Raw genomic sequence first — 122,539 nt, 5'->3', positions numbered from 1 at the left:
TCGACTGAACTAACTGAATGATTTTATCGACTGGACGAGGCCACATGAAAATGTTAAATACCTCACACACACCCCGGCCCCATCGCATCCCCTTTCTACGTTCATATCATATATAGGGACTCTATTCTTTTCGAGGCGGACAAGGACAGCTGTCTAGTCTTTCGGATGGGACGAAAAACCGAGGTCCCGTGTATACATTGGCGTGGACGTAAAAGATCCCTTGACAGATGGAATTCGATATAAGAGTAGGCCGTAGTGCCGCTGTCCGGGCAAAATTTCCCTCATAGCACAGTGTATGGCGTAGGCCCGTCTTCATTAGCAAATCATGCTCGTAGCCATAACTGAAGGATCCGGGGGCATTGGGTAGGGGCCGGGGGGCTTCCCAACTAGTTTCAAGTCTTAAGTGATACATGTACTTTAGATACTAGTATTTTCGCTCCCACGCACAGGGCCCCTCCCAATCCACCAACACCCCGTTTCTATGGTCATATACAGGGACTATTCTTTTCGAGGTGGGGGCCGACAATATTAGTATCTACTTAAGTACAATTATCTCCTGCGACGGGTGAGGACCAAACCCCGCCCAAGCCCTCGGCTCCTACAGCTATGGCAACGAACATTGAGCTACTCAATGGGCTGTTTTTCCGACTGGTTTCATCGACTGAAGTATTTGACTGATTTTATCGACTGAGATATGTGTGGGATTTTATCGTCTGGACGAGGCCACGTTAAAATGTCAGATTTATGTAAGATGAATCATTACTTGGAGAGACCTAGGAAACCTATATACTACATGTAATTGGGGATCCGATTTATAGGAAGTTATAAGTTGTTTAATTGTTGCTGTTATGTAGGCACTATTTGCTCCTGAAATAAAGTGTTGAAGATCCAGTCCAAGAATCTGTATTCATTTCTGATCCTAACAGAACACACGTCGAAGAGCTACATTCCCTGCTAGTCAAATTGTACATAATATATTGAAGAAGAAGGCATGGATATCAACTTTATTCTTCCTTCAGCAGCAGTAGCAGCAATAAGAAATCTTGATCAACTATCAGTGTCTTGGAGTCTCAAACAGGGGTTTAAATGGGCTTTAAAAGGGACTTCTCAGAAAATTAATTACCCAGTCCGGAAAAGAAATATCGTTCTTTTGTCCAAATACAAAGGGATAGACAGCGACAGCTGGAATTTTTTGCAAAGGGTGCCCAAAAAGTACAGGTTTCTGTGACCTCCAGTAAAAAGGATGCGGGTGTTCAAAATGTTCTGGATACTAACGATGTATCTTTTTTTAATAACCTTGTGTTAATGGTGTCATCCTGCCAATTGCCATGATAAAGGTTGCAGCCATGCGAGATGTTTCAAGTTTTAGTGCCAAATGCACCAGCCGTCAAGACTCAAGATCACAGATTTAGACATGTTAGGCCTTACAGCAGGAATCCTTTGTACAGGAATAGAAATTATTATCGTGAAAATAGTTATAGATTATGTTATTTTGAATAATGGAAAAATAAGGATTTTGATTGTATTAATGATTAAAACATGGGGTCATGTTTTTGTTTGAAATAAGTTTAAGGTGGATACACATGACTAATGTATAGGTCATATGTTATTTTATTATTGTTTTATTCTATTTTTAATTTCAAATCTATATTTTAACATTCATTAATGCTTGGTTAGTCATTAGAAGCAGACAACAACTAATTTGTCACTCCATATAAATTATGACAGGCTGGCAACTAGAGTGTTTGATCTCTTCAGTTTCTTTAACTATTGTTTTAAATGGCTTAAGACTTAATCCTTCAATAATTATATGCTTATTTCAACACTTTCATAGTAACTAATTTATATAAAAAGACAAGTGTATGTAGGATGAATTATACAGTAGTTGGAGAGACCAACTTAGTTGCAGGACTGATTTATAGGAAGTTATAAGTTATAAGTTGTTTACTTGTTGCTGTTATTTATTTGCTCCTGAAATAAAGTGTTGAAGATCTATTCAAAGAATCTGTAGTCATTTCCAATACTTAGAGAACACACTCCACGCGATACATTCCCTGAAAGTCGAACTATGTTATGAGCATGAAAGGGCTACTTAATAATATGAAATGAAATGGAGTTTAACGTCCTACTGTTGGGCTAATGAAGACGGGCATACGCCATACAGTGTGCCATGAGGGAAATTTTGTCTGGACAGTGCACTACAGCCTACTCTTATATCGAATTCCACCTGTCAAGGAATCTTTTAGGTTTATTCCAATGTGTACACAGGACCTCGTTTTGTCATCCCATCCGAATGACTACACAGCTAACCTTGTCAGGCCCTCTGTCCTGCATCACTGACAAAGGGGAATCACACCGGACAATCTGGATGAACTCTTTCGGGCAATGCAGGGATCAAACACCTACATGTAACCTCCAGACTAGTGAGCCGGCGTCTTACCCACTTAATCACTCCCGCTACATAATGAAGTGAAATGGGGTTTAACATCCTTCTGTTGTGCACCGACTAGGCTAATGAAGATGGGCATATGCCATACAGTGTGCTACAAGGGAAATTTTGCCCCGACAGTAGCGCTACAGCCTACTCTTATATATTGAATTCCAACTGCCAAGGGATCTTTTACATGCACGCCAATGTGTACATGGGACCTTGGTTTTTCATGCCACCCGAAAGACTAGACAGCTGTAGTTTTTGTCACACCCTCCGTCCTGCCCTACGGACAAGGGGAAACCACCTGGATAAAATCCTGAGGAACTGTCTCCGCCAATACCGAGAACGAACCCGCGACCTCCAGGCTAGCGAACCAGCGCCTTACTCACTTAGCCACTGTTGTTTCAGGCTACTTATTGATCTTGGTTCACTTGGTTAGTCATTAGAAGCAGACAGCAATTAATTTGTCAGTCGATTTAAATAACTAAAGTGGGTGGTCTGTTAAGTTTCTTTTACTATTGTTTAAATGACTTAATCCTTCAATAATTATATGTTTATGTCAATACTTTCATAGTAACTAATTTATATAAAAAGAAAAATGTATGTAAGATGAATTATAGTTGGAGAGACCAGCTGAGGGAACCTATGTACCAGTTGGAGGACCAATTTATAGGAAGATATAAGTTGTTTACTTGTTGCTGTTATTTATTTGCTCTTGAAATAAAGTGTTGAAGATCTATTCGAAAAATCTGTATTCATTTCCGATACTTAGAGAACACACTCGACCAGATACATTCCCTGAAAGTGGAACCGTGTTATGAGCATGAAAGGGCTACTCAATGAAATAAAATGGGCTTTAACGTCCTACTGTTGTGCACCGACTGAGCTAATAAAGTCAGGCATATGCCATACAGGGGATCTTTTACATGCATGCCAATGTGTACATGGGACCTTGGTTTTTCATCCCATCCAAACGACTGCCCCACTGACAGGGGGAAACCACCCGGAAAATCCTGAGGAACTTTTTCGGCCAATACCAGGAACAAACCTCCAGGCTAGCGAGCCAGTGTCTTACTCACTTAGCCACCGTGGCTCCAGGCTACTTATTGTTATCTTAGTTCACTCCAATTAGTGATTCATAAAGTATGGTCCTCCACCATCAAGTCAAGCGACTGCTTTTTTTCGACTGAAATATACACTGAAATATTCGACTTGACGAGGTCACAAAAAAACCCTGACTCGTCCAATACCCCCAGCCCCTGACTACAGGCCTATGTAGGATTCTATTCACTTAGATGACGGGCCAAAAACATTACTCTCCGTTTAGTACATGTATCAACTAAATACCTAGATCATAAGACTTTTGCCCGAAAAATCTGACTTTAAAGTAGTTGGGAGGGGCGGGGGGTGAAGCCCCTGGCTACGACCATGATTGGGCTATTCTATATTACCTTAGCTCACTGCCACCGGTACTTAATATTGAGCGACTGGTTTTATCGACTGGGATATTTGACTGTTTTTTCGCCAGGATTATTCAACTGGTTTTGTTGACTAGATTATTTGACTGTTTTTTTTCAACTGGATTATTTGACTGGTTTTGTTGACTGAATTATTCGACTGGTTCTGTCAACTGAATTATTTGACTGATTTTATTGTCGAAAAAAGTCAAATATCCCAGTCAATAAAACTATTTTATTGTGGCCTCATCCAGACGATAAAGCCAGTCAAATATCTCAGTCAATAAAACGAGTCAAATAATTCAGTCGATAAAACCAGTCCGATAAAATAAGTCGAATATCTCAGTCGATAAAATAAGTCCAATACCTCAGTCGATAAAACCATGGACCTTATAATACCATGATAAAACCAGTCGAATATCACAGTCAATAAAACAAGTCGAATATCTCAGTCAATAAAACTAGACGAATATCACTGTCGATAAATCCACATCCCAGATCAAGTTGGGTCTTCATACCAGATCAAGTTGACAAAATGTGCTTTTGACAGTTATATGATGAGAAGTTAAAAACAGCCGTTCAATAATAAGCAGGAATTGCAGTGAACTAAGATAATACCGAGTAGTTCAGTCATACCCATAGCCATAGCTGTAAAAGAGCCGGGGGCTTGCACCTCCCTCCCCTGCCAAATAGTTTCAAGTTCAATTTATGGGGCAAAAGTAGTCTGATAAATAGGTATTTAGGGCCGGGGATAGCCGAAAAAACAGTCAAATAATCCGGTCGAAAAAAAAATCAAGCAGATAATTCAGTCGAATAATCCAGTCGAATAATCCAGTCGCTCAATATGACGAGGAAAAACGTAAAGCTTGACTTTATTAAGCAGTGGTGGCAGTAACTAAGATAACAACATGTAGCCTACTCCTCTATAAATCCCTCCACACGGTTGTTTTTATTCCGAAGCGACTAGATACTATGCTGTCATCAGTTTTATGCATCGGACACAGACTGTGTGTGAGTTAGTTTTATTTAACGTCCGCTTCCACCGAGGTGATATCGCAGACAATTACGTGTTATATGTGCATGGTGATAGTATTTACAACGTGATTAGTGGATTAGTGTGGATTAATTAGGTTTTTTTTTTTTTTTTTTAATTTTAATAGATATATATGTGCAACGAATATACAGAGACGAGACGTGATTTAACAGGTGTAACAAGTGCAAACTGGGACGGTTACAGGCATATGGTAGGACAGACATGGACATGGACGAACATTTACACAGACAGAGACATTTGTATACACACATTTTACAGACATGAAGGTGGACGAACATATATATATATCTATTTTGTTATCTTGGTTGGTCAGGTCGTTCTGTCCGGTCGAATGGCAGGGCGGTGCAACTCTTCCTTGGGGCTTGTTGGTGAGTTTTAGGGCCTGGTCCATTCTTCCTTCCATTTGGATATGTTGTCCGGTTTGGTGGTATTGTTTGTATTTTGTTTCTATGGTTCATTCCTTTGTTGTTGGTTCTCAGAAGGAAGAATCCAGCTCCTGAAAAGAGAGAAGGAAAAAGATAGTATCTGGTCTTACAGTGATATGTGTGACGGTTTCGTCTGGTTAGGCTTCTGGGTGGTGGGGGGGAGGGGGCTAAAAATAATAATAATAGTAAAGAAGATAATAAGAGTAAAACAAAATGAAAGTAAGAGTACTTAGATAAGAATAATAATAGTAGTAATTTACTGTAGAGTAAGATGAATCTGGAAGGTAATAATATTGAATGATGTTAGGGGTATTTAGGTTTTTAATACAATAGTAGTAAAAGAGTTTTAAAAGATACTTATTGAGTCATGGAAGAGACTGAGGCAGTTGTCGATCTTCCATGACTTTCCTATGTACTGTGGTGGTTTTTCTATCCCATAGTAATATTGGGCTGTTTCATATATTAATATTCGTATCATGTCCATTAGATTTTGGTGTTCCGTGTCGTTTAGGTGGATTCCGTCTGTCTGGAGCATCTTTTCCGTAGCCTTTTTCCATTTGTTCGTCTTGTAGGAGTAGGTGCCCCCGTAGTGCAGCATGGGGTGTTCGGCCAGTTTCCTGAGCATGTGCTGATTTAACCTCTCTTGTATACGAATATACTTGAGGGGATCAGCGAAGTATCTGGGTAATAGCCTTGGGTATGAATTTATCCAGATGACAGGTATCATCCCCACTCTACCCTGGATGGCAAGCATGACCTCGATGATGTGGTCAGCGAGTGTTTCAGGGTCAGTGCGGGGTCGAATGTCGTTGCCCCCGATATAGACAAGTGCTATATCTGTGGCTCTGGTTATTTGGCTTACCCTACTTCTGCATTTGGCAACTGTGGCCCCACCTACTCCGTAGTTCTGAATGTTGTGGTGATGGTGGATTGGTTGGTTGGTTTTCCTGGCGTACCTCTGGAGATGCGTCATATACGAAGATCCTGTTAGTGCGACGTTCAATTTACTGGCCATGACGATGAATGATTTGCATTTTTTCGTGAGTTAATTTATACCATCTGTTTGACACCCTGGGCGTGATTGATTTGTGTAAGCTGGGTCTCGGCTGTTTGTTTGTTTGCCAAGACGCTCGGCTTGCCGTAGAGTTTCTGATTGAGAGATGATAAATCGATAATCAGTTGCAGTATTCGTTAATTACTAGTGGTAGTACTAGGGGTAATGAGTTCCGTTTATATAGTCAATCTTTATTAATAGACAATCAGTTACAATATTTGTTAATTACAAGTGGTAAAAATCCGTTATGGCATATATGTTAATCAATATACAATCAATATTTATTTAATCGACATGAAGTAATAAAAAATATGATCTATAAACTAATTTTATTCAAATTTCATAAGGTACAATAATGCATATATGGTTGATTATTTAGATCTACAATCAATGTTTTGTTTAGTCGAATTAAAATAAAGATGATATAATCCATTGAGTTTTCAGGGTATGTAGCGTTTCCCTCGGTGGGGACAGTTTTGCGCCAATACCCTGCTGCCAAGTATTTTTAGAGGTGTAGAATGAATGAGCTTCCTTCGAGAGGACGTTTTTACTCATCATCCTGCTGTGTGATTTTGTGTGAATGTGCTTGGTTAATTAGTTTTAATGTAATATTATCTGTGTCGTAGAACGATTTGCGCTTCCCTCGAGGGGACATTTTTGCGATTTCGTTCTACTGTGTTGATATTGGTTGGTTTTGTTTGTTATATGTATTTTGTCATTCCTATTTTTTCAACAAAGTCCCAGATAAGCTGAGATGTCCAGTATCTCTCATTAGGTGATGGAGAGAGTAGGGATTTAAGACAGAGAGTTTTTCCCCTCTCCGTTAGTTTTTTGATCATTGGTTGACGTTCATCGTATAGTTGATTACAGTTGATTAGCAGGTGTGGTGTGGTTGCAATTTGTCCACACGGGCATTTTATTGGTGTATAGGTGAAATCTCTGATTACATTTACTGTTTTAAGCCTAGTGATTAGTTTGCATATTTTGATGGAAGGATGGTTGATGTAAACCTTGTCGACAAGATTGCTATCTATTTGATAGCGATGGGTGTTTTCTTGTTGTAGACGGGTTTTCCATGCTTCTTTGATCTTTGTTTTAGCTATGCTTGTAAATTCCTGGCTGCTGTATTCTAAATAGTCTAATTCCTTGAGTGACGTCCCCTCCTTGGCTAATGTGTCGGCTTTTTCGTTGCCGAGAATATTGATGTGGGAGGGGATCCACGCAAGGATTAATTCAAGTTGTTTATATTAGTACGGCCATTGTTTTCAGTTGATGACGTCAGTCGTTGACCCTTAACCCTAGATGACGACCTAACTCGCAAAGAGAGGTCAACACGTTGTTTAGGGGATTGCTATTGGAAGGAAAATCTCAATAAAGTTGTAACTTCAACTGTCAGATTTGAACTTGGGGGAAAATAATCAAAATAGACAAAAAACGATGTAATCATATTTGAGTTAGTGCGTTTTTTATTTCAGTCAAACAAACTATTCCCAAATTTTAGCCCAACCATCGACCGAGTTTGTTGACTGGAAATTCTAGTGGTACTTAGGGGTAATTGATCTGCACTTCATGGCATCATGATCAAGTCTAGAGATAACTCTAGACCATTTGCCAAAAGAGTGGCTCCCCCTTTCATTAGGTTTGTTATTTATTTATTATATTCTAGACAAGTTTAATAAAATGTAATATTTTTGTCTCGGAACATAGTTAAATATTCACAGTTTGTAAATGAGAATTTAACATATAAATCCACAATATAATTGTATTGTCAAGAAATATTTTTAGCCTATTTTACTGGAGAATGATATTCTGACATATAGAGATACTCGATTTTCCAGCTATCTAATCTATTTGTGTAGCCTACTATAGCTAATAGGAACTATATAGATAATGTAACTTTTATTAATAAAAATAATGACTAATTCTCATGCTTTGGATTTGTTGTAGATGTTTATATGTTTTATCAAAAAGAGTGATGGCTAGTGGACAGTGTTATGGTTGTGGTGTGGGGTTTAGTTTGTTTAAAAAAGAGGTTGTTATTTGAATTTAAATTATTTTTATAAATAGATTATATTAAAGCTATAATTATAATATAATATAATAATAAAAATAATGCTTTATTACACAACTGCATGGTATATCCTATAATCAATGGTGAGACTTTTTCCATGGTTAGGTGTAATGCTTGCTTTCTGAAATATTGGATGTTGCTAAGACGGGCATACACTATGGACTATGAAGGAAATTTTGCCCGGGCAGCGGCATTATGGCATACTCTTATACCAAATTCCAACTGCCAAAGAATCTTTTACATGCATGCCAATGTATACACGGTACCTCGGTTTTTCATCCATCCGAACGACTAGAGATCTGTTCTTGTCAGGCCCTCCTTCCTGCACTACTTGCTTTCCAAAATATTGGAATGTTGCTGATTATTATGACGGGCATACGACATACAGTTTTCTATGAGGGAAATTTTGCCAGGGCAGCATTATAGCCTAGTCTTATATCAAATTCCAACTGCCAAGGATCTGTTACGTGCCTGGCAATGTATACGCGGGACCTTGGTTTTTCGTACCATTCAAAAAACTAGACATCTGTCCTTGTCAGGCCCTCCTTCCTGCACCACTGACAAGGGGGAAACCATGTCGGGCGTAAATTATGATGAACTTACAGCTCCATTCACAATGAAGGATGTTCGATATTCAACATAATACTTTTCATTATAGCAGATGGCAGAGATAATGGCAACATATTCAAAGTCAATGTTATAAAAATGTAGCAGATTCCACTTGCATGGTTCTGCAGATACTGAATGTACTCATTCATAGTTAAACATATATATTACCCAGTGTAAGCTTAAATAATTTTTATTTTTTTCTACAGCATGGTTGTAAGAATTGTGGTTTTGCCTTCTGTTCAAAATGTCTGACAAAAACCATAGCAGTGCCAAAATTAAATAATGCTAAACATCATGTTTGTAATAAATGTTATGATATTATTACTGGGTAAGAAAAATAAATATGTAAAAAATTCATCTCATATTTTTAATACAAGTCACTATTCATGTACAACAGTACAATTCTTGTATTTTTATCGCAAAGCATTATTATGCGCAATGAGAATCCACCGTAACAACTATCACTAAATGTCTGACCTAAAATTGGACGAGGTAAACTTTTATCTGAGTACTTAACTGCTTGCCTCTGTTTTCTGTGTGACCAACCAAGATTTTTAAGAGAAAATTTTAAGCAAAAATAATCTTTTTGAGGAGTAGATTTAAGAAGAATGTATTTAAAAGTGTATCTTAATGTTTTAACTTTAGATTTCTATCTGTTACAAACACTCTCTGCATTGGAAATATAATATTTTATGAATTGAAAATTTAATGATGTTTAACAGGGTCCATTCCAAAACCATTGTACACAGGGTCCATTCCAAAACCATTGTACATGTAATATAATGTACAGAAAAATACAAATAACTTACTGTTACTTTTTCTATGTTTTAATTTTTTTTACATTCGTGAATTTTACAGTAAAGTTGAAGGAAAAGATGACAGATCAAAATATTCTCCCCCAGAAGCTTACAAAAAGTAGGTTTTTACCATCAATTATTTCTTTTTCCTCTTTATTGATCTGTTATGTTTTAATTTTATTATTTAATTTCTGTTAAATGAAAAACAAAATGTGTTTAATTCTGATGAATTTTAGAGTGCCACAACCAGATAGATTATAAATATTATTATAGCCCAATTTTTCTATTCTTACTCCTAAAATGGAATGTGCAAATTATACTGTGGTTGAAATAACACTATGATTTTGGATAAAACTAAGAACAATTCTCCATCATTTCATAAAGGACTCGGTGTTTCTAATTAGAATATATACCTTCGCTGTAATGGTAATGCCTTCCCAATTTGTTATCACATGTAGAAAATGTACATTTTTCAATTACTATAAATTAAATAAAACGAAATGAACTGTTTAACGTCCTACTGTTCTGCTCCGACTGAGCTAATGAAGACGGGCATACGCCTACTCTTATTTCAAATTCCAACTTTCATGGGTTCTTTTTTGTGCATGCATATGTGTACATAGGACCTTGTTTTCTCTCCCATCAGAACAACTATACATTGTCCTCTTCCAGGCAGTCTGTCCTACACCAAGCCAGAAAATCCTGCTGAACTTTCTCTGCCAATGCAGGGATCAAACACGGAACTCTATAAATTAAAAGGAGTAGGAGACATACTCTTATCTGCCTGTGGTATTTGTAATATTCAATTTAGATGAAACAGTTTGAAAATAATTCACATGCAAGCCAGAGTAAGAAATAGAGTCGTAAAGTATTATTTGAAATAAATAGCCAGATGCAAATATGTTTGAATATATTTTACATGTATTAACCTTGGAATATCTCATCTATTTCTGCATATATTAACCTTTATTGGTATTCCTATTCTATATTTCAGAAGAATGGCAGCACTTGAGGAAAAGGAAAAGAATCCAAAAAGTGCAACAAAAAAGGCAACACACACTACTTCGAATAAAAATAAAGCTAAATATATTGGATTATCTAAAGCTGATAGAGAAATTGCTGAAAGACTTGATAAATTAAAAGAAAAACCAGCAACAGGTATTTTATTTCGATTATTACTGTCTTTAAGGTACATAACATTAACTTTATTTATTCATTATAATTTCATCTGGTTATGCTGATTCTCAATTTCTAATAAATTTTAGCATTTATTTGAACTAAATCAGCAATAACTAAGAAAAGGCATTTAAAACAAAGGTGCCAAATCAGTATGGTCACATGGTACATTTGACCTCATTGTCAACTCCAGTCCACTTGCTCAAGATGTGCATGAAGGCATCTTCATTTGAAAGAGGGGTGCATTAATTTGACCTCATTGAATCCACTGGACCTGGTTGGCATTGCTGACTCCATTGCTGCAAGATGTTCATGAATTTTGCAATATTTGCATACTCAAAGTTTGTGAACACAAACGTTAAGGGTGGGAATCCTCAAATCTAAACCATATTTCTCAAAAAACGTTTAACAGAATTCCATGATTTTGTTATGATAAACAAGGTGTGTGGAGCATCTTACTTTTCATCCTCGGTTACCCAGTGTACTCATTCCGTTCTACTCCACTATACCATGGGTTAATCCATAGGGTTTCCACGATTTCAAATTATCTGCCCTGGCCTAGAATGTAGCTACAGTCTACAAACCAATCAGAAAACAGTTTACAAACCAATCGTTTCCCTTCGTTTTTATAAGGGTAGATAACCATATTCATGTCCATTTACTGAATGATTTATGTAAATAATGTATATATTTATAATTTATTTATATTTAATTGTATTATCAAAATCTGTAGTATGGGTTGTTGATTTCAAATATGTATAGGGCCTAACATCTACATGTTTGACTTTTGTTATTATTATTACTATTCGTTCTTTGTCTGAAATATGTCATTCTGTTATGTTTATAATATTGAACTTATACTTTGCAATTTGATTCACAATAACTTGTCTATGATATCACGTGGACATAAAATTCCGGGAACGAACGATTCTAAATAAAACTAATGACCCTACATTATTATATGAACGTCCGGTTTTCATTAACATAATATATAATTGGTTGTTAATAATTACGCACTTAGAATAGGCCAACTCCTAACATTGTCCCATGAGAGTTATTTCCCTTTGCCAACTTCCTTTTCAAATAACAATTTATGGGATTGGTCGATAAAAATAGCACAATCATCAAGGGCGGATAACTTGAAAACGGGTCTCCCCCATAGATTAACCCAGGGTATAGTGGAGTAGAAAGGAATGAGTACACTGGGTAACCGAGGATGCTTACTTTCCTGATCTAGTCAGATATTTAAAAGTTTCAGAAGTTCAATTTGATAATGAGAAATAATCTTCCCATTTTTTTTGTAGAAGCTAAAGTTACAGATACAGATATAGCAAGTCGACTGTCTAAATTAAAAGGTGTAGATCAAACCACAGTACAGCCAAGTCACCAACATGTAAGTCTTTTTTAGCCCAGTCGGTAGAGAACAGAAGAATGTTAAACTCTATTTAATTTCATGTAAATCTATAGAAGATGTAGGAGAGTTTATATGCAATGTAAAGCAAAAAGAGAGAGAGAGAGAGAGATAAGAGAGAGAGAGAAAGAGGGGGGTCTTCAGCAGTGGGAGCCACTGGTAGGAAACTGAAGGACCTGGAGAAAACCAACGAGGTTGCACAGGTGACCCCATGCCACTTTACTCAATGACAGACCTTATGAGCTAAAGTGCATGTGTTAAACCATTCTGCCACCATGTAAAGCAAAAGAGGGAGAGAGTGAGGCAGTCTTCAGCAGTGGGAGGAAACTGGAGGACCTGGAGAAAACCAATGAGGTTGAACAGGTGACCTCAGGCCACTTGATTCAATGACAGACCTTATGATCTAAAGCGCATGTGTTAAACCATTCAGCCACCAAACCTCGTATGTGCAAAAAACATGACTTTCTTTTACGGTTAAAAAGAAAGTTTTTATATTTTCTCACATAGCTGTATCTCCCATTAAGCAGTATCTCTAAGGTAAAGATATGTTATCCTTTCAAGAAATAAAGACTCTTTGACTCTCACATTTAGCCATTGTTTCAGAATATACAATCATTTCTGGATATAATGCAAATCTTTTTTTAAAACCTTTATTGAGGTCCGCTTAGAATACTGTGCATGAATTAATAAACAAACAAAAAAGAAAAGTGTCTGTTTCATGAAAGAATTTAGAGCACTGTCATTGTATGACAGACATTGGTGTGATGGATTTTAATTAACAGTCCATTGTTACTGTCCCATAGATGATAAATTTCGTGCAGTGCGACAATCTAGAAAAATATTTATCAATCTCATTTCTGACATTTTATACAATTTTTCAGAAATTTTACCACCCTCCTGATAGAAGATCTGAACAGAAACAAGTTGATGATTTATTAGATGAAATTTGTGATGAAGTAGAAATAGATTCACATTTTCCTAGTCCTGCCACAGATGTACAGCAACGTCTTGATAAATTAAAAGGTCAAGCAAAGCCAGGTGATCAAGGTCTGTTTTCCATATTTTACATTTCAAGTCAACTTTTATAATTAAGATAGCAGTAGCAATTTTGAAGACCTTGCCAGACCTTGACTATACTATCACATTGGTGACATTCAGATTAGATTCCTTGCTAGGGCTGTCAAAAAAAATCAACATATTGCAATATGGATTCTTCGGCCATTATTTATCGGGGGGGGGGGGGGGGTGTGTGGATGGCTGAATGGTTGGCGTGCGCGCGCTGTATCATAAAGTCTGTCATTGAGTCGACTGGTGTGGTTTCGAATCCCCGGTTGGACATGACAAGGAGTAGGGGCGCCTGTCCAACCTTGTGGGTTTTCTCCGGGTCCTCCGGTTTCCTCCCAGTGCTAAAGACCCCTATGCGCAAGCAAATTATTGAAATAAAATTAAACCATATGTTAGTCCCGAAATGACCTAGTTTGTGTCGAGTGGACGTTAAACCCCATTTCTCTCTCTCTCTCTCTCATTATTTATCGCAATATGAAGTCATTCTGATGGAAGATAAACAAAAAGAGGTCGATCAAGGTGTACAATGGCGTAAACGTAAAATAAAACAAACCCTGGGCAGTTGGAATTTGAAAAGGAATAGGTAGAAACCCCATTATCCTAGCAAAAGTCTCAGTAGTAAATAGAATTAACTTGAGCATGTTAGTCTCATGTAGTGTGTTGACTAAATGTTTAACTCCTTTCCAAAAGTCTTTTCTTGTTTTATCTAAATTTATGAATTCTTATATCTTTCAGATGTAGAAAATAATTTGAACAAAGATTCTCAAGACAGAAATAAAAAATTTGATAAAAATATCAATCAAGCGGGTGCTTCAAGCAGTGAGGATAATTTAGACATGGAAGAAATAACACGATTAGTAGAACAAGCATCAAAAGAACTTGAAGTTGATGCACATAGAGCTATTGAAGGTCTAAAGAAAGATAAAGAAATAATGGAACGACTAAATGAAATAAAGAAAAGGAAGAAAAATGGCGAGAATGGTGAATAAACTATGTTATTGTATTCTTTAACATTTTAGGGCAATTGTTTATACTGGTGTCAAGTGATTAGATGGTTGATTAGTAAAAGATGCCATGACAATTTTAAATTGAAATGAGAGTAGGCCCCACCTCCACTGTCAAGACAAATTTTAATTCATAGCGTGGTTGGTGCAGAACAGTAAGATGTTAAACCTGCTTTATTTTATTTTTCATCCCTTTAAATATAAAAATTTCACTCGTAGCATGTTTGGTGTAGAAAGTGAGAGAGAAATGGGGTTTAACATCCACTCAACACAGACTAGGTCATTTCAAGACTGACTAACATATTCAGTTTTCTTTCACTAATTCACTTGTGCGTAGGGGTCTTCAGCAGTGGGAGGAAATCTCAGGACCTGGAGAAAACCCACGTTTCACAGACGACCCTACTCCTTGTCATATACAAGCTGGGAATCGAAAACACGCCACTTGACTCAATGACAGATCTTATAATCTAAAGCCGCAATGGTTCAGAAAATTAATACATTAAACTCATTCTTTTTCTTGTCCCTTCCCTTTAAATGTATATATTATTATATTTTTAGGAGATGAAGTAAAAGAAGATAATAAAATGAATATAGATGTAAAAGAAGATGATTCTGATAGTGAAAACGAAGAGGAGGCAATAAAAAGATTAGTAACAAGGGTACATATATTATTATCAATATTATTCACCAAATTAATCCTCTTTGATTATGTAATTTCATCTGTATCAACTTACTTTATGTGCTTTAAAGATGCATTATGTAAGAACTAAATCTGACTAATGCAGGTCTTTACAGTCGTGGCCAAAAGAATAGGACCACGCTTGAAAATGGTTGGATTTCTTACATGTAAATTCATTTGATCATATATCTGCCACCCGATCAAATGAATTTACATGTAAGAAATCCAACCATTTTCAAGCGCGGTCCTATTCTTTTGGCCACGACTGTATTTTGACTTCAAATGTTATATAAACTATAATTTAGACATTTATTCATATGACCAGGCCTATAATCAACTCTCTAGAACATCACATTGTGGAGATTTAAACGGATTAAAACACGATTGCCATTTAATGATTTAATTTGAAAATTGTGAAGCAAGGCTCAGCCTCGATTAACAAGTACCGTTGCTGCGATAATAAACAATCTATGCCACATCTTGTCCAAACAGAATATAGTAATGTGAATGAAATTTTCAATATATTTATTTTGCATTATCTACTTTTTGTCCCCCGCCTTTCGAAGAAAGCAGGGGACTATTAAAATGGGTTCGTCCGTCTGTCTGTCTGTCTGTCCGTCTGTCTGTCCGTCACACTTTTTGGGACACAATAACTCTCTTCCTAAATGAACTAGAATGTTCAAACTTGGTGTATGTGTTTATTAGGTCAATGCCTTGATGGAGTTCGAAGATGAGCATTTTCCGCTTAGGGTAAGCAGAGATAAGCAATTTGATTGGTTGATGCTTTGGGACACGATAACTCTCTTCCTAATTGGGCTAGAATGTTCAAACTTGGTGTATGTGTTGATTAGGTCAATGCCTTGATGGAGTTCGAAGATGAGCATTTTCGGCTTAGGGTAAGCAGAGATAAGCAATTTGATTGGTTGATGCTTTGGGACACGATAACTTTTAATTGAGCTAGAATGTTCAAACTTGGTGTATGTGTTTATTAGGTCAATGCCTTGATGGAGTTAGAAGATGAGCATTTTCCGCTTAGGGTAAGCAGAGATACGCAGTTTGATTGGTTGATACTTTGGGGCACGATAACTCTCTTCCTAATTGAGCTAGAATGTTCAAACTTGGTGTATGTGTTGATTAGGTCAATGCCTTGATGGAGTTCGAAGATGAGCATTTTCCGCTTAGGGTAAGCAGAGATAAGCAATTTGATTAGATGAGCATTTTCCGCTTAGGGTAAGCAGAGATAAGCAATTTGATTGGTTGATACTTTGGGGCACGATAACTCTCTTCCTAATTGAGCTAGAATGTTCAAACTTGGTGTATGTGTTGATTAGGTCAATGCCTTGTTGGTTGATGCTTTAGGACAAGATAACTTTGATAGAGAGTGATGAAACTTAAGTGTATAGTTGATAATCAGTTTGATTGCTTGATACTTTAAAAAAAATAAATGTGCGATAAATTAATGTGTCATCTATTTATTTTGGTATTTTGGCGGGGGACATCAGCCTCACTGTTGGCTTGTTAATGATTATAGCAGGAACTGCCAGCTCTTTATCTAAATCTTACATAATGCATCTTTAAGCTAGGCACATTATTGTTGGACATTTTCTTTAAGTTCACAATCTTTAAATCATAAACGTCTAACTTGAAAATAATTTGTCTTGTTCTATATCAGATTCATAGTAAGAATTTATTGGTATGTCCATCAAATTTAATTATATCTGTGCTTAAATTTTTAGTATGTAGAAGAGTCTAAACTAGATGAGGGGATGGGTGAAGATATGAGCAACAGTAACAATAGAACTTCTAAATCTTCGAAAAAGGTAGATTAACTTCATTTTATTTACATGTACTTTCTTAATGCTAAGTGATTTATGTAAAGGCCAAGTAAAATTATGCAGTACTTTTGAGAGATATGGATAGTTCAAGACACAAAAATAATATCTGTATCTGCTGTTAGTTAGCCTATGTTATGTTGCCTCACAACCATTTTTGTAATGTACCTAACAATATGAACTTGTAGGTGAATCTTATATTATGGAAATAACTACATGATGTATAATACCAAAATTTTATGGGGATATGGAGAGTTGGGGCATCGAGTGGTCTAATGTGTGTGTTTAAGATCATAAGTGGCTTAGTTTCAATCCCAAGGGAGTAGGGTCACCTGCAATAGCTCGTGGATTTTTTCCAAGTCCTCTGGTTTCCTTCCAATGCACAAGCGAATTATTAAAATAAAATTGTAACCCAAAAAGAGCTAGTTTGTATTGAGCCCCATTTCTGTCTCTCTCCAAAATCCTATACAATAATTATTGTGTTCCATACTGATTATTTACAGGAAGTTAATAGAGAAACTGATGTACCAGATGACTATGATGATAGTGATGAATTACCATATTGTTGTATGTGTACAGAAGATGCTATTATAAGATGTATAGACTGTGATATGGATTTATTTTGTACAAAATGTTTCAAGTTAGTTTAAATGTTTCTAATATTTGTATACCACATAAAATAACTACACTATTAGGTCTGGGTTGTAAAGATGACCTTCACCTTGGTGTATTCCTCTTCAATGTTTTATTTTAAGTAATGCAATGAATTTCTTCTTATGAATACTCTGTAATCCGATACATGCATGACATACGGTAAACATTGCCAGGTTGCCTTTTGGGTTTGTTTTGCAAAATTTTATTTTGTATGCCCACATTGGAAATGAAATGAAATGGGGTTTAACGTCCTACTGTTCTGCTCCTAACTGGGCTAATGAAGACGGGTGCTATGTGGGAAATTTGCCTGGACTGCGGCCTACTCTTATATCGAATTCCAACTGTCAAGGGATCTTTTACATGCACGCCAATGTGTACACGGGACCTCAATTTTCGTCCCATCCGTACGACTAGACAGCTGTCCATGTCAGGCCCTCTGTCCTGCATCACTGACAAGGGGGAATCATGCCTGCCCACATTGGGAATGTTCATCTAGTCCTAAAGAAGAACTCTATCAGCGATTTTTCACACAGTTAAATGCGCTTTACTGTCACTGAAACCTTGTTAGCTAAGAGTTTTTGAGATTTTGTTTTCAAATTTGCTGTGATTGTTCCATAAGTCTCAGGGAGAAACCTTATTTAATATAGAGTCATGCAACAATATTTCATAAGAGTTACAGAAACCTTAAAAATCCTCTGCTTTTGCTAAAGTGGAACCCTATTGAAATTCACACAAAAATGTGTTTGATAAAACTACTGAGCCTGTCTTTGCAACAGTTACAAGTCAGATTTTTTGAAAACTTAAAAGCTACTTGTGGGTGGGTGTATATTTATTTCCTGACAACGTTTATTTTATCTTACAGGGCTAGCCATGATGAAATTGATATAAAAGATCATAAAACCAAGAAATATACAGCTCCAAAAGGTTATAAAGACTAATATAGAAAGAAATAGTGAAGCAAACATCAAATCATGCAAATAATCCCTACAGTTATGTTTTCTGGAAATAATTTTCTTATGTCAGGCTCATTTTAATGAAATTATTGGAAAAAAATATCTCATTGTTGTCTTTTTAGAATATTTACCCCCTTTTGTTGTTCACCCACGTTTGATATGGGAGGACATTGTCACTTCAGTCCATCGGTTGACCTGTCTATCCACAGAATTTTTTTTTTTAAAACTTGCTGGGATTGTTCAGTTAGTTAGACCTAAGGAGAACTCATTTTGAAATTCAGGAGCCGACGAGGAAAGTTGCCCAGTTATTCGGATGGGATAGAAATTCTGAAGTCCACATATTGGAGTTCTGAAAATTTAACTTGCATAGTTGGCAGTGACTGAGCAAAGCATTCTGATGGCAAGATGTCAAAACTTCCAGAGGTATATATACCAAATGTGAAATACAGGAGAAAAGAAATAATTAACTTCTGACCACACAATTTATCAATTGATTAACCCCATTCTCTTATATATCATTCTCATAATTGGAGACACCATTTATTCCTGTGTATTGTACATACAGGATTTAGAGGACATTAAACCATATTTCATTTCATTTATACAAGATTTAGAATAGTCACACAGAGGAGTCCCAGGCCAATATATCAAAATAAAAAAATATTTTATGAATTGGGGCCCCTTTCCTGTATGCAAAATCAACCTGTCAGCAAAATGCAATGGCTTTATATATGCATGGGCAATGACTGAACATTGTATCTACATGTAAATTAGATGCATGTACAAGATGTATATCTTGAGTAAATGATTTGATAAGATGCATTGATGATTAGTACTGAATCAAAAAATCAGAAAATATAAATCAAATACTAAATGAAGTATTTGGACTTACTTATTACATATACATGTCAACACTATTACAAACATTATATAAACAATTCGACATACTTAACAAATGTCTATAGGATTATTATTCTATTAAAGTTGATATTTCTGATTTACAGAATGTATGGAGTCAGTTAAATTCTTATGTATAAAGTATAATGTATTTATATTGGGAATAAAATCAAATTGTTATTGACAGTAAGTTGTTGAGTGTTGGTCAATTGTATCTTATTTTATAATCGACCGAGGAACTTTCTTTTAAAACAAAATTTATAGTTTTTAGAATTAGCATTTTGATCTAAACACAATGAAGGGAAACATATTTGATCTGTTTTGAAATGAAATTATTCCCATGTGTACGTGAAAATATAAATCTATTATAATCATTTCTTGTGCAGTGACCGCCCTAGACATTCGCCAATGGCGACAATTATTTTTATTGGCGAATAAAGTGATGATACTGGCGAAATATTTGGCGAATGAATTTTAGAGAGTGTTATTTCGTAAATCTGCTAATATTAAACTTGAAATCGTCTCGTTAAACGCTTCTTTCGATCGACTCGATGGAGTGTCTATTTTTAGTACATTAATTACTCTAGTCTCAATCTTACAAGTCGCAAATCAGTCAATTTACAATATTACAACTATTACGCATTAAAACGACCGAAAGATCGAGTCTGGAGACTATAAAACACAGTTACGCCCCTTTTGTGTGGCACTGCGTTGTTTACATTCGCTTCACTACAAGTTTTCTTTACTTACGCAGCAAATAAATAAAACGCACATTAATGACAACTAATACTAGTAAACCCAAAATAAGGATAGATTCCTTTTTCCTTCCTACGACTACTGTTAGTCCAGAATCTACTTCCGTGAGTGAGCGTGTCATCTCGGACGCAAGTCCTTCGTTGGCTTCATCAACATGTGGACAAAAATTAGACCTTTAACCGAGACCGTCGAGCTAACCCTCAATGACCTCATGCTTATAAAAATGGATGGACCGGACATAAATTTCAAATCAGCGGTGTCTTAAAAAGAATCGTCGTGTCTTTTCTGTTATGACGATGAAGTAAATTAAATCATGTGACTGTGAAGTACGTCCTATAAACATTTTTTGGTTATCTGCATTCATTCTCTCAATAACGTGAACTTTTGCATGAACAAGGAGATAAAATAATATTCTTGTGTACTATATATAGAGGATATTTGTCGTTTTAGAGTGAGTAACATATTTTATTTCATCGAGAAGCAAGAAAACTTATATTTTCACGAATGCGTAGCATGAGTGAAAATATAAACGTTTTCTTGCTTAGAGATGAAATAAAATATGTTATTCACGACAAAACGACAAATGTTCTATTTATTTTATGATTTTACAATCATTTTAGGTAAAAACAACTAGCCAGTGGAATAACACTGATCATAAAATAAAAGTACATATTAAACATTTATTTTGTCTGCGATATCACCTCGGTGGAAGCGGACGTAAAATACAACTAACACACACACACATTTATTTTCATTTTTAATTAACAAACATATGAATAAAAATGATATAAAATATTTGGCTAAAACTTTCTGAATTGGCTAATAAAATTTTGATTTGGCTAAAAATTTGGCTAAAGGTTTTAAGAGTCTAGGGCGGTCACTGCTTGTGATGTTTATGGTATATCATTTGTATCTTATTTTATAATCGACCGAGGAACTTTCTTTTAAAACAAAATTTATAGTTTTTAGAATTAGCATTTTGATCTAAACACAATGAAGGGAAACATATTTGATCTGTTTTGAAATGAAATTATTCCCATGTGTACGTGAAAATATAAATCTATTATAATCATTTCTTGTGATATTAATGGTATATCATTTTCTATCCAACATATAATCTCAGTCATACCGTGTTATGAATAGTTAGGTCATACAAAAAAAGAATTATTCTGTTTCTTAAACAATCCTTCCAGATGATCAACAGGAGATGTTTTACAGAGCGTCCCTTCACCATTAGAAATATAAACATGTGATAATAAATCAGAATGTTCTTTTTTGAAATGATAACAGACTATACACAACCTTTTTAAGTCAAGCTGCAGTATCTAAGAACCAGATCTAGAATATACATGTACATATTTTCATATGACCTGAAGATGTACAATAATGAGTTTTAAATGAGATGTGAAGGAACTAATAACAATGGTCATACAGTTTACATAAAGATGATCTTATATTTTTGAATAATTTGGTGGACATTATGAACGATTTACATTTCATTACAATTTTTGAAATCTTTTGAGACTTAAAATAATAACGATATGCATGTTTCAGATATTTAAGATCATATATCTAACAGGATCATGTGAGAAAGCCCACTGTATGCTTGTCAGATCATGGTGCTACAATAAGATGATAACAAGTTGTTTGGTGACGAGCTGGTGGGTTATCAAACACTACCAAATGGGCAGAAGAACAAATGCATTTTACGATAAATGATAACAATATCTGAAAATAATCGAATCAATATCTGTATTTTGTAGAGTAATCTTTTGGTGAAACAACTAAACCTCGACCCTTTCTAGCACCTCTATACACAGTTTCTACTATATCAATAAATTCCTGAACATCTTCCATAGGCCAGTTGATCTTATTGTTATTACCAGTACCCAAATCTATCATTATATGTTTGTTTCTGTAGAAAAACATGCAAGTACATGGATCATACAATTCATACATTTTGTTAAAGTCTGGCACTTTTGAAATGTCCACTAAATAGATCACAGCAAAGTTTTTCATTTTTTCAGCACATCTATATAATGTTTCGTCCATCACCATACATGCTGGGTCCCAATCATGACCAAATCTAATAATAACTGCTCGATCTTCTTCTGATAAAATGGCTTGATCAACTTGCCAACCATTGTGGAGATGTTGTAGCATGTAAGACATGATGAGATGTGTTAGATGACACTGAAATAAATTTTAAAAACAGATTGTTAGATCTATGTCTATAAAATCAAATTAAGAAATATAAAAAACAATGTAGAAAAGACCACATCTTCAAGTCATGATCACTGTTTTATCATGCATGGTGCTATTGAACTTTCCTGTGGGGATGTTAAGGGTGACTAGAGCTCCATCACGTCACTCATAACATTCATCTGAGTAATTCTTTAAATTAGATACATGTTTGTAAGTATGGCCAATACTTCAGAGTGACCCACTAGTTTGAGTTGAGACTCTCAGAAAAGCTATTTGTTCTACATTATGTACATATTTCTTCAGATTTTGGACTATAAATTGTATCTTTGATCCCACATTTATCAACAGATAACCTCTATGAATTATGAGACTGGGCCAACCCAGTCATACTACAATATGCTGTCTTACACTTAACACTGTCAACAGATCCCAATCTGATGTCATGATCTGGTAACACGGTATCCATTATTGATGACAATTTTTAGCTACCCTAAACTTAGACAATTTCTATTCAGCTAAATGGTCATGTTTAAAGGTCACCGGAAAGCTTCATTTTTTTTTTTAAATAATGCAAGTAATTGTGTCAACATATCCTTTCCATAAGTATAAGTATTTCAACGTTAGTAATTTCTGACGTTCTGCGTGAGTAGTCGTAACTTTCCATCAATAAACCATCTGAGATGTCATTTTAGTCCTAAGTCAGCTCCTATTCTAGTCTGTATTTCTAGGAGAAGAAGGCCTAAAATGACGTAGCTGATTGTTTATTGACGGAAAGTTACGGAGAACGGCGGAAATTACTAATGTTGAAATTTACCTGTTGCAGGTAATATTCTTATATTGACATTCAGGTTTGTGTTAGCCTACTGACTTATACTGTTATTATACTTACGGAACGGATTCCGATATGATATGTTGACACAATTACTTGCATTAGGCCTATTTAAAAAAATCTATGAAACTTTTCTGCTGACTTTTAATTTAAATTCGAAAATTTTTCAATACAGCATAGAAAATACTTGAAACCTGTGCTGATCTGTGATGACTGAGTGATGGCAATCATTGAATCAAATATCAATGGCCACAAATCAGTATCACATGAAATGAAAATGAGTTTCCAGAAAACTCCATCCCAAGTAACGTAATTGCTGATTGTGAAGTTGGGTAGAAGCCTTTGTTGTACTTTATTCTGATTAATATACAAAATAAAACACGGTTAATTACCTTCTGGGTGAAAAGACTCGATAATTAAAATGTTCTCAACAACACAGGAACGATTATTTTTAATCTGTTTCGTACACCCCACCCTTAGTGACTTAGGCTAAAAAGAGAACACAAAGGGACGTAACTAACAGCGGTTATGTCCCATGAAATGAATGAATGGAATGGGGTAAAACGGCCTACTTTTCTACTCCAACTGGGATAATGCAGACGGACATACGCCATGGAGTGTGCTATGCGTAGTATGAAGGAAATTTTGCTTGGCAAATGGAATTCTAACTGTCAGAGGTTGTATAAACAGGACCTCTTTTTTTGACCGATTCGAACGACTAGAGCCACTAGACACCGTTCCTTGCCAGGTTGACAACGGGAAACCACGACGGAGCATTATCCGAATGATCATAAACCATTACCAACATGCTAGAATAAGGATTAAATAAAGCACACGCAATCAAATAAGATTTTTTAAAAAGTCTTCTCATTAATATGATAGGCTAGTCGACTTATATTTCACTTTTTTTAATAAGTGAATATTCTGTCTTATAATTGGCACTGGCTTGGTATTTTTGCAGACTAATCGAAATAATCAGTACCATTTTAATAAGTAGGCTAGTTCTGTTAAACTAAATAATTATATAACATACTAAATGGCATCAAGTGTTTTGAAATGTATGAGCTACGATTTTTTTTTTTTACAATGGATAAATTTTAATCACAAGGTCTAGAAAAATATGTTATTTATTATTAGATCATACTGCTTTCAATTGCTAAGGATGAGTTCCCGGACAGTATTAAGGAGTTTGCTTGGTTTATAATAAGCTGTAGTGGTGATGCGAAAGCGAAATTTCGATAGGATTCTTCCATTGAACTACCTTGCGGTTGTGTGTAAGGGTGCGCCAAACGGGCGGACGCAGGATATTGGTGAGGGGAAATGTTTAAATATCGGGGTGTCAATGGTGATTTGTGGGGCATGTCTGGGCCCGAATATAACATCCAGTTTCATCAACTACATCCCCGCATCAAACAGAAAGCTCAAATTTACAGGTGTCATAGAAGCACAGATCCGCCACAGAGCATAAGCCATTCAGGGCAAATTTTGTACGGACAGTTGCGTTTCGGACCCCTCTTCATTGAATTCCAAATCAAGTGGAGCTCGGTTTTTCGTCCCATACAACTACTATAAGTTACATTATTTTCAATGCCATCTGACTCGGCCCTTGCGGGGAAGCCAGGCTGAAAAATCTCAAGAAACTTTCTCGGTTAACATCGGGATCGAAATCGCCGAACATGGGGATTGCTCGGGTCCCCGTGAATTCTCTTTACGATTAGTTCCTAACTTAACGATCTCTCTGTATTTCAAACTCTATAAAGGTTTTCGGGAAAGCAGCTGTTAGGACAAAGTTCTGACTCGCAACTATAGAAATTACCGTATGTTAGTCTCTAAACGACCGAATTATTATGATCTATTTCACCAACATCACAATGGGAAAGCGGAATCGAAAGTCGCAGAAACCTGTGGCGTACCAGGCCCGTAGCTCGCGGCGGGGGGGGGGGGCAGGAAAAAATACAAATTCAGCCTCAAAATTGAAATTTTCCGTCATTTTTCTGGGAAGAGAGCACCTTAGAATCTTCTCCGAAGGGAGGCGCGTCCACGGTGCGGGTAGCTTACAGTTGGGGGTGTAGGGGCCTCTCCCAAGAACATTTGGAAAATTAGACTGCTGCAAACGCGTTTTCCTGCTAATCCACGCCTTGCGTACAGTAACTTGAAAGTGATCTTGTATAATCTTATTGATGTCGCCTTGCAATCGAATTCCAGATTATGGAAAAGGAGGACATAATTCAAATGCCGAAAAAAATCTCATTTCGTGTCCACTGAGTCTCGGCCTGCAAATCCGGTGGACCGTGAGCGCCGAAGGCCCAAAATGCTATGTCTGCAGGTATGGGAGGCCTCCCCGAGATAATTTTGAATGCTATTCTAGCCCATGAGTTATGCAACTTCGGTGGTCCAATGGTCATGCAACCGAAGTCCCTCTCTATGCCGACCTTAATTCCTACATTCACCAATAAGAATCGATGAACGAAAAATGTCGCACAAAGCAGAGTGGTTTCAGACAATACAGTACAAATACGCGTTATTCAATTATACTCTTCAAACAAAGTAGGGGATATTGAAATGCAAATATCTATGCAGGTTGTGATATTTTAAATAGTCATGGACACTTGACATGCTTTGAGAGTATGTTCACAGACGAAAAACTTATTGCCCCAACAGAACCACTGAGCTGCATGTGCGACACGCAATAGCGCCGTACACGTGGGAGGGTTCATTGTCAAATTTGTCACTCCAAGGAAGGGTTGATGAAAACTGCCGTTTGCTGGTTGGTTTATCCTATCCATGTTTGCTTTCCGATCGGTTCTTGCATAAGATTTACTGTTTAGCATATCTTTGCTTTAGTGTGTTACGTTTAATTTGATCTGGGGCGTGTTCGTCGACGTCAAAGTCAACCGACAACACTGCAAGAGAAGTGGGTCAGATTGCCCCCATATCGTGATTGAACGGTTGATTAGAAGCATGCTACGACGAATTACCGAATGTCTGAGGATTGGTGGAGCAATTACTCATTATTAAGACAAAAATCAAAAACGTCCATTTTCCTTTTTGACAGTGTATCTTTTTGCGGGTGAAATGGGGCCGTCAGATAAGCCGCCCATATGAACTGTTTATGTTCATGTGTAGGCAATTGGCCCGTTATTAACATACACTAGTTACCTCTAATAAAAACAGCAGTGCATTTCCGCAGTTTTGTATTGTTTCTGAATATCCCCTACTTTTTTGAAGAGTATAAAAGAAAAGTAAACTATGTGTTTTATTTGATTTCGGGCACTTTATTTCGCAAACTTAACCACTATTAATTATTATTTTTTTTTTTTTACTTTGCCCGTCAGCCCGAAAAGTCAGAATGCCCGAGATAAGGGGGACAGCTGATCTCCCCCCCCCCCCCCGCCCAACTCCCCGCCCACCAGTCCCTGTTTCACATAAAAATAACACCATGCACAAAACTTTTTTTTTCTAATTTACTAATGAGTATATGACTGGGTGGTGATCGAACGGTAAAAATATAATGGCGTCATGATCATCATCTACTTTTCGCATATCTGGGTCTGTTGTGTTGTATAATTTCTGCAATCTTTATTCCTAATTATTACCCAATTCATTACTATTAGTTCACATTTAGTAACAATGACCATGTGGAGTGGCGTTGTTTATAATAGCTCTTGAAATAAGAGATAATGTTTAGCGCCATATGACCTAATAACCCACATGGAAACCGTGAACGGCTCTCAAAACTGTAGTGTCAATTAACGGTTTAAGCTCCTAAATCTGTGGTTTGTTGACAAAATAATTTATCGTATCCACAGTGACCTGTCTTATCTTAGACACATCCGTCTGATGTTGATCACAAAGATTTATTTTTAAAACAATTCAATAAATTTAGATTGGTCATTTATCCTATTTATCGATGAATGGATTTCGTTTGAACAGCTGACTGGTATTAACGCCCCTTTTACAATAATAAACTCGCCCACTAAATGCACGCTTTGGACGATTAGTTATAGCACCGTAAAATACACTGTTCATACGTACGTGGTTTTGATATGGATACCGTTAAACTTCTAAATGGATATTATACAATAAATTATGGATTTATGGAATAACTTTCTTGTGGATAATGGTTGACACAGGACAGGAATAATGTCGAACGTTAAAGTTGCTGTAAGAGTAAGGCCATTGTCAAATCGGTAAGTTGGAAAACTTTAGCCATAGATTTTATACACTGAGTATCGCGTTCATGCCTCAACCCAGTCTGTATGTCAACTCAACATACACTTGTGGCATTGGTGTAACAGTAAATATTATTCTTTACTCTTCGCGGGATTATCGGCTAATAACAACATCGACATACTATAATTTGTCCATAGAAAATACCAAATTATACGGTAAATAAAATGCTGTAGGGTATTAAAAAATCAGTTTTCAACATTGGCATCTCTGTACGGGTACCGCGTCATGACAGACAGCATTGACGTTTTCACCATGTCAGGATTCCAATCACCTCAACGTTTAGATGTAGATGATAATTGGTCCCTCAACAATAAGAAATGAAGAGCTAGATTCAATGATTTTCACATTTAAATCATACGAAATATAGAGTTATATATATATCATTGGAAATACAAACTTTATATTTAGTTTTAATCACATCACACGAAAATGAAACAGTTGATTCATATGTCTAAAGTCACAAAGTGTATATGTATTCATGTTTTCCTTCATGGACGTTTCGATGCAATAAACATCTCATCTATCTTATCTTATCACTTTCTTTTAGCAACATTGGTAATACGTACCATTGAATCTGTTGGCTATGGTACAATTTTTTTTTTTAATTTATTTTACTTATAAAGATAAGATAAGATTTTATTGTATCGAAACATCCAATGTGGACAGCATCAGTGGCGGATTAAGCTCCACCAAGGCCTGAGGCGGCAGTTGCTGGAGGGCCTATTTAGTTTTTAAATAGGCCCTATTTAAAATGGCGTGGGCCTAATTAATTTCGGGTCAGGGCCTATGTTGATTCCCGTTGGGCCACCCCCCTAACATTCATTGTCTATGCGTTTTTAATCGTATCAGACAAGTCTAAAAAAATTTTTTTTACAAAATCTTTGGGCCTGAGGCTGCAGCCTCATCAGCCTCACTGATAATCCGCTACTGGACAGCATACAATATAAACATATGCACATACTGTAAACATGTATTGTTTTCACATGCTAAGCAATATGTATATGTACCCATGATACATGTATATGTGACAAATAATGCACAGATGTTGTCTGAATATTTTTAAAATCAATAATATATTTCATTATAACTATTATGAATATGTGAATAATAATAATACTTTGATGTATATTATACAGTGAAAGAGAACAAGGCTCTCAAACTATTATTGAAGTTATTGGTGATGTTATTGCTCTCACAAACTTAAAAGTAAGTATTGATTTTTGACATTTATTCTTTCTGTTTCAGTATTTTAAATTGAGCAACATTCTCCTAAATCAAATAGTCTAGCTAGAATCTAATAATTTTATGCAAGGAATCTTTTCAAATTTACTTATTTATAAGTTACCACATCGCATGTTAGGAATATATTGTCATCACTCCTGTCATCAGTCTGTTTATAGTATAAACTTTATACATGTAATTTACAGGTTGTAGTTTTTGAGATTTTTGTTTTCGAATTATCTGAAATTGTTCAGCTGCCCATGAAGAACCCCATTGAAATTCAGAGCCACAAATTAATTTTACAGAAGCTTATCACCCTGTCACTGTAACTTTGTAAATCCACATGTTTTTGAAATTGTTTTGCCTGGAATGTTGAACATGTCATAAAGAGGAACCCTATCGAAATTCAAACTTATTATGCAAAATTATTGCCCTTGTCATCAAAACCGCAAAAACAAATCTGAGGGGCTTTAATGCTTATTTTCAGATCATAACATGCTACATGTATATCTTTTTTCCCTTCTTTCATAAAGCCTGGCAACAGTTTAGTTTTATATTTCAAACTTACAACTTTCCACTTGAATCAACTTATAAATACAAGCCATGTTTTTGAAGGAGGTTGAATATTCTCCAATAAGATTAATGAAGATATTAGAAAGGGCAAATAAACAAATATACATGTATGAGTTTCTATCAAAGTTTATTATATACAGATAAATCTAAAACAGCATCTGATTCCGTCCTCGTCTCAGGTTACACAAAGACCCCAATCACAGCTGGCACAATTTCTTATCATTCTATACTCTCTTATGGGGGGTTAAAGGTCACATCTGGTTTAATTATCATCACTGGCTTTATTATTTTGAAACCTGTGAATTTAAATTAAAAAGCTACTGTTTAGAAGTGCAGGAAATAATATTTTCAAATTCTTTTTAGACGGTTCTCCCATTCAGGTTTGTGGATATTTAAATTGAACAAAGAAATTATACCTACATTTTCAGGCCTAATCCAGAAGTAGTGTAGCCATGTTTTATTTTCTATAAAGGTGTTAGGAGAGGTTTTGATACCCAAACTTGATCTCTCACTTGCCATAATTCAACCCAATTTATAAAAGGAGGCTGTAGACCCCCCCCCCTTCCCCCCACACACACACTATCTGGCAATGCCACTGAACCTGACATTGTTCACTGTAATGCACTGTTATTTGCTTTATTTCTAAAATTATTCAACTCACAAAAATTGTTTTGCAGTGAAACTTAGTAAAAATTTAGATCTAATTTTTGTTTATGATTTATTTTATTTTCTTATTTTTATTTTTAGCAGTAATATTTATACATGAAGCTAATACTTTACATTTATGAGGATTGTTGTCCACATATCTCAATTTAAATTGATATTTTATTACATACCGTCTAGTGATTTTATGGGTTGGCTGGAATTTATGTTATTGATTAGGTCGATTGTGTTAATCTTTCATTTCAAACACACCTCTATCAAAAAATACTTAAGTAAGATTATCTCATAATCCACTGATCCAGATCAAGTGACTTTTCTATTTCACCTGCTGAGTCACAGATTTTGTCATGATTAGATTTACTTTTTCTAATCTTTAAATGAGGTTGGTAATAGACTTAGGATTTAATTATGTAACAGAATTGACAGTGTCAGATAGTTCATTTACTGTATTGAAAAAAGGCTATATATGACTTCTTTTCTTTTCAAGACCAGAAATTCTGTACCATATTCAAAATAAGCCATAATAAATCTACATGTAGTCATCAAAAATCCAAATACCATTTGCAGGTGCGTGCAGAAATTTGATTGGATTCCTCCTCCCACTGTCCATCAGGCTCTATCCCTCTCTCGATGGTTTTATGTTGCCTCTTATTATAATTGTTTGCTTGATGATAATGACTATTATAGAGAATTAATAGGCTACTGGTTGAAAAATTGCTCAGTAATAAACAGTAATTGTATTTCATAAATTGTGTTCTGTGCATATCCAGTTCAATAACCAAATACCATTGAAACAGTTCAGTCTAATCATTAACAGGCATATTCTCAAGAAAATGCAATTACTAGTTCAGAATTCTACTTTTTCACTTTCATGTAAATCATTTTTCTGAGAGTGTAATCATGTACACTTTTAGGTTCTTTTACCTTGTAAGATTGTGTTTCAGTTCAGACAATATTCTGTCAGTGACAAAATTTTGGATCCTTGTCATAATATAAATCCCCTTTAAACTGTACTGTACAAGTAGATTATTGACAAGTCATGTCAACAAATATACGGATACCTCAGCCAACAGTGGCGTCGATTCAGTTAGGTTGCCCTAGGGATCCACTTCCACCCCTTTTAACCCCAACTTTTCAAAAAAGATTTGAAGACCCCCCCCCCCCCAATATCCCACATCTGCCACTGTTTTCAGCCCTGGCAATATTCTCCCCTCACTTTGCTCAGTTAATGAGGTAGTGACAATTTTTATTTCACTGATATACGCAAAGCAAAATAAAGTAGAACATGACATTCCTACTCATAATAAGATTACTTGTTATATTGATTAGATTCAGTTAATTAAGGTGACTTGATCTATTAACCCGAGGGGCTTTCACCTGAAACACAATTAAAGGTAACTCTATCTACAGTGATATGGCTTGTGATTTTGTTAATGGTTGAAGCTAGTTAGTTAAGTAAAAGATAAATATTTATATTTGCTCACTGGTATAGTGTTTTATAATATAACAAATCAAAATATTTGTATGACTACAAAAACATTATAACTTCTTTAGAACATTTTATGGTGACAGAGTTTGCAATTTATTTTAGTCATTTTCATGAAATTGACAGTTGCAGTACACTTCAACAATTAAATATAGGACAAAATTTTGATATCAGTGTTTAACATTAAAAGCCATTGAAATTCCTGAGGTGGAAGATAAAGAAGTATTTTTTTATATTTAGTAAATTTCTCCGATACTTGTACTGGTAGATGAAAAAGCTTAATATGGATCAAAATCTGTCCCATGTAACTTACAAGAAAGTAATTTGTCTATAGCAGTTATACAATATGGCATACCATTTACAAGGGAGTAATTTGTAATTATAGATAAGATACATACTCATTAGTCTTCATGTATTATGTAATAGTTTGTGTATCAAATAACCCAAAAGTCTTTTGAAGTGTTATAATTGGATTATTAAGTTTCACGCAAAATTAATTATTTGATTACTTCCTTCTTGATGTATGTGTTCACATATTGGACGGTGATGTATATTATTCATTTTGTGTATTATTGGATATGTATATTATTTAATTTGTGTATTATTCATTTTGTGTATTGTTGTATGTGTATTATTCCTTTGTGTATTATTGGATTTGTGTATTATTCACTTTGTGTATTATTGGATTTTCCCATTATTCACTTTGTGTATTATTGGATTTTCCCATTATTCACTTTGTGTATTATTGGATTTGTGTATTTGTGCAAAGGAATAGATTTTGAATTTTAGTTTCTACAGAGTATGTTTATTGTGTTTAAATTATTTAAACCACCATCATTAGTCAAAGAAGCATTATCACCAAGAAAACAAATGTCTCAAATTGACATTTTTGTGGATAAATTTTACATTTCTCTTACTTTTTACAGGTTGATCCAAACAATCCTTATGGAGATAACCGAGAACGAGAGAAACATTTTTGTTATGATTTTTGTTATAATTCTACAAGTAAACCAGATACACCAGGATATGGATCTCAAGAACAGGTAAATCATTTTTGTATTTACACAACCATCATTTACACTAGAGAATATATACAGGAACCGCCATAGCTCAGTGGGTAAGATGCTGGCTCTCTAACTACATGTATGAGGTCTCAGTATTAGCTTGATAACGTTGAGAGAATACTCTTCGAAACGTCGCCCAAATAAATTAAGTAGCCATCTTTCCATAAGTATGTGTTTTTGTATATTGCTCTATCCAGTTACTAAATGCCTCTGAAAGATTATGAGGTCTCAGGTTTACTGAGAAAGTTACTCAGGATTTTATGGCATAATTCCCCCTTGTCAGTGGTGCAGGATGTGGGTCCTGACAAGAAACAGTGTCTAGTCATTAGGATGGAACAAAAAACCAAGGTCTTATGTACATATTGGTGTGCATGTAAAAGAACCACTGTGAATTGAAATCGAAGTAAGAGTAGGTAGTAGTGCTTCTGTCTGGGAAAAATTTCCTGAATAGCATACTGTACACCGATCGCCATTAGCCCAGTCCGTACAGAACAGTAGGACATTAAACCTCATTTCATATCATTTCATATAACCCATCTTCATTAGCCCAATCAAAGTTGAACAGTAGGAGGTTAAACCCCATTTCATTTCATTACAAAATGTAAATGCTTCCAACCCTATCAATATTCAGAATATTTTGATCATTAATGCTGCGTTATGTCCCAGCCCCAGGACGACTTTACTGCGTGATGACTGTAGGAGGAGGGCTGACATGTTTAATATGTGTTAGTTGGGTGTGTTAATATCATAGTCAATATTGTAAATCACATTCTGTGGCTGTTATTTTTATGTCATAACTTGTAATCTTTTCATAAAGATATTAGAAATTGATCCATATTTATTGAATATGTTGAAGATAATGATATATTGTACTACATGTATAACGTGATCTTGTAATGTTGTGTTGTCTTTGAAGGTGTGTTATACAATAGTATTTTGGAGAAATTGATATGATTTATATACAATACATGTAGTATACATGAAATAACAACCCTCTTTATTACAGATTTACATGTCTTCTAAATAATTGAAAACTAAGATTACAGATATATATATCAGGGGTCGTTGTGCATTTTTTGTTCGTAAATTTGTTTTTTGCTCTGATCGGTCATTGTGAACACTAGTTATTTCAAAATGAAAATGTGAACACAGTCTTATACAATTTATTGGAATACATGTATATGTATATATACATGTATATATTATGTAAAGAAATTTTAGAAAGGGCAATGAACCGGACGAAAGAGGGGGCACACTCAAGCAATAAAACATCTGCCAGTGTCAGTAATATACAGTAATTCTGTATTCCATAGAATTGTCCAATGCACATTCTGAAACCTTGAAATCCATATTCTCAGAAAGACTATTGTGGACATTCTAGAGTAGAAGAAAGATTTTGCAAAGTTTTCTCTAAAACATTGACTGGCCTCTTTTTAATCCAATTTAATGCAAGCTGGAAAATTAACTAGTTTTCAGATAATTTTCAATTTAAATTATGAATAATCAATTTGAGTACAATTTAGCTTAGATAGCTTGGCCGGATAAAGCTGTGAAAAGTTAGATATTGTCCAGATAAAGCTGTGACAAATTAGATATTTGAAAATGATGATCGATCATCTGCTTTAAGATCCTGATAGTCCTAAATTCAGGTTAGCTAATACTACTACTACATGTACCTGGTGCTTTAGCTTTAACGTCTGCATCCACAGAAATGATATCGCAGACAAGACATAAGAGAGCCTACCCTTCTTCCTATTTTTAGAATATGATTTTGCAAACTTTCCATTTGTGGCCTTAGGCCATGGAGTGTGGGTTTAGTGGGACGTTCTTCCCTTTATTTAATGCGGACATATATGCATCTCTTCTCTGGATTGGTAGATGTCATCTTTGTGGGTTTAGTGTTTATGTGCCAGACCGGTCTTATTGTGGCCTTCCCTTACTCCACTATCCTACTCTGCAGGTTTGGTATCTGTTTCGTTAGGTTACCATGAACCCAAGTCATTTTAACCTTTCAAGGTTTCAACATGTGAGAGAGTGACAGTAGCCAAATGATTAATTGAGTAATTGTTAAGTTGGTTGATGAAATGATTGACAGTTAGACTAATATGTATCTTATCATTTAGATCATTCTACTCTTCCAACAACTTCTTGTACTGTAAATTTTTTTCTCTATCGTTGTATCTGTATATTGTATTAATATGATCTTATACAAAATCTAGTAGTTATATTTAATAAGTAAAAACATAACAAAAATCTTGTGCATTCTATTTTGATATAGACTACATGTACCTGAGATTGATTACTAAAGGTGAGCGAGGTCTCGATCAAGTCATAGGGCCCCGATAATCTGTTAGATATTGAAGTACATATGCTGGAGGGTTTTTTTGCCTCAATAAACAAGTACTTCATCAAGTGTTTTTATGGTTGAGAAATGAAATGAAATAGGGTTTGAGGATGGGCATATGCCATGCAGTGTGCTACAAGGGAAATTTTGCCTGGACAGCAATGCTATGGCCTTCTCTTATTTGTGAATTCAAACTGTAAAGGGTTCTCTTTATGAGCAAGCTGATGTGCACACTTGACATTGGTTTATCATTCCATCCAAATAGCTAGACACTGTCTTTGTCAGGCCGTTATGGTTCAGACAAACTTGGACAGTTTCTTTGTTGATAGTCTATCACCTTATATCTGAATTTATTATTAGCCAAAGGAGTAGCCTACTCTTCTTCGGAATGGCTGAATGAAATTTGGTAGGAATAGCTGACCAAAATAAATGTTGGCTCCCATGAGTGAAAAGTAAGACAGGGACAGGGGCACCACAGAGGGGTAAATTTAAACATTTGTTACCTGTTCTATGAAAGCCTTTAATATATTTTGATAAAATTGTTTTGAATGTTTCTTATGTTGTGGTAGCACTAACACATACAGGTGGTGTGACAGACTACTTTAATTAGGTAAATTTATGTAATTTTGATTTCTGCAATGTGCATATAATCTTGACTGATACATGTATGGTAGGTGATTAGGGCCCTTTGGCCTCTTGATATGTAGAGGATTTTAATCCTCTCTTTGCAATGAGTAATTTGAATTAAGAATTTTCCAAAGAACATGGAGGAGCTTAAAAATTAAGTGAGTTCACTCATTAAATATATAAAAGCGTTCTTTGTTAGAACTACACGTAAAAGCAAATCAGTATGTGACGCGTCAAGTTCAAACTTTTATTAAGTTAATGAGTATGAATTTGTTGCACAGAGAAAAAAAGCTTGTTAATACTGAACTCATCAAGCATTGTCAATGTTAACAATTCTGTAAACATTTAATTAGATCTTGACAATAAAATATTTGTATTGACGACAACTATAATGGATGAATGATGATGTTAATTGTTAAATAAGTGTTAGAAAGTTTGTCAAAAAAATTTGTGGATCAGTAAACATTTTTCACCTGACAAGACAATGATTACGAACCAACAATGAATAGAGCTTTAAATATTGATCTTTATATCGATTTATCAAAGCTGGTGGCATTTCGACGGTATATGTGATTTATATTTTGTTAAAGATGAAAGGTATAATGATTAAAGTTCCAAGCGTCATGGTGCCTTGTCGACACCTTCAGGAAGTAAACTATCACAGAAACCTACAGTGCTACATGACCACACAATTATCTCTTTCTGTGTTATTAGGTTCAGACAGATAATTTCTAATTATAATTAATACATTCTTCGTGTTTTCTCCGTTCCCAGTGTTATCAATAGTACTATGCTACATTAGGTTTTAGATCAATTTTTATGAACCCTGCATTCCTTGGTATGTTTGTGACAAGTTTAGTGTTGTTACATGAATATCATTTCACAGTACATTAATATAACATCAAAGATAAAGATCTTAATGATCTATTGCTACGTGTATTACTTAGGGCACCACCCAAACCAATAAAATCACATGCAGGGGGGATTCTTCAGTCTTTTATCAATGCTTTATATGGTTCATATAAAAATACCAGTGAACATAGGTTTGTCTAAAACAGAGGATAAGTGATTGTCAATTAGCCGTCACTTATACATGTACCATAGTTCTTTGGATGGGGTAAAACACAAAGGTTTTGTGTATACCATTGGCAGCTGACATTTGTAAATCGAAATAAGAGTAGGTCATACATGGAGGGAGAGGGGGAGGGATTGAATCTGGGGATGGGGTAGAGATTTATTGGGGCAGGGGAGCTGGGGGATCCCTAGGAGCCTGATACATTTTCATGCTATATAGATTTTACTGAATTGAAGTGAAATTGAAGCCATTTAAAACCAGGAAAGGGAAGTTCAGGCACCGATTTAGAATATTAAACCTTGGTCGGTCTGTGTTATGTAGACCAGACATTATGCATGTTGGTTTATATAGGATATAGTAAAGTTGACTACTGCATGGTCCACAGAAATGTATACTAAACATATGTTAGTACTTTAACCAGCACATACTGACAATAAATGTTAACTAACGCACATTGAAGTGAAGAATATTCTATAATCGTATTACTTATCACCTACAAACCTTGTCATGTACAATTTCTTGTTCAAAATCGTAAAAAAAAATGACCAAACTGAAGCCATTGTAATAATATCCTCTCTTAATTCAGGGAGATGAAGCATCTAAGGACTTGCGACCAAAAAAAAACAAACACTTACAATTAAGCAACCCATAGTTCAATCAGAATTACCCACTGCCTTCAACACAGTGATCCTGCAGTCTATTTTTCTCTTGGTACCAGCTGTCAAATGTATCATAAAGAAAGTATTTGCCCTGTCATGCCCTCTCACTCAATATCATCTTCCTGATCATAACACTACACTTGAGAATACCAAATCTCTTATGACTAGGAAGACAGGGAACATTAAGGTTTAGTCTATCTGTCACAGTAGAAATCATGTCTGTAATTATGAAATTAATACAACCATAATATTTGGGCTTACATGTATCTGTTGGTTTGGTTAGGTTCGTTTTATATGATAATCACAGAGTTTTATGAGTAATAACTGCAATAATACCACATGTGTTAAAATATACTTCCAGAATAAATGGTGTTTTTACTTCTAGAATATCTTCAATAAGTGATGTCTAAATGTACTATTTCTGATAACTGTTTAGTTTGCTGCTTGTTTTTATAATCAGTCGACTTTTGTATTTATATTGTAATAGTTCACTTCAAGTACAAGTACATGTAGTGTTGATGCAGCAGCCACAGACCAAATAAAGCAGAAAAATGAAAAACAGGTGTTTAAATATTTTTATGTTCAAGGTCAGATAGGCAATATAGAATGTAGACCAGACCAATTTAATTTTTCGTTCTTCGGGGTAAAAGCTACTCAAAGCATAAAAATTTGGAACTAAAAGCTTTTAAGAAGAGCAACCAAGTACCTTTTATTTTCCCGATGAAATAGGAAGTGAATTTGTGTGGCCTGATAGCAAGGATATAGAGAGGTGAGACGGAAATGGTTCATCAGTCCTTCAGGTTCATTTCCATTGATTTTGTTGGGTACACATTTTCACTTTGTAAAACAAAAATCTGTTTCATGTTTCATGCTGTTTGTTTTGTAAAGATGTTGACGAAGGTGTTTAATTCCTTCTAAGTTATGTTTTGAACTAGTGTTTGTTTTTAATTTGGTAGAGGTTAACATGTTAAATGTATTATGAAATATTTATTTATAAAATCTGAGACTGTGGCGAAGTAACTCCTTATAGAAAGTACTGCTGATTGATGATCAAATGCCTTAACAGTGCAGACAAGATCGAATCTCAGTGATATGGTTGGGGATCAAATTAAAAATTGAAAAAGTATAGGAAATATACCTCAAGCAACATATAAGCAGATTCAGATAGACTGGATTTTGATGAATTATTATGAATATTATACAGTTGTCTAATAAATCAGGGAAATATATAAACATTACATAAATATTTGAATTGGAAATAATGATATGTATATCTACATGTATATATAGATAGATGAGTCATACTTAGATTTATTGTGTTTATATTGTAATTCAATGTATATAGAGATATAGGTATATCTGTCATTGTTCACCTTACAGGTATGATAAATACTACTAACAATAATATACAAACAATAATACCTACATGTACAATGTATACCTATATATCACAATATTGACAATAATAAACTTTCATATAAATCTGTGGATCAATAAATCAAATAGATCAATGGTCATTTTTAGATGTACAATATACAGATTAGTCGAGGTAGATTAGAACCATAATAAATTTTTATATTGATTTTCTCCAAATTCTCCGAGACTATTGATTTTCTGATAAAAAGAAATTGTTGTTACTGTGACAAAAAAGTAAGAAACCTATTGTTAGGGTTAGTTTTCACAAGTCTATATGCTAATTTAAAAAGTCGTATGTCATGCCAATGTATTTGGCCTCTTCAAGTAAAATAAAATTTCCAGTTGAAACTTTGAAAAATATTGACCAGACACAGTACATTGAATACATAATACTGTTACTGACATCCTAGCAACACATATAGTTTTGTTTGGACATTAATCTAAGTTAAATATGAAAAAAAACAAACAAATTTAAACTTCAGTATTTTTCTATCAATTAGGAGAGCTCAAAATAGTTGCAACTTCAATAGATTTCAAAATTTAATCAAACAAGAAAAAGTTTTCAGATAAGCATTAGCTGAACTGGCTGAGACTACATGAGATAAGAGCCATTTACTCTGTATAGTAAATGTGGAATTTCTCCAAATTCTACTGGATAAGCATAACTTGAACACTTTCCAAACAGTGAATTGGAATTTGTAATCTATGAAAATGTCAGAATATGAGTCTTATGAGTAAGAAATACATCTTGTAGCAGCATGTGTAATATGATAAAATCTGATATAAATAAACACGTTGCACTGAAACTTGATAAAAATACACATTAAAACATGATAATAAAATACACATACAGATAAATACACCTTGATACTAATAAATATACATTGATACTAACAGATACACAAGAGATACACATTGATACTAATAAATACACATTGGAACTAATAAATATACATGGATACTAATGGATACACATTGGTACTAATAAATACACATTGATACTAATAAATACACATTGATACTAATAGATACACATTGATACCAAAAATACACATTGATACTAATAGATACACATTGATACTAATAAATACACATTGAAATTAATAAATACATATTACGACATGATTCAAAAGGAGTTAGCATTGGATATTATCTAAATGTTTGCATAATTTAAATTAAGGAGAAGTTCACGAATCAAATTATCTCATTTATACTTTTAACTTACATGTAATTGGTTACATTGTACTTTTATCAGTGAAGAGGTTAGGTACTTGTACCACACCCCTCTAAAAAAATTAAGTGCCCCTTTTTATCCAGGGGTCTTAAAAAAGATAATGACTAACTGCAAATGTTAAAACTTAACATATGTTAGTTAGAAGGGCAAATAGGCATTTTAATTTTAGGGTAATATTTTGATGGTCTAAGAATCTCTAATGGGTTAGGGCCAAAGTCCCAAGAAAATTTTGGCATTCTTTAAAGCATTCCCCATTGTAGTTGTCCCCCTCTCCCATCCAAACATTCCTGGATTCCACTGAAAATAAAAAATATAGTTTCTCTTTCAATGTTTTGGTATTATGCTCAGATCGTACATTCCGGAAGTATATAAAATGTTAATTATGAGTTGATAAAGTTTATTGACAAACCAATAAAAACTAAACAATATTGTTGACCTGCGTGATGTATCTCTGTGTGTTTTTTTAAAAAGATGAATAAATATATTAAGTAAAAATGTTTAACATCAATAAGAGTATAATGTTATATCGTGTTATTGTCACAGTAACAACCAAACAAAAGAATAAAAACTTGTAACATTTACATAGTTATCTAGAAAGTTAAATAATATATTATTATTGAACACCTTGATATATGAGCTACTGCTACCTGTAATAAAATGAAAGTGGGAGTTCTCATCTTCCTATAATCTGATCTTTTCAGGGAGGGTACAGGTGAAGAACTAGTAACGTGTGCATTGGGGGGGGGGGGGAGAGAATTTCCACATCCATGTACCCTTCTTCAATTTCCAACTGCCTAGCATTTCCAGAAATTGTTTTTTTCGTGCTATCGAGATGACTAGCTACAGATTCCTTGTCAGCCCAACAAACATCACACCTGACAAGCAATGGCCAGACTTGAAAATCCCAAAGGGTTTTCTTGTCTAAAGCCAGGATACAAACACTGGACATTCTAGCCGAGAGTTAATTGCACCGACCACTTGAATATGGTGGTGCTGTGGGAGGGAAGATGGTATGAAGGAGGGAAGAGGTTATGAAGGGGTGAAGATACAATGTCAGTGTAAGCTCACTTTTCAATGTGCATTCACTTTTTTTTTCAAAATTCATGAACTTAAGCCTTTGGGGCAAACCATCATTACTATGGTTTTCTTTTAAAAAAAAAACCATCGACAGTATTTGATGATGATGATATCAAAGCTGAACTTACATGTAAGTCACACAGTTTTCTATTTATAATTAATGTACTAAAGCGGGTGTTGGCTTCCTGTTTGTCTCACTGACTATTAAAACATTAATGTGTTCAATAGAAATTGATAGGGAAGTCAGGGAATTGATGATATTAATGTCAGTGTTTTCTAATGCCAGAAATCTAATTTTAGTTCCATCTGTATGTTTTCTTGTGTTGTAATCTGAGTCGAGATCTAAATGATTTGGTTGAAGTTGTTGAGTGCTGTAGTGTCTGTAGGTTAGAAGATTGTTACCAACTCTACATGTTTTATTGGCTGTAATGATCAGACAGACAAATTCCCACCTGTTCTTAGTTAAATCTTTAAATAGAAATTTACTTTTAATAATAAATCATTGTAAAGAGGGAGTCCAGGAACGGGGCGGACGCAGGATATTTATTAAGCGGGGTGGGGACTAATATAACACTCAATATCATCAGCGCTACATAACCACAACTAACAAAAAGCACAAATTTACAAAGTGAATTTTGTATACTATTTCGAAAATTTTTGAGATTACAATGCATACACACTCTATATACATATTATGTATATGAAAAACTATTATCATCAGGGAGTCTACCTGTACTGAAAATAGAAACAGACATGAAAGCATTTACTTTTTTTCATGTGTCAATATTTTATATGCATTTTTTTGTAAGGATTAGTCTTCAGATGTCTTAATTTATTGATTTATGTTTATTGAAGTGTTTGGAACATTCCACATAAACAGCTGCAATACTTATATCCAAATACACGTGTCTGACCTAAAAACTGAGAGAGCAGTATTTGTCACTTGAGATATAATTTATAACATCAATTCAGTCCAAATTGTTAAATATCATCAATTCGATTATTAAAATATAGTAGATTATCTGATATGAGTCGTTATGTCAATACATTACATATGGTATTAATATTAAAGTATTATAATTGAACACTGCACTTGAATTATAACCTAGCATATAACCTATTAGCTTTTCAAATGGATTTAAACAATCGAGTTTGAATGATTTATTATTGCTTTAAAGACAGCAATACAAGACTGTAAAATATTTCTAAGGGTCATCTATATCTATTTTATTAGATTTCAATGTTTATACAAATTATATTGCTAGGTGTGTTATCACAGGAAATGAAATTTAAATATATTCGGTAAATCTGATAGGAATTTTGAAGAACATATCTCATATGGATTTACCGTAGGTCACTCGCACTAGCTAGATGTGTGTAGAACATGTTGAACTTCCAGGAATGCCATTTGATGGCAGTCAAAATTAGATTTTGTGTGTTGAGTCGTTGACAATAGTTATTTAAGTTCAACCTGTGTGAGTTAAGTCGACCTCTTGGCTGTTAATAGCCTATATAGTTGTTTCAAAATGGCATAATTGAAAAGGTTAAAACTTTTATCTTGTCATTTCATAACATGATATTTCATACAAATTGATATAAATTTAATAGACAATTTAACCCATGTGGTGGCTACTGGACCACCATACAGATAGCCTGCTCATCCCGGAATATTGACATTATCTGAGAGGTGGATTACATACATCTATATGATTTCTCAGCTTCAAAGGGAATGTAGTGTTCAGTATTATGAGCATCTATTTATACTATCTGGCCGAAACATCAGTCTACCATTCAGAATACATGTTGCACGTTAAGATTTATTCTTTTCTAAAGAGTTGGGGATATTAATTCATACATTTGTGGAAGAGGGTTTGGGTGCACTTTTGAACATAAGGTCTGTTTTGAGTCAGGTGAAGTGGATATTACTTCATACCACAGTAGGTGGGTGGATGGTTGAGTGGTCTAATACATGTACCTGCACTTTACATCATTTATTACGATTATGAAGTGAATTGTTTCGATTCCAAGCTTGTATTTGACAGGTTGTAGGGTTGTCTGCCCAACCACATGTGTTTTCTCTGGGTCGTTCGGCTTCCTTCTACTTCATTCCGTACATGTAAGCAAATTATTGAAATAAAATTGTGTACACAGACACAACTTTATCTCTGTATAATTATGTACATGTACATGTATGTACCCTTTGTTTCATGTATATTTCTATTATTTTTATTTGTATGTGCACATAATCTTGTATGTTTTTTTATGCAATAAAGTTTCTTCTATTCTCTTCTGCATGTATTTGGGTTAGTTGAGATTATTGTATTTGCAAGTTGTCATGCAAATATTTGTGTTGCTAAATGAAATTGTATATCGTCTTGAATCTTCTCAGACAAAAAGTAAATAAGATGCACAAGTAAAAAATGATGTATAAATTACCGGTACAAAGAAAACAACAAACGATAATTGATGTCACACCTTCTTCTTTAAGGCTATTGTAGTCATTCCATCAAACTGGTTTATAAAGTATAATCATGCTTACTTGATTATCACCCCAGGGTATTTATGATTCAACAGTTTATAATCAATAATTTAAGCCTTTTATTTACTGGTGTTGACTGTTTTATGATCAATGATGCATTGAGATATACTTGTCAACTTATAAATTTTAGATATAGGCTATACTATTCAAGTTGGTATGGGCGTACAATTTTGAGTGGGTCTACTCCGACTACCGCAACACTCACTCGTAGAGGCCAAAGTAGGACTTTTTAACATGTCCATGTACATTTTGCTTGATAACAATAATAGGATGATTGTCGAAACGTCGTGCTTTCAGAATAAAACCAGTGATTGTTTCCCATAAAAATTGTGTGATGTTAATGTGTTTCCCAATCGTTAAACACCACTTAAAGATTACATGTAGATGTATTGAACACTAATTACAAAAATATTTAAAGAGCTGCTGCAAATGGGGCCTACATTTTCCCTTTGGCCTATTATTAGCTTTGTATGAGCCTGTTGATCATCTGATGTTCTACTGTCTCACAGACATTAATTCATGGGTAGACAAATACTGATTATATTGTAGTAAATCAAGAAACTAATTTGAGCAAGAAACAAATGCAACCTGCAGATTACCAATCATACATTACTTTCAATAGACATTTCTATTTCATGACCTCATCTCGTCATTTGGAGGAGGATGTTATCTTTTTAAATTGTTCATAAATTTAGACATTTCTATTTCATGACCTCATCTCGTCATTTGGAGGAGGATGTAATCTTTTTTAAATTGTTTATAAATTGTAATAACGGTTTTGAGCTTTGTCAAATTGTTTCCTTTTGCCCAAGTGCAACAATAATATGGTAAATAGAATTATAATGAAAGCGAAATTACTAACATCATTTAACCGCAATGAGGATTAAAGCTAAATTGTAAGGAAAGCTAAAAAGTGCAAGAGGACTGCAATACATGCAAAGACAACTGATAAGACAGACATGCGGATAAGACACAAAATACACAGACACTGTAAGCAATAAACAACAATTATCAATGGATCCGGGAGCCAGTCATAACCGGCCACAGTGCTGTACAGTCCTGGGCCTGTAATAATACAGGCTACACCCAGAATGAAAAAAAAACCTTAACTATTTACAAGAAAGACAGAATAGAAATAATGCAACCTATCTGGATTATGGTTCTTAAGGATGTTAATCCAGATAGAATTTATTTCAGTCACGATTTTCGGTTTCGTCCCTTTTGTCCACATTCTCTTTAAAACAAAAAACAAAAAAATTTAAAGTTTAATGATTGTTTGTGTCACATTTAAAGAGATATTGATGAAAATCAGATAGTAGTTTAAGCTCTGGGTATTAGCCCACTCAAAATCCATTAAATCTGACAGGATTCACTTTAGATAGGTCTGGAATCTTGATAGCTAAAACAAACTAAGGTTAACAAGTTATCACCAGAGCTTGCATATATTTCCACCCTACTGGGTTCTACAATTCAATATAATAATACTTTAATAACAACAGCATACCTCTCATACTTTATATTACCTCAAGTCTTATCTATATATCCATGTTATTGATTAATTAAAGACACCCTCAGCTATTTTACAGATAACACTATCTATTGGTGTATATGCATTGTTTTTTATTTATGTACCTAAAGACCACAACAATTTAGACTTCTGTTTTTCTGGTACACCTATTAAAAATTCTGCTTTAAATTAAATTTCTTCAGGCAAAAAACTGATTTAAAAACAAAGTACTAAGATGTTCTTCTTAAAAATTTAAGTTTTGAAATTTTTTGCAGAGATGTGCCATTACAGCTGCTGTATATGGTGATACATTTTTTGTAGGATTTGACATTGGAAGCTGATTTAAGATAGCTTCCTGTTTCTGTTTGAATGTTAAAGCTTGTGAACACAATACAGCCGAGTTCATAATGATGTCCCCTTAAGTGATTCATAATTTTTCAATTACAAATATGCATTCCATTTACAAATCAATATTAAAACCGTCAATAGAATTTTATATATGATGGCTTGTGACTGTAATTTTTCTACAAAAACATTCCTGGGAGCCCGAAATGTCAATAGAAAAACATTGAAACCAAACATTGATGATTTCAACAGTTAATGACATCGGATTATTGTTCGGAATTATCTAGAATAATATCGAATGTAAATTTGATTGATTTCACTATACATATAAGAAGGGTGTGTCTTTGGTATTTTTTAGGAGACATGACATCTGAAGGTATAATATTTGATGTAGTGTTTAAATAAACAAACTAATGAGACACTTTGATCTCTTCTGATAGGCATATTGATCTCTTGGTCGCATGTCTGATTTTTCTCTTATACATGACCTTTATATGTTTTCTTTAACAAGGCCTTTTAAACTTATCTTTACATGTATAAGTTTTAGCCCATTGAATAAAAACATCTTTATTTAAGTAGCACTTGAGATGGTATTATCAAATGACAAACGATAATATCTGTTTTAAACTCTACTTTGAAAAGTTGTTTAACCATTATGATTTTTTTGAAAGGTATGCAAATTGTGCACCTATGCCTGTAATTTACCAGGTTAAAAAAAGGTATAAAAGTTGATATTTTCATCCGTATAATTTATCATAGCCGTAGTTTCTATGCAAATGATCACTATCGCTAATATCATTAGACTGATCAGCATAGTGTTTACTGTATTCTAATGATAAAACCTTTGGGAATTTTTGATATCTAAAATGTAGAAAGCTGGCTGGCTGGGAGGGGGGGGGGGGCTGGGACTTACTCCTGGAAAATAAGGAGAGAAGGGAAAGGAGTTTAATAACATCATGTGAACACTACTTCAGTCTTGACTATATTAGTATTGTCACATGTGCAGTGCCTACTCGTCTTCGAATTCCACCTGTCACAAATTCTTTAAGGTGAATCCCAAAGTGTTTATGGATGGCCCTAAATTCTTCATCCCACCCTATCCGGTGAAATTAATTATTCCCATAGGAACTACCATCAACAGTAAGTTAGCTATTCATGATGTGATAATTACTTACTGGATATACATTATTTAAAACAAATAACAAGTTAACGGCAATGCCAATTAGACATCAATTGGTAGGATGTTATCCAAATGATGGCACTTATATTTAGAATCAGTCCAATTAATATTTTCCCTGTAGGATATTGTAGTCGCAAAAACCATTTTTAGTAACTCTTTAATATCGTATAATGGAGTACAAACACTGTTTCTAAATATGAATTTATTTATTTTATTGATCTGTGTGTAATTATGACAAGAATAGAGGACAATTAATGTAGTTACAAGTGAATATCTAGCGTATATTATAGATGAGTAGTTTCTATTCATAAATAAGTATCGAAGATTGTTAAATGAGCAGATCATGTTTTTGTTGTCTCTATGATTGTAAATGTTTTATAGTATTCCCACGCTTTCATTCATAAACGCTTAAACCTCATTATGACTTTTCACTATCATTTTCTGGAAATTACCATTTAGGATATATTTATATAGAATTATATTTTAGTTTGTGAATGTTGTATAAGAGACATGTATATATGTAGAAAATTAATATAAGTGTACATGTATTATAAGAAATGAAATGAAATGGGGTTTAATGTCCTGTTACTGTGCACCAACCAGTCTAATGAAGACAGGCATAAGCCATACAGGGAAATTTGCCTGGACAGTGGCACTATGGCCTGCTCTTTATTTTGAATTCCAACTGTCATGGGATCTTTTACTTGCATGCCAATAAGTATATGAAAGGTCGGTTTTTTTTTCATGCTGAATGACTAGACCTTCAACACTGACAAGGGGAAACCAGACAAGTAAATATATGTATTAGCATAATCTTTATTTAATAGGACAGCTATGTATACTTGAGAGAAAGTTTAGACAAGTCCACTCATAATTATTGAATTTCCAGTTTGTACATGTCAATATGTGATTAAAGTTCGCTTGTGTTAAAAAAAATCACATCTGTCTAAAATACAATAGAGACATGACAGTTTACCCAACAGAAGCTCTTGTTCTCAGTGGGTATATTTTGACCTCGAGTCAGAAATATGTACTCATTGCTATGGAATTACATTGCCGAAATCAAAGAATGAATGTTACATTTTAACACTGGAAATTGTTTTTATATCCACAATAAGATTAAATGTGGATACAGATATTTATTTAATAAGATATGTGGGAAGACAATATTTTTACTCAGATTGTGTAACATATTATTCTAGAATAATGTAAATATAACCAAAGAAGAAAACAAATATCTACTTTAGAAATTATGAATTGAGTGACCTTGAAGGCCGGTGAAAACAGATGGCAATTTACACAAAAAGTACACCAGAGCTTCATTAGAACACTGCCTATTAGAACACTGCCTGTTCTGGTGTTCTGTCTAACACACAATTTATATATCTCTTGGATACGGGGATCGATTCCCTGGTTGTACGTGACAAGGAGTAGAGTCACCTGTCCAACATCGTAGGTTTTCTCTGGGTCCTCCGGTTTCCTCCCACTGCTAAAGACCCCTACGTGCAAGCAGATTATTGAAATAAAATTGAATCATGTTGGTCCCGAAATGACCTGGTTTGTGTCAAGTGGATGTTATACCCCATTTCTCTCTCTCTCTCTCTCTCTTTCTCTCTCTCTCTCTCTTTCTCTTGAATAGGCTTATTTTAAAACTGAATGTAGTTAAAACATGCTGGGATTTTAAGACGCGGTAAGGTTCAGGTGATGAATTTAAACTGGTTTAGAGATCGCCAGGGTTTTTAAACTCTAACCTACCTAATATTGAAATACACTATAACTATACTTGTATCTATAAATACAATGTTTCATAAAATTGCTTGGTACAATCTTTATAATCATAAGCTGTCAGTCAAACTATTAGCTGCAATGAGGTCAACAAATATCTATATTGTCAAAGTTTCCAAAATTACATATGATATACACATGTATACATAACGTATAGATCATAATATATTATTGTAAATCTTATTGATAATCTAGACTATAAATTGGCCTATTGCCATTTAATGAAGTTTTCATACGGAAAAAAAATGTCCTATCGCACATAGTCATTGATTCCCCCACCCCAACCCCCCTTTGATTATTTCTGTATCCAAATATAGATTCTTTCTGTAGAAAATATAATAAAAGGTAGACCTTTGACTCAGCTATGCCGGTTTTCACTTGCACCTTTTATCCTTTAAACTTTCAACAGAATTCAGAAATACATGTATCTGATACTTTTATTCATTTGTTGACCTGAAATTTTTACATATTGGCTGCACAGTGTGAAACCCTAATAAATAAATCATGGAAGGCATTCTCAGGAGCCTTTTATTTTCCACTAGTTTGGTAATGGGGGAAAAAAGAAAAAACATAGATTATTGGATTTATTTAAATTAATATGCCATTTATGTTTTCAGATATTCCAAGATCTTGGTACAGATGTCATACAATCTGCTGTGGAGGGATACAATGCGTGTCTGTTTGCGTATGGACAGACAAGTACAGGGAAAACATATACCATGACAGGAACAGAGGTAAACTATCTAAAATCCATATGTACATTTTTCTGCCCTTGCGAGTGTAAACATGCATCAGCTACTCAACTTTAGTTTGCAATGGCAATTTTTTTAGCATGCTATGTAAGGCAATCAAATTAAAACAAGATTTTATTTCATTCTGTGTATTCAGTTGGTCACTCATGTGATATTCTAAGACATGTTTAAGAAAAGCACACTCTGGGCCTGTGTTGGTAGAATAATTATACATTTGGCCTTGATATCTCAATAATCAAAGCAGTTTAAATGTTCTGAAATATTCTGTATTGAACTTTCTTGATTGATCGGTTGTTCTGAAGTACTCGTCTTCATTAGCCCAGTTGGAGCAGAACAGTAGGACGTTAAACCCCATTTCAGTTCATTTGTTCTGAAGTACCAATCATAATCCACACATTACTATAGGTGTACTACAGGATCAAACACAGGATCTCTTGGGTAGCGAATCTAGCTTTGGAGGGAGCACCTTAGCCAGTGTGACGCTCCCACCAGTAAAGAAATATCTTTTGATCCAAGATGAAGTGAAGCAGACCCTGAAATAAAATGGAAGGAGATATTGATGTAATGTAAATTAGATTGGTTGTTGTCTCATTTATTCTGTGAAGAGTTTATTTTAAGATTTAGCTTGTCAGCAAGTTAAATGAGCTTAATTGTTCCAGAAAACAATACGCTTCTGAATACTTGAATTAAATTGACATATTGTATTTAAATTGTGTTATGTTTTATGTTTTTATATTCTAATTCTATATTACATTAACATCTGACAATATATCTTTGAAGTCTGTTTAACGATCACATCACATGCAATGAAATGAAATGGGGTTTAACTGCCAATTTTGTTTTACCAAATGGGATAATATAGATGGTCGATCACATAAACTTTATTGACTAATCAAATTATCTTTATAACAGTACGAAGCTGCATATTTTGGTTGATTTTGGGAAAGTATACATGTGAATGATTGGGTTAGGGGTTAAAACCAGTTGGAATACAATTGTTTCGATGTAAATGTTACACTACCTGGAAGGACATCATGATGATAAAAAAGATCAGATAATACAAATGAAATGCAATTGATATCTGACTTAAGTTTGATGATATCTTTTCATAGCCTCTGCTACAATCCTTAAACTTCTGTTCTGTTGAATGTAAAATATTAATAAATGCCTGTCTTACAAAGTTTACTGTATAATATCATGTGGGCAACCCAGAACATGACACAAACATGGCCATGTCTGTAGAAAGATACCGCCCTGTCTGTAGGGAGATACTGCCCTGTTGGAGCTGTGTTAATGAATTAATATTAATAAAAATATTCTTGTTTTTTTCTATTTTATCTTTCAGGAAGAAGTTGGTCTGATTCCAAGAATTTGTGAAGTGAGTAGACTAATTTTGTTCAGAACATATTGTACAATTCAAAGTAATTAAATTATATTAATTGCTGTATTATTTTGCCATAGAAATACCATATAGTTATAAATACAAATGTAGATATAAAGGAGTTCAAGCCCATAAATAAAACGATAAGAACAGTAAAAATTGTGCTGTGTGAATTGACAATAGCCTAGTAATAGAGAAGGAAGAAAAATAACTGTAGAAGAATAATCACATTATTTACGAACCATTGCACGTACCTGGGAGGCATTATAAAAGATATTCAAAGATTAATGTTTGATCCTTTTAGAAGTGAATATTGTTCTTTCGTTGATTGATCCAATACCAAAATCAATAGAAAAAATCAATTTATGTTTTTTTTGCGGAACTATTGAAGCACATATAACTAAAGAAAAAAAGATATATGTATACAAAAACAATAAGACAACCAAAATATTTTATATTGATATGCAATATTATGCAAGGCTACATTTGGTTATCTTTGTTTGCCAATATTTATCTTTATTTACCGATTTGTAGGATAACAGTGTTTGGTCTTGCACTAATCATTAAATCGAGATCAATTTTACTCAGATTTAATCTAATAAAAGTAATCCTCAAATTTTTCAATTGCTAACCAAATTAGATTTTCTAAAATCCGTAAACTTAACCATAAGCAGTATAACATAAGGAAGACAGCAATATATGAAGTATCCTTTAACATATCTAGCATATTATATACAAGTTGCAGTTAATAAATCAGTAAATGTTATCCATAAAGCTATCTGTTATTATATATTGCTTTCACTAAATAACCTTTTAAAAAATATCTCGTATTGAATATTGCTAGTGCATATTTCTGATCCATATGCTTCCCATGTGCATTCATTTGATTAGTAAAATTGATTAACTATGTTGCATGCTATGATGTAATTACATTCTTCCGTTTTGTACTTTTATTAGGAATTATTACCTTATTTTATTTCTTTTTACCTTCATTCTGTCAATCAGGATACACTTAATAGTAAAACTATTGATTTCTACTATTGAAAATAGACAAGAATGTGCCCTCGAATAATACCTCCTTTTTAAAACTCATTCAGTAGGCTAATGATTGAGTAACAATTGCTCACTCTTTGAAATAATAAAAAAAATCTCCAAGAATTTATTGATTTTATGATCAAATCTGACTTATTGCAAAAAAGCTAATGATTGCAAGACAGATAAAATGTTCAATTTATCTGTATTATTTTATTTATATTATCTTTCAGGGATTATTTAGTCATATAGAATCGGAACAAGATGAGAAAATTACATTTAAAGTGGAAATAAGGTGAGGTAGAATCAATTACCAATGTCACATTAATGGCTTTAAATACGACGATCAAGCCACAATGCCTTTTCAGCTTTCATTTTGAAGAACTATATTTTATAAAACTGAATTAAATGCAATTGAATGCTGTTACAAATTAAAGTAGTGTAGGCATTCCTGAAATGAAATGGGGTTTAAAGTCATAGTTTCTGCACCGACTGGGCTAATAATGATGAGCATATCTCCTTCAATGTGCTATGAGGAAAATTTTGACTGTACAGCCTACTTTTATTTCGAATTCTAACTGTCAAAGGATCTATTACATGTTCTGTAATTCCAAACAACTGGGCACGTCCCTTGTCAGGCCTTCCTTCTTACACATCTGACAAGAGGAAACCACACTAAAAAATCCCAAGAAACTTTATCAGCCAAACCCGGGAGCGAATCTGGGACCTCCTGGTTAGCGAACCAGCGTCTTGGTCACTGAGCCATTGTGATTTCAGTAACCATTCCTGATTATGGGAGTAAAATAGTTGTCCTTTTCACTTTGGATTGACCAAATTTTAATAGATACACCTGTTAATGTACATTGACAGTAAAAAATCTTATTTCCCCACAGTAGGCTACTCATGTTCCTTGTACATTAGGAAAATTTGTGTGCCTTTCCCATATGTTTTGGTAATCCTGGACACACCCCTTTAAGATATCACTTTAGATACATGTAAGTGTTTATATCTATTGGAATCTGTATTGACTAGATAATCTATATATAACGTCTACGTGTATTATCTATGATATTGAATTTCTCTTGACAATCTCCATCATGATATGATATAACATTTCAAGAGCTACAGATATTAACAATTGATTAAATAGTGTAATCATACATATATGGTACTATTTTTAGCTCCATTGTTATAAATTCACTTTCCTGGGAACTGACTTGTGGTACATATTGTTGAAACCGATAATCGTAAACAGATGATTACATCAGTGAAAGTTGGCAAAGAATGTTGCATCTTGAATTGGCCATGTTTCAAAATATGAAGTGCCATCTGTCTGAAACTTTTATTATTTAGGTAGTATTGTCTCAATACCACATGAAAATTGGGTGAAAAAACAAAACTATATTTTGTTCATATTATTTCTGAGGTTTCACATCTGCTTATATTTTTGTCTTGTAATTTTAGTTATTTAGAGATATATAATGAGAGAGTTCGAGATTTGTTAAAATCTGGTTTTGCCAATGAAAAATATACGTTAAAAGTTCGAGAGCATCCTAAAGAGGGACCATATGTACAAGGTATCTTAAAACAGTTCTTCATATGTAAATAATCATAATTAAATCAACCTGTCCATAATATCATGTATAATGTATTGGACGTTAAATTTGTAAAAAAACAAAAAAACACATTAAATCAGTTCCAAATATTCTATGTCTGGTTTTCTAATGCCTATTAATCTTTTAAAATTATATCCTGAAGTTCTGAGATTTCTTTATATTTGATCATGTATTTTAAAGGAGCTAAAACTCTTTGATTTAGCTCAAAATAGAGAATTGAATTAAATTATTTTTGTCTGCTATGTATCTCAACACTGGCTTTATTTGTTTAAGAAGTCATTGTCATCCCACAAAACAAATTAATGTATAAAAAACAATAAAAACAACAAATCAAAGAGATCTTGTCAATTTAAATATTGAGGCATGATACTGTGCGCAGGTCAGTAATAGGTTATTCCTAATTTGTCATGTCTGCCTTTCAAATGAAAACCCACAACAACACAACACAATCATTCGGATAGATTTCTAATCTAACAATAGAATGTAATAATAGAAAATGAAATAATTGTTTTAATAAAATAATTTGTAAACTATTATTTCAGATTTATCCTCCCATAGAGTAAAAAATTTAACTGAAACTTTAGGGTTTTTGGAAAGAGGAAATGATAATAGGTAAGAAATTGTTTCCCCAACTGTCTCAAATATAGTTTTCAATATATTTTCAAATTTGTTTTTTTGTCAACTTAACCGCGTTTAACACCCTACATTCAGAACCATTCAGGTTATTGAAGACAGGTATATGCCATGCATTGTGCTATGAGGGAAACTTTGTTTGTACAGTGGTGGAAAGGTCTACTATTATTTCATATTCCAAATGTTCTTTGTCCCATTCGAATGACTAGAAACTGTCCATTGCCAGGCTCTCTGTTCGGCACTACTGACAAGGCAATACCACACATAAAAATCATGAGGAACTTTCTCGGCCAACCTTGGGATCGATCCCGGTTAGTGAGCTAAAGCCTTAATCACTGAGCCACCTCGGTTCTGCTCAGATTAACAGGCTCAATATTTTATTGACAAATTCTGTTTGTTTTACAGGACAACTGCAGCAACACACATGCATGAACACAGTAGTCGTAGTCATGCTATAGTTACATTAGTTTTTACTCAGGTCAGTGGTAATTATCATATTGTCTTCAAGGAGTCTGGCTTTTTTAATTTATTTTGATTAGTTAGTGTTAGTTGTATTTTACGTCCGCTTCCACCGAGGTTATATCGCAGACAATTTATTTTGATTAAGAAGTCTTTTAATTTATAACATACACTACTAGTATTTGGTCGTTAATTATCAATAACAAAGAGATTGTCAATTCCTACACCTTCTAAAAGAAGCCTTTTAATTAATACGCTTGTATATTACCATTTTAACTCAATTCAAGTAAAATCATAGTTCTTTATCCTGACATACACGATGAGCTTATTTACAGAAAACAAATAACATAAATTTCTGTATTTTTAGGCATTATTTGAAGATGATCTACCTCGAGAAATTGTTAGTAAAATTCATTTAGTGGATTTAGCGGGAAGGTGAATATCAGTTTTTTTTTCTTATATACACAGTTGAGAATTGAGGATTTTATTCTATTGATTGTTTTAATAATTGAAACAAATCAAGAGTTAAATTAAGTAGAAATTACATAGAAAATGATTGTTAATATTTAATGAATAACTTTGTCTAAAGGACAGTGAGTTTTGTTTTCTTTGTATTATGGGAGTGTCATGATATAAATTCTAAATAAGGCCATGTAAAAAAATTATTATGGTTTTTAGATAAATCTGTGTTGCTCAAAAAGTGACGCATAACCCCTTTTTTTAAAAAAAAAAATAAAATGTCTCACTATTTACCGCACATAAATATTTTATCCTGATTACACAAAGTAACTAAATTTTAAAAAAAAGTGAATCAAGAAATGTGGCTGCGCAGGGCAGTGAAGTTTTTTTTTTTTTGGGGGGGGGGGGGCACACCTGGCACAGTCTACAGTAGGTATTTTAGAGCTATGGTCAGCAATTTTTTTTTGGGGGGGGGCATTGCCCCCCCCTTGCCCCCTGCTGGCTACGGGCCTGGTGGCAACCCTGAAAAATGTGTATGACAATCATAAATGATACTGGATAATCATACATTCCTATTAACAACATGATGAAATAAATGTAGTGCCTTGAGAATTGAAATGCGATGTTTTAGCGATGTTAGTGATCCTTTTACAAAATAAAAACCTCCCTGCTGCATTTGATTTTTGGTAAGGATTGTCTTGAAAACCAGAATATTTTTTTGTATGTCCTAAATGTTGTGGTTTATCATAGTTCCATGTTCTTTACCTAAGTCGTAGTATTATTCAATGTTACTGAATATCTTTTCAATGATTAATTTGTTTGGATTTATTATTCTTACTCTGCCCTTTCACTTGAACTACATTCTTATCAAAATGATAGTATACTTAGCTACATATATTGTAAGTGTTATATTATAAAAACAACTTTGAAATGTGTAAATATTTGGAGTACCTGTATTACACACCCTGTATTAATCTAAACAGTTCTTATTCAATTGTATTATTATTATATACAAATTGATATACAATGAACACAGCAAATTGAAAATAAAAATATGCAATATACAAGAACAAATTATTAATCAATTATATATATGAAAACATACAAATAGATCTTTTATAGACTACAATTTGATTTATTTATGGGATCGACCTTAACTTATTCAATCTTTGAGAAATTTGTTTACAGTTAATATGCAATTACATGGATTAACAAACGCAACCAATCCTAAATAATGCCTGGCATATATTCCATTCTATAGAAAAACTCTTTAAAAGGTCAGCATAGAGTCAATCTATATGTATGTTTTATTCAAGATAGAAGTAGTAATATAAGAATAGGATATATTGTGAAAGCCTACTGTTGTTTAATTTGAATAGTAGGCTTTAGTTATTAATGATAATAGAATTTTATAAGATAGGGAATGCTTAGATTTTCCTTTGAAGCTATACAAATTAATTTTTGGGGCGAATTTAGGGTTGAATTATATTTATATTTACAGAAAATAATCATTTTGATTATGATAGTTAGAAAATATTTATTATGATAGCATACTATATTGTTAGTGTTTTGTTTCATTCAAAACAAGCTAAAACGTAGATTAATTCCCATAGAAAGCTAAAATGAAGATAATTTGAGAGTTTAAAATATAATATTGATTCCCATAGAATGCTGAAATGAAGATATTTCGAGAGTTGTTTTTTTTTAAAAATGTAAAATTGAAATCTAATTTAATTTGTGTTTTTGTAGTGAAAGAGCTGACACAACATCAACCCTCAATTATAAAGGAAGATTAAAAGAAGGGGCCAATATCAATAAATCACTGGTTACTCTTGGCAATGTCATTAAAGCATTGGGTGAGTCCATTTCTCCTTCTAAAACAAATAAGTTGTGTTGTAAATTGAAAACATTGGTATTAACCCTTTGAGCCTAGTAGCCCAATAAATTGTTGTATATTGCATTAACTGATCAGTGAGTGAGTAAGACGTTGGTTTGCTAATCAGGAGATCTCATGTTCGCTGCTGGTGTTGGCTGAGAAAGTTCTTTAAGATTTTCTGGCAGGGTTTCACCATGCCCATCTTCATTAGCCCAGTCGGTGCAGAAAAGAAGGACATAAACCCCCATTTCATTTGATTTTGGCATTGGAGTGTTTACTGCTTGGGTTCAAATCACTTTGAATCCTACAAGCAGAAGTTCAGATAACAACTCTTTAATCGCCAGTAATTGACAAAACATAAAATCTAGGAAATGTAGTTGCCCAAGTTGATGAGAATACCAAATTTGGTGTCAAAAAGTTGCGTTGCACATGGGCCTGCAATTTAAGAGGTTTGAAAATATCTCAGAGATTTATTGTCAGCATCCTAGCAGAAATTCTTTTTGAATATTCCAATGCCCATTTCCTTTTAATAGATCAAACATCTATAATTCCACTAGCTCTGTGTCATGGAGGGATTGGTGGGGTCAATACAGTAGCCTATAGCCGAAAATACCAAAAGGCCAGCACTTAGCTCATGATGAGACGCTCTGACTAATTTCAGAATTTGATAATAAGTGATAAATGATCATATTGTGAATTTGATAGTATGAACTAACCTGTTTGTAATAATATTGTTATAGTATTTGGTCAATGTATTTATTCAAATTAATTTATTTTGCAGCTGAGCGTTCCCTGTTGTCATGGACACAGATGGGTTCAACTCAAAGTGTCACCAGTTCTAGTGCTGAAAATAGTGCTCATAGTCCTAGCTCACCTCGTCGACATCAAACTGTCTTTATTCCCTATCGTGATTCCGTCCTCACATGGCTGCTTAGGGACAGTTTGGGAGGAAATTCCAAAACAATTATGATATCAAGTGAGTATAGTTATCAATAACTTTATGAAAAGTTTGTGTTTATGATTGATTTATTATATTCTTATTTGCCATCTTTATGACATTAAACCTCATTCATTGTATTCTAATTATCAACAGCAAATCAAGTGAAAAACCCATTGAAAATGTCTTCGTGTCTTTTGTTTCATTTTCAACATTGGGCATAGAGTAATATTATGAGTGGATCTGTCAATGGCCGTTACACATCTTTCACCTTAATTTGCTAATTAAATTTGTGCATTTTTGAAACTATTTTGATTTTATATAATGAATAAAATAGAGTTCACCCATCAGTTGTACATGACACTTATTATAAGTTTGAGTATATTTTGCTGGGTTTTTTAGAAGTATGCCATTAGATAAAAAAATTCAAGGGTTGAAGAGATAAATAAACATATAAGAGAATCAAAGGAAAAGTTTATTTATTATGTTTTTTCTTTTTCAGCTGTGACCCCAGCAAGTAAATATTATAATGAGTCGTTGAGTACATTAAGATATGCTCAACGAGCTAAAAATATTGTAAATAAACCAAAGATAAATGAGGTAAGATCCTCTGATCTAATTTATATTTCTGTTTAAATTCAACATAGCGGTAGTGAAAGATTAATATCATATGCTTTTAGTATGATAAAATATAATTTAACAGTATTGTATATATATATATATATATATATATATAAGGGTGGGTGGGGGAATGGCCGAATGGTATAAAGCGTGCACTTCCGATCTTAAGATCTGTCATTGGGTCAATTGACATGGTTTTGATCCCACCTTTGTTCATGACAAGGAGTAGGGTCATCTGCCTAACCTCATCGGTTTACTCCTACTGCTAAAGATCCCTACATGTTGAGTGGACAATAAACCCAATTTCTTTTTCTCTTGTTTATATTAGCTATCTATATGTAAGTGAATGATTTCATAATGATAGTCTTTTTTTCTGTTTTAATATTTCAGGATACCAATGTAGCATTAATACGACAATTACAAGAGGAGATTAAAAGATTAAAACATGAGTTGGCCAACGCACAAATGGTGAGATGTTTTCCATTAGATTTTACATTTATTAGAACTGTTGAATGTGTGTGCTTATCAGTTATGCGTTATGATATTAACTCTACATCCCAATATTGGGCCTATTTAATAGAAAAATAAAACGAAAAGAACAGAAAGTAAAGTAGGTTCATGTTTATCCTATGCTGAACAAAGTTAGGGAGGAATATTGAAATTAACTCCATCTCTTTTACATCATAAATCGTTCAAGATATTTTCATGAAACAATGGTGCTAGTTATGGCTTGTGCTAATTAGAAATTTCTTGGATTTAACGATTGTTGTGATCCCATGGAAAATGTTTTTACTTAGTTATTGATCTATCTCTGTACTTCTAGGAAACATGCCCTCTTCTTTATTAATTTTTACAAAGGCAGTGTTTATTCTGAAATTGTACTATATTTAGTTGTAGAATTTTAAATTAATCCTGTACCGTAGATTATTTTGTTGACGGTAAATCTTGCATGGTTCATAATGCTCTTTAATGCTTGTTTTTATTCCTTATAAAAAGTTTTTAGTAATGATAAGATAATGATATATATTTTTTGTTTCTTATTATCTCATATTGAAAATAACTTAAGAGTCTCCACATCGCAGATTACAAATCACAATTCCACTTTTACTTGGAAACTACTAGTAGTGATTATTTAATACATAGTTTCTGGGTTTAAACCGAATGGTAATTTGTAATCTGTGATGTAGAGACAGTAGTTTACATGTATTAACCATAGATAGAATTTATTTTGATAGTGTATATATGAGAAGCATGTCATTGTTATAATAAACTTTCAGCATGGTAGCATGGGAGATTTATTCTATTTATTACCAGAGGGTATAAATCTGAGTAGTTCTGATGTAGATTTACAACAGGTACACGTAGTTTATTTATACTTATATTAAATCATTTATTTGAGAAATAATCCAAGTATGATGCATTCCTTATGCATTTTAAAAGCATGTGACAGCTGGCTTTGATTTAGGTTAAAAATAAAATTGACTATTTGATGTAATGTGTTTGTGAGATTAATATCTATGTTTCGTTTAAAATTTCATAGCTGCAGATCAGGCCAATATTGAGATACAAATACTTTTGTGTTCAGCTGTCAACAGTTTAAGCCAAAAGTGAAACTAAAATTAGTAAATAAATGACACCTGATAATGTTTCTATCAAATATTTAATTGAATAAAGATTTATCCTTCACTAATTGAAAAAACGTATTAATCAAATTTAGAACGTTTTTAACCTAAATCCAAGAGATTTAACCATGGGCCGTATTTAACCATGGACCGTGTATATACGGCCCATGGTTTAACTTCATTGAGATTTGGTTAAATATTATAATTTTTTATTCTGCACTAAATACTAGAAAGCTTCTAGAATTACTATTTAAATGCTTGAATACTTATTTAATACACACATTCCTTAAAATAAACCATAATGTTTATGGATTACTTTTTAGTAAAGTAATTCTAGTGGCTAGCAGATAAATTTTTATTTTATTTTTCATCAATTACGATCTAAATGGTATCTTTGAAAAATAGATTTTGAATGATGTTCATAATTGCCCTACCAACCTAATAAATGTTCCCCTCTCTCTCTCTCTATATATAGCATAACTTTATTATATAATACTGTCATTGGAGTGTGATTTAATTAACATGTATCAGGGATTGTTATAGTTTATTTATTTAGCTTGTTTATATACACCTGAGTATTTGTCTGACAACACAGTTTACTTATTGGTTATCTGATGGTTATACATAGCTATCTATTTCCATCAGTAAAAGTCTTTCTGAATGTAGCATCATACTAGCATGTCAGATATTAGAATGCACTTCTTTAGTTCAAATCAAACAGTCCGGAAAGAGAGAATGATTACCTAGTATTGTTTGAGGATGTAATTAATTATTGGATTTATGTTTATTTAGGCTGGTTTACCAGTTCCTGTACGTGATAAAGGAACTGTTGTAGAAAAACTACAAGAAAAAGAAAACATGGTAAGTAGGAATGATAGTAAGAAAGATAAAAAGGAATGAGAAAAATTTGAAAAAAAAAAAGGACAAATATTTTTTTGGGGGGGGTAAATTACTGTCAAATATTATCTGTTATATACCTTCGTATAAAAATATTGTATTATTGTCGTCTATTTTACAGGCTAAACAGTTAACTCAAAGTTGGAGAGATAAATGGAATGATCCCATGGAGGTAATAAACATTACAATAATTATATATGCAGGCCCGTTGTCAGGTTATTTGCCCAGGTCTGAGGCAGGCACATGCAGTGGGATCCTTTTGGAGTGTGGGGTAATGAAATTGTGGTTTCATTTGTGATTTCCTACCTCATATGTGGACATGAATAGAATACCTATAATGAGGGCACAATGTTATGCGTAAATCATTATTTTTTTAGAGAGTACAATACCTCAGAGAGGGGGTGCCAAGGCACTGTAGACAATCCAACTAGCAACAAGCCTGAATTATGAAGTTTGCAACAAACAAAAGCTGAACTTGTTATTGTATTGATATTGAGTAAGATATAATCAAATTGTGACCGTTGTGTTCATTGTTAATGAATGTTTAATTTACTGTTTAAATTTTGGTTTCCAGCAGGGGGATGATGATGTTCTATGTTTCCACGAGTTAAGGAGAGCAAGTTCTCATGGTATTATTCTAGACTCTCAGATACCCCATTTAATTGGAATGGATGAAGATATTTTAAGTACTGGTGTCATCATTTATCAACTTGATGTAAGTATCTGATTTGTTATCTTTCATTTTGTGTAATAGAAATGAAACTAGGTTTAATGTCCTACTTTCCTGAACCAACCTAGTTAATGAATATGGGCATACATCATACAGTATGCTTTGAAGGTCATTTTACTCAGAAAGCGGTGCTACAGCCAATTTACATTTCGAAATCGAACTCTAAAGAGTTTGTTTACATGCACGCCAATGTGCACATGGAACCTTGTTTTGTTTGTCCCATACAAATGACTAGACACTGACCAGGATCGAACCCAGGATCTCCTGGTTTAGCGAGACAGTGCATTATCTCTGAGACACCACTGATCCCTGGTCTACGTCTACTAGAAATGTCTGTGGGTCTGTATATAAATCTTAAAACACATATCATAGTGAAAAACGAGTTACTTATATAATATGAAAACTAGTACTACATATATTCTATCCAAAAATATATTTGATGTTACAAACGCTTCCAACTTTGAACACCATTTCCTCATTTTCAAATTTTTATGGGTCATTAGGTTTATATATGGACATTTAGAATTTTGATATACCCATGACTGATAATAATATCCGGTGACTTGAAATTTATGTTTAAAAGAATAAAGGACATTTTTTGTGGAATAGAATAACATTGTGTATTTGTTTACAGATAGGAAGAGTTTTAATTGGTTCGGATGAAGCAGATAAACCACAGGATATAGGTAATAAATAATAAGCTTAATATTTAATCTATAAAAATATACAAGTGTTTGTGAAGTAGATACTTCCTTCAACTGGGAAAGAATTCTTTTAATGAAATGAGGTACATTATAGTTTAAATTCATTACACAAGACCTGAAGCAACAGCTAGTCCTATGCAGGCCACGAAATTTCACGCGAACGATACCAATCGGTTACGTGCGGTCGCGCCAGCTCAAAAACATGCGACCGATTTCCTGGTTACGCAAATTGAAATATCGGTTACGTTAACAAATTTATCAAACTATTCTGTTTCCTTTTGAGACTTTGTGTATAGAGTGCCAAGGTTTATAAATACTGTTTGTCAATCAGTCGCTACCTATGTGTGAGGCTATCTCATGCTACGTGCTTGGAATTGGATGAATGATTGCAAGTGACAAGTGTAATATGAAGTACGCATGTAGTCTTCAGTGACCGAAAACAATGTGGTAGCTACCATTCCTGTTTTTTTTAAGGTCAGATATGATATAAAAACGAAAACCCATTTTTGGAACCGATTCCCCTCTGCAATCGAACCGTGAGCAGTTAACTGAGTAGCTATTTACTTACATCAGCCACTTGATGTTTGAAAAAGCCGATTGATAAAAGAATTATTAAAATGTAGGGATTCAGTGAAGTGGAACATTTTTTCTAATGTTTTATTGTTTAAATGGGGACACTGTGGGATTAAAGTCATAAACACTTAACCTCAAAATATAATATTAAATATAAAAGAATATAAATTAGTCAAGTTATTCCTTTAAAAAATACATTCACTGCAAGTGGAAATGAATAATAGCACCATTTAAATCTGGATAAAACATGAAAACAGCGCAACCATTTTATGTAACCAATTGGTCACGCAATGGTCATCTGGGGTAACCAAAGAAAATGGTTACGCAGGGCATAAACCCGCAACCATTTTTTGTGTGATGCCAAAATTTGAAATTTCGTGGCCTGCTATGTTACCTGAGACAAGAATAGTTTCGGCTAACTTGACTTCAGTAAATATGTATGAATGTATGATTTATAGATTAATATCATTTGTCATAGTATTTGATATCGATGTCTTTACCTTTAAACATGTTTTACAATAGATGAATATCATTTGTCAAAGAATTTAATATCGATGTCTTTAACTTTAAACATGTTTTACAATAGATTAATATAATTTGTTAAAGAATTTAATATTGATGTATTTACCTTTAAACATGTTTTATAATAGATTAATATCATTTTTCATACAATTCACATTTATATTTGTAGTATTAAGGAATCCTGGTATAGAGAAAGAACATTGTTATGTAGAAAATGAAGATGGCTGTGTTATTATACATCCTAGCCCTGGTTGTGTTTGTAAAGTTAATGATATTGAAATAGCTGAACCTACACAGCTTCAGCAAGGTAACAAAAATAGCATTTACATTAAATATCTGCTATTTCTTAATAACAGTAAGAAATTGATATGTGAAATGTCATATTCATCTAAAAGCATGTCTTATTTATGTTAAAGTTCAGAAATTCCCTTCATAGTTGAAATTTGAAGAATAGTGGATAGAAACTGAACTATCCATGAAAAATATTTCAAAGATCCCTTCGTAGTTAAAATTTGACGAATAGTAGAATGAAACTGAATTGTCTATGGAAAATATTTTGATTCCTTGTTGCACATTTGACCATGGAAAGTGTGATTAAAGTATTTTGTTAATGAGACATTAAACACTATTCATTTGTTACCAAAAGATTGAAGACTGTACTCTTTATATCCATGCAACTTCAATTTTATTTCTGTATCTATTACAGGTGATGTACTGTTACTTGGAATAAACACAACTTTTAGATTCAATAATCCAGCTGAAGCAGCTCGATTACGAGAGCGTAGAAAGGTAGCCAATCATAATTCATGTTAAGTTGTGAACTTTAAAAATATTTTATATAAATTCAAAAAGTACACATTAAATTTTTATTGGTGCTGCTAAGAATTATTTTAATTCACCCCACCAGAATTAAATTTTGAATTTCCTTTTCTATGACATTGCAGAAACAACTTAAGTTGGTAAGTTCAAAGTCTGTAATAGAGTAACAATTTCTTTTCCTTGGTCTAAATATAATCATCTTTGAAACATTTTATTTCCAATTCCTATCTTGCCGCAGTAATGTTTCTAAAACTTCTGTGAAGATTAAAGGGACATAACTCTTCTCTGGACCCATTTTTCTGATCTCTCATTCATATCCTTAAATATTTAATATATAATATTTATGGTATAGTTATTCACAATCAAATACTTCAAAAACAGTTTACTAAAATTATTTTTTGATAACATATTAGAATTTATTAATAATTTGAGAGAAAATATGAAAATTAGTTTCTTTGTAGACTAAAGAGAAGTAACTCTTAATCAATTTCTTACTTGATTTTCAAGTGGGTAGACTTTTGTGATATTAAAACAAAACACTAATGTGTTTAGATACTGAGTTTGATTTTATATATAAGTTGGTTAAATAGACCAATATTTTGTTTGTTTTCCTTATGAGTATGTGTCATTTGGAATCATCGATATTTTGGTATAAGTTATGCATGAAGGTAAGGTGATAATATGCTAGTTTACTTCATTCCTTTATTAAATTCAAATTTTCTTTCTTTTAACAGAGTAGCTTAAGAGATGATGTAGATGGATTACCAAATAAGGATTTTTTATCGGTTCCAACATTTTATGCAAGCACAGCAACACCACCCTTCACCATGTTTAATCCAAAGTAAGTATAGACTAAGACATAGATCAAATGTATAAATGTATTTTAAAGAAAAAAAGCATTTTCAAGCATGTATGATGTCTTAATTTTAAGGATATTTCACTTTAAAAATTCAATGTATTAATAGGTTTGCAATAGTATATTATTTTGGATGTTATGTGATTCTTCTCATAATTTTAAACCCTTTTTTCCCGAATCATATATGAATGTATTTGACTGAAAAAAGCACCTTCAATCCTTTATGATGTCCTTATATAGATTAACAGATTTGCAGTAATATATTATTTTGGATGTGGTGTGATTCTTCTTATAATTTTTAACCTTTTTTTCCTGATTCATAACTGGTGGTAGTTATTCTCATCGTATAATATTAAATTTGATGCAATATATTCTAACCATTTTGGTACTAATTGTTTTAACCAATGATTTATTTGCGCCCCAGACTGGAATCAGCTGAGATATGGTGAGTTGGGAGAATTTCAGAATATAAATAGCTTTTGTCCATTGTAGTAGAGTTTATTTTTATTTAATTGAAGAAAATACGCTTGTAAGACTGGGCAATTAATATAATAGATTCAACCTATGTAAAAGCTAGTTCAAATAGTTCAATAGTCAATAAATATGGATATTATTTTCAAACATGCACTAAAATAAACAAGAGGAAATATAGAGTGCACAGCAGTATATTATAAGTTACTAATCAACATGTATTACTACTTAGGAACAAATTAATAATCATGCAAATCACATATTGCTTGGATCATTCTTACTTTTAACATACATCAGTGGTAACACACTTGTCACAGTATTAGTATGTCATCAACCTGTTTTTCTTTTGGTTAACTCATTTTAAAACTTTGTTAGAGGTTTATATTGTTTTTATAGCAACACATTTAATGTGAACATAGGTTGTCTTACCAAGTGTCCATCAATCTGTCATCTGTCTTAAAGGGTTTGGGAACATTCCACAGGTCAGAGTACTTTGTAGATTTTTTTCAAATATATCACTGAGTTATCTCCCCATTTATGGGCAATCTTATGAAAGCATGAAAATTCGCAACAGGGCAGAGTTATGTACAAAATCTTTCGAAACGCAGTGAGATTATTGATTAGGATAGAATTTCTAATATTTCAGATCGTAAATTGTGAACACGTTCTGTGGAATTATGTTTTTGGTCATATTTGTATTTTTAAATCTTGTAAATTTTAATGCAATACAGAAAAAGATTAATAGTGGAATTTTTTAAAACTTGATGGAATTGGTCAGTAGGACCTTAAGTGGAATCCTATCAAGATTCAGAAGATTTTGATCGAAGATTTTAAAGTTGTCTCACCTGTTATGTTTGATATTATTAATTTAGCTATAGTATAAATATATGTATAAAGTGATGTTAGATGGAAGAGTACTACTGGTATTTGCAACTCATTGTACTATTTAGAACAGTATATCCATTTATTACAGGCTGTATGTAGTATACTAACTAGATAAATCTTTATTATTCATCACAGTTACATCACTGGCTTTTAGATACATTCACTGTGGTTGATACTCTCTTTTTCGAAATTTAATAAAAACAAGTGGTATTAAGACTGGTATGAGACAATTTTAATATACTACACTTAGCAGAAGTCTCATACTATCAGTATTATTTGTAGGCCTACATACAGCTGGTCTCATTTTATAAAGCACACATATATCTAATCTACATGTCACATTTTACTCTACAACTTTATTGAACATATGTATACATAATTTTCTGTGTATGCTCCATGATAAGGGTCAATAGAATAAATAGAAAGAAAAACGTCAAAGTTATAGTATTGTCCGTTTACAAATGTGACTCATCTAGAATCCCCCCAATGTTGCCAGGAATTGCATAGAATATGCAGAATTTAAAACTTGCAGATTCTTATGAGTGACTTCTGCTTTTCATTAAAGAATTAATGTAGTATATTGATTTTTTTGTGTACATATATATTTTTTATCTTTGTAGATATTTTTATTTTGTTAAAATATTTTATTCAGGGAAGGGTTTGGTAGTGAAAAATTTCCCTACATTTATTTCATAGGGATAGATTTGACTGAAGTATGTTTTTGCAATTGAGAAAATGTTCTGTGGCATGGGCAAAATATTATAAGAATAGCAAAATAAGAAATTAATTATTCCCGATCTGACCCATGTTTTAGTTATTTATTTCAGTACAAATTTTAATTTCATATTGCTGTATATTTTAGTATTATTCAATACTATCCATTTTGTTATATTTTAGTATTATTCAATTAGAATCCATTTTGTTATATTTTAGTATTATTCAGTTGCAATTCATTTGGTTGTATTTTAGTATTATTCTGTTACAGTTTATATGTACCAGTAGTAATTTAGTATAATTTTGTTACAATTTATATGTACCAGTAGTAATTAATGTTCATTAGAATAGTTGATACTGATTACATGTTTTGTCTGGGTTGTTTGTAGTCTATTTATATATGTTCTAAGATATCATAATTAATATGGTTCAGTCATGAAAATAATTTGTTATTAGGCATAAAAAATTACTGATTAATTGTTATGGTTATCGGTTTACGACTTTTTCTTCTGAAAACTGAGTTAGAATATGAAGTGATACCTCATTATTTAAACTTTACATAAGAAATGTAATATTTCTGGATAACCTGTCATTTGGTCAATTTAGTAATTGAGTATCTTTCATTTCGTAAAAATTAGAGGTCATTTGGTGAACCCGAGAATTTTGTTTCTAATCTTGTCTGAGATTATCAAAATAATATCTCTCTCCTACCCTCCAATTCATTTGACTCTTTGACACCTTTTACTACCTAGTAGAACTGTTGTATTTGGAAGTGCATAAAAAGATAGAGTGTTGACTTTAAGCGTGTTTATAGTCAGTCTTGATATATTATCCTGCTAGATCTAGATTGTAAATTTTGTCATAAATTTCTTATCAAGATTTAAAAAGAAAATATAACCTGATTTAAAAAGCATTATCATGACCATAAATGTAATAGTGGTTGATTTTATGATTTCAGTGTGGAGTTGACCAGCAGGTATAAAACAGAACCAGAAAGAATTGAACAAGCTAGGTGAGAAATATTTTCTATTTTCATGGAATAATATTGTTTATAGAAATACACTGTTGGACTTGGTTTACAATATCCCTAGTTGAATAAGTGATATATCTATTTTGATAGTTCTATGCCCTGTCACGATAGCAAATCAAAGTAACTTAGGCTTTGTAATTTGTTACGTAAAAAGTAGTTAAACTTCTCCTTGTTGTAATCACAATACCTGATGTGATTTGGTTTTAAAAAATCAGAGAACAATACATTTTAAAGTTAAAGTACCTGTAGAACCACTTTGTTTTATACACCCACATTTTCATATGGGTGTATATCGTTGTCGCCCCTGTCTGTCCTGTTACTTTCGATATTCGCGCATATTGGACCTGGATTATGGCCCCTGATTGTACGCAAAAATCACATTTTTGGTATTTAATTCGGTCACAATTTTTAACCGATTTTGATGAAACTTCAAATATATGTTTATAACTCAAAAGAGCTTTGGTTCTTTTCAATATTATTTCGCATAACAGACCGTAACTTCCTTGATTATAGCCCGTGATGGTACGAAAAATCATGTTTTTAGCTTGTGGTCCCTCTAGAGGTCACAATTTTTATCCTCTGTTGATGAAACTTAATATGTATGCTTATATCCCGAAGATCTTGGATCCTTTTGATGTTGTCGCATGTCAGACCGTAACATCCTGGATTATGACCCTTGATTGTATTAGCTTGTTCTCTGTCCATCTCATTGCAAAATGTGGACGTATCTTACATGGCAACTGCTTGTTATAATCATTGGTTCAAATGGTAGAAAACATATTCCAATGATGATCCCTATTAACGAACCTGTTATGGTAGAATAATTGGTGCTCGAAGGCTACCTTTAAACTGGTCTATGCTATTGACAAACACTCAACAGGTCGAAAGCTACCATATTAAATTTGGGAATAATCACATAGTTGGAATCATGTGTATTTATTGTCAGTAAAATAAAAGTTAAATAATGATAACAATTTGTGGCAAATGTTTCAATCAACCACCTATATTCATTAAATAACACCAGGTTCCAAAGATGTTCTTTTTTTTTTACTTTTTAAAGATCAGTTTATGTTAGTTTGTATGCACTTGGTCAATCATATTGATTCTCTCACTTAAAAATTGATTGATTTCGACTTAAAATGTCCTACTACCCTTATTTTTCTACTGACAAAAATATTTTGAAAGGATTATAAAATAAATGAAATATGATAGATTAGATAATAATGATTACTATTCAATACGGTGTGGAATATTGATTATAAGCTAATAGAAAACAGGCTATCGTAATATTTAATATTAGATTTAGCTTGCTAGATTTCCTAGTAGACACATTTTTATAAAATAGATAATAATAGCATTGCAGTACAGAATAGATTTGCATCAGATATGATATTGTCGTCTAGCTAGGGTTGTTTATTATGTTAGAAATATTATAATTACATATCTGTCTCTTAGAAAAATACAGAATCCCAAATATAGTAGACATGTCATACATGTGACTAATGAACCCTTGATTGTTGTATTTACTGTGTCAAATAATGGCCCAATCCCTGAGTATAAAAGCTTTAATTGATTAGTTTTCTAAAGATCTCATATTTTTAAAGACTGGATGTCATAGTGGTACCACAATTACCCATGTAAATATTGTATTATTTCACAGTTTAGACATGATATGTATAGACTGGTAGTTGTATATTCAGGCCATTATAACTGTTATTGACCACTCTACAAATTCTTTTTACGTTTCTATACCTATATTCATCTAGGTTTATATGATCAGCCTTATTCATCTAGGTGTTTCTCATATATTACAGTTTATTGGGTTTGAAGTGGAGGGATATTAAATTCCTGCAATGTGATAGTGTATAGTTGTACGGTGTGGTCATATATCCATGAACTATTTATAAGTAAATCGTATCAATACCTCTTTAGCATAAGAAAAGGCATTTAACTGTGTTATGATTTAGCATGGTACCATGTGTTCAAATTATTTGAATAAAATAAATTTGATTTTATGTGACATAAAGTTTCAGTCATACTGATTACAGACATTGTTAAACTACGTAGATTTTACAAATATTCAACTTTATGATGATAAATTGATATGGATTCTGTGCATTTGGATATTATTTTGCTTAATTAGAACATTGGTATTTTTATATGGAAAACGTTCTTCTGACTTATGTACCAGTTGTTGACTATCATGGAATCTGGTAATATGTTATTATTTAGAACATGTTTTGATATGCTGTTTTATTATATGATTGATTTTATTTCAAGATAAATGGGAAACCATGTTTGTATTAAATATAAGTAATGTAATGCAGGTCGGTTGGTTTGCTTACATATTGTATGAATTAGGGGCTACTTGTACATAGTAGTGGATGGAATTGTTCGATTTGTTAGGTTTTTTTATTTTTTTTACCATTATTATATTTGGATATTTGAAATTTTAAAAATGTAAGTTCAATCCCTACATTTCAGATCTTTAAAAATTAAATGATTAAATTAATCTGATAAGCTATTAGGAAACAAAGCAGCTGAAATAGAAAAAGTAAATGTAATATAATCATAATTGTTAAGAAATATCTAACAAACATGAAAATACCACGTCAGTGTCTTCATCCCATGTGTTCCTATGAATCACTTAATTGATAGAAACAAATAAATTTATTTCTTCAAATTGCAATCTTCTAAATTAATATTAAATTGCGGCTTTTCAATAATTTAGAACAACAATGGGGAAATAAAAAAAAATTTTTTTAATTGAAGGCCCTGTGAGATAGATCGCCTATCTAATGCCTTACATTTTAAGATATTTTAATCTTTTAAACACATGTGAAAAGTAACAGAATCTAAATTAGTGGTATTTGAATTTCTGAATTACCAACCATGTAAAATTAAACAGATCAATTAGCTCATTGTAAAATTGTGCGATCAAATTGAGATAAAGGTTAATTAATTTGTAAATAAATGCTTAATGAGATAATATTTGAAATGGATTAATAACAATGTGTCCCAGCAAATCAGATTATATTATTTGAAGTGTAGGTGATATTGACGTGCATGAGATAAAGGTTAAATTACCCTAATCTCTTACACTTTCAAACACAAATGTATATAATAAATTGTATTTGTTTTCTTTTAATGACAAAAATATTGCATGGATTAGACGAAATCTTATCATAGATTTATTCTGTTAATAAGATTAGAGTATGCCTCTACAACTTAAGATATGATATTAGGCAAAGTGCCAATAAATCTAATCTACATAATCTAACATAGCAAACTATATTTTGTTATTACATCAACTTATTGTGCTATTATTCAGTCAAGAGCTATTTCGTAGAAACACATCAAGGCCATTTCGTACAGGTGCTGTTTTTCTCTGAGAATCTATTTAGTAATCTATAGAAATTGAATCTAAAATAAACCAGCGTGTAGATAGAAGATAATTGTGCATAACTGGATTGTGTATGATGTTTATTGTAATATGGATTGAAAGAAGTAAATTGATCTCTAATTTAGAGGAGTATTAATTTTGTGTGAAAGAATATTTATTTTAGCAGTACTGATAGTCTAGGTTTTATAATTCTAACAAGCCTTCATTTCAAAGTGATCTTAAAGATAGTGATATGGATTAAAGGAGAAGTAATTCCATTCCAAATTTAGAGGAGTATTAAAATTTTACAAAGACAATATAGACATTTATTGTTTATGTTGATAGACATTTATTTTGGCACTACTGATTGTCTAGGTTTTATGGTTCTAACAAGCCTTTATTTCCATGTGATCTGATGGACAATAGTCAGTCAGTAATAGTGAATATTTTTTTTAATGACACTTGAAGAGACAATATAGAGACTTTAATAAGAAATATGATACCCACTTGATCTAGTTTTTAGTCTGTAGTACAAAGACAGTTCATTTCAACTGGTAAATTATAAAATTAAGATTTTGATAGGTCACATCAAAAGTTTTGAAATTAGAACAAATGTTGCATTTGAGTTGTTGTAGTACACCTGGAGCCCAGTGCTACAGTTTGGCTTGGGATCATTTCCTTGGGATCTACATTCATTTGGTTCCCTATTTGTATGTGGAACCTATTTGATTGCTTCTTTTTTCCCCATAGTCTTTACAAAACATTCTGCTAGAAAGGTTTTCAACTGCTATCTGGTATAAATCTTTGATTTGATGTCGATTTATTTTTTTTAAAAACATTTGTCTTTCTTACTATTATTGGGTCTACTTATTCACTATTTCTTCTTGGATTGTTTCCCTTATTATTAGTTTTCATTTTGTTGAATGAAGCCTGTATCACTGGATGCTTACAGCTAGCCTGCAGATCAATTCACTTGATCTGATATATACATTTATTGTTTATTGTTTTGAAATATCTTTGTATATTGTGTCCTGTCATAGGTTTGTCTTATGTAATTGTTTATGTGTGGTGGGGTCCTCCTAAACTAACTATGAGGTCCGTGTATTATGTATGCCCACATTTTACTTGCAAAAGGTCGCTTTCTTGTAACTAAATAAAATAAGGTAATTAGATAAACCTGGAACTGGACCAAACTGCCAGACCAATTCTTTTAGTCATTTTACTTCAGCAACTTTTAGATTAACTTCTAAATTTTACGTTTTGTTTCAGTCAAGAGCTGGAGAAGACAAGACTGGAACTCCGTGAGAAAGAAGAGACTCTTCAACTAAAGGAGGATCAGTTGTTCAGTCAACATGAAGAGAGAAAGAATGAAGTAGAGCGTGAGAGACATAAACTGACAGAAGCCATTAGAGAATTTCAGAAAAACAAAAGTAAAGTGGAGAAATTAGAGAAAGATACTGCACAACATATAGCAGAACAACAACAGCGTAAGTTCTAGATGGATGTAACCAGTAATCTCCCTTAGTTGTTTGAATAAGCTGTGTTATATACCCGAATTGTGGAATCATGATGATTGGTGTGTCCACTGAGTCGGTTAACACAAAATTAAAAAAATGTCCATAAATATAATTTTGGCGATGGAGAAATGCCGAAATATTGGCAACTGAGTAGGCTAACGCAAAATAACAAATTGCCTTCGAAGATAATTTTGACAATGGAGAAAATGTCTTATTGATGGTATGAAAGAGAAGAGCTGGTTGTAATAAAGTTATGTATCTACTGTTTTGAAGGAACACAAGGCAACAGTAGGAGGTCATTCCATTTGGCTATATTACTTTTCTTTCCAGTTCTGTTCCTACATTTCAAATAAAAATCTGTTTATTCATTTACTTATAAAAGTAAATAAAGGTAAATCTCACATGGTGGAAAATATTTTTTCTATTATTTATGTATTTAAGGCCTTGTGGACCTTAACACAGTGAACAGTTTTGGGAATGAGAAAAATTAAGTGAACATTTTTGTAATGAAACCTGGTTAAACTTCAGTCAATTTGTCTAAAACAAGCTTTAGCAGAAAAATAATAAAAAATGTATAAATTTATTAATTAAATTTACAGTATAAATGCATATAAATTAGTGCTTAAAAGAGTCTGTATCTATTTTCATTAACTTCCTTTGAAGGATGAAATCTGACTAATGTAAAAAGACCATCTTTCATATTTTTCAGAAACAAGAAAGATCATTGAAGAGGCTGTAAAACTAAATAAGGAGAAAAGTCAAGATACATCAGTTCAGTGTGATGTCATTCCTAAAGATCCAGCTAGTATCAAAACTAGAAAATTATCCAAAGAAGGACGAATCAAGGATCTTGCTCAACAAGAGTTAGTGAACAGAGTCTCAACCTTTGAAAAATCTAGATCCTTGGCTCTTGAGGCAGAGGCACTGGAAGAGCAAGAAGAGTCTATTCAAGTACAGCAACAAAAAGTTCGAGCTAGAGAAAAAGACTACAAAGCCTTCGATAAGTCTTTGATAGAAGAACTTAGTCACGAGAAGCAAGTTGTTGGGAAGCTTGAAGCCCAAGAAGACCAAATACAAGCTTATATTCAAGAAAACAAAGATTTGATTAAAGTTGCCATGGATAAGCCAAATCCTATCCGTGGTGGTGTTAGTGAAATGAACTTACAATCTACAGGGAAGAAAAAACATGACTCCCTCCTTCCACTCAAACACATAAATGTAGAACGGTTGCGTGGAAATTCTCCAAAAAAAGAGATAAAGGTAAAGAAGTCACCACTCTCCAGCCGAGATGATCTTTCAGCAAGCTCATCAAATGAAAATCTTCAGAAAAAGAAAAGATCACCAAAAAACACAAAATTAACTTCCTCGGCTGAAGACATTACTAACAGGCTTTACAGACAACCTAGAGATGTTAAAGTTCATAAGTTCTTGAAGAAAAGTTCAAGACACCTTTTACTAAATCAACCTGTCAGATCAACTCCTAAAGTTAGAACTCCTCTCACCACCCCAGCACCACTTATTTTACGCAGACCTCCTAAACCAATCATTAATGACCCACTAAAGCTAAGAACCTTTGGAGGATCTGACCCTAACCTTGCACGTCCAGAATTAGTACGATCAAGATCTCGCATAAGACAAATTTCAAGTATGTGTAATCTTGCCAGTGTACCAGAAGCTTCATATGAAGCAGAGTCAGAGGCTGAATCAATGCATTCTGAACCGTCCATTCCAGTTGCTGTTGCTGCTGTCAGACATAGAAATAAACATATTGATATTTCAACAGAAAGATCTCGATCAATGCCAACCGATGGTAATTTTGAACAAGCTTGGGAAAACTACTCTCAGAATATGGGACTGAAGATAGAACCAAAGTATTTGAACTTGTCGGATAGTGAATTGAATTCGCCTGTCAAAAACTCTGATGATTCCTGCATGATGAACTTGAATGTTGGCAGAAGATCAAAGAAAAGAAGACGTGAGATAGATTCTGGTCCATTTTCAGTGGAGACAAACGATGTTGATCAAGATACACTACCTGGCAGTATAGATGACAAAACACCTAGAAATCAAGATGAATCAAAAGATGAGGCATCAGATGATGACTGTCAGAGAGCAGAAAACAGTTCTATATTTACACCGGGAAGAGACTCTACAGGCAGGGAAGAATATATCCTAGTCAATGATGAGTTGAATGCTAAGAAAGGAGGCAGAGAACATCCCAACTTTGACGTAACAAAACAAGACCAATCATCATTGCATTATGAGAACACCGAATCAGTGATGGTTTTTGGATCAGAAGAAGAAGAGTTTATATACAGTGATGAAAATTCCCATTCAGATGTATTATCTGATTCATTAGATGACATGAGTGAAGATTCTTTGAGTGGCTGTAAGGATGATGAACACAATTTTAACCCTGAGGAAACTCAGAGAATGGACAAATCATCTGAATCTAATTCACCCAATCTGTGTTCACCAGATATTACCAGAGCAAGTCCAGGGGAAGAAAATTACATCTTAATTGGTAATGTTTCTGACGACTCGATGGAAACCGAACCTCAAAATGTAAGTGCTATTAATATAAACCGAAGTGTTTCATTTCAAGGTGATCAAGAAAGAAGGGACAAAATTGTTCCACCATCAAAACGGTCAGACCATTCAACATTAATTCCTAAGGACAGCCATCTTCCACTATCCGGCAATTCAAGCCAAACATCTAAATCTAGTCAAAATTTTCCAACCTCTCCAGGATATTCTTCCAAATCATTACCTCTTAAAGAAAAATTATCTAAATCACCAAAAGATAATTTATCAATATCCTCTGTTAAGCCACCAAAACAGCATTCTGGTTACACAAAAGAACAGTCTACAAAAACAAAAACGAGATGTACTGATAATGATGGTCATAACAGTGGTCATTTGTCAAGCAAGAAAAATTCAACTTCAAAGAGCAAATTACCAAACTCGGCTTCTTCAGAAACTACTTTGGGGGCTTATAAGCAGAGAAGTCAAGACAAGTTAACAGTCATACAAGGGATGGTACCACAATTAGAATTATTGTCAAATAGTAAAACTCAGGATGTATCCCGCCAAAGGAAACAACAGCTTGGTGTATATTCCGCAGAGACCAATTGTTTAGATCAGGAAAATCTCAGAAATAAATCAAAATTCCGGAAAGGGACAGCCCCTGATCTCAGTTCAGCGGGTAAAACACATACCGGTACTGATGATATTCGAATGATGGAAAAGCCTGAGTTGAGAAGAAGATCTCCTGTTCCTGAAGAAAAATCATGTGTTACTGCAAGAAAATCACTAACAAAGAAACCAGATCATCCAGAGTCGATAGGAAATTCTACAAACAAAACAAATATTGGTTCACAAAAGAGATCACAAAAACATTTAAAGCCAACCACAGGAGAGACAGACACCTCAGATTCCTCTACAGAACCTAAGCCAACGTCTACTCCCAAAGAAAAGATTAGAATTAAAATAAAGTCCTTGCCTAATGATAAAGGTATTACTGGTGATACAACTACAAGCTCAAATTCATTACCAACTACTCCAGTTAAAGTAAAATTCAAATCGGCCAAACCTAGAGGAATGGTTCTTTCAGAAGAAAATGTATCACTATCTGCAAACAGTGGAAGTTTGAACAAATCATCTGCATCTTACTCAGAACACCAGTCAAATTATGGCGCCCCGGGAAATGAAAAAGTAGATGAAAATGAACTATCTAGGTCAAGCTCTTCAGTAATATCTGAGAATGAACCCATTTCAGAGTCAGAGAATGGTCAAGCAGAAAGTTCTTCTGGAACTACTACCAAAGATTCTGAAATTGATTCTGTTTCAGAAAGTGATGCACAAAAATCTGAGGAAGTTGGTCCATTAGGTATACAGGAAGCTGCAAATGACAGTGTCATTGTGTTGGTTCCTGGAGAAAAAAGAACTCAGATTCTTGGACACACCAGTCATCAACCATCAAAGAAAAGCAAATCTGAAAAACCTTATAGTAAAGATAACATTGAGTTCAACGATATTTCTCACACACTTGCTGGTTTGCCTACAATAAATACTACTATGACAGGTTCTCCACGGGCTGAATCCTTCAAAAGTGAAGAGAAATATTCTGATATGGAATTCCAAGATGTGTCTGGAAATTCTGTTGTTTTAAAATTAAATGAGGAACCTCCATTATACTGGAATGAAACACAAACCTCTTTGATAGACAATACAAATAGTTCATCAAATAAAGACAAGACCAACACAGATCCTCCCAAAAATGCAAATATTTTAAGTTTAGGTGAATATAATTTTGACAATGATGACAATTTGAGAAAATCGGACAAATCATTGCACGGAGATAGTTCATCAAATAAAGACAAGACCAACACAGACCCTCCAAAAAATGCAAATATTTTAAGTTCAGGTGAATATAATTTTGACAATGATGACAATTTGAAAAAATCGGACAAATCATTGCACGGAGAAGACACTCCCTTGAACACAAGTTTAAAAAACATGACATATGTCCAAAAAACGTCTCAAGACAGTTCATTAACCGGCACCCAAAGCAAAGACCTATATCAGGGAACAAGCATACCAGAAGTTAGTGACCAAAGTACAAAGAGCTTAGTACCTGGTAACCCACTACAGAAACCTCAACAACCCACTAATAGGTTTGAATCTGAAACATTGTCTTCACCCACTGATGTAAATGTATTGAATGAAGGTGATTTTCAAACTACAAAGGTAGCAGCCCTGAATCCTTTAAAGACGGGCAAAACTGACATCCAAAACATAAATACTACTGTGCCTTTATCATGGAATCAAACCCAAGGACAATATGTTGTAGATGATAATTATGAAGAGTTAATCAGTTTGCCGAATAAATCAGATGAACTATCAAAATTAGATAGCCAAATCTCTAACAATATTGAATGTTTTAAACCTGATAACCAAATTCAAAAGCAGCAACCACTCACAGAAGAAAATTTATCAGGATCCTTGCATGAATCAGATCATTTCAACAGAACTGGGTCTAATGTCCAAAATATATCTCAAGACAGTCCAATAACTGGCGCACAAAGCAAAGACCTATATCAGGGAACAAGCATACCAGAAGTTAGTGACCAAAGTACAAAGAGCTTAGTACCTGGTAACAAAGACCTATATCAGGGAACAAGCATACCAGAAGTTAGTGACCAAAGTACAAAGAGCTTAGTACCTGGTAACCCACTACAGAAACCTCAACAACCCACTAATAGGTTTGAATCTGAAACATTGTCTTCACCCACTGATGTAAATATATTGAATGAAGGTGATTTTCAAATTACGAAGTTAGCAGCCCTGAATCCTTTAAAGACGGGCAGAACTGACATCCAAAACATAAATACTACTGTGCCTTTATCATGGAATCAAACTCAAGGACAATATGTTGTAGATGATAATTATGAAAAGTTAATCAGTTTGCCGAATAAATCAGATGAACTATCAAAATTAGATAACGAAATCCCTAATAATATTGAATGTTTTAAACCTGATAACCAAATTCAAAAGCAGCAACCACTCACAGAAGAAAATTTATCAGGATCCTTGCATGAATCAGATCATTTCAACAGAACTGGGTCTAATGTCCAAAAAATATCTCAAGACAGTCCAATAACTGGCGCACAAAGCAAAGACCAATATCAGGGAACAAGCATATCAGAAGTTAGTGATCAAAGTGCAAACAGCCTAGTACCTGGTAACACACTACAGAAACCTCAACAACCCATTGAATCTGAAACATTGTCTTCATCCTCTGATGTAAATGCATTGAATGAAGGAGATTTCCAGAGTTCAAATACATTACCATTCATGCAAGCTATTAACTCTGACAGACAATTATGTCCTCCAATCCAATCTATGCTTGCTTCTGAGGTAGCAGGCCAGAATTTCTTAAAGACGGGCAAAACTGACATCCAGAACATAAATACTACCGTGCCTTTATCATGGAATCAAACTCAAGGACATTACATTGTAGATGATAATCAAGAAGAAATAATCAGTTCACAGAATAAATCAGATAAGCCATCAAAATTAGATAGTCAAATCCCTAATACTACCAATAGTTCTAAACTAGATAACCAAACTCAAAAGCAACAAACACTCAGAGGAGAAAATTCATCAGGATCTTTGAATAAATCAGATCACTACAACAGATCTGGGTCTAATATTCCTGAGACTATTCAACACACCAAGCAAGCTGAAAAACTTAAGGTCCAGACATTTTGTTGTGAAATGTCATCCATAGATAAGTCTGGTATTGAAGATGTAGCAACTACATCAGATTACCATCATATTGACACAAGAGGCAGAGAGATTCAGCAGAATGAATCTGAAAATTCAGAAGATTCTCGTGGTGTAGAAGAAGCAGACACTGATTATTCCGATGATTCTTTGAATGGTGCACATTTAGAAGGAAATCAGCAACCAAATATTGAAAATGAGACAGAAAGTATCAACCATACGGCTGGCATGGAAAATCTAAACAAACCACCAATCATTGCAACAACCTCAAATACTCAGTATCAGAATCTTTTACCTGAAGATTCTTTGATGCATCAAGAACCCCAGAGTCTGGTGGTCAAAGTGGACAGTGTCTCCAGTCAACTCTCCAATGATTCCACAGCAGACATTCTTCAACAGAACTCAAAAGATCAGATATTGTCATCTAACCAAAGGTAAGACATTTAAATGATTATCAAATTTACTTTCAAGAGTGCCAGAAAATTTAAAACAAATTATTGGTAGATTTGTAAGATGATTAGGAATATGCAAACTTTTTGGACTGCTTAAACAACTTAGCTACTGTGGACATATGTCTAGCTGCCTTCCAACCTATCCTTAAATTATTGATCACAGTATATTCTACATACCTGAATGTTCTGTGCCTGATCGGCCAATACTCCATGGATCTTCATCAGGAATTTTAATTATATAGGTTGTATTTACATAACTGAGAAAGAAAATATACCTTTCCAAAACATGATATATTGATGATCATGTATAGAACATGGGACAAGCACAAAAACATGAAATTTATTGTGGGAGTAAAAATTGTTGATGATTAGGGGTTGGTTGTTTCAGTAGTTTCATAAGGCTATGATATGTATAATATATAGTATATTTGGTGCATTTCCGTTAACCTCATAGTGTATTTTAATGTAGACATGTAGTATTTTCATGTAATACAGCATGGGCTACACTCTAAATGTTAGTTCTGACTGTAACAATAAAGGTCTAGATATCAACATGTATAATGATAATGTTTTCAAGTTGTATATAATAATACATCTGACATGTTTTGACAATCAGTTAAGTATGAAGATATAGGCTTATTAATGGAAAGTTGGCAATACATATCAGAACTGGGTTTTTTTTCAATTTTTTGATTTATGCACCAGGTAAAACTGAACATTGTTTAAGTCATCTAATTTTAAATTCTGCTTTGATAATAGTAAGTGCAGGGGAACTGCACCACACAAAATTTATACACAGACTTCACTCAAATTTGAAAACAATTAGGAATACAAACCAAAGAAACCATTGTGCAATGCCAGCATGAGTCATGATCTGCTATATGCTACACGAAATACAAATGTAAGCATAAGAGGTTGAAGTTGAAGATATACAAATAATAAAGAAAATAATACTTAGACCCTACAACAGACACAAAGTATATTTCTATATTTCGAAAATTTCTTCTGGATGTATTATATAAAGTAGCAGGTGACTGACTCTAAATCAAAGGTCAAGGAAATCTATAATTTTAATATAGGGATCAAATCTATTTGTAATACTTGATGATCAAGGTCATTAGAGGGGTATATGTCTGGTATGTACTATTGAAGTAACTTATATAACTGAATGTAAAATGACATGTCTTATCTTATACTGTATATCATAATATACTACTAGGGGTAGTTTGACTAGGGTCAGGTCACAAGATTTAACAATGATAACCTAGGAAATTTTGATTGTTCTTTGCATTGTGTCATTTGTAAATTTGGGTTAAAAACACTGAGTAGAACATGTTGGCTTTATATTAAAAATGTCTATAAATCGATTGATGCTGAGAGCTGGACAATGGTTTTCGAAAGATTAGTGAGTATTTGTATTTGTTTTGGAATATAAAATAATTTTAAGATTTCAAATGGTTTTAAGAAGGCCTATAGAGAAGAGAGAAGCAAAAAATGTTTAAGTATGAAATAGTCTTTGCTGGCAGAATTTGTTTCTTTCCACTGATAATGACCCTTAAGCACAAGTGCATATTGAAATAAAAATGTACCATATGTCGGTCCCCAAATGACCTAGTTTGTGTTGAGTGGACATTAAAACCCATTTCTCTCTGTGCAGAATTTGTATCACTGATACCTCAATATGCTACTAATGATCCCCACCTAGAGGGCAATTGATAGAAAAAAATTTGTATTCTTTTCACTTCTGTGGTTATGCTTCTGCCTACATCACTTTGAATTTCCATTGTACTTGAGATCTTGAATTTTCTATCATTCATGTGACTATACCCGTCACTCCCATGATAATAACAGAGTCTTTGAAAACGGGTACACTTATTTCATGCTCTCGCCATAGAGGGGAAATGGGACAATATTGAGAAAGAGGGTTTAACATCCACTTGACACAAACTAGGTCATTTTGGGACTAAGATGGTTCAATTTTATTTCAATAAATCACTTGTGTGTAGGGGTATTCATCAGTGGGAGGAAACCGGAGGACCTGGAGAAAACCCACAAGGTGGGATGGGTGACCCTACTCCTTGTCACATACAAGCTAGGAGTCGAAACCACACCACTTGACTCAATGACGGACCTTACTATCTTGCAGCCATTCGTTAAACCATTTAGTCACTTAACCCCAGGACAATATAAAATGTTTGAAATAGAACCTTGTCTGAAATCCCTCTCAATATATTTACAGTAAACAGGTGGCATAATTGAGGGATGCTACTCTACTAGTATTTGGGTTTTGATCACCAGTACCACACATATTGTAATATAGTCTATCCCTGTACCTTTGAAAACTTATACAAGGGCATACAATTTTGATGACCAATTCTTCTTGTTAAATCTGTTAATAAGAGTTTTATATTTAATCTGTTATTTCACAAAATGTGAGCTTATTTATCACCTTCAATGTATTATTTGAAAAAAAGAGAACTGAGCAAGGGATGGGTTAAGAAATACATTTTCAGTTTTAAAAAATTTATTTAGCAACAAAGTATGACCGATTTAATCTTGTATACACATATCCTTAACACTTTTGGGGGTGAATTCATAAAAGCAAAAATATTTTCTGTTTAAAAAAACAGATTAATGGAAGAACTAATCCTCTACAAAAGTATCCTTGACACCAACTCTATATCGATAAACTTGTTGTCTTTCATGACTTTTATGGTTCTGTTTTAACACACAAATCAAATCCTAGATTGGAGAATTAAATTCTGTGTGCTGTAATGAAGTACTTGTGTTTGTGTGAGATCAACCGTTACATAGAGGTGATCTGGCTGATTATAGATTATTTATTATCAGCTGCATACAATCTGATTAATTAATATATTATTTACTGATGTAAGAAGATCAAACTGAATTATTTACAGTTAGATCAAAACATAAATCGTTATTTTATTTATCATTTTTATGGATCCATAATTAAAAGATGTATTGTGATGTTTATATCGTATATCAAGGGAAGAAATTTGGGCATAAAGCATGCATCCAATTCGATGAATGTAGGACTGTTCACCTGTCCGGTATCTTGGTTTTCCAAAAAAGTCCCTTCAAACATGCTAACAATCAAATTACCGAAATACAAGTTTAACCTTAATGGAATCTGTTTCTCTCTTGGTCCACCCGTGTAAAAGTTCTCCAAAGGCTTTGCTAATTTTCAGTAAAATCTGACGATTGTTACCTTACCTGGCCTAGCCAGCTGTGGTTTTGAATTTGCTTGGCATGATGTCTATCCTTCAGTTTTAGAGCTAGCATGGAGCTTATGCACGGGGAGCGAGGGGGACTTGACATACCCCTGTCTGTACTTTTGTATAGAACTAGACATTTTTTGTAAATGTTTGCTATCGTTCATTCAATAGTATTCTATCTATATATCAAATGTAAATAAGAGTCATTTAGTACCATGTATACATGATATACTTTTAGAACATTCAAATGTTCAGCCATTAGCCTATATGGTCAGAATATATCCTTAATATATACTTAACTGACACAAGGCCAGGCATTGTTTTTTATTCGTTTTAACAACACAAGGTGTTTAATTAAGTAGAAATACCTTTATATAGCGCTATATAAAACAAGTCCTCACCTGTGATGTACTTGTCTTGTTGGGTGTATTGATCTAGTACTACAAGTACATAATATTATGTCTATATGAACAGACTTCAACCTTCAGCACGAATATTGTGTTTTGGTCTGGTGATTAGAACGTATTTTAAATGACAGCGGTCATAATGACTTGAAGTGAGAATGAGCTGAAATTAGGCTATGTGAGGGAGGTGACTTTTGTAGAATTTGCAGTTATTAAATTATGGATAACATGGTTTGTTACTTGTGTTACAATTAATTTGAAAGACTTGGATAAATATAATTTATGAGGTGGGTTAATTCATAGGACATTTGAATCACAATAAGATATCAACTATTGGTGTTATTTCTTCTTTAATAGAGAATTCCCTATCAACTGTTTAAAGGCCTTGACTATTACTTGGAGATTATCTGTATTATTAATTATATAAGAAAGTTGGACAACCAGTCTACCATTGCTTGTGACACAAGATTTTGGATTAACTGATCTTTTTTATGGGATTATGTATTTAGGTTGACATGTGCAGGGTTATTTTTATTAAAGATTTCTAATAGATCATACAGGTGCATTTGAAATGATAGTGAAATATGATACCTCTATTAATATGAGCTCTTATTGTGTGTGTGTTTGGGTTTCTAACTATTCATGGATCATTTTAGCATAGGACACACTTTTACAAAACAAAATATGTAATATATAACTAGCCAATGTAGCTGTTTGTGTTTTATAGTTTAAAGCATGATATAGGACAGTTCATATCAGTTGTCAAGATGTTTGAATGAATATTTATTTATTCAAGGCCTACTTGCATATCTGTTGAATAGTGTGACAAGTGATCACAATATAACAACAGTTAAAATACTACATTGAGATGATCAATGATATTTTCGAAAGGGATGCAGTGAGGTAGTGCTCTGCTTTTGCTATCAGAGGATTGTTATTTTAAAACTGAATGATGTAGTTTGGAATCATTTCAAATATTTCCGCTGTTTCGAATCTCTTGAGATTGATAGTAGTTAGCCAAAACATCTGAGATGTTCTATTCCGGCTTACCATATTATTTTCGTATTTGATGTGAATGATATTTGGATATAAACGACTGTATTCTAAAGACATTGTTGGAAAATATAATTCTTTGATTTTTCCAAAATCTGGAAATGATTACTGTGGTTGTGCTAGTTTACCACATAGCCAAGATTTGGTTAGAAAGGATTGGTATAGGGTGAGTTAATATATCAGTTATCTATTATTGACTATCACCTATCATTTATTATTTTGATCATACCTATCTATGACTCTTCTAAGAAAATGTATGTAACTGTAATGGTTCTTTGCAAGGCCAAAGCTCTTTTGTTCTTAAAACTAGTTTGCTATGGCAAATGTATAAAAATCTAATAGTCCTTTTAAAATTGTCTGTGACGCATGAGCTCTTAATTTGTTAAAACTAGTAGCCAACCTAAATATTATCTTAGTCAAGAGAAGAAACCTATCAACATCCAATCTGCTTGTAATTTATGTGGATTGTTGAGATAGTGCAATGAAGAAGGCAAATAGCTATGCCCCAACCTTTCACTGGATAACTTAGATGGCATGTGTTTTGTTTTCTGGCAACCCATCTTTAGTTTTATTAATTATACTTAAACTTATATTAATAGAAGCCTACAGTGCCCACCTATATAGCAACGTGTTGGTGTTCTGGGAACCGTTTAACATGGGATATTCTTAATAACATAATATTTCCTTATTCATATTTTTCTGCATTTGATCAAATTTAGTATTAGAAGAATACAAACATGTTAATATATATGATCAATAGGTCTATAATTAAAATATGTTTTAAGCAAGGAAAGGATGGTTACCATATATCTCTAGGTGGGAACATTTCTGCTCCATTGACTATACTTTCAATCAATAGAATTGTTTTGTTTAGCTTGCATCCTATGGAAACAGTTCCCAACAGTGTTCAGATAACTCACTGAATCATTATGAATGATAATTTTCTGACATGCCACTTTGATGTTTGAATGTGATCTTTGATAATTTCTCCTTACACTAATGGAACATTACTTGGATTCTCTCATATTGGGTATAAAATTTTACAGATTATTTTATGCTTTCATTAGTTTATGGTTTACATTTGATGTGAATTTATTACATATATATATTTGTTTTGTCACAAGGATCCACAGTGGCTCAGTGAGTAAGTCTTTGGCTTGCTAACTTGTAGGTTCTTGGATTGTTTTATCCTTGTCGTAGCTGAGAAACTTTCTTAGGATTTTCCAAAGTGATTTCCCCTTGTCAATGTTACAGGACCAGGATGTCGCAAGGAAGAGTGCCTAGTCGTTTGGATAGTTAACCAGCGGCTGCCAGGCAGGATACGCCCACATTTTCGAGAGATGGATAGAGAACAAGCTAAAAAGAAAGTGATTTTTCCTACAATCAAGGGCCATAATTCAGGAAATTACAATTCCATATGCGCAAATATCGAAAGGAACCAAGATCTTTGGGTTTTTAACTTACAATTCAATTTTCAACAAAATAGGATAAAAATTGAGACCTCTATAGGGTCCACAACCTTGATATACCATATTTTTACGCTATTTGAGAACGAACGGAGGCCATTTTGTCTGTCAGTTTTGGGCCGATTTTCACGAAATTCGAACTCAGCTGTCCTTAGGGTGTAAGGGTGATATAATAATACGTTGTTTTAAATTGGATAAAAATTATGACCTCTATAGGGTCGACAAGCTAAAAACGTGATTTTTTGTACAATCTAGGGCCATAATTCAGGAAGTTACATTCTGATATGCGCGAATATCGAAAGGAAAAGAGATCTTTGGGTTATAAGCATACATTTCAAGTTTAAACCAAATCGGATAAAAATTGTGACCTCTACAGTTTTCACAAGCTAAAAATGTGATTTTTCGTACAATCAGGGGCCATAATCCATGAAGTTACAATCTGAAACATGCCAATATCGAAAGGAACCGAGATCTTAGGGTGATAAACCTATATTTCAAGTTTCATTGAAAGCGGATAAAAATTGTGACCTGTAGACTGTTCACAAACAATTGTGGACGGACGCGGACGGACGGACAGGGGCAACGACAATATACATCCATATGAAAATGTGGGCGCATAAAAAACCCATCAACCTGTGTACTCTTTGGAATGCATGTAAAAGAACCCTTTAAAGTTAAAATTCGAACTAAGATAAAATTCCATTAATAACACACTGCATGGTGAATGCCAATCTTCATTTATCTGGATGGAGCAGAAAAGTATCACGTTAAACTCTTTATTTCATTTCATTTTGTACATACATGTGTGGATATTTCAATTTGCAGTTATTGTTAGGTCATGTTAAACTTTTATCCATTCAATATAATATAGTATATTGACAAAACGATCAGCTTACAGTAAATAATAGATTTTATGGATGTGTTTAACAGAAAAATGTATTTTATAATTAGTTATTGATTTCATCTACAATATACTATGTCTTGAGTTGAGTCTTATAACTTCACTGGTACTTAAAACAATTGAAAATATCACATTGTCATTAAAGTTACATGAAGTTTTACTTTTAACTTTCCATTAATTACATGGTCATTTGTTTTATAAATTAATGAAGCATTTCTAGGTTAGTTGGTCTTAACTGAAAATAATTATGTTATTAAAAGATAAGAAAGGTTAAGTTAGGGTATAGCTTTCTCACAAATATACCCTTTCAACTTGTGATCAAAATGGGAAAAAGATCTTTATTTAAAGATGCCTGCCCTCAGAATCTGTTGTACTACGTCTCTCACTTTTTCCATATCTGGTCACAATCATGTTTGTCAACATATACATTAAGAACTCCCTAATGGAATCAGGTCAGACAATCTACGTTTGCAACCTGTGACATTGATCCAGTAGGCAGTCCTAATCGCCAGGCTGAAAATTAGTGACACCCTTACATTTTTGTCCTGTGCGCACTCAATGAATGTTTTTCAGGGAGTCCAGTGGGTGTCATACTTTTATTGGAAATAACCACTCGATAAATACTTTTGTGGGAATGTATCTTTAAAGTAACAATAAAAATTTCTCACGGCTTAATTCACGCTAATATTATTAATGCTAATGTTAGGTAATATTTAATTAAGAAAACGAAATCAAAATATTAATGCTAGATAATCTCCTGGCTTGGATTCAATCGGATTTATAATTATTCACCAACAACAAAATGGCGGCAGGCTTATTACAATGCGAGCAGCATATCTTTGTACATACTAAGCAGAATTGAACTATTTTTGGACCAATATTCATATTAGAGATTTACATTTAACAATGTTGTAGTTTGCAAGGGATTCCTATTATGCAAAATTGACACAATGAAACTTGAATTGCTTGGTATATTTTCTTCAGTATCAATGTAATATGTTATTGGAAAATATAACTATAATCCTTACACTGTATAAAACTGCACAATAGTCTTTTTTTTTTTTGTTAACAAGAAATAGTTTATACAATTATACCAAAGGATTGTATTTTTCAAGTGTACGTTGAAGTAAATTCCTGATACACTGACTACAGCTTCAAATTCCATTCATAGGTTCCAAAAAAAATTCAACAAAAATAAATTCTATTAAAAAGAAAATTCTGACGTTCCATAAATAAATCAGATTGCAATATTTGATTGGCTAGATTAATCAATGAATAATTAAAAAGAAAATGCTGACTTGTCATAATTAAAAGGGAAATAAAATCAGATCTCAGTGTTTTAAGACTAGGTAGTCACTCACTGACTGAACACAATTAGATTAATCAATGAATTATTAATACGAGATTTGCTTGGAAACAGATCATTTTCATGCCAAAAAATTACAAGGATCAGAGATAAGTTTGTGGGTTATTGTATATCACAATGCTATTAACTATTTGAAGTACTAGAATATGAACTGTAAAATAATAAACTTCATAGTATATATGTCCATGAATAGTTCATTGTTGAGAGCTGAATACAGATATAATAAACGGTGTTATTACATACCATAGATATATAGATATATACATGTGATTAATGACATTATCCCTACACTTTAGTCTATGGATTATTGAATTATATATTGGTTTTAGTTCACTGTAAACTCAGTGTTAGCTCTAATAGTTTGTGTTTTATGGTCACCATTTTCCAGTTTAACATGTTAGTAGAAAGAAATTTTAAACAGGCTTATTCTATTTCAAAATGACTATTCTATTTTAAAGAGAATGCTAGAAATTTTTCAAATGGAATAAATATTAGATAATTCCTAAAAATTAACAGGTTTGTTATAATATGTTCATTGGCTGCAATCCATAAATGTGTATTAAGAAATTTCAGTGATTTACTTTTTCTTCTGTGTTTTTCAGTGGTTCAAGCCGTCGTCAGAGGAAAAGAGCACAGCGCCACCAGAAAGATGTAAAATCTGACGATACAGATGAATTTTCAGATGACTCTCTTGCCTCAGGTAATTGTTTTATAAAATTGCTGTAATATTTAGATAAAACCTTAGTAGTTCTTGCTAGGTAATAGAAAATAAATACATTGGAAATTTCAGTCCAATCACTTTATTAAGAGCAAGTTATGAATGTTGGATTTGTATACAAGATTTAGCATAAATAGTATTGATTATCAAGTACCATTGCTATGATAATAAACAAAGTATTGATTATCCATTTTAATGTTAAATTATTAAATGTCAGAAGTGTCTTAATATCATGGCCATCAGTTTGGCTTGTTAGGTAAATAAATGTCTAAATAATAATTTATAAAACATTTGAAGCCCGAAAGAAGACAGAAATGCAACAGGCAGATTTAGCTTTTGCATCATCCATCTTTAAATGTATATGGTCTAAATTAGTTGACAATTGTGTTACGGTAACCCTTATTCTTTTTTTTTCAGGTTCGAATTCCAAACCTTCCTCCAGACCAGGATCTGGCAAACGGCGAAAACGAACCCGCAATTCAACTGAAGGAGCTAACAGGAAAGGTGACGCCAGTACTGATGAATATGCTCATTCTGGAAATAGCAGTTTTTCAGATGATTCATTGACTTTTTCTGAAGATAGACGTGGATCACATACAATTGATCTTCCAGAAACCAACCTATCATCGGCCGTCGAAATAGCTCACATAAATGAATCTCTTGATCAACTGAATTCAGCATTACACAAGTTGCCAGGTTCAACAGATCCAATGGATGATAGCATGACACAAACAGAAGGGGGAAGTATCCAAATGGGTATGTCTCCTGTCAGTATTTGGAGTTCAGGAGATTCTGGAATTCAGCCTTTATCAGGAACTGAGATGTCATCATGTGGTATACAAACTGTGATCAGTGAAGAAAATTCAATAAAATCTCCAAAAAGACGTGCTTGGAACCTTTCGATTTCGAATCCAGATGTTTGGAAAAACAATCCTTTGACGCCCTTAACTCAAACAGATGAAGTTATTGAGCTGACAACCAATGATTCACCAATAATGGTTGATTACTCATCAGAAGGTCAAAGTACAAATAATGAAATAAAATTTCCATCATTGACAACCACATCCAACAGCAAACTGGAAACAGTACAGCCATCAGCTGTAGAATATGACCCAGATGGAAAAATTAAATATCTAGTGACGATAAATGAAGATGAAACAAAAATACTGTATAATGTAGAGAAGACAGAATATAGAACCTACTCATTAGGTGAAGAAAACAGAGAAAGACAGGGAGCTCAGACGATTCCAGACAGTATTAAAATCAACCTCACAGAGACTAAAACAGTTCAGAAGAATGATAATTATGAAACTGTTCAGAGGGAGAAAATATTGTATCAGGGTGAGAATGCTGCTAATTCAGATGCTATTGTCTCCTCTCGGCTTTATCAAGAAGCAAGATCTTTCCAGCTTGAGCAAGAATCTTCAAATGGTATTGTTAGTCGAGAGCATTCCATAGATCGGCAATCTGTTGATTCGGACCATAAATCATTCATAAAATCAAATGATAAACATTCTAAGGAATCTTTGCAACCTGTAACCGTTCTTCATGAAACGACAATAAAGGATATGCCTACAAATGAATTAGATCCACAAAATCTTTCCAATGATCTAAAAGAAAGTGATAGTCACATGGGAATATTGGAGGAGTATGATGATAATTCATCTTTACAATCTACCACAATCAACAAATGTGCTGAAGGTAGCAGTAGTACTACAGACACCACAGCTTCAACGACTAGCTCTTCAACTTCTTTTGCCGAAGAAAAATCTAATGCCTCCGGGAATATTATGGGAAATGTTGCAGTAGATTTCATAGCAAATGGTCATAGGACATTGCTTTTACCAGTAACTTCTTCTTACTTACAGGCAGAGCAAGAAACTAACTTGGCAAATAATCAAGATGAATCCAATGAAGAGCCTGACAAAAATGTTCAAACATCAGGATTAATGACACAACATATAAATAAGACAGACACAACCTTACAAAGAAACTTTGACCTGTGTCAGCTTGCTATTGAAATAAAATCAAGCCCAGAAGAATCTGTCTTCAAACGTGCACATGGAATAGACAACGAGCAGATAACTGCGATAGATGAAGAATTCTACTCATCACCTTCTTTTGAATATGAAAGTAGTTCATCCAAGTCTATTGGAGAAGCAGGAACAAATACCGCTGAAGGGCACTCATCTGAAAATGAAAATAAGGGAAAATCCAAACATTTTAGGCAAAGAGATGATGAAACAGATGAAACATCTTCAGTTAACTCTAGCCTTTCAAAAGAGCTAATATTTTCAGAAGTAACAACTCAAGATAGACAGGAAGTAACTGCCGTTTCCATTAACAGTGATTCAGAAGATCAAGATGAAACAGATTTTGATGATGGTTACTCCTCGATTAATACATCAGGGCAGAGGTCAGGCTCCATGATTTATCATCCAGATATAGGACAATTCTTAGTTGCGTCTGCAAATGCAATGGCGGAAGACTCATGGACTATTACTTATCCTCAAGAGAGTAAGCATTCTAATGAACAAAGCAATACGACCAAAACACAAAAATCAGCAATACATCAAGATGATAGAAGGGACTCTGATAATAATATTATAACCCAGCCTCTTAATATTTCACCAGATGCTGTCACAATCCAATCAGGTCATGAGCCACCCAGCAAAGACGCAAATGTCCATTCTGTATCTTATGTTGAAGAACATACAAATAATACAGTTGTAGGACTTCAGCAAAGAAAATACCATGATCAAGATGTTATTGCCTCACAAACTAATGAATGGAATAAAGATTCATTTTCCAACAAAACAGATGTTGAGAAGGCACAAAGCAAAGATCTAAATGTCCATTCTGAATCCTTTGTTGAAGCCCACACAGATAATACAGTTGAAGGATATCAAAAAACAAATTACCATGTTGAGATGACAAACAGTGACCAAGATAAGACAGACAAATACTTGATTACACAGCAGTCTTCATCCAGTGCATCTGGCAGTGGTTATTATCGTGAAAATGCTGAAGTAGAAGGGGCAAACAATTTAGTCACCGAAAGAAAATTACAATACAAGATAGCTTTGAAATTTACTGACACTAACATTGACCAAAGTAGTGAAAGAGCTTCTGTATCAATGTACCATGACCAACCGGATATTCTGAGTGAAGGAAATGCACCTAATATTGACTGTAATCAAATAATAGATGATGATCACACCATTCAAACTAACCAACTGCCCTCTAAGAAGGATTCAAATCTAATCTCAAAACAAGCTAAGATTGTTTATGGTAATGAACAGAGTGTTGAAGAAGCCAGTTTTGTGAATGAAACAATGGAAGAGTATATGCATACTGTCAACAGTACTGAAAGTCAAATACCATCAGATGTTCATGCTCATGAATATGATACCTCCCATATACATGTTGAACCAGTCAATGCTGACATTAATGTAGAGTCTACTAATGATGAACCGTACATGCAAATCTCTAGATCAGCAACAAATACAGATAGTCAGTGCTCAGATGTTGAAGTAGAAAACAGCTTTATGATAAATAGAAGAAGTCTTATTCAGTCTGAACGTAAACCAAGTTTGGTATTTGACTCTACAACAGATATTACACAAAATCAAAGGAAGAACTCCAGAACTTATCTTTCATCCACTGCAGTAACACATCCTTCACTGGCTGTTAATACAGATGTTGATGAAGAAGAAACAATCAGTGGGCACAGTATTAAGACTACCCATTATACTTTCATTAATCCTGGAAAACAGACATCATCTTTTGTATCTTCTGTGGATGTTGAAGAAGGAAACAAGTCGAAAAATGAAACAGATATTCCAGATATTGGTTCTACTGAATTACATTCTCCACAAGAAGCTTTGAAGATGACACAAACATTTTTGAACTCTGGATCAGTTTTAAGTAAACATAAGGAAATGTCAAGTTTGATCGCTCAACATAATTCATCAGACCTTTTTTCGAAACTACAAACTTCACATATTTCAAAAGCCTTTACCAATTCATACCAAAAAGATGAATTAGAAAGTAACACCAACCGTCCAGTAAGCACAGCAACCATATTAATCCCAGGACAAGATGAAAACCATTTTAGTGCCACACAAAATGTATTGGCAGTTGGTCAAGCATTTCTGAATATGGATGAAAAAAATAAAATGAAGACAAATCAAACTGATATCTTACTAAATGAGATGGAACATGGGTCACAGTTTTCTTATACGCATAAACCTGTTTTCGAAAATCAAAAGATAATAGAATTTTTCCCTCCAGTGGTGAACAAAGTTCAGGAAGCAGAAGTTAAATGTGTTGAAAGTACCTCTTCATCAATATTCGCCAAAGACAGCATTTTGTTTGAGCTTGATCCAAAGAATCTTCAAAGTGGCAGGAATCATCATACCGAGTCTGATCAATCAGGTACAGAGCTGGAAGATTCTGGATTCCATACTCTTACAACTACTGACAGCAGCTTATCTCCTGATTCTGAAGAACACAGATCACCAAGACGAACACCATCCTACCGATTGCCATTTAACGAGGAAAGCAATTCGAGAAATAGTACTGTAACAACTATCCATGAAATTAAGGAAGAGAAAATTAATTTTACTCATCCTGAAGAACAATCTCTAAATTTTAGATCGGATGTATACTCTGAATATTCTTACAAGACAAAAGAGAAACAATTAATTTCAAATAACCAAATTTCCACTACAGTAAAGTCAGTTACCGAGAATGATGATACCAGATTGCTGTATGAAGACTCTCAGGAAAGTCACAGAGAAACAGATGCACAGTCCACCCAAGAATACCAGTCTCATCAATATGTTGACAGTGTTAGTACCACTATTCAGGAGAAACAACATAGACAGTTTAGTGAAAATACATATTCACAATCTTTGAGAAATAGTGAAAGTAATAATCTGCATTCCAGTGATGAAATATATTTGACACCAGAAGAACACAATCGAAGTGGTAGTAGCTCTTCATCATTTAAAACACCACAAGAATCACCAAGACAGAATCATTATTCTCACATTACTGTATCTAATACTGAGTTTCGGGGACCAACTTATTCAGAAAGTTTACCTATAACATCATCAAAATTTCGTAGTTCCAATGACAAAGACGTTTCTGAAAATGTTGATAATTTGAAATGGGAACTTGCCCGAAGAATAGCTAAACTGCAAAGTAGAGTACGCAGTTTGAGTGATTCTGCAATTAGTTCCGATTTCACTGATCAAGAAGCATCCATAAATCTTAGGAACACCTTCAACAGACAGTCCTCAAGATCATCTGGCCGTGGCTCTGGATTGATGAATACGCAATCGGTTGAACAATCCCTGCAAGAAATCAGTACATTTTTTGTTAATATGCCACCACACAGCTCTTCCTTATTATATACAGGCTTCTGCAGTGATATACCAAATAAATTAGCTAATGTTGTAATGGGTGACCATTCCTTAACTTCAAGTCCATCTACTAACAACTTGGCTTCCTTATTGAACACACATTCTTTTTCAAGATTACAAGGACGAAAATGGAGATCTTTTGGGGAACTCTCTGAATTATCAGGAGCAGAAGTGCTTAGATTATTTAAAGAGGATTTTGAGGCATCCCAAAATCGAATTTCGTTGTCTCATCATGATAAAAACGTTCCCATTCCCGTCACTGATTTGGATGCTGACTCAGATGTAGAAGAAAATTTGTACCAGTTCACTGAAGAAGAAAGGTATATTTCATGGACAGATGTTCAATATAGTGTGACTGAAGATTCTAGTCTTGATAATGTTGATTCTTCAAGTAAAAGAGAACAAATAAATGAACAAAAAATTAAAGTACCGTTAGATGAATCTCCTGAAAATCTTGATTTTTATTTGGGTAACATAGCTAATATCCAGGATGAATCAAGTGATGTGAACCATGCAAAGAGAAGATCTTTAGATAGAGGAGTCAACTGTTTGCCCGAAGATTTATTTGATGAAAGTAAACGCTATCTTCGACAGAAATCTCCATCCATGTCTGAGCTAGAGAATAGCGAACCTGTTGTAAAAGATTTTGAGAAAGCACATTCAACAGGATGTGTTGATATGCTTGATAGTCCTGTAAACTCCTCTGCTTCTTCTAATGATAGCATAACTTTTGTTTTTGTTGGAAATTCAGAAGAAAAAACAGACAGAACACACTCTAACCCAAATGTATCCCGGCCATCATCCAATACTTCCTCTGGTAGAAGGGGAAAGTCTGAAGGTCAACTTGCATTAATATGTCCAAACATAAAGGAGAAGGTGTTATTTCCAAAGCGTATGCAAAAGGCTGATCTGTCTATAGGAAATAGGGCTGTATCTACCAATAATTTATCTGAACGTCTTTCTGAAGAATTGAGAAGATCATATTCAACAAGTTTACTTGATGTAGTGACTGTAGAAGAACCTGACATTGAACCATTCCCTCCTTCTGGTAATGGTGAAGAAAGCATTGACGGTAGAACATCAGAAATAGTAACTGTGAAATCAAACAATATACAAGCAAGCCAAGCTGTTACTAAAAAACAAATCTTAAGGACTTTTAGTAGTCAATTTGGTCCATCTTGTGTATCTTCTACTGGCCAGGTACATTCAGAAACAACTGGCAAAGTTCCAAAGCATACAACATGTTACATTAAATCAACAGGAATGGAAACTAAGAGAGATGATAATGTTAGTATTTCAGATATTAGACAACAAACAACATTTTCTAACCAGAAAGCTCCAAAGGTTACCCTTGTTAATAGTGCTACTCAGATTGATGATCATCCCAGCGAAAATATCTCTTCACACATCTGCCAAGAATGGCAGAGTTACCAAGATGATATTTTTTCTGTTGATCTGTCGGATGAATCTGGTTTCCTGACTGATCTCAACTCAGTTCCATCCTCTGCACGGGACACACCTCAGTCCTGTCAGTCAAGCATAAGACATTTTTCAGGAAATACACAAGAGGATATGTTTACAGCATTTGGAAGTTTAAGGGGAACGGTAACCACACTTGTGAGTAGCTATACTCAAACAGAAAAAGAGAGCAGAGATATTGGTCAAGGAGTAAACTTAAATCATTCAAACTCAGAAACCCAGACTACTCCTCCTTTATCCCCTGAACTCAGGAGGAGACATTCTTCACGTACAACCGAAGTCCAGACAGAAAGGGATAATTTGAACCAAAACACACAAGAAGGTCCGTCAAACACTATGATATTGGCCGAGATTGTTGATTTAAAGAAAGAACACAATAAAATGATGGAGTTGTTGGGAAGATCACGGGATAGACCATCAAGACTGGAAATCTTAAATTCTTTGAAATCCCCGACATCTGATTCATCTGGCAGTATTTCCCCAATAACAGTTATAGATAAATTATCATCTTCAACTCGAGGACTATCGCCAAGCCATACAACAGCTTTGAGTTCCAATTTAATTGATGATGAATCACAAACTGAAATTAGACTGAATGATTCAATTGATAGGTTACATACACATGGAAGAAGTTATGCTTTACTAGATTCTAGTAGAAATGATAATAATTCCCAGAGAAGCTTTAACTCCTATTCTGAGTCACATAGTACCATTAACTCTTATTCTGAGTTAGCAAGTACTCGGAATCAGAGAGATGAAATTGGATGTTTGGATTATTCGGATACATTTGAAGATCAAAGTGGATCATCCAGCAGTAGATCTCAAGGTAGAAATTCAAATGATTCACTTGTTTATGTTCCAATTGGAACAGGTAACAGACGATATTTTGTAACAACTGCTATTGAAGCTGCAGACTCCTTAGAAAATCTTGAAGATTTTTCCCAGACGAAAGTAAAATATAATGCAGAAAAAAGCCAGTCTGGAGACAAGACTGCGGATACAGGATGCTTACAAGATCATCTGGATATGCTTCAACAAGAGCGAGTGGAAATAATAGATTTACTAAACCTAAACTATTTACCAGCCAGTTTAACTGTAGAACTTCTTGAAGCTAAATTGAATCACTGTATTGGCCAAACGGATGCTTTACTGCAATCTCTAGAAGACACCTGGAATGATGAAGAAATATTATCTAGACCAGTTCCTCCAGTTCAAAAGATCACAGAAATATCAAAAGAATACATTAATAAGTATCGTTCCGAACTTAGACAATCAAAGAGGGACTACACAGTGTTCAAGGAAGAGATGGAGAGGAAAGCATCAAAAGGAAGGGGAAGGAGAAAGTCAAGAACAAGTGATTTAATTAGGATGACTCGTAAATCCCAAATCGATGCTTTTAAATTGGAGAGAATGCGTGAACAACAATTGTATGAGAGAACGAGAAGTGCAAGCCCATTAATAACACCTCCTGCCTCACCAGCAAGGACACCTTCAACATTTGAACCCAGCTATCTCACCCCTAAACAGAGGATAGGTCATCTAGTCAGTTTACGAAAAAATATAGTTGAGTCATCAGAAGATGAAATGAGTGAACTACGACATGGTTCTTATTCGCCACATTATGCCGACAGATCTTACAGTCCTGATTATTATGCAACATACAGTCCCTCTCGAAGATCCTCTAGTTTAGGTTACAGTCAATCACACCATAGTCCCCAACCACCTTTTTCGATGTATAGTCCAGATGTAAGTTTAACACTGAATCTGTCGAACTCTCCACCACCTGGTCTAAGGACGTCTTCTAGAGATAGATCATCTGTTACTAATAGGTCTGAACATGGCAACAGAAGTCAGGATACATCAGCCTATATAAGTTTACCCTATCACCAGTACATGACCGAGGGTCTTGATCCATCAAGGCTGCTTCAGGAGTCTGCTGATGTCAGAAATCGTAATCTCCTTGAAATATCTAGAGCACATTCCTCACTGCAACAGACAAAGAGTCATTACACAACTTCATCTCCACTTCGAACAGCTAGGTTAGTTCTTTAAAATTTATATTTATTGAATTAAATCAAATTAATTGTACATAAACAAGTTGCCAAGTTGTAAGTCATAAGATCTGCCATTGAGTCAAACTTGAAGTAACAGGGAGTAGGGCTGCCCGTCGAACATTGTGGGTTTTCATCTGGTTCCTCCCACTGCTAAAGTATTGAAATAAAATAGAACCATATGTTAGTCCTAAAATGATCAGGTTTATGTCAAGTGGATGTTAAGCCTGTTTTGTCTCTCTCTAAAATGTTTTGTAACTGTAAACACGAAATTCATGTAACTCATTCTTTTTTAGCCCTAGTGTTAAACATTCAAGATCTGTACGAGAATATTCACCAGTAACGCCAAATCATGGTATCTCTAAAGATGACATAGATAAAGATATTGAAAACCTGAAGCACATTCAAAAGACAACTGCATTTGGGAATTCTTACTCAGAGAGGTAGGTTGCAATAATTATGATTAAAATCAGATGTCATGTTGTGTTTGTTTTTTTAAAATTTTATTGTACATTGATATCTTACTTATTTTCTTTGAAGACAGTATTCAAATCAATTGATCTTTATTGACTAACTAAATTGTCTGTATCAACATTTTGTAGTTCATATAAGTGTGGTTTGATAGCTTTAGCGACTGTTAAGTACCACTGATTAAAGTAAACAAAAAAGAGGGGGGACCTTTCGAGGCTATATCTGATCGTTAATGCCATCCCGTGCGAAAGTTCTTAATTAAAGTGTGAATCCATTTTTTCTCGTGTGTCCTTTCCAGTTAAAAGAGTTAGGAGTCTAGAGTCTATGCAAATAAGCATCTTCCGACTAACTGTTCACAATTTACGAAATTACTGTTCACAATTTACAGAATAATCGACTTTGGTGATACTGAACGACTCTAGTCCCTCTGTGAGGTCACAGTTACTCCGGTCCTCACTGACTATATGAAGAGGGCAGTCGCACATCCTTATTTAAGCCTGAAGAGTTCAAACTGAACGGAACTAGTTGCTTCTTGAGAGAAATCTGGGAAGGCTGTTGGCCAATTAGCAGATTTTTTTTACTACTGGTTAATGTAAGCCTACATAAAACTGCAATTGGCACTGGTGAAGAACTACCAGAATATTATGATGATAGAAAATTTGGATAGATTACAATTTTGTGTAGGCCTAATAATTAGAAAAAATAAATGAAGAAATGGAATTGTAATCCAGTTGGGTAGGTTAGTAATGGAATGATTTTATCAAAAGATTATAAATCATTTCAGGATTGAGAGCTAGATTAAAAAGATACATATCTCACAACAATAAAGACAATAGTACTACTACTACAGCCCTATAGGAGAGAAATACTATATATATTTTTCATTTCAGGAGTGTCTCACCTTCAACATCAGATATCAGTTCTATTTCCACTCCTTCTTATGCGGCTTATGCTAAAGATGTTTTAGCCAGAAGTGAACGGTCTATAACTAATACAACCCGTAGTAATAAATTCCCTGTCAGCTATACAGAGAGAGATTCATCACCTTCTTCTATTTATTCTGCTGATTTAGATTCGTTACCAGAATCTACATCAACTCCGCGAGACAATATGAGACCAATTAATTCTCAAGACATCAGAACCCGCATTGCACGTAGAAAAATGACAGAAAAGAAGAAGAGATCAACAGATAGAAAATAAGGAGAAATCCCATTGTCATTAGTAGAATTTTCTTTGGGTGAATGACCACTATTAATTTGGAAACATAGCCTTTGGTTCGGTTCAGTCAGCGATAAAGGTGATCTAATGTTTGATATTATAAGGTCTGTTATGTTCCTTCTGCCCTGCATTATTAGACTTTGAAATACAAATGTGACAACAATTATTTCAATCGTACATTGTTTATAAAAGACAGTGCTCGTGTGATGATTTCATTTCATGGTTAACTTGTTTAAAGGACTCGTAACAAGACATTGCGTAATATATTGTCAACAATTGGTTATTATAAAGTTAGTTTAAATTCCCTTTGTTTCCGTCCGAAGGGCTCAAACATCTTGCGTAAGGTGGATAACTCTTACAAGCGTTTGGTTTTCTGAACAAACTAACTTTGTTTATATATAAAACATTTGAGATAAAAATGATTTTGTTATCTATAAAGATTTATTATAAGTATATTTATAAAATACAAATGTGTTATATATTCTGGATCGACGGATTACACAATTTGTGTGTTAGACGAACGTTTGTAGTTTGGAAGAGATGGGAATATATTCAAAATAATTTCATATTATTGTTATTTTATTAAATAATTATAATTTATAAGAAACAAGATTTTAGATTATACAATCAAATGTAAGCATTGCTGTGATAGATTGTTCATGCGATATTTAACGTCCATTGTGCCAAATTGGGTTTTATTAAATGAAATTTTAATTGCACATAATGATTTCATCTCATTCAAACATACTGTACATGTATTTATTAAAGCCTAATGCAAATAAAGGCGTATTCATATAATCATTATCTATTTCATATTGTAAATATAAAGAGTTAATAAATTTCAAGTTAAATTAACTTATTTTTGATCACATTTAGTCATTCATTTACATTATGTATGTATAATTTTCATATAAGGCCTCCGTATTATTTTAGTGCATTGCATTAATAGGGCCAACATACTGGTGAAAACTTTCCGTCCCTTATTCTTGAAAGTATTCTTTTTATTCCATAGAGTTTATTCATCAGGGTCGTATTATTTAATTATGTCCTTGACTAAATGTATATAAAAATTTGTCTTTTTTTTTTTTAATTTCAAGCATAGACATAGAACTGGACTACATGTACCTATGTTGTTTTTTTATTTTACTTTTATTTTTATGCATTGACATAGATCTGTGGTCCTATAAGAATTTTGTTAAAGTTTGTGTAAATTTAAAGAAACTTGTCTCAATATATTTATTGTAATATAACTGGTATTATAGAATAGTCTTTTGTAAATCATCATTATTTTATCATATTTGTATTATAAAAATACTAAATTATATTAGAATACATTTATTTTCATTGAAAGATTATTGTGTGATTTGTATATAACGTAGGGCATGGCATGTAGCTGTGCATCATTTGTCACAGGGCTGTGTATTGCGACCAAAAATCATATAGCAATATATGAGAACTAGCAGGATACCCGGCTTCGCTCGGGGGTCATAACTCTGAAACCGGAAGTGGTAGACTAACGCCACCTGGCCTATGTTACTCCCCGGTCCGAGCTACCCCTATACCCCAAATTTCAGACTCGGGGCAGACCTAGTGTAGCCGCCAACTCCGAACAGACAGACAGACAGACACAAACGACAGTCACAAATATATATATAGATAGATAAATCTGAAGTTATCCTTTTCAGTACAAAAACGTGACTATAAAACCTAAAATTAAACATATTGAATTTCCACCAACAACAGATGTCAGTCATTTAGGCATATCGTTAGATAGTGTTTTGACCATGACAAGATAAGTTGATGACCTGTGTAGATAATACTGATAAACATCAGTTCCATCTGCCATGTTCTAACACAGGTTTCATTGATTCTATCCCGCCTTCATTATTGTAGTAGTGTTCCTTAAAGGCTCAATACCACTCTTGTTGTAGCTGAATAATATGTCCCAATCTTTATTCTGGTCAACAAATTGTACTATTTTAGAATATTTCAATTAATTGATGATACAAATTTCATCTTAACACACCTTTTTAAAAATTTTGAAAAATTCAACATAATGGTTTGAAACGTCTAACGTAAACATTTTCAAATGAAACTTCGATTTAAAAATATTTTCGAACCCTCTGGACAGGTAAAATAGGATGTAATGGATAATTTACACAACAGGTAGGACACTTAAACATCTAGTACTTAGATAGAGATATTATTTATTTTCTGGAGCTTTCAAGCCAGCAAGAGTGTTATTGTCCCTTTAAAAGCAACTAAATCGCACTCAGAGAATCTAAAATCTCACAGCAATAATGGTCACATGATCTTTATATCCTTGTCACATAACCACGTACAGTTCTCGAAACCCTTCTGTGATTACCAGTCAGTGTGCTCGGATAGATTTCAAGTACTAACATATCAGTGTATCAATGTACAAGCTCCTGATTGCCTCAGTGAATTAATTCAACAACAGTATATTCCGAAAAAACAGTTGTGTTCAAACAATCTCAATCAGCTAGTGATGTTGCGGAAAGTCTCATCAACACAATACTTTGCTCATTTCTGTGGTTGGTTGTGCAATGCAAAGAGGAGAATTTTTCATGGACAATGGTGTTCTACTATACTCTTCTTGACATTCAAACTCCAAGAAGTACACTGGTGAACCTCCAATTTAGCCTCATCTTAAGGGGAGCTAAATCGCTAATATTTGGGACCTAGAAATTGACCCAAATGGGTAGCAACGCATATAATAATGTAATCTGACTGTATATAAATCAATTTACATTCAATTGTTTCCGTTTTGACTCTAATTTCAAATCAGTTATGTTCTGCGAAATATGGCATGTGTCTCGACCCTATAGCAATTTATAGCGTCTGGTTATTCCAGTCTATTGAGCAGGCTCTCCAGTTGAATATGTCTAGCCTCGTTCTTTCTGGTCACTTGTTGCAAATGACGCAAAAACGCACTATGGTACACGATTCGTGTACCAATGGTAAAATGTTTATTTTGTCTTAAATATTGGATATCAGAAGCCTGTCTTTTCCTGGTAAGACCACAACATCAATGTTGATTTGAATTGACAAATAATTCGTATTTTCAAAGTGTAAGACTTTGGATGATATTGAGTTAGAGACTTAGCTACTTTAACTTTTCTTGTCAGCTACACCGGTGCTACCCTAACAAGTGATCATGTTTGATAGCTAACCTAAACCATATACTGTGTTCTGCAGAGTTCTGACAATGCGAATTCTATCATAGTCACAGTGGTTATAACCAAATAATCAATTTTTGGCTTATATTGGTTTAGATTTTACAAACACCATAATTCACCACAAAACACAATTCCTGTTTACCAATACATACTTTTCAACTTTTTTAGTACATGTTTTATTCATTCCTCTTATTTACTTGGTCACTCCATTAATAGATCAGAAATTTATTCAATGAGTACTAGTAAAATCAACTCAGTAGTTTGATAGATCAATCTGTATTCAATGAGTACTGGTATAACAGTTTAAACTCAACTAGTTAATAATCAAAAGTAGTTAATATATCCATCTATATTCAATGAGTAGGCTACTGGTATAACAGTTTAAAATCATCTCAGTGGTTAGTCAGTTGATCTGTATTCAGTAAGTACTAGATTAAAAGTTTGAAATCAACTCTGTGTAATTAATAGATCAATCTGTAATCAGGGAGAACTATACTCAGCCAAATTAAAAACTTGACACTGATGAATTTCAACAAAAAAATTTTTCTGGTAAGTCAAATAAATTTTAAAGTGTTTCTAACGATAGTAAGAAGCCTTTAATTTCATAAAATTGTAAAGTCACGTGGATCACGTGACTTTTGAGCATATAAAGATGAAAAACCAGAAAAACACGTGCAAACACAAACTCGTGAGGTCAATCGATGCAAGTTTACTTAAACTGAACACGCACACATCACTTGAACTGGAAAAACAAATTAAAATTGTTATTTTCATCTTTGTTAGAAAATGCCGCGCCTTTCAAATGTAGAACGTCTACGTGCTATAGGTAGGGTCTGTGCTGGTCAGTCTGTGGTCACTTTTGCAAGAGCCTTTAATTGTTCACGCCAGACAATAATTAATCTTAGAATGAGAGTGCTTCAAACTGGAACTATTGCCGACCGCCCAAGGGCGGGAGCGCCACGTGTGACGTTACTCCAGGAAGATCAAGCAATACGATTACGTCATCTTAGAAACATATTTGTCACTGCAACCTCCACAAGTAGAGAGATGTTTGGTGGAAGGGTAACTGCACAAACTGTTTGAAATAGCTTGCAGGCTGCTGGTCTTCGAGCTCGGAGGCCCTATAATGGACCAATATTGACACCTCTTCATCGCCGTAACCGACTTGTGTGGGCCACAAGACACATGAGATTTACTCAAAGACAGTGGAATTCGGTTGTCTTTATTTAAGGACGAATCTCGATTCACTTTTAGATTTGGCGATGGCAGGGTCCGAGTGTACCGCAGACGAGGTGAACGTTACGCTCAAGTATGCGTCAGAGAAGTTGACCGATTTGGTGGCGGCAGCGTCATGGTTTGGGGTTCTCCTCTTGTTGTTATCCAAGGGAACTTAAATGCTGTCCAGTACCGGGATCAGATTTTGCAACCTGTTCTTCTTCCGTTTATGCAGAGACATGGGCCTGGACTAACGTTTCAACAAGACAATGCTCGACCCCATACAGCAATTGCTACCCAGAATTTTTTAAGAAATGCCGGTGTCCAAGTCCTGGATTGGCCGTCGCTTAGCCCCGACCTTAATCCTATTGAACACATCTGGGACGAACTGGGTCGACGTGTACGTCAGCAAGTGAATCCACCACTGACGTTGCAGGACCTTCAACATACTCTTGCTGAGCAGTGGCGACGTCTTCCTCGGGTAGTGTTTACTAATGTTCTGAGATCCATGAGAAGACGTTGTGTGGCAGTACGAGACGCTAGAGGAGGCCACAACCGTTACTAAACACTTTATTCCGATTGTTCTCCAAGTCTGTGAATTTCATTTTAGGGGGTACTGTGACATCACGAACGTTATCAATGTCAAGGACTTTCGGCGAGACGTATTCTTGCTTTCTGTTGATGTCAAGGTCGTCTGTGCACAACATAACACTAAAATAGTTGCCTTAAACCAAATATTAAAAATCTAGTCCCAAAAATCCCGAGTGTCAAGTTTTTAATTTGGCTGAGTATATTATTACAGTTTAAAATCATCTCACTGGTTGGTAGATTACAGTCTGTATTTAGTGAATACTAGTATAACAGTTTACAATCAACCCATGGTAATAGATTAATCTGTATTCGGTAAGTACAACAGTTTAACATCAACTCAGTCTAGATTATTCGGGACAATTAAAATGGGTCTCTCACACTTTTTGGGACACAATAACTCTGCTTCTGAGCTAGAATGTTCAAACTTTGTGTAGGCCTTCATTTGATGATTGCCGTGATGGAGTTTGAAGATAAGCATTTTCTGCTTTGGGTAAGCAGAGATAAACAATTTGATTGGTTGATGCTGGAACACAATAACCTTAGTTAATATATTTATCTATATTCAATGAGTACTAGTTTAACTGTTTAAAATCATCTCAGTGGTTAGTCAGTTGATCTGTATTCAGTAAGTACTCGATTAACAGTTTGAAATCAACTCTGTGTAATTAATAGATCAATCTGTAATCAGTGAGAACTAGTATCACAGTTTAAAATCATCTCACTGGTTGGTAGATTACAGCCTGTATTTAGTGAATAGTAGTATAACAGTTTATAATCAACTCGGTCTAGGTAATAGATTAATCTGTATTCGGTAAGTATAACAGTTTAACATCAACTCAGTCTATATTATTCGGGACAATTAAAATGGGTTTGTCTGCCCGTCTGTCCGTCACACTTTTTGGGACATAATAACTCTGCTTCTGATCTAGAATGTTCAAACTTAGTGTAGGCGTTCATGAGGTGAATGCCTTGACGGAGTTCGAAGATGCGCATTTTCTGCTTAGGGCAAGCATAAATAAGCAAATTAATTAGTTGATGCTTTGGGACACAATGACTTTAGTTCTAATAAAGTAAGAGTGATGCAACTTTTTTTTTTGGTGTATAGTTTCATTACATCAGTGCCTTGACTAAGTTCGATGATGAACACATTCTACTAAGGCTAAGTAGCGATAAGCAATTTGGTCGAGACTTTAGAACTAACAACTCTGCTTTTAATTGAGGTAGATGTTCGTTAGGTGGATGTCTTAACTGAGTTCAGTGAATAACATTTCCCACTAAAGCTAAGCAGAGATAAGTAAAGCAATTTCATTGATAGATGCTTTGGGACAAGATAACTTTTATTCTAACTGACGGAGAGTGACGAAACTTAGCGTATAGTTTCACTTCCAGATAGGCTACTTCAAAGCCTTGACTGAGTTTGATCGAGAACATTTTATGCTCAGACTAACTATAGATAATCAGTTCGATTGCTCAACACTTTTGAAAAAGATAAATATGCAATTAATTAATATGTGTCAGCTATTTATTTTATGATTTCGGCGTGGGACATCAGCCTTACAGTTTGCTTGTTGCAATAATGGTATAGGCACTATGCCAATCGTACGCTCATGTGTTAATTTCATTTCATGTTTCAGTTGTTTAGAGGTATCGAACAAGATATTGCGTAATATTTTATTTTAAAAAAAAGACGCTGGCTAACGCCATGTGCAGAATCAATATGATACTTATTTCCTCACTGTCTACCTTCAAACCACATGTGATAATAATTGGTGGATATGGGGAAAACAGATTGAAGCTGGTCTACTCTTGTTAAAGCTATTACTGTCATGTATATCTTAGACTGCACAAATTTGAATTTTTGTCCTTAGGGAATACCTGTTAAAAAGATGGGTTTCCCAGGCAAAGAAACATACGCCCACAGCAGCCAAATCGTCCGCAAGGTGGACAATGTTTGTCGCATATTTATTCTTTTGTAGGTAATGGAAGCATTTACAAGACACTGATATCAATTCCATACAGATCGGAGGATACCTCTGCCATTAGAGCGCTCACAGGCAGTGGCGGCGCCAGGGGGGGGGGGGCATTTGCCCCCCCATTAATCTGGTCTGCCCTCTGTTTGCCCACACCCCCAATAATTTTAGAAAATAAAAAAAAGTATTTGCGATACGTTTCGGTAATCAATCAGGGTTCCCGCGGTCCTTGAAAATCCTTGAATATCCTTAAATTTAAAATTTCATTTTCAAGGTCTTGAATATCCTTGAATTTCGCGGAAATAGGAAAATATCCTTGAATTTCTGTTGAGATCCTTAATTTTGTTTCAAATGTCTTCAATTCCTTTTAAATATGAGATTATAACGATAGTTGGTAATGTTTTGGTTATTTTTAAGATGAAAAATTGTAACATTAGGCTAAAAAATGTCCATGTGAATCCTTGAATTTGACGTATATTTATCCTTGAATATCCTTGAAAAAATGTTTGACGAAGCCGCGGGAACCCTGTCAATACCTTCTACGGTGAATAAATCCCACATCCCCACTCAGTCATAAACTTGCATGTTGTTGAGCATTTCCGACAGTCTATTTTTCAAAATTTTCTTGGCGAGGTCCCCAATGGACTCGCTAATTTGGCGCTCACAAGGGGAATTCGTTGAGGTTCGCAAGTCCGTTCGTTTGACATTTTGTTCTCTAGTCGGATAAACTAGTGATCAGGCGACGAACGGTATCTGGGCAGATCTATTTATCTCGACGATCGGTGCCTGACAGAATACTGTTAGACAGCATTTCCGGCAGTCTATTTTTCAAAATTTTCTGAGGGAGGACTCCATACTTTGACGCTCGTGAGTGGGCTTCGTCGTGATTCGCAAGTCCATTCGTTTGACACTTTACCTCATCGATCAGTGCCTGAAATACTGCCAGGCTGCATTTCCGGCAACCTGTTTTTCAAAATATTCTGGGGGAGGCCCCCTACCCCTAGTTGAAGCTCGTGCCTTTGCCCCCTTAACCTTGGACTTTGCCCCAGCTTTGCCCCTCCAATCACCGACGGCTGGCGCCGCCACTGCTCACAGGGTTGAACAAAGTGGAGCAAAATTATGCTAAATCACTAAATATTAAAAGCCAAATAATTAAATATCGGAAAGGAACAAATCGATACAGTTTTACTGCCATTAATAGTGCTTGGAAAACTGTAGGAGAATCTTCAGCAGGGCCGGATTAACCTTGTGTGTGTGTGTGGGGGGGGGGGTGAGGGACAAGTCAATAGGGTGGGACTGAATTAAGAAAATAAGTGTATGGTCCAGAAACTTTTGAAAAATATATCCCATTTGGTGCATTCTGAGGTATATTCTCAGCGACTAACACAAGTTAAATAAAATAGAACTATCGAACATATTTTTGTAGCAGAACATCAGTTTCAGACTTAGTCAGCGTACGTATCCCAGATAGTCCCTTTTAAAGACAGTAACTATAAAAGCCTATATGAGACATATGTAGCCAAGAGTCTCAATTTTGACGATTTTGTCACGATTTGGAGGTGACCTTCAGATTTTCAAATCTAAATTAGAATCAGTCGGTCATCCAATCATACAATTTTCGTACTATCATTTTACAGCTTTGTATATTGTATACTGTTCTCTAGGGAGGTTTAAAGGGACTATCCCGATTGAACAGAGTCTCAAAAGTGAAAGTCTGAGTACGTATGAAACTTAAGGCCAAACTATAGAGGAATGGTGTATTTACCTTGTCTCAAAATTTCAGCTCAAAATATTGAGTCGTCAAAACTGCTTATCCTGACACGTAACCCTTTTAAGATTTCAGGTCAATTTTTTCGTTAGGTGACCTGATAATCGATTCCTGTTCCTTTAGAGGTCTATGCCCATGTGCTGTACTTGATAACGAAACTACACATTATTTTTATAAAATAAAAGTCTAGTTTTATCCAGACGCCGCATAATACAGCTTGGGACACCGTTCTCCATTTCCAGATGAAGATTGACGGGTTTAAGTTGTTTAAAAACGTATCACATATGTTGAGTTAGTTGCTCGACCAGATGGTAGAGAATTTTAAGGGATTTTAACACAAAATTAAGCAGTTTTTTTCTAAAAAGTATAATCGGGATTGGCCCTTTAAAGATTAAGAAAAGAAGGAAAGTAATTATGAGTTTAACAAAACCGACTATTAATCCGTATATCAGGGTACATGGGATTTACGAGAATATAAGATATTAACGGGAACACAGTTGCACATGCATTTAATTCAATTCAATATTTAGTATGAAACACAATTGTTTGTGACTGTCATGATACAATACAAAGTATAAAACAGAATAAAACAAATCGAATGTCAAATGAGAAACATAAAATAAAAGGAACCACTAGGTCTCGACTGAACATCAAATGTAAAAAGAATAACATTAAGTAAGTATATAATTTAATTTGATGGCCATGCCCAGTTTAGGGAATATTAATCACCTATATATACAAAAAGAAAGAAACAATCATAAAAATGTTTTGTTTTTATTCAAAATACGGGTTGTCTTGGGTAAAGTTGTTTTCGGTTATTTTGAGTAAATCTATGGACCATGCCCATACATGACTATTGCCGTAAGTAACCTGTAGTTCTCAAGAAAGTTATGAAATCTGCTACAACTGCCACCTTGGTTAAAGTTGGTGAATTTAACAATGAGGCGACCACGTGGCTATGTGGGTATCAGGAGGTCGGGTGTTCGATCCCTGCATTGGCCAGAAACTTCATCCAGATTTTCCGGCGTGGTTCCCCCTTGTCAGGACGAAGGGCCTGACAAGGACAGCTGTCGAGTCGTTCGGAGGTAACGAAAAACCCAGGCGTACACGTAAAAGATCCCTTGACAGTTGAAATTCGATATACGAGTAGGCCGTAGTGCCGCTGTCCGGGCAAAATTTCCCTCATAGCACACTGTATGGCGTATGCCCGTCTTCATTAGCCCAGTTCGGAGCAGAACAGTAGGACGTTAAACCATATTTCATTTCATTTCATTTTCGTTAGTTGTGGTCTACATCCTGTTGATGTGGGATAACTCTACATAGGTTGGACTGGATATTCAAAATAAAAACAGCGATGGCGACGGAAGAAGTAAAACCAGAACAAGTACTCTTGAATACAGTTGCGGTTAGTTATTTCTCACTCTGGCTGATTGTTAAATTATTCCAGAATTTATCAACAGAAAACTTTTTTTTATATATTCATTTGTTCATATAATTATAGATCATCGTGACCCTTTATCTATCCCATATTATGACTCATGTCATGATGTGAAACGTAACTAAACATTGACGTACTGTTTAATGATTAGTTACAGTGTGTTAGATTCTGTCTGATTGCTTATAATTCATTGGGTTAGTAATTGGCGTAGTTTGTTAAATCATAGATAATACAGTATTAATTATCTGTGGTTAAATGAAAGAAAACAAAACACTTGTATTATGGGGATAATGTCAAGATAAATATCGGTATCATACATCACAACCACCAACAACAAATTATCTTGCAATCATTTTATTAGACATCGTAATCAACTTTCAGAAGTAGGCTCGTAACCAACTTATGTTTATAGCCTAATATATCGTGTCAAACCTCCATTTGATTTTGACAGCGAAATAACAAATTTATCAGTACACATCACCTTTTAAAAACTTACAAGATGACTTTGGTCGGAAAGTTGTTTACACCATGTCTTAACAGCTCTAGGTTACGTGATAATTTGGTAATACTGAACATAGACGGGTATCGTAACTTTGGAAGCAAAGCCTTGTTCCTTTCAAACCTAAAAACTAAAATATTTGAAGAAAACAGACTGTTCACTGTTAAATTGTTTAATGATTCTATGCTACATAGCTTTAATTAATGAATGTATACAAAGAATTACGACAAAACATTTTGATTAATGTTTCATGATAAATTATGTACACGTATTAATTATTGTAGACTATGTTTTTAATTTTGTCAGCGGCCAGAATTTACCAACATATCATTAGAAGGAGATTTAAAGCCTGTTAAGAAAAAGGTTCCAAGAAGAATTATCCACTTTAGTGATGGCACATTAGAAGAATATTCTACAGATGAAGATGAAGAGAAACCACCACCTAAACCAACTGTTGATCCTGTGAGGAAATTATTCACTTTCATGAAACTTATTTATAAATTCAACTGATTATTATATTTACAGCTGTTTCTGTATAGTGTATACAGTTCATGCAATTTCTTATTGATACCATACACAAAATCGATTCAAGGTTATGTTTGCTCTCAACCAAACGTAAGACGTACAAGAATCTCCATGACCTTTTGATACACTGTATACAAATTCTGCATTGTTTTGTGCAGACTATACATATTTCAATAGCATTTAGAGACGCTAGTCGAAACGTCGCTCAGTAATAAAGATTCAATTGTGACCCTGTTTTCATGTTAAAATTGAGACAGTATAGGCTGAAATGGTCAAGACCAAGATAATCAATTCTACATATTTAAAATACAATTATAAGACGTACAAGAATCTCTATATGACCTTTGACAATTGATACAACTTTAATACTATTCTGTCCAGACAATATTCATGGTTTTCAAAATGGAATAATAAAGACATTGATATTCCAGACAGTTTTTTTATTTATTTAAATTGTTTTTTGGGGTTTTTTTTGCAGAAAACATTGACTTGGTTACCATGGTTTTGGCACTATTTTGTCGTGAGTGCAGCTTCAGCATTAGGAGGTAATGTATTCTAGGATAAATGGAATTAAATCTTTTTACAATAAACATAGGTTACCAGGCAACTCAATTTTTATGATGATAAACATTTTCTTGAAGTGGTTTGACGATATACATTTTAGAGAACAAAATAAAAAGGGATAAAATGACCTTCAAAGGAGAATAAGATAATTACATGTAAAAGGATTATTAAGAAGCTTCTACTGGCTTCATTCCATCTCCCTGGTCTGGGATTAGATGAATTATTTTGTGGCCATTTCCTGATTGTGTAAGCAAACATATACACAATAGAGTATCTGCAGAAACTCTGCAATCATCAGTTTCGACAGGCTTATACTATACCAATTAATCACAGCAAGTTTTAGTGACAAGGTCAAAAACTCAGGGCCGCTGGACAAAATTTTTATTTAGGAAATTATTTGTGCATTTTATGAAGATTTATTATCTCAGAATGCATGGTACGCTTTTATATTTCTAGTGGCAGATTTTTGTGGAGAAAAATTAGCTTGGTTTTTTGGTATAACTTCCCCTAAATATCAACATGCAATAGATGAATATTATAGACTTAAAGAAGAGGTGACTACTTAAATTTTATTACGATATAAATAAATATGATCTATCAGTAATGTGATGCGTCAACAATCAACATATATCTTCAGATCTATATTCTTATTGGAATGTTATTTTGTAACAGTGTTAAAAACATCCAGGGATTACAGTGTTATTGTTGAAAATCAGGAGAGTAACAAACCAGTGTAATTTAATATCCAAATACATTGCAAATAGTAACTGATCATGTATTTACTGTAGTTTACCATCTTAAATACCTCATTTAGACGATTGGTATCTAGAGACATTTGATTTTTCTACTTTGTATACTATGCTTCAACATGCAGATCTTAAAGATAATACGGATTGGTTTGTAGATAAAGCCTTTAATGGAGCTTTCGGGAAAGGCAGAAACTTGATGGCCATTTATGCAGAAGATGCTAAATGGATTATAAAACGTTGTAATGTCGACACTGTAGTTTTTGATATAGAAAAATTTCAAAACATCATACATTTCCTCATTGACAATGCCATATTTGAGGTTGGGGATCAGATAATACAGCAAACTATTGGTTTACCAATGGGAACTGACCCTGCCCCATTTATGGCAAATGCACATTTATATAAATATGAATTCGATTTTCAAGACCATAAAAGAAAAACAGATTACAAAGTAGCTAAAAGTCTAAACTATACCTTCCGATACATTGATGACTTAACACCTATCAATGATAACGGAAATTTCAACAAATATAAAAGTGAAATATATCCTCCTGAACTAATATTAAAAAAAGAAAATTCTGACACTATAAATGCATCTGTTCTTGACCTGGACATCAATATAATTAACAATAAATTTAATGTTGGTATATAACCGACTACATATTGGATAATGATCCAAGTCAAATTTTATTTTAAATTTTCTGTAGTTACCTAACCCTGTCTGAATTATCCCCCTTATTTTCATGCCTTTATAAATACACTTACATAGTACGATTTCTTCAGCATACCTGTTTTGCATTTCTTGTGTGGGGTATTATATTAATATATTATAAATTGTACAATTACATAACTTAATAATTCCAATTAGTCACTAAAACTTATAGTTTATTAAGCTTTTAACGTTATTTTATCTGTATTATCGCCCTTTTTATTGTGATTTTTTATCACCTAAGTTATGACGTTGTTCCCAAAATAACGTCACTCCATTCAGTTAGGAGACGGCTATCTTTCGAGACAGTCTACTTTTCCTATTTGCTTCTTTGTATTCAGTTTTGATTTGTGACAGATGGAACATGTACCCTATATGTATTCAATATATCCACTGAATACTGAAATGTTTCTTGATTGTTTTAGGTTTAGACTATTTTTTTATACATTTCACTGATGTGATTACTTGTGTAGTTGAATTTTACTACATATGCTTGCATTCGTATTTCTTGTAGCATATAGCAGATCATGACTCATGCTGGCATTACACAATGGTTTCTTTGGGTTGTATTCCTGATTGTTTTCAAATTTGAGTGAAGTCTGTTTCACTACAGACCCGAAACTGTACAGCGCTGTGGACGCTTACGGCTTGCCCCCGGATCCATTCACCCTTTTGAATTGTTTGCTTGTTTGTGTTTTTCTGAGTATGATGTCTTGTCCGTGTTTTTGGCTAAATTTTGTGTGGTGCAGTCCCCCTACACTCACTATTTGAGCTCGGTAAAAATAAAGTATTCAATTGTTTTTATCTGTTATATGAAATATTTGTTTTTAAAGATTAAGCCAAAGTCGAGTTTGTTTATAAATTGTAATTTAATTTTTGTCTTGCTGTTTAGACAATTGAACAAACAATCAATAATACATTGACTCTATCTCTACTGAATGTAAAATTGTCATGCCACCAAACAAATCAACATATCAAATCCAGTGAAATTGATAATTATATTTTTTTGACCAAATACAAATAGTTCTAGTCATTTTAAAATAGAAACTTGTAATTTTCATAATTCGTTCTTTACAGGATGAAGCAGAAAAACGTAGAACTGAAAAGTATGAAGGATCAACTCCAGATTTGTCCAGTATTAATGTAGAGAAAAGTGGGGATTCAAAAACTCCTACAATGCCGCCTTCACCCTCAAAAATAGGAGTAAACAAACAAGAATATCAAAAATATTAATACTTTCTGAGATTATTTTATCGTGGTGTGCATGTGTGATATAAACAATTGTTTTATGCGCCAATATTTTAAGGTGGTCATTTTTGTCCACAATTACTATTAACAACATGGAGGAAATAATTACTTGAAATTTTGAGAAAACAAAGATTATTTGTCCGCGATAAATTATATAATCCAAAGATTGTCCCTGTTGATTAATCTGCAATCTGGTGCTACTTTAATGCTGACACCCATTTAGGTTGCGAAATATATTTACAAAACTACACTGACGAAATATCTGTAGCAGCAAGTCTGTGTGGTGAGCACTGCATATTTTGTTGGACAATATGTTGTTCAAAATTAAATACATTTATTTTCTTTGGTGAAAATAATAATGGATCTTCAAACCAGAAATCCCAGAGTAGATCTATTTCCATGTTAAGATTTCTAATTACTCTGTCTTACTATTAAAAAAATGGCAAGACTGTGACAATTTACCATTGCAGCTTAGACCATGAAGTTACTGGTGGGTGCATCTTATGTTGCTTAATAAACTGTGTTTTTAATTATGCAAAACTTCTCTTGACAAAGTATTATATTATAATCAGTGGGGGGACTTTTTACTTGTGTTCTGTTTTGTGGGTTTTTATTGTGTCTGAAATTATTTAACATTCCATTTCAAAATTTGTATGAATGTGAGCGAGTGAATAAAAGTATTATTGACAAAAATATTCATGTTTGCATTGTTTCTAGTCTTGGCTACATAAATAGGTACATATGCAAGTTCAGTAGTGTTATATGTACACTGAGTAATCAGCATCATAGGCGTACGGGGAAATTTTTGACTGAGGGGGGGGGGGGGGCGGTGGTGGTTGGTGCCCAGCTCGTACGCCTCTGATCAGGATTTTAAATGTTAACCCTGAAAGTTAAAAGTTCAACAAAAACTATGATAGGTATATACATTGCATGACATCAATAATGTATTAGAATCTCAGGTAATAATTTTTCATGCAGTTTTTAAAATTTGAGACTAGGCCTATTTGTACTGTACTGTGTTTGAATGACAATGAAGTAAGCATGTTTTCATAGTGTTCTTCTGATTCTGTGTGTTGGATTTAGACATGGTGTGGCTCTTGGACATTTAAAGCTTGGAGGACGCTTGTAAACCTAAACACCTAACATTGAAATTTAGGCTTTAAGTTAAAACTTATTAATTACCGGTACATATAAATATAAAGCCGTTTGAAATCTACTCATAAAAAATTCTACACAAGCCATTTAAAAAACTGCAGTAATGATTTAAAAGCAAAATAAAAAATCTTAAATTGTGAGCTCCCTGTGAATTGTAAGGCCCTCAAATGTAGATTGCTTAGCTTATGTCTAAATCTGGCACTGGTGATTGTCCATGTAAATAATATGTTTCTATTTATTTATGACTAATAAAATATATTACATTGTACTATGTATTGTACTGTGTTTTCTTTTACTTGTAATTTAACAATTCGCAATGACAAATAAATGCAGGCCAGTTTGTCTAATTAACTATTAGTACTACTAAAACGTCTCATTCCAAGTGTGACAGTTATAGTAGGCAGTGCAGAACACATATGCAGAGAAAATACACAAATGACAATAAAAATGAAATTTTATACTCGCCTGATATTTTTGGAATAGAAGTCGATTTCTCAATCCTCTTTCATGTCCTACGGGTGTCTGAAACCCGTCTGCTGATTCAATGAAATATATGTAGAGTTGTCCCCCTTGTATCAATATTAGAGAAAAGTAACACGTCTTTTATTTTAAAGGGGTATGGTGGGCTGTTCAGTACAATTTTTCCTCTGTTGTCCGAAAAACATCCCACATCATAAATAATAAAACTGCCGGAAAAATCTTATAATTCGTCTGGTAATGCCTTTTTTGTTCAAGGTTCAAGAAATCATATCACCGGACATTCATTGAGGGATGGGGTCCGTAGTGGGGGCTCGAGAATATTTCGTCTACCAGAAATATTTTATAGGGACATTTTAGATTTATTAGAAATCTAGCCGGGCAATATTATGTGGGATATAGAAGGTCAGAATGATAGATCCACAAATGCCTGGCGCACTTGTCTGGCCAATGATAATGTATAACGTGCGTAAATACATGAGATACGTCCTTGTGCCTGCCATTCTAATCATTTTAAAACCAATCGATAGCCCCACTTGTGTATATCTTCGTTTATGATATGTAGATATTTATTTTGTAGAGTAATTTTCAGAGATCCAGTTTGTGTTCATTGCGTGTCATGAAAATGAACTGTCGAAGGTGAAATGTCGATTTTTATTTCTTTGGAAAGACAATTGATTAATCAATCGATTATGTAGGGTGTTTCAGTCACTGAATTTTTGTGATAATTTTGAAAAAAAAAAAGATTAGAAGGAAGGAATAAAAACAAAGCAGGGTCTTTCTTTCTGCACCGAAATAAATGAAATGAAATGGGGTTTAACGTCCTACTGTTCTGCTCCGACTAGCATCAAAATAATCATAAAACATGCCTGGGAGAGAGAAATGAAATGAAATAGGGTTTAACGTCCACCTTTCTGCATCAACTGGACTAATGAAGACGTACATGATGCCAGGCCCTCGTAGCCAGCTTGCTGACTGTGGGGTGGGGGGGGGGGGCACAGTCTACAGTAGGTATTTTAGAGCTATGCGCATGGTCGGCAACTCTTTTTTTCGGGGGTGGGGGGGCGCATAACACTAATTTAGCCCTCACCCCTCCCCCGGCTACGGGCCTGGGCCATGTAGTGTGCTTTGGAGGAATTTTGTCCGGCGTGACAACAAGGACCACGTTGGAGACGCTTGTATATTCAATTCCGTGTAAATGCGCGTTCCATACATATCTATTTATTTTGCAAAGGGCATATTATCTGTTATTGTTATTAGCCCTACTGTACTGTAAATTCAACTGAATTAAATCTTCCATATATCATAAAAGTTCAATTTATTTACCAGGAAAACCCATAAAATAAGTAATTTAGACTTAGCTATCATATTGCTTCTATCGGGGCTCTACTGTACCAGCAGATTGTTGAGAGGATTTATTGAAACAAGCGTATAAGCCTAGAAATACGCAGATAATGGTTAGGCGGGGCCCCTAAAAGCCCCTATACTGATCCCTGGATATATTGAGAGACCCGCTGTTTTGAGGGTCACGATTAGTTAAATGAACCATCGATCTTTATTTCACTTCGGTGGTATCTACAGGGGCGGCTAGGAATTTTGAAAAGGGGGGATGGGCGCCGCAAAATGAGGGCACTGCAGACCGCGGAGACGGGGCATGGCGCTGAGAGGGGGTGGGGGTACCCCCAAGAAAATTATCCGTCATTTCCTTGCATCTGTAGCCATTCCATGAGCTATTTAATTGGCTGATATTTTCGTCTAAGTAAACGTTCGGAAATCGTTGAAAAAGAGCCTTAAAATTGAGCAAAAAGCCAGTTGAACATGCGACTCGAAAATAGTCAAGGCGAGCGAGGCATTATGATGGGAAAACGAATCTATTCCCTAGCCACTTCGCTTTTTAAGCCTTGTAACTTGTGCTGTGTACTGTCCACACATGAAACAATGCTACATCAAGTTGCACTCATGCGCGTCGGTGATGGGCATGAGTGTATACGCCGCCGATTCCATAAGATGCTATCATTGATGTCTGTCTGTAGTCACTCTATATAATTAGAGCACCGTCAGCTAAACAACAAGAATTCGTTTGAAAGTGGAAGCATTAATTAAACCAGACTGGTGTGTTTGAGTCGATGGTTTGAGTTATTTGGGATTCCTGCAACAGGTTGGGAACGGACATATTTGGGTCTGAGTAAAGGCACTTCTAGTAGTAAAAAAGGGCGCTGTCGAAAATTAGGGGAGATCCGCCTCTGATCTATGACAGACTGTGTACCCAATCCATCAAATAATTCACTGCTATCATTTATGACCAGTTGAAATAATGGTTGCCATGCAAGATACGCCCACATTTTGCAAAAGAAATGTGTATGGGGAAGAGGTAAAATCAATAAGGCTCATCATCTCATTCAAGACCTTTTGATCCTTAACATATTTGTTAAGTTTTCTCCGAATGTTACAACAATTGTACACCTCTGGCTGGAGTATGGCGGGGTATCAGGTTCAAAATGCTTTTTATTTTCTACTTTCTACTGCAGATCGCATTTTGAACCTGATACCCCGCCATACTGGAGGACCTACAAAATTCATTGAATGTACGATGATATTTCGTACAATCGAGAAAGGTAAGGATAGGGCTAACCACGTCGATTCCGCCAAGTATCAGAACTTGACTTCTTCTCCCCCCCCCCCTCTCCGCCAATTTTTTGTTTAAATAACTGGGTTTACGATAACTTGGTCATAAAAATAAGGTCTATAATTATATACATACTCTTCAAAAAAAGTAGGGGATATTCAGAAACAATACAAAACTGCGGAAATGCACTGCTATTTTTATTAGAGGTAACCAGTGTATGTTAATAACAGGCCAATTGCCTACACATGAAAATAAACAGTTCATATGGGCGGCTTATCTGACGGTCCCATTTCACTCGCAAAGAGATACACCGTCAACAGTGAAGATGGACGTTTTTGATTTTTGTTTTAATCATCAGACATTTAGCAACTCGTCGTGGCATGCTTCTAATGAACCGCCCAATCACGATTTGGGGCAATCTGACCCACTCCTCTTGCAGAGCCACGGTCAATTCTTGCATTGTTGTCGGTTAACGTTGACGTTTCCCGATCAAATTAAACGTAACACACTAAAGCAAAGATATGCTAAACAGTAAATCTTATGCAAGAACCGATAGGAAAGCAAACATGGATAGATAAATCAGCACGCGACAGTTTTCATCACCCTGAGGTGTCAAATTTGACAATGAACCCCACCCACGTGTATGGCGCTATTGCGTATCGCATTTGCAGCTCAGCGGTTCTGTTGGGGTGATAAGTTCTTCATCTGTGAACATACTCTCAAGGCATGTCAAATGTCCATGAATATTCATTATATCGCAACCTGCATAGGTATTTGTATTTCAATATCCCCTACTTTTTTTGAAGAGTATATATAGATCGAGAAAAGTAGGGATAGAGCTAACCACGTGGATTCCGCCAGTATCAAATCTTGACCTCCGCCCGTTCGTTCGTTCGTTCCTAGAGTTTTACGTCCACTTCCACCATGGTTGATATCGTAGACAATAGAGTTTTACGTCCACTTCCACCATGGTTGATATCGTAGACAATACCTCTCCCCCCCCCCCCTCAATTTTTTAAATTCTTGGGTTTACGGTAGTCTCGGTCACCCAAAACCTCTTAGTCTTCAACGTAAGGTAGAATATTTTCTGGATGATAGAGACTAGGGTCTAATCTGAATATAAAGACTCGTTAACATTGTCAACTTCATCCTATAAAACATCCATATAATCAATTAAATATCAAAACATGACTTCGTACAGAGGTGTAAATTTGGGGGCGGGGTGGGGGGGTGGCGTCGATAGTCGGTCGCAAAATAAGTGCAGTCGGTTTCAAAATTATGCATAGGCTACTAAATGAATTAATGGGGTTAACAAACAATCCAATATGGAAGAGAAAAATCCCAAATAATGTATTTGCGTGAATTCGTGCACTTGCATACATGTACGTCACGCAACTCACGCAAAACTATAGTATAAAATAAATTTGTCAACTTGCCATGTTTGAAAAAATGTGTTTCGCTCTTATTCTGTTGTGCTTATGTTGCCATGTTGGTCTAAGAAATGTTTTTCCCCCGATGGAAAAAATTAGTCGGTCTCAAAATAAGAGCTCACTGCAGTCGATCTCAGATTAAATGTATTAATGAGAGAGAGAGAGAGAGAGAGAGAGAGGGTTTAACGTCCACTCGACACAAACATTTCGGGACTAACACATGGTTCAATTTTTTTATTTCAATAATTCGCTTGCGTGTAGGGGTCTTTAACAGTGGGAGGAAACCGGAGGACCCAGAAAAAATCCACGAGGTTGGACAGGCGACCCTAGTCCTTGTCACGTACAACCGGGGAATCGAAACCCCACCAGTTGACTCAATGACAGACCGAACGATACAGCGCGCAGGTGCTAACCATTCGGCCATCCAACCCCCCCATGTATTAAAGAGGTAAAAAAGCAATGCCAAACTATAGAAGGAAAAATCCTACGTACTTAATATATGTATTTGAGTGAATCAGTGCACCTAAATTGCATACGTCACGCTATAATACTGTAGTATAAAATAACCTTGTCAACTAACATTGTTTGAAAAAATGTTTTTCACTCTTATTCTGTTGTGAGTATGTTGGTCTAAAAAAATTTCCCCAGGTAGAAAAATAGTCGGTATCAAAATAAGTGCAGTCACTGCAGTCTGTCTCAAAATTATGCATCCCCGAGTCAATGAATTAATGAGGTAAACAAACAATGCCAGAATAGAAGTAAAAAATCTCAAATACTGAATAAATGTATTTGCGTGAATCCGTGAACCTAAATTGCATACGTCACACAAAACTATAGTAAAAAAAAACCTGTCAACTTGTCATGTTTGAAAAAAATGTTATTCACTCTGTTGGGAGGGGAGGAACGTCACGGTGGCTAAGTAGGTAAGCGCTGGCTAGCTAGACTGGAGGTCGGGTGTTCGATCCCTGCCTTGGCCGAGAAAGTTCTTTCAGATTTTCAGGAGTGGTTCCTTCCTTGTCAGTGATGCAGGATGGAGGGCCTGACAAGGACAGCTGCCTAGTTGTTCGGATGGGACGAAAAGCCGGGGTCTCTTGTACACATCGACGTGCACGTAAAAGATCCATTGAAAGTTGGAATTCGGTATAAGAGTAGGCCGTAGTGCCGCTGTCTGGGCAAAATTTCCCTCATATAGCATGTATGGCGTATGCCCGTCTTCATTAGCCCTGTTCGAAGCAGAACAGTAGGACATTAATTTAAACCCTATTTCATTTCACTTATTCTGTTGTGAGTATGTTGGTCTAAGAAATGTTTTCCCCCGAAGCAAAAACAAATGGTCGGTCTCACATTAAGTGCTCACTCCAGTCTATCTCAGACTAAATGAATTATTGAGGTGAACAAAGAATGCCAAAAGAGAGGGGGGGGGGATTCTTAATATAATATATGTATTTGGGTGAATCCGTGCACATGCAACGGTTAAAATAACCTAACCTAACCTAGAGCTTGTTACGAAGATTTTGATATTTGAAAATATATTCTTGATTGTCATACGAATAACATTGGTGGAACAGTTGGCAAGAAGTTATCGAAAGGCGGAAGCATATTTTTATCTTTTGGATTGGTAAAAGAGAAGGCGTGTTTGTTTCAGAAATACGTAACAAATCTTTTAATTATGAAATGTAGACGGTCTTCGTACATGAAAAGGGTAGGCCTACCGTTTTATCAGTTCCTTTCAATATTTACTTTAAAAGTTATATATATGCGAAACATATGACGTAACTATCCGTTTGTTTAAATGTTTCAGTATAAATTATATAATATAAACTCTATTTTGGGTATTGCTTTGAGTGGGTATTTCCCAGCGAGTTACTCTAATTCGAGGGATTATACCCAGAATGTCTAAGATTACTGCACACCCTGTCCTCATGGGCGTCACACACGGGGGGGGGGGGGGGTCCAGGGTGGGGGGCGATCCCCCCAATTGTTTTTCTGGGGGATGGCTGAATATACTTACCCCCCCCCCCAAAAAAAAAAAACAAAAACAAAAAAACAAAAAAAAACAAGAAAAACAAACAATTATTAGGATTAGTTAAGATTCTATCTGTATAAAACAATGTACAAATTAAAACACAAACACTAATGTTTACTTTTTGAAATCCATTTATAATACACAAAATGTACAAAATATCTATAAATGTCAATGTAGTATTGTAGTTAACAATGTGATTGTCAAATATGCATCCTCATAAACTAAAGTTATGTGATCAAGTTTTGTTTCATTTGGATCCTAATAAAAATTCCCCTACTAAACTCTCTTTGTCGTGTTGTTCATAACTCAATCGTAACATTCAATATGTAAAAGTCATGAAAAAAATATGAATACGGCACCCCCTGACTTAAACATGATAAACATTGTATTGGTATGATGTTTTAGTTTAACCCCGTAAAATATGCCAAAACAGTGTTTACAGAAGACTGAAACTTCAAATTTTTTTTATTGGGGTTGCCCCCCCCCACTCTCCCTATCACGCTACATGGGCTGCTGCGCAGCCTCGGGCCCACGGCGTCACAGATTGTCAACATTTCATATAATTTCATTGGCGGACCCCGCAAATATATATTTCACGGCTATGCATTGCCTGTCCTGTCATTGTTTACTGTCATTTATTTACTAACATTTCTAGCTTAAAGTTACAATTTCATATTTTCTAAGAAAGTCAAAACATAATTATTTCTTTGTCTTTTGCTCAATAGGTTGTCAACTCACTATTATACGATCATAGGTGTCATTCTCACACTTAAAACTCATTTACACCGGAAATAATAACACAATTACCTCTCAATTACCTCCCTTGTTTTCTATTCTCCATCATGGAGTAGCTATCTTCAAACGTTGGAATTTGAAGATGAAAATGATATTTTGCCAATTTCTCAACTGGCAATAGTGAATTATAGGATTAATAGGATTATT

At 34.1% G+C, this 122,539-nt stretch overlaps 4 protein-coding genes across 7 annotated transcripts; all 4 read left to right on the top strand.

Annotated features, from left to right (window-relative positions):
* The first annotated feature begins 8,033 nt into the window (after positions 1–8,033).
* Positions 8,034–19,657, top strand: LOC126822571 (abscission/NoCut checkpoint regulator). 3 transcript variants are annotated; one of them, XM_050551508.2, is made up of 12 exons: positions 8,034–8,060; positions 8,369–8,453; positions 9,308–9,429; positions 9,960–10,016; positions 10,893–11,056; positions 12,379–12,467; positions 13,367–13,532; positions 14,286–14,531; positions 15,113–15,213; positions 16,970–17,053; positions 17,569–17,705; positions 18,582–19,657. In XM_050551508.2, exons 2-12 carry the CDS (start codon positions 8,397–8,399, stop codon positions 18,655–18,657), a joined length of 1,299 nt encoding a protein of 432 aa, XP_050407465.1. In that variant the 5' UTR covers positions 8,034–8,060; positions 8,369–8,396; the 3' UTR covers positions 18,658–19,657. The 3 variants fall into 3 exon arrangements, with proteins under 3 accessions (XP_050407465.1, XP_050407466.1, XP_050407463.1); XM_050551509.2 differs by lacking the exon at positions 8,034–8,060 and adding an exon at positions 8,123–8,141; XM_050551506.2 differs by lacking the exon at positions 8,034–8,060 and having other exon boundaries at positions 8,296–8,453.
* Positions 19,658–27,381: 7,724 nt separating this feature from the next.
* Positions 27,382–61,399, top strand: LOC126822572 (kinesin-like protein KIF16B). Its single transcript, XM_056100935.1, has 17 exons — positions 27,382–27,549; positions 28,729–28,798; positions 32,462–32,578; positions 49,005–49,121; positions 50,485–50,517; positions 51,786–51,847; positions 53,017–53,129; positions 53,711–53,780; positions 54,207–54,279; positions 54,628–54,695; positions 56,469–56,575; positions 57,377–57,571; positions 58,035–58,132; positions 58,544–58,621; positions 60,568–60,636; positions 60,794–60,844; positions 61,247–61,399. The coding sequence occupies exons 1-17, from the start codon at positions 27,503–27,505 to the stop codon at positions 61,397–61,399; spliced, it is 1,521 nt and encodes a 506-aa protein (XP_055956910.1). The 5' UTR covers positions 27,382–27,502.
* Positions 61,400–62,043: 644 nt separating this feature from the next.
* On the top strand, positions 62,044–104,760 carry LOC130012814 (serine-rich adhesin for platelets-like). 2 transcript variants are annotated; one of them, XM_056100755.1, is made up of 9 exons: positions 62,044–62,088; positions 63,371–63,508; positions 63,908–63,990; positions 64,755–64,861; positions 67,905–67,958; positions 72,628–72,845; positions 73,585–79,597; positions 88,644–88,741; positions 104,625–104,760. In XM_056100755.1, exons 4-9 carry the CDS (start codon positions 64,848–64,850, stop codon positions 104,627–104,629), a joined length of 6,402 nt encoding a protein of 2,133 aa, XP_055956730.1. In that variant the 5' UTR covers positions 62,044–62,088; positions 63,371–63,508; positions 63,908–63,990; positions 64,755–64,847; the 3' UTR covers positions 104,630–104,760. The 2 variants fall into 2 exon arrangements, with proteins under 2 accessions (XP_055956730.1, XP_055956729.1); XM_056100754.1 differs by lacking the exons at positions 62,044–62,088; positions 63,371–63,508; positions 63,908–63,990; ... (2 more) ...; positions 72,628–72,845; positions 104,625–104,760 and adding exons at positions 89,177–97,706; positions 98,015–98,161; positions 99,080–100,757 and having other exon boundaries at positions 75,765–79,597.
* A 4,381-nt stretch (positions 104,761–109,141) lies between these two features.
* LOC126821289 (protein FAM177A1) lies at positions 109,142–115,306 on the top strand. Its single transcript, XM_050549692.2, has 5 exons — positions 109,142–109,556; positions 110,395–110,550; positions 111,092–111,158; positions 111,634–111,731; positions 113,713–115,306. Exons 1-5 carry the CDS (start codon positions 109,506–109,508, stop codon positions 113,866–113,868), a joined length of 528 nt encoding a protein of 175 aa, XP_050405649.1. The 5' UTR covers positions 109,142–109,505; the 3' UTR covers positions 113,869–115,306.
* The last annotated feature ends 7,233 nt before the right edge of the window (positions 115,307–122,539 follow it).

Source organism: Patella vulgata, chromosome 5 (genome assembly GCF_932274485.2).
Source record: "Patella vulgata chromosome 5, xgPatVulg1.2, whole genome shotgun sequence".
Lineage (NCBI taxonomy): Eukaryota > Metazoa > Mollusca > Gastropoda > Patellidae > Patella > Patella vulgata.
This window is presented reverse-complemented; position numbering and strand designations above follow the sequence as displayed.

Coding starts and splice junctions, on each gene's coding strand:
- LOC126822571 (XM_050551506.2), top strand. CDS start 8,349: ATGCTTTGGATTTGTTGTAGATGTTTATATGTTTTATCAAAAAGAGTG. Junction 10,017..10,892: donor CCCCCAGAAGCTTACAAAAA/GTAGGTTTTTAC, acceptor TCTATATTTCAG/AAGAATGGCAGCACTTGAGG. Junction 14,532..15,112: donor GAAGAAAAATGGCGAGAATG/GTGAATAAACTA, acceptor TTATATTTTTAG/GAGATGAAGTAAAAGAAGAT.
- LOC126822572 (XM_056100935.1), top strand. CDS start 27,503: ATGTCGAACGTTAAAGTTGCTGTAAGAGTAAGGCCATTGTCAAATCG. Junction 27,550..28,728: donor GTAAGGCCATTGTCAAATCG/GTAAGTTGGAAA, acceptor TATATTATACAG/TGAAAGAGAACAAGGCTCTC. Junction 51,848..53,016: donor ACATTTAAAGTGGAAATAAG/GTGAGGTAGAAT, acceptor TTGTAATTTTAG/TTATTTAGAGATATATAATG.
- LOC130012814 (XM_056100754.1), top strand. CDS start 75,912: ATGGTACCACAATTAGAATTATTGTCAAATAGTAAAACTCAGGATGTA. Junction 79,598..88,643: donor ATATTGTCATCTAACCAAAG/GTAAGACATTTA, acceptor TGTGTTTTTCAG/TGGTTCAAGCCGTCGTCAGA. Junction 97,707..98,014: donor TCTCCACTTCGAACAGCTAG/GTTAGTTCTTTA, acceptor ATTCTTTTTTAG/CCCTAGTGTTAAACATTCAA.
- LOC126821289 (XM_050549692.2), top strand. CDS start 109,506: ATGGCGACGGAAGAAGTAAAACCAGAACAAGTACTCTTGAATACAGTT. Junction 109,557..110,394: donor TACTCTTGAATACAGTTGCG/GTTAGTTATTTC, acceptor TAATTTTGTCAG/CGGCCAGAATTTACCAACAT. Junction 111,159..111,633: donor TGCAGCTTCAGCATTAGGAG/GTAATGTATTCT, acceptor TTATATTTCTAG/TGGCAGATTTTTGTGGAGAA.